The sequence below is a fragment of the Pan paniscus genome, chromosome 20 (genome assembly GCF_029289425.2).
Source record: "Pan paniscus chromosome 20, NHGRI_mPanPan1-v2.0_pri, whole genome shotgun sequence".
Taxonomy (NCBI): domain Eukaryota; kingdom Metazoa; phylum Chordata; class Mammalia; order Primates; family Hominidae; genus Pan; species Pan paniscus.
Window position 1 is genome coordinate 60911789 of NC_073269.2, and position 121896 is coordinate 61033684.

Consider the following 121896-nt stretch of genomic DNA (forward strand, 5'->3'; position numbering starts at 1 on the left):
CTCTGTAATCCCAGCTCCTACTCTGGAGGATGAAGCAGGAGAATGACTTCAACCCAGGAGGTGGAGGTTGCAGTGAGTGGAGATCGCATCACTGCACACCAGCCTGGGCAACACAAGGAGACTCCATCTCAAAAAATAAAAATAAGAAATGCATAAATATAATATAACACACACGAATGACAAAGGCACCTGAATTCCAATCATCATTTTTCTATTTCTCTATAATTACTTCTTTGATTCTTTATCTTATCCATTAGGCAATGAGCCTAAAACCTCTTCCCTATTTGGCTGTCTGTGAGTATGAGATCACATAGAAAATGTGAAAGCTCGCTGAATCCTCCAGCACAGATCCTGGAATAGAGAAAGTGCTCTGATCATCGCAACAAAAAACTTGCCCTCTCACCCAAATCCCCCACCTCACCCCTACTTCCAATCACCTGTGGAGATTCAGATAGGCCATGGGGAGGTAAACATTAATACTCCTTGGAGTGAGTCCAGATCTTGGAATCAGAGATCAGTGCCAGCACTAGCTCCTGCTCCCCTTTCCTACTAATTCACAGGAGGACAGGTGGTATTGAAGCAATAGATGGCCGAGGGTGTGGTCCTTCCCCCAGCCTCTCGGGTAGAACAGCAGCCTAACATGTGTCTCCCGAGATCACAAAGAATAGCACGTTTCACATGGGCTTCAACACTATTTCCTGGCCTTTTGACTTAAGAGAATTCTACTTCGCTTTTTTTATCTTGATTTCACTTTTGTTTCCTTTTCTTGGAGAATGCAAATTGTTTGACTCAAGAATGCTGTGGATGTAGAAATCCTAAAGCACATTCACTGTGCATCATTCCCAGTCCAGTCTTCCCAGAGAAGACTCTAAACACCTCCTGTACTGCACCTGGGCCTATGCCAATTCCTATCACTCACCGTCACTCCAGGGAGACAGAACACACAGAGAATACGTTACATAGGCAGGTTCATTACTAACAGATAAGCAGCGAGTGACAGCAGCAGCCTACATTTCAATGTGAGCCAGTCCCTCAAGGCTCAGAAAAGCTGCTCGGGACATATGGAGTCATCCCATTTGCAGTGTAGCTGGGGGAAGCCAGAAAGCAGCCCAGCCTGGGTTTTGTACCCTGGAGCCACAGGAAGCACTCAGCTAAAGCACTGCATGACGTCCTCCTCCAGGAAGAACAGGAAGACAGCCCAGGCTGTTCTGAGACATTCCTCCTGATCTCAGGACGTTGCTGTCTTAGTCCATTTTTGTTGCTCTAAAGGAACACTTGAGCCTGGGTAACTTCTAAAGAAAAGAGATTGGTTTGCCTCACCGTTCTGCAGGCTGTACTGGAAGCATGGCACCAGCATCTATTTCTTGTGATGGCCTCAGGCTGCTCCCACTCTGACAGAAGGGAAGGAGGGTCTGTCTGTGCAGAGACCACAGAGATCACACATCAAGAGAGGGAGCAAGGGGGAGGGGGAGCGATGGAGCTTCCAAGCTCTTTTTAACAACCAGCTCTCCAAGAACTAATAGAGGGGGAACTTGCTAACCCCGTCTCCTTGGGACAGCATTGATCTGTTCATGATGGATCCACCTCCATGACCCAAACACCTCTGAAGAGGCCCAACCTCCCACAATGGGGATGAAATTTCAATGTGAGGTTTGAAGGGGTCAAACATCTCAACTAAAGTAGTTGTATCCTCAGCACTTTCTATGGTTACTATGAGAGCTATAACTGAGAAAGCAGGAGGAAGCTAGGTCTCCCGCCATCTGGGTGCTTGTCCTAAACAGACGTTGTATGTGGTTACCTGTCAATCAAGAAATGCGAGACAATTCATAAAGAGGAACTGCTATGATCAGCTTCTTATTGGTGTCTCCTCTTCTTCCAGGTAACCCCAGACACCTACATGTTCTGATTGGGACGTCAGTGGTCAAAATCCCTTTCACCATCCTCCTCTTCTTCCTCCTTCATCGCTGGTGCTCCGACAAAAAAAGTAAGTCTCACGAAGCAGAGGCCAGAGAGCTGAGGGCCATGTGGGGAAACAGGATGGGAACACTCAGGTGTGTGTTCCTCACAGGTAGGATGGTCCCTGGCCCAAGGCAGCAGCCACAGAGGCAGGACTTTCTAGAGAGAGCACCAGACACCCTGCCCCTGCCTTCAGCTCACAGACCATTGCCTGACTCTGAACTGTATCCTCACGTCCCCTGCAGCCACTCACATCCAGAAGAAGGTTCCATGACAGGCAGAAAGTGGGAGACAGATCAATGGGATGGGAACTCAGAGCTATTCATGGGATGGGTCCTTGAGCTCAGAGAGATAGAATGTCTGAGTCTGCTGTTGGCAACTGAGGGACCTCAGGCACCTATGGCCTCCCCCTGTGTGTTGGTATCTGCTTATGAAATGAGGACCTGGAAGTGCCCTCCGAGCTGTTTTGTTGACTTCTGTCTCCTACAGATGCTGCTGTAATGGACCAAGAGCCTGCAGGGAACAGAACAGTGAACAGGGAGGTAGGTGCTCCTCGGCCCAGCCTCGTGGCTAGTCTTATTCCCAAAGAGTCCTGGAAAATGTGAGCACCCTCCCTCACTCAGCATTTCCCTCTCTCCAGGACTCTGATGAACAAGACCCTCAGGAGGTGACATACGCACAGTTGAATCACTGCGTTTTCACACAGAGAAAAATCAATCCCCCTTCTCAGAGGCCCAAGACACCCCCAACAGATACCAGCGTGTACATGGAACTTCCAAATGCTGAGCCCAGATCCAAAGTTGTCTCCTGCCCATGAGCACCACAGTCAGGCCTTGATGGGATCTTCTGGGGAGACAACAGCCCTGTCTCAAAACCGGGTTGCCAGCTCCCATGTACTAGCAGCTGGAATCTGAAGGCATCAGTCTTCATCTTAGGGCATCGCTCTTCCTCACACCACGAATCTCAACATGCCTCTCTCTTGCTTACAAATGTCTAAGGTCCCTACCGCCTGCTGGAGAGAAAACACACTCCTTTGCTTAGCCCACAATTCTCCATTTCACTTGACCCCTGCCCACCTCTCCAACCTAACTGGCTTACCTCCTAGTCTACCTAAGGCTGTGATCACACTGAGGAACTCACAATTCCAAACATACAAGAGGCTCCCTCTTAACACGGCACTTAGGCACGTGCTGTTCCACCTTCCCTCATGCTGTTCCACCTCCCCTCAGACTATCTTTCAGCCTTCTGTCAGCAGTAAAACTTATACATTTTTTTAAATAATTTCAATGTAGTTTTCCCTCCTTCAAATAAACATGTCTGCCCTCATGGTTTCGGTAATGGGACTCTTTTCTTGCCTAAGGCTCCCGGTGTTATCAGTACTATGTCCATGTAACCCCATCTGTTCTCCACTGGGTTCTCACCCCTGGACTCTGAGCTTCTGGAAGCAGGGTGGAGCCTGATTGGTCTCTGAGACTCCAATTTCCATCCAAAGATGCAGCACACAGGAGGTTCCAAGGATCGTGAATCAGATGAACAAGTCATATTCTTACTCCCTGCAGACCTGCAAAGATGGCAGAGTCATTCCATGATGAAACATTTGTAGAGTCATAAGCCCTGTTAGTCTCATCTCCACAGGGACACACATCAACACATCATCTTTCATAATATAAATATACAGTCACTCCTCCATATCTGTGGGGTTTACAGGTGTTTATTGAACCAACAATAAATAAAAAATATTTTGAGGAAAAAATCCCCGAAGTTTCAAAAAGCAAAAAACTATGTTGAATCGACACAAATTGAGTGGCGTGTAGGCTGTGTCAGGAATTATAAGTAATCAAGAGATGATTTCATGTATACAGGAGGATGTGCATGGGTTCTATGCAATTGCTATGCTATTTTTTTTTTTTTTTTGAGACAGTCTCACTCTCTCACCCAGGCTGGAGTGCAGTGGCACGATCTCAGCTCACTGCAACCTCCGCCTCCCAGGTTCAAGCGATTCTCTTCCCTCAGCCTCCCCAGTAGCCTCCCCTAGGATTACAGGCACGTGCCACCATGCACAGATAAATTTTTTTTTTTTTGTATTTTTAGTAGAGATGGGGTTTCAGAATGTTGGACGGGCTGGTCTTGAACTCCTGACCTTGTGATCTACCCAACTCAGCCTCCCAAAGTGCTGGGATTACAGGCATGAGCCACGGTGCCCAGCTTCACTATGCCATTTCATGCAAGAGGCTTGAGCATCTGCAGATTTTGGTATCTGAATGGGGATCCTGGAACCAATCACCCAGGGATAGTGAAGGACCACGGTATATAATTTTTATTTGTCAATCTTAAAAATAAAGCATAAAAAATTTACAACAACAAGATAAAAAATAAGAAGCGTTTTTAAAGTGTGAGGATAAGTTTAGATTTATTTTTTCCTACGTGTAACCCTATGGTCCTGTGTTATTTTTTGAGAAAATATTCTATTCCACCTTAAACTACATGGCAGCCTTTGTCAACTATAAAGGGACTGTGTATCCACAGATGTATTTTAGACACACTTTTCTGTCCAGTGGTTCTCTGTATCCCCTCTCATGAGGATGCTGCATTTTATATAAACTTACAGAACCCCTTAAAATTTGGTAACCTCAGTCCTCTGATTTGTTATTATAGGTTATTTAGTTTGCTTTTTTTTTTTTTTCTTGAGACACACTCTTCCTCTGTCACCCAAGCTGGAGTTCAGTGGCTCGAGCTCAGCTCAATGCAACCTCCGCCTCCCAGGTTCAAGCAGTTCTCGTGCCTCTGGTTTAGTACTAGAAACTCAAGCAGGAAAATTAGAATGGCTTTTTGTCACAATTACTCTGATAATGTTAATAATACCTCTTAGATATTTTGCACATTACACATGAAGAAGAGTTTGAATCTCAGATAAAAACAAAAATTCATCAAAAGTCTTTAATGAAAGCACAGAATTCAATCATCTCGTGTGTGAGAGTTTGGATCTGAGACGTCTTTTGAGTCTGGTCATAGTGAAGGACGCAAGGTGTCAATTCTAGTGAGAACAATTTCCAGGAAGCCATGTTCCGCTCTTGAGCGAGCACCCACTGGGCCTCATGCAAGGTAGAAAGAGCCTGCGTACGTCACCCTCCCATGATGTGGTCAGCATGTAAACTGCATGGGCAGGGCGCCAAAAAACATCCTGTGCGCTGCTGAGCTGAGCTGGGGCGCGGCCGCCTGTCTGCACCGGCAGCACCATATCGCTCATGGTCGTCAGCATGGCGTGTGTTGGTGAGTCCTGGAAGGGAATCGAGGGAGGGAGTGCGGGGATGGAGATCTGGGCCTAGAGGTAAAGATCTGGGCCTGGAGTGGAGATATGGGTCTGATGTGGAGATATGGGCCTGGAGTGGAGATATGGGCCTGGAGTGGAGATCTGGGCCAGGAAGTGTTGATCTGGGCCTGGAGTGGAGATCTGGGCCAGGAAGTGTTGATCTGGGCCTGGAGCCTGGGTCTCTCCACAGCCGAGAGCCCTGTTCTTGGCAGCAGGTAGGCAGGGAGGCTAAGTTTACCTTCAGCCAATCAGGGGCCTGGCTACCAAGACTCACAGCCCAGTCGGGGCAGCAAGGGAGGCCTGGTTTGCCTGCAGGTGGATGGTCCATCATGATCTTTCTTTCCAGGGTTCTTCTTGCTGCAGGGGTCCTGGCCACACATGGGTGAGTCCTTCTCCAAACCTTAGGTTGTCATCTCCCCACATAAGAGGATTTTCCTGAAACAGGAGGGAAGCCCGGTGGGGGATTTTCTTATAAACAAGGATGACGAGACCCTGGGGTGCTCAGCCCACAGTTCCGACCTTGCCCTCCCCAGCCTTCCTTTCCCTGGGCTGAGTCAGGTTCTGTGGGAACCCGGGAGGGTAGACTGGGGTCCTCCAAGCTGTGCTGTGCGGCGGGGATGTGGTGTCACTGGCAGAGGCAGGGAGCAAAGCAGTGCTAGGAACAGCAGGCCTCTGAGGACAAAGGTGTAACTCACACCCTCCAGCGTTTCCATGACGGTAGGGGCTGCAGTGTGGCTGCTGTCATTCTACCTAAGAGGTGGGGGAACCCCAGCCATGGCCCTGACATTCCAAATCCTCTGATGGGGGCTCAGTTGTGTATTGTGGTTCACACATTGGCTGCTATTCCATTCACAAAGGACATGCCCTCGACTCCATGTCTATTTGTGTTGTTTTACGTGAGTAATCTTGCACTATTAAAATCTAGTAAGAGTCGCTTATTCAGCACCTGCTCAAAGTTCTCAGCTGACACTTTTGTTGCAGGGAGACGCCATGTCTATGCGGGATGGGTCCTTCCTGTAGCCCTGGGCACCCAGGTGTGGTAGGAGCCTTAGAAAGTGGAAATAGGAGAATCTTCTGAGCACAAGGAGGGAGGGGCGGCTCCACATCTTCCTGTCTAAGGCGGCGCCTCCTTCTCCCCAAGGTGGTCAGGACAAGCCCTTCCTCTCTGCCTGGCCCAGCGCTGTGGTGTCTGAAGGAGAATATGTGACTCTTCAGTGTCGCTCTCGTCTTGGGTTTAACGAATTCAGTCTGTCCAAAGAAGACGGGATGCCTGTCCCTGAGCTCTACAACAGAGTATTCCGGAACAGCCTTTTCATGGGCCCTGTGACCCCAGCACATGCAGGGACCTACAGATGTCGGGGTTCACACCCACACTTCCTCACTGGGTGGTCGGCACCCAGCAACCCCCTGGTGATCATGGTCACAGGTAAGAGGGCTCCTGTCTGGGATTTTCCTTGTCCCACCTCCTGAGTCCCAGAGCTTCTGGTGGGGGTGTCCACCAGCGTCCCATCATCCAGACCCTAACTGTATTTGGGGTAAAGGGGGATTGAATGCAGGGAAATGGCTGCTGTGGTGGGAAGAATAATTGTCCCCAGTGATGACTACATTCTAATCCCTGGAGTCTGTGACTATTTATGTTATAAGGGAAGGGACAGAAGGGGAAGATGGAGCTCAGGTTGTTGATTAGTTGACCTTGAGATGGGGAGATGGCCTCGACTGTCCTGCTGGGCTCAGTGTAATCACAAGTGTCCACATGAAAGGAGGAGGAAGAGGGGAGTGGGGATTAGAGTAGCGTAATGGGAGACTCCATCAGCTTTGAAGGTGGAGGAAGGCCATGAGCCATGAATGCAGGTGGCCTATAGAGGCTGGAAAAGTCAAGGAACTGATTCTCCTGTGTCTCCAGAGGGAACACAGCCCTGCAGATGCCTTGATTTTAGCCCAGGAAAAACAGGGTCCGATTTCTGTCTCCAGAATTGGAAGGGGTCAGTGTGCTCTCTCCTGCTGCCATGCTTCTGATAATTTTCTACAGCAGCAACAGGAAACCAACACTGGAACCCACGTCAAGGACAAGTTAAGAAAGGACACAAGGATAGCCAGGCATGGTGGCAGGTGCATGTAATCCTAGCGACTCGGGAGGCTGAGGGCAGGAGAATCACTTGAACCCAGGAGGCAGACGTTGCAGTGAGCCTAGACCACACCACTTCACTCCAGCCTGGGCGAAGGAGTGAGACTCTGTCTCTAAAATTAATTAATTAATTAAAGAAACCAAACAAGGAGAAGGTTGGCTACACCGAGATCAGCAAGGGTGGGATTATGATGCCACCACCAGGCTCCATCCACATAGGGAGGGGTTGATACTCCTCCAACCAGCACCAGTAGCCAGCCTATGGAAGCTGGCACAGGCATGGCAACAGTGGCTCCCAGTCCCCACCAGGAACAGGGTGTGTGGACACTGGTGCCTGCCTTACTGATCAGTTCATACCTCCTGCCAAGGATTCCAATTCGTCCAAAACAGATTGAACCAGGCTGCTAAGAGCCGGGACGTGCAGCCTATCCTGGTTCCTCTTCCACCCCCACATCGACAGCAGGAAAGACATTAGAGTGAAATAGGTACAACAGCCCAAGAGATGAGGCTGAGCCCAGCAGCAAGGGAATCAGAGGCTACTAGAGACAGAGGGACAGAGAAGAGGTAGGGAGACAGATGGAAGGACCTGCACCAGGAGTTATGGGCACAGAAAAGAACATGAAGACACAGAGAGGAAGGAGAGGGATAAGACACCAGCGAGGGGAAGCCTCACTCATTCCAGGTGCCATGGATGGGATGATAAAGAGAGACACCTTCTAAATTCACAAACTGTCTTCCTAGGAGTCCACAGAAAACCTTCCCTCCTGGCCCACCCAGGTCGCCTGGTGAAATCAGAAGAGACAGTCATCCTGCAATGTTGGTCAGATGTCATGTTTGAGCACTTCCTTCTGCACAGAAAGGGGATGTTTAACGACACTTTGAGCCTCACTGGAGAGCACCATGATGGGGTCTCCAAGGCCAACTTCTCCATCGGTCCCATGACGGAAGACCTGGCAGGGACCTACAGATGCTACGGTTCTGTTCCTCACTCCCCCTATCAGTTGTCGGCTCCCAGTGACCCTCTGGACATCGTGATCACAGGTGAGAGTGTCCAGACATTCTTCTCATTGTCATTGGGATGCAGAGTGAAATGATCCACGACTTGGAGGCCCAGGTGGTTGTAAGGAAGATGAGCTTGGTATTCTTATGGAGAGAGACTGACTTGGTGAGGTCTGTACCAACAGAGACAGAGAAACAGGAGACACAAGTACAGACCAGGTGTCATAACAGAGGACAGATACTGAGAGTTAGAAAAGAAAGAAAGAGTTAAAGGAGACAGACAGACAGACATGTCCCAGAGAGAGGTGTCCGTCCATGCTGACTTTGCTCACAGACCTGGCACAGGTTAGAAGTTTCATTTCTGTTTTACCTCCACAAAGTGTTCTCTACCAGGAAAACCCAAGGACACCCATATTTCTGACCTGAGTTGTGTCCTGTGGCCTCAGGCTTTCTGGCACCTACAGATGCCGTGTTTATTCTGACACCTCTGCCTTCCATGAAATGGAGAGTAATCGTCCCAGGATATCATGGCCCCAGAACGCCAACCCCTGTATGCTGTGTGAACTTGCAGTCCCCAGACTAGATTCTGAGGCTCACATTCCAAATAACCCCACATATGATAGGATCACTGAGAGACACAGAGAGAAATCAGGGACACCAAAAAGCAAAGACATAAACACACAGAGAAAGAGCCAGAGGAAGGAGATTGAGAGACTCACAGACACATAAAGAGAGAGAAAAGAGGGCAGAGAAATGGAGACAATGATGGAAGAGAGCAGAGAAAAGCACTAAAATTAGAGTCTTGAGGGAGAGGCACAAGGACATAGAAAGATAGAGATGTGGGGATGAATTGCAGAGATTCCAAAGAGAACTAGAGAGACTGAGAGGCAGAGCGAGACAGATGATAGATGGATAGATACAGATAGATGGTAAATAGGTAGATGATAAATAATAGGTTATAGATACATAGATGATGATTGATTGATTCATTAATAGATGATACATAGACATCATGAAGATGAAGATAGATATATAGATAATACATAGAGATAGAGAGGCAGAAAAAGAGAGAAATCATAGAGAGAGACAGATGATACATAGATATAGATAATAGATGATTGATGGATAGATAGACGATGGATAAATAGATGATATATAGATATAGATGGCAGGTAGAGAATTTGTAGTTAGACACTGAATAGATAAATAGATAGATCAATAGATAATAGATAGAAATATGCAGAAAGTTATGAACAGGACACAAAGTGAGAAACTCAGAATTTAAAAAAGTAACATCAAGTCAACCAATCCAAGGAGAGTCAGAGAGAATAAAACAATCCAAAAAGGGAAAACATATCTAGAGGTGGGGAAGTGAGGTCAGAGACCTAGAGAGACAGAGAAGGTGGAAGGAGGAAATAGACATGAAGAGAGATGAGTGGAGGGTGAGAGAGAGAGAGAGCATTAGGCCATAGAGCAGGGGACTGAGTTCTCAGCTCAGGTGGGAGGGGAGCTGTGACAAGGAAGAACCTCCCTGAGGAAACTGCCTCTTCTCCTTCCAGGTCTATATGAGAAACCTTCTCTCTCAGCCCAGCCGGGCCCCACGGTTCTGGCAGGAGAGAATGTGACCTTGTCCTGCAGCTCCCGGAGCTCCTATGACATGTACCATCTATCCAGGGAGGGGGAGGCCCATGAACATAGGCTCCCTGCAGTGACCAAGGTCAACGGAACATTCCAGGCTGACTTTCCGCTGGGCCCTGCCACCCAGGGAGGGACCTACAGATGCTTCGGCTCTTTCCGTGTATCTCCCTACGAGTGGTCAAACTCGAGTGACCCACTGCTTGTTTCTGTCACAGGTGAGGAAAGCCCATGCCTGTCCTATGTCTTATGATCCTAGAGCCTTAGCTGAGGAACTTCCTGCTGATGATGGAGAGAAGCGTGGACAGATGCAGAGAGAAGATGAAGCCTGCATGTGAGGGAGGGATCAGGGCACAGGATGGCAGACAGGGCACCTCCAAACCCTCCTGCACGGCCTGCATGGAGGCCCGCGGCCAGGGCTCCAGGCACCCAGGCAGATGGAGAAAGCGGTCAGGAGACACCCAGAGGAGGGAGACTGGGCTAAGTTTGGGGACATCAGAGGTTCCCTCAGCCCCTTAACCTTACCCATTTCCCAGAAGCCCTTCCTGGCCTCTCATCCACACAGAGATGTCATCACCAGCAACCCCTACACCCTTTTCTTTTTGTTTGAAAAAATATTTATTGAGGTTGAATATACCTATATCGTTTACCACCTTTAACTTTTTTTTTTTTTTTGAGGCAGAGTCTAGCTCTGTCCCCTATGCTGGAACGCAGTGGCACAATCTCAGTTCACTGCAACCTCAACCTCCTGGGTTCAAGCGATTCTCCTGCCTCAGCCACCTGAGTAGCTGGTACTACAGGCGCGCACCACCATGCCAGGCTACTTTTTGTATTTTTAGTAGAGAGGGGGTTTCACCATGTTGGTCGAGATGGTCTCGAACTCCTGACCATGTGATCCACCCCCATCGGCCTCCCAAAGTGCTGGGCTTACAGGCATGAGTCACCACGCCCAGCCACATTTACCATTTTTAAGTGTAAAGTCTAGTGGTCATAAATACATATATATATATATATATATATATATATATATATATATATATTTTTTTTTTTTTTTTTTTTTTTTTTTACCCTCTACCCTTTTCTTCCTGGCCTCTGGTAGCCACCATTCTACTCTCTACCTTCATGAGATCCACCTTTTAGCTCCTGTATATGGATGAGAAATGAGAATCTTTGTAATGACTTCCAGTTCCATCCATGTGGCTGCAAATATCAGGATGTTATTCTTTCTATGGATGAGTAGTCTCCACTGTGCGAATGTACTACATTCTCTCTATCCATTCATCCACTGATGGGCAGGTAGGTTGACTCCACATCTTGGCTACTGTGAACAGTGCTGCACCAATCATACGAGTGCAGATATCACTTCGATATATTGATTTACTTTCCTTTGGATATAAACCCAGTAGTGAAATTGCTGGATACTATGAAAGTTCTCTTTTTATTTTTTTGTTTGTTGTTTTGTTTTTGTTTTTGAGACAGTTTCCCTCTGTGCCCAGGCTGGAGTACAAGTGATGTGATCTTGGCTCATTGCAACCTCCGCCTCCTGGGTTCAAATGATTTTCCTGCCTCAGCCTCCCTAGTAGCTGGGATTACAGGTGCACGCCACCATGCCTGGCTACTTTTTGGTTTTTTTAGTATAGATGGGGTTTCCCCATGTTGGCTGGGCTGCTCTCAAACTCATGACCTCAACTGAGGTGCCCGCCTCGGTCTCCCAAAGTGCCGGGATTACAGGCATGATCCACCTCATCCAACCTCTTTTTAGTTCTTTAAAGGACTTCCACACTTTTCTCCGTAATGGCTGTACTAATTTACACTCCTACCAACAGGGTACCAGGGTTGTCCTTTCTCTACCACTTTGGCAGCATTTGTTTTGCCTGTCTTGCAGCTAAAAGCCATTTTATTTTATTTCATTTTATTTTGAGATGGAGTTTCGCTCTTGTCACCCAGGCTGGAGTGCAGTGGCGCGATCTCGGCTCACCGCAACCTCCACCTCCCAGGTTCAAGCGATTTTCCTGCCTCAGCCTCCCAAGTCGCTGGAATTACAGGCACACGCCACCACGCCCGGATAATTTTTGTGTTTTTAGTAGAGACAGTGTTTCTCCATGTGGGTCAGGCTGGTCTCAAACTCCCGACCTCAGGAGATTCGCCCACCTCGGGCTCTCAAAGTTCTAGGATGACAGACGTGAGCCACCACGCCCAGCCTAAAAGCCATGTTAATGGGATGAGATGAAAACTCACTTCAATTTTAATTTGCATTTCTCTGATGATGAGTGATACTGAGCACTTTTTCATATGCGGGGAAATTTCATGTCTTTTGCTCCTTTTTCAATTAAATCATTTGTTTTATTGAGTTGTTTGAGCTTCTTATATTTCTAGTTATTAATCCCGTCTCAGATGCATAGTTTGCACATATTTGCTCCCAATCTGTGGGTTGTCTCTTCACTTTGTTGGTTTATTTTTAGCGGTGCATAAGTTGCTTAGTTTGAGGTAATCCCAATGGTCTATTTTTGCTTCGATTACTTGTGTTTTGAAGGTTTAAAACAAAATGTCTTCCTTCAGACAAATGTCGTGGAGCATTTCCCCAATATTTTCTTCTACGTGTTTCATAGGTTCAGGCCTTTGACTCACATCTTTAATCCATTTTCATTTGATTTTTGTGTATGGTGACAGGTAGAGGTGCAGTTTCATTCTTCTGCATGTAGATGTCCAGGTTTCCCGGCACTGTTTATTGAAAAGACTGTCTTTTCCTGATTGTAAGTTCTTGGCACCTTTGTCAAAGTCCACTGGATGGGCTGGGCATGGTGGCTAACACCTGCAATTCCAGCACTTTAGGAAGCCGAGGCAGGTGGATCGCCTGAGGCCAGGAGTTCAAGATCAGCCTGGCCAACATGGTGAAACATCATCTCTACTAAAAATACAAAAATTAGCTGAGCATGGTGGTCAGCACCTGTAATACCACTACTCAGGAGTTTGAGGCAAGAGAATTGATTGAACCCAGGAGGCTGAGGTTGCAGTGAACCAAGATTGCACCTCTGCCCTCCAGCCTGGGTGACAGAGTGAAACTCCACCTCAAAAGAAAAAATCAAAAAACATTGGATGTAAATGCATGGATTATATCTGTGTTCTTCATTCTGCTCCATTGTTCTATGTGCCTTTCTTTATGCCAACATCATGCTGTTTTGCTTACTACAGCTCTGTAACATATTTTGAGATCAGGTACTGTGATGCTCCTGTTTTCTCTTTATACCTTGAAGTCTCAAGACAGTGGGTGTCACATACAAAAATTACGGAAAAAAGGATCCCAGGACTCCCAGGGCACAATATTAGATAACAGAGTGTTGGCCGTGAACCAACCTCAAAGATTTCCATTGAGTAGAGGACAGGCAGCCTCATTTCCTCACCTCTCTCCTGTCTCATGTTCTAGGAAACCCTTCAAATAGTTGGCCTTCACCCACTGAACCAAGCACCAAAACCGGTGAGTACAGAACCCTCTTATATCCGCTTTTGGAAACCTGGGGAGGTGGAAACCTTGGATTCAGGCGTTGACTCAGCATCTCACAGCTCTGACATTGTGCGCCTGTCTTCTACCATCTCTGAACTCCAGATACCCCAACAGCGAAAGGGATCTGGGCCCAACACAGGGCTCAGTGAAATCTCTTAATCTCTCATTTTATGGAGCTGAGACCTCCTACAAGCTAGAAGAATGATTGCCAATCTGACATCCTTCTCAGGAAAAATGCAATGTTTGTTCTGCCTGCATTCCTAACTGGAGGATAAATTCCTGGGGGCTTGAGAGAGGGAAGGGAAGGGAACATCTGATGAGGGCGAGGTGTTTTAGAGAAGTTCCACTTGCCCAGGAATGAATTACTGTTGGTCATGAAGCAACCCTGGCTGACTCAGCAGAGCAAGAGCCTTGCCGTAACAGAGAACAGAGCTCATGCACGCACACTTCGACTCACTGACTTATTCAGCCATGGCCCCATGCTCAGGCTGTGCAGTGTGGAAGCTTTTCCTCTTGTTGCCATAACAAATTTCCACAAGATTCATGGGTGAAAACAAAACGGTTATTTAATTATCTTACACAGCTGTAGCTCAAAGTATGAAGCGCATGTCACTGGGCTAAAATCAAGGTGACAGCAAGGCTGCCTTCCCTCTGAAGGTTGCAGGCGAGAATCTGCTTCTCACTTGTCCCAGTTTCTAAAGGTTCCCAGTTCCTTGGCTCCTGGTCCCCTTCCTCCTTCCTCAAAGCCCACAAAGACTGATCACATCTCACATGGCATCACTCAGACCCTTCTTCCTTACCACACCTCTTTCTCTGAATGCTGCTCTCCCTTCTTCCCCTTCTTTTGAAAACTTGGGGATTCTATTGGGTTCACCAAGATGAAAATCCATCATAATCTCCCGGAAGTCATCCAGGATACCCTTGTTTTAAGTTCAGCTGATTAGCAACTGTAGTTCCATCTGCAATCTTCATTCCTCCTTTCCATGTAAAATAACATATTCACAAGCTATAGAGGCTAGGACAGGGACATTTTGGGGTGGGACAGCATTCTTCTGCCTTCCACAAACAGTGAACAAGATGCATTTGGTCTCTGCTCTTGGGACACTGATATTGCAGATGGTTAAACGGGAGGGCAGAAAATGAATGCACAAGTGAACCAATAAATGAATGATCCATTGGGAAGCATTTGTGCATGAAATCTATTTGTTTGTTTGTTCATTTGTTTATTCAGACAGAGTCTCCCTCTGTCTTCCAGGCTACAGTGCAGTGTCACAATCTTGGCTCACTGCAACCTGCGTCTCCTGGATTCAAGTGACTCTCTTGCCTCAGCCTCTCGAGTAGCTGGGATTACAGGCAACTGCCACCATGCCCGGCTAATTCTTTTTGTATATTTTTTGTAGGGAGGATGTTTCACCATGTTGGCCAAGCTTGTCTGAAACTCCCAACCTCAAGTGATCCAACCATCTCAGCATCCCAAAGTACTGGGATTACAGGCGTGAGCCACTGTGCCCAGCCAGAATTCAAAATCAATAATAGATAATGCTGAGTGTATGATTTTGGGTGACAGAGAAGGTCTCATTAATCAGATATTTGTGACATTAATGAAAAACACCGATTGAACCCCTGAAAGATTGGCGGAAGGATTTTCCACACACAGCTGTCAGCCGTGAAGGCACAAAGGTGAAAACAATCTGATGTGGAAGGAAGAGGCTCTGCCTGAAATGCTGGGAATGAGATGGGGAGAATGACAAGACGACTGTGGAGAGACGGAGAGCACACTGGGTACACAGGAAACTAAGGAGGAACAAGGAGTGTGTGTTTGATACTCACAGCCGTTGGATTCACCTCGGGGTAACCAGGAATCCCTACATGATTAATAGTGACTGACATGAAAATAAGGGAGGCCCATGTGCATAACTAGAATCCAGGAGACTGTGGAAAAGGCAATTCCTACCCCACTGGTGAAATGTGGTGCTGATTTAGTCCCTAAGTGGATGAAGCAGATGGATATAAGATAGGCTTGTGAGGTAGAATCACTTGCAGGGAGGGCTTGCAGGATTTGATTTTCCTAGTTGTTTAATCCTCGCTTAATTAATTTCTTTATGAGATTTATTCATCCTACACATAAACCAATACCTGGCAAAGGAGTGACAGATATATGAGGGGTGGTGGAAATGAAGGGATCTATTATAGCATAGTATACAAGTCTGTGAATGGTGGCTCACGCCTGTAACCCAGCACTGCAGGAGGCCAAGGCGGGTGGATTCCATGAAGTCAGAAGTTCGAGACCAGCCTGACCAACACGGTGGAACCCTATCTCTACTAAAAATACAAAAATTAGCCGAGCATGCTGTTGCATCCCTGTAATCCCAGCTCCTACTCTGGAGGATGAAGCAGGAGAATGACTTCAACCCAGGAGGTGGAGGTTGCAGTGAGTGGAGATTGCATCACTGCACTCCAGCCTGGGTGACACAAGGAGACTCCATCTCAAAAAATAAAAATAAGAAATGCATAAATATAATAAAACACACGCGAATGACAAAGGCACCTGAATTCCAATCATCATTTTTCTATTTGTCTATAATTACTTCTTTGATCCTTTATCTTATCCGTTAGGCAATCAGCCTAAAACCTCTTCCCTATTTGGCTTTCTGTGAGCATGAGATCGTATAAAAAAAGTGAAAGCCCGCTGAATCCTCCAGCACAGATCCTGGAATAGACAAAGTGCTCTGTTCATCACAAAAAAAAATGCCCTCTCACCCAAATCCCCACATCACCCCTACTTCCAATCACCTGTGGAGATTCAGATAGGCCATGGGGAGGTAAACAATACTCCTTGGTGTGAGTCCAGATCTTGGAATCAGAGATCAGTGCCAGCACTAGCTCCTGCTCCCCTTTCCTACTAATTCACAGGAGGACAGGAGGTATTGAAGCAATAGATGGCCGAGGGGGTGGTCCTTCCCCCAGCCTCTCGGGTAGAACAGCAGCCTAACATGTGTCTCCTGAGATCACAAAGAGTAGCACGTTTCACACGGGCTTCAGCACTATTTCCTGGCTGTTTGACACAAGAGAATCCTACTTCGCTTTTTTTTATCTTGATTTCACTTTTGTTTCCTTTTCTTGGAGAATGCAAGTTGTTTGACTCAAGAATGCTGTGGATGTAGAAATCCTAAAGCACATTTGCTGTGTATCAATCCCAGTGCAGTCTTCCCAGAGAAGACTCTAAACACCTCCTGGACTGCACCTGGGCCTATGCCAATTCCTATCACTCACCGTCACTCCAGGGAGACAGAACACACAGAGAACACATTACACAGGCAGGTTCATTACTAACAGATAAGCAGCGAGTGACAACAGAAACCTACATTTCAATGTGAGCCAGTCCCTCAAGGCTCAGAGAAGTTGCTCGGGACATGTGGATTCACCCCATTTGCAGTGTAGCTGGGGGAAGCCAGAAAGCAGCCCAGCCTGGGTTTTGTACCGTGGAGCCACAGGAAGCTCTCAGCTAAAGCACTGCATGACGTCCTCCTCCAGGAAGAACAGGAAGACAGCCCAGGCTGTTCTGAGACGTTCCTCCTGATCTCAGGATGTTGCTGTCTTAGTCCATTTTTGTTGCTCTAAAAGAACACTTGAGCCTGGGTAACTTCTAAAGAAAAGAGATTTGTTTGCCTCACAGTTCTGCAGGCTGGGTGCTTGTCCTAAAGAGATGCTGTATGTGGTTACCCGTCAATCAAGAAATGCAAGACAATTCATAAAGAGGAACTGCTATGATTAGCTTCTTATTGGTGTCTCGTCTTCTTCCAGGTAACCCCAGACACCTGCACGTTCTGATTGGGACCTCAGTGGTCATCATCCCCTTCGCCATCCTCCTCTTCTTTCTCCTTCATCGCTGGTGCTCCAAAAAAAAAAGTAAGTCTCACGAAGCAGAGGCCAGAGAGCTGAGGGCCATGTGGGGAAGCAGGATGGGAGCAGGCACGTGTGTGTTCCTCACAGGTAGGATGGTCCCTGGCCCAAGGCAGCAGCCACAGAGGCAGGACTTTCTAGAGAGAGCACCAGACACCCTGCCCCTGCCTTCAGCTCACAGACCATTGCCTGACTCTGAACTGTATCCTCACGTCCCCTGCAGCCACTCACATCCAGAAGAAGGTTCCATGACAGGCAGAAAGTGGGAGACAGATCAATGGGATGGGAACTCAGAGCTATTCATGGGATGGGAACTCAGAGCTATTCATGGGATGGGAACTCAGAGCTATTCATGGGATGGGTCCTTGAGCTCAGAGAGATAGAATGTCTGAGTCTGCTGTTGGCAACTGAGGGACCTCAGGCACCTATGGCCTCCCCCTGTGTGTTGGTATCTGCTTATGAAATGAGGACCCTGAAGTGCCCTCTGAGCTGTTTTGATGACTTCCGTCTTCTACAGATGCTGCCGTAATGGACCAAGAGCCTGCAGGGAACAGAACAGTGAACAGGGAGGTAGGTTCTCCTCAGCCCAGCCTCATGGATCGAGTCTTATTCCCTAATAGTCTTGAAGAATGTGAGCACCCTCCCTCACTCAGCATTTCCCTCTCTCCAGGATTCTGATGAACAAGACCCTCAGGAGGTGACATATGCACAGTTGGATCACTGCGTTTTCACACAGAGAAAAATCTCTCCCCCTTCTGAGAGGCCCAAGACACCCCCAACAGATACCATCGTGTACACGGAACTTCCAAATGCTGAGCCCAGATCCAAAGTTTTCTCCTGCCCATGAGCACCACAGTCAGACCTTGAGGGGATCTTCTAGGGAGACAACAGCCCTGTCTCTAAACTGGGTTGCCAGCTCCCATGTACCAGCAGCTGGAATCTGAAGGCGTCAGTCTGCATCTTAGGGCATCGCTCTTCCTCACACCACAAATCTGAACGTGCCTCTGTCTTGCTTACAAATGTCTAAGGTCCCCACTGCCTGCTGCAGAGAAAACACACTCCTTTGCTTAGCCCACAATTCTCCATTTCACTTGACCCCTGCCCACCTCTCCAACCTAACTGGCTTACTTCCTAGTCTACTTGAGACTGCGATCACACTGAGGAACTCACAATTCCAAACATACAAGAGGCCCCCTCTTGACATGGCACTTACCCACGTACTGTTCCACCTACCCTCATGCTGTTTCACCTTTCTTCGGACTATTTTCCAGCCTTCTGTCAGCAGTGAAACTTATAAAATTTTTTGTGATTTCAATGTAGCTCTCTCCTCTTCAAATAAACATGTCTGCCCTCATGCTTTAGGTAATGTGACACTGTACTCACTGAAAGAAACCGCTGTTATCATTACCATGTCCATATAACCCCATCTGTTCTCTACTGGGTTCTCACCCCTGGACTCTGAGCTTCTGGAAGCAGGGTGGAGCCTCATTTGTCTCTGGGACTCCTATTTCCATCCAAAGATGCAGTACATAGGAGGTTCCAAGGATCGTGAATCAGATCAGCAAGTGATATTCTTACTCTCTGCAGACCTGGAAAACTGGCAGAGTCATTCCAAGATGAAACATTTGCAGAGTCATAGGCCTTGTTAGTCTCATCTCCACGGGGACACATATCAACACATCACATTTCATACTATAAATATACAGTCGCTCCTCCATATCTGTGGGGTTTACAGGTGTTTATTGAACCAAGTATAAATAAAAAATATTCAGAGAAAATATCCACAAAGTTTCAAAAAGCATAACTGTGTTGAACGGACACAAATGAAGCTGTGTGTAGGCTGTATCAGGAATTATAAGTAATCTAGAGATGATTTCATGTATACAGGAGGATGTGCATAGGTTATTTGCAAACGCTGTGCCATTTCGTATAAGAGGCTTGAGCATCTACAGATTTTGGTATCTGAGTGGAGATCTCGAAACCAATCACCCACGAATAGTGAAGGGTGACCGTATATGACTTTTATTTCTCAAATTTAAATATAAATCATAAAAAATGTACAACAACTAGATAAAAACTAAGAAGTGTTTTTATAGTGTGAGAATAAGTTTAGATTTATTCTTTCCTACATGTAACCCTTTGGTTTAATATTATTTATCGAGAAGACATTCTATGCCACCTTAAACCACACGGCAGCCTTTGTCAACTAAAAAGGGACTGTGTGTACACGGATGTGTATTTTAGACACTGTTCCTGCTAAAGGGCTCCCTGTCTCCACACTCTTGAGGATGCTGCACTTTATGAAGCCTCATAGAACCCTTTAAATTTAGTAGCCAGAGCCCTCTAATTTGTTATTATAGGCTACTTGCTATTTTTTTTTTCTGGAGGCAGAGTCTTGCTCTGTCGCCCAGGCTGGACTGCAGTGGCGCAATCTCAGCTCACTGCAACCTCCGCCTCCCAGGTTCAAGCGATTCTCGTGCCTCAGCCTCTTGGGTAGCTGGCGTTACAGGTGCCTGACACCAGGCACAGCTAATTTTTGGATTTTTAGCAGAGACACGGTTTCACTGTGTTGGCCAGGCTGCTCTCAATCTCCTCATCTCAGTTCATCCGCCCACCTTGGCTTCCCAACGTGCTGGGGGAAACTTGATTTTCTATAGCATTATGTTACTGGATATTTCTGTAAAATTTAAAATGAGGGAGGGAGAGAGACAGAGAGAGAGCAAACTCCAGAGTTGGGACTCTGGAATCTTGGGTCATGAGACAAATTTTAGATAAAACTACAAAAATCCAGAGTTTACATGTGTGGTTTTTGCTGATAACATACAATTCTAAGATTGTAAATAATTGCATAATCCTTCCCTGGGAATTTAAATCATTTTAACTGGTTCTGCTGTAATACTAGAAATACAAGCATGAAAAATTCTAATGGTTTATTAGTCACAATGACTCTGAAAACATTAATAATACCTATTAGATATTTTGCATATTACACAGGAAGAAGAGTTTGAATCTCAGATAAAAACAATAAAAATACATGAAAAGTCTTTCACGTTAGCACAGATTTTAGGCATCTCGTGTTCCAGAGGTTGGATCTGAGACGTGTTTTGAGTTGGTCATAGTGAAGGACACTAGGTGTCAATTCTAGTGAGAACAATTTCCAGGAAGCCGTGTTCCGCTCTTGAGCGAGCACCCACTGGGCCTCAGGCAAGGTAGAAACAGCCTGCGTACGTCACCCTCCCATGATGTGGTCAACATGTAAACTGCATGGGCAGAGCGCCAAATAACATCCTGTGTGCTGCTGAGCTGAGCTGGGGCGCAGCCGCCTATCTGCACTGGCAGCACCATGTCGCTCATGGTCGTCAGCATGGCGTGTGTTGGTGAGTCCTGGAAGGGAATAGAGGGAGGGAGTGTGGGGATGGAGATCTGGGCCCAGAGGTGGATATCTGGGCCTGGAGTGGAAATATGGGCCTAGGATGGAGATATGGGCCTGGGTGTGGAGATATGGGACTGGAGTGGAGATATGGGCCTAGAGTGGAGATATGGGCTTGGGGTGGAGATATGGGCCTGGGGTGGAGATATGGGCCTGGAGGTGGAGTTACTGGCCTTCAGTAGAGATATGGGCCTGGTGTGGAGATACAGGCCTGGATTGGAGATATGGGCCTAGGGTGGAGATCTGAGCCTGGAGTGGAGATATGGGCCTGGATTGGAGATATGGGCTTACGGTGGAGATCTTGGCCTGGATTGGCGATATGGGCCTGGATTGGCGATATGGGCCTAGGGTGGAAATATCGGCCTGGAGTGGAGATATGGGCCTGGAGTGGAGATATAGGCCTAGGGTGGAAATATTGGCCTGGAGTGGAGATATGGGCTTGTGGTGGGGATATGGGCTTGTGGTGGGGATCTGGGCTTGGAGGCTGGGTCTCTGCACAGACAACAGCCCTGTTCTTGGGTGCAGGTAGGCACTGAGGGTGAGTTTAACTTCAGTCCAGGAAGGGCCTGGCTACCAAGACTCACAGCCCAGTGGGGGCAGCAAGGGAGGGCTGGTTTGCCTGCAGATGGATCGTCCATCATGATCTTTCTTTCCAGGGTTCTTCTTGCTGCGGGGGGCCTGGCCACATGAGGGTGAGTCCTTCTCCAAACCTTCAGGTGTCATCTCCCCACATAAGAGGATTTTCCTGAAACAGGAGGGAAGTCCTGTCAGGGAGCCTCTCATAAACTAGGAAGAGGGGACCCTGGGGTGCTCGGCCCACAGTTCCGACCTCGCCTCCCTGGCCTTTCATTCCCTTGGCAGAGTCAAGTTCTGTGGGGACCAGGGTTAGACTGGGGTGCTCAAAGCTGGGGTGCGTGGTGGGGAAGTGGTAGGAACAGCAGATCCTCTGAGGACAAAGGTGTTACTCACACTTCAGCGTTTCCATGACGGTAGGTGCTGCAGTGTGGCTGCTGTCACTCCACCAGAAGAGGTGGGAAACCACAGCCATGGCCCTGACATTCCAAATCCTCTGATGGGGGCTCAGTTGCTTATTTTCATTCAGGCATCTGCTGATATTCCATTCTCAAAGGACATGCCCTCCACCCCATGTCTACCCTGTGTTGTTTTATGTGAGTAATCTTACAGTATTAAAATCTAGTAGGAGTCTCTTACTCAGCACTTGTTTATAGTTCTCAGCTGACACTTTTGTTGTAGGGAGACACCATGTCTTTGCGGGATGGGTCCTTCCTTCAGCCCTGGGCACCAAGGTGAGATAGTAGCCATAGAAACATGGAAAGCAAGGAGAATCTTCAGAGCACAGGGAGGGAGGGGTGGCTCCACATCCTCCTCTCTAAGGCAGTGCCTCCTTCTCCCCAAGGTGGTCAGGACAAGCCCTTGCTGTCTGCCTGGCCCAGCCCTGTGGTGCCTCCAGGACATGTGATTCTTCGGTGTCATTCTTATCTTGGGTTTAACAACTTCAGTGTGTACAAGGAAGATGGGGTGCCTGGCACTGAGCTCTACAACAGAATATTCTGGCAGAGCCTTTTCATGGGCCTGTGACCCCAGCACACACAGGGACGTACAGATGTTGGGGTTCACACCTACACTCCCCCACTGGGTGGTCGGCACCCAGCAACTCCCTGGTGATCATGGTTACAGGTCAGAGGGCTCTTGTCTGGGATCCTCCTTGTCCCACCTCCTGAATCCCAGAGCTTCTGGTGGGGGTGTCCTTGAGGGTCCCATCACCCAGGCCCTGACTATATTTGGGGTAAAGGGGGATTGAATACAGGGAAATGGGTGCTGTGCTGGGAAGAATAATTGTCCCCAGTGATGACTACATTCTAATCCCTGGAGTCTGTGACTATTTATGTTATAGGGGAAGGGACTGAAAGGGGAAGATGGAGCTCAGGTTGTTGATGAGTTGACTTTGAGATGGGGAGAGAGCCTGGACTGTCCCACTGGGCTCAATGTAATCACAAGGGTCCACATGAAAGGAGGAGGAAGAGGGGAGTGGGGATTCGAGTAGCGTAATGGGAGTCTCCATCAGCTTTGAAGGTGGAGGAAGGCCATGAGCCATGAATGCAGGTGGCCTATAGAGGCTGGAAATGTCAAGGAACTGATTCTCCTGAGTCCCCAGAGGGAATGAAGCCCTGCAGATGCCTTGATTTTAGCCCGGGAAAAATGGAGTCCGATTTCTGTCTCCATAAGTGGAAGAAATCAGTGTGCTCTCTCCTGCTGCCATGCTTCTGATTATTTTCTACAGCAGCAACAGGAAACCAACACTGGAACCCAGGTCAAGGACAAATTAAGAAACGACACAAGGATAGCCGGGCATGGAGGCAGACGCATGTAATCTTAGGGACTTGGGAGGCTGAGGGCAGGAGAATCACTTGAACCCAGGAGACAGAGGTTGCAGTGAGCCGAGACCACACCACTTTACTCCAGCCTGGACGAAGAATTGAGACTCTGTCTCCAAAATTAATTAATTAATTAAAGAAACCAAACAAGGGGAAGGTTGGCTACTCTGAGATCAGCAAGGGTGGGATGATGATGCCACCACGAGGCTCCATCCACAGAGGGAGGGGTTGATAATCCTCCAACCAGCACCAGGAGCCAGCCTATGGAAGGTGGCACCATGGAGAAGGCACAGGCATGGCAAGAGTGGCTCCCAGTCCCCACCAGGAACAGGGTGTGTGGACACTGGTGCCTGCCTTACTGATCAGTTCATACCTCCTGCCAATGATTCCAATTCGTCCAAAAGAGATTGAACCAGGCTGCTAAGAGCCTGGACGTGCAGCCTATCCTGGTTCCTCTTCCACCCCCACATACACAGCAGGAAAGACATTAGTGTGAAATAGATACAACAGCCTAAGAGATGAGGCTGAGCCCAGTGGGAAGGGAATCAGAGGCTACTAGAGACAGAGGGACAGAGGAGAGGGAAGGAGACAGATGGAAGGACCTGCACCAGGAGTTATGGGCACAGAAAAGAACATGAAGACACAGAGAGGAAGGAGAGAGACAGACACCAGTGAGGGGAAGCCTCACTCATTCTAGGTGCCATGGATGGGATGATAAAGAGAGATGCCTTCTAAACTCACAACCTCTCTTCCTAGGAGTCCACAGAAAACCTTCCCTCCTGGCCCACCCAGGTCCCCTGGTGAAATCAGGAGACAGTCATCCTGCAATGTTGGTCAGATGTCATGTTTGAGCACTTCCTTCTGCACAGAGAGGGGAAGTTTAACGACACTTTGCGCCTCATTGGAGAGCACCATGATGGGGTCTCCAAGGCCAACTTCTCCATCGGTCCCATGATGGAAGACCTGGCAGGGACCTACAGATGCTACGGTTCTGTTACTCACTCCCCCTATCAGTTGTCGGCTCCCAGTAACTCTCTGGACATCGTGATCACAGGTGAGAGTGTCCGGACATTCTTCTCATTGTCATTGGGACACGGAGTGAATGATCCACGACTTGGAGTCCCAGGTGGTTGTAAGGAAGATGAGCTTGGTATTCTTAGGGAGAGAGACTAACTTGGTGAGGTCTGTACGAACAGAGACAGAGAAACAGGAGACACAAGTACAGACCAGGTGTCATAACAGAGGACAGACACAGGGGCCATACAGGGAGTTAGAAAAGACAGAAAGAGTTAAAGGAGACACAGACAGACATGTGCCAGAGAGAGGTGTCCTTCCATGCTGACTTTGCTCAGAGACCTGGCACAGGTTAGAAGTTTCATTTCTGTTTTACTTCCACAAAGTGTTCTCTACCAGGAGAACCCAAGGACACCCATATTTCTGACCTGAGTTGGGCCCTGTGGCCTCAGGTCTTGTGGCACCTACAGATGCCGTGTTTATTCTGACACCTCTGCCTTCCATGCAATGGAGAGTAATCGTCCCAGGATATCATGGCCCCAGAACACCAACCCCTGTATGCTGTGTGAACTTGTGGTCCCCAGGCTGGATTCTGAGGCTCACATTCCAAATAACCCCACAAATGAGAGGATCACTGAGAGGCACAGAGAGAAATCAGGGACACCAAAAAACAAAGACATAAACACACAGAGAAAGAGCCAGAAGAAGGAGATTGAGAGACGCACAGAGACATAAAGAGAGAGAAAAGAGGGCAGAGAAGTGGAGAGAACAATGGAAGGGAGCAGAGAAAAGCACTAAAATTAGAGTCCTGAGGGAGAGGCACAAGGACGTAGAAAGATGGAGATGTGGGGATGAATTGCAGAGATTCCAAAGAGAACTAGAGAGACCAAGAGGCAGAGCAAGACAGATGATAGATGGATAGATATAGATAGATGATAAATAGATAGATGATAGATAATAGGTTATAGATACATAGATGATGATTGATTGATTCATTGATTAATAGATGATACATAGAGATGATGAAGATGAAGATAGATAGATAATACATAGAGATAGAGAGGCAGACAAAGAGAGAAATCATAGAGAGAGAGAGATGATACATAGATATAGATAATAGATGATTGACGGATAGACAATTGATAGACAAATAGATGATATATAGATATAGATGACAGGTAGAGAATTTGTAGATAGGCACCTAATAGATAAATAGATATATCGATAGATAATAGATAGAAATATGCAGAAAGTTATGAACAGGACACAAAGTGAGAAACTCAGAATATAAAAAAAGGAACATCAAGTCAACCAATCCAAGGAGAGTCAGAGAGAATAAAACAATCCAAAAAGGGAAAACATATCTAGAGGTGAGAAAGTGAGGTCAGAGACCTAGAGAGACAGAGAAGGTGGAAGGAGGAAATAGACATGAAGAGAGATGGAGTGGAGGGTGAGAGAGAGAGAGAGCACTAGGCCATAGAGCAGGGGAGTGAGTTCTCAGGTCAGGTGTGAGGGGAGCTGTGACAAGGAAGAACCTCCCTGAGGAAACTGCCTCTTCTCCTTCCAGGTCTATGTGGGAAACCTTCTCTCTCAGCCCAGCCGGGCCCAATGGTTAAGGCAGGAGAGAGCGTGACCTTGTCCTGCAGCTCCCGGAGCTCCTGTGACATCTACCATCTATCCAGGGAGGGGGAGGCTCATGAACTTAGGCTCCCTGCAGTGCTCAAGGTCAATGGAACATTCCAGGCCAACTTTCCTCTGGGCCCTGCCACCCACAGAGGGACCTACAGATGCTTTGGCTCTTTCCGTGACTCTCCCTACAAGTGGTCAGACCTTAGTGACCCACTGCTTGTTTCTGTCACAGGTGAGGAAACCAATCTGTTCCCCAAATAGTGGGACTCAGACGGACTACAATGGCCACATTCAGGGGAGCCTCAGATGGAGGGTGTGGCCATGGGGGTGTCAGCCAGAGATGCCGGATAGAAGAGACATAAAGCAAACATACAGAAAGAGACATAGACAGACAGACAGAGCGAGGCAGACAGATCACATTAGGGTTTGGGGTGGTAGCTGCAACCCTACCAGAAGCTTGCAGATAGAGCGCAGGCCACATAAACCACTTCCCAGTCTTTGTACAGAAGCCCACCTGGGACACATGTAAACAGCATCAATGCTGACTCAGGAGCATGAAAGGCCAGGCTCAGATTGGAAAGACTAGAGGTAGCATTGGCCGCCCGCCATTGCCCATTTCCAGAAGCTCCCACCTCTCACCAAAGAGTGATTTCCACATGGGGGGCACAGATGCAACCATCGTTGGGGGAGCCCCAATGTCTCTTGATGGGAGGCATTTTCCACCCTGGACGTTTTTTGCTCTCTCCACACCTTGGAGACTCAGTGGGGGAGTCTTCTCTGGGGACTCGGGGAGGGCCTCCCCTGGACTTGCAGGATTTCCAAGCTAGATGACAACATGACAGGTAGAAACAGGCCCATTCCTTCACCAGGGGCCCCAAGCTGCATCCCAGGAGATGAGAAGAGGCTCTTCTCATTGGTCAGTGGATCCCTGAGGGGACAGAGGCTCAGCACTGAAGGCTGAGAAGGATCTGCCACTTCTCCTCTCAGTGGCCTCAAGCCAGACATCTTCCCTACAGACTTGCAGTGATTCTCCATCAGCACTTAGGGCTGTGGCCACCAACCTGGGTGTTGGTCTGTAGGAACTTTTCATTTCTGACCTTCCATAACTGAGTTCTCTTCCTAAATGTGGAATGCCTTGTACTCCATGTTACTCTCTGCCCAGAAAGAATGTGTGGCTTGTCTGCTCTCCAGCCCTGTCATGGAGATTGATAATCCTTAGGGAGCAAGAGGAGAGGGAAAGAACAATGTACGGGACCACCTAGGTGCTACTGGTTGAGGTTCCATTTGCCAGTGAAGGGACTTCACTCAGCCGAGGGGGCAACTCAGGGAAGTCAGCCGAGGGAGGGCATTAGAGTAGAGAGAACTGAGCTCACCCAGTAAATGACTCCTTCACTAACTCATTCATCTAATATTTATTTCACACCTACCATCAGTTCTCTCTGTTTCATGGCCAGGAGTAAACAGCACGGCCAAGCTCCTTGGTTCATGATGCTCACATTGCTGTGGGGTGGGAGAGAAAGGCAGAACATGAATGAATGAATGAATGAGAGAATGAATGAATGAGTGAATGATGGAATGAGTGAATGAATGAATGAATGTATGAATTAGTGAGTGAATCCTTAGCACTTGGTGAAAGTGCCGTGCACAGAATGAAATGAATGAACGTGGAACGTTGTCATTTGGAGTGTACAGGAGGGAATGTCTCACTGAGACCTCATCAGAGAGATCACATTTAAACTCCGATCTTAGAGACAAGAGGGAGTGAGCCCTGGGGAGTGTGTTGAAAGGAACTTTCATGGACTTAGGACATTGGGGATGACCCTAATGTGAGAATGAGCTTGGTGTGTTCCAAGAAGTCCATGGACCTGCCATATGGTGAGGGCTGGTCAGAATCCAGACAGATTTCTAAATGCCCTTGTGCTTGTAAGGAAAGTGAGTCCTGTGGTTGGGAGTGGACTTATACCTTGGTTCAGGTCCAGCAATTATCTTTCTAAATCCTCTCTAATTGCCTGAACCACTTCTATCAACAACTGAGAAAAGAGGAGTGTTAAACACCCCACTGTGGCCGTGGATTTGCCTACCTGTCCATTTATTTCCGTGACTCTTCCTCCATGTATATTTGCAGGAATGTTACTGGGAGTGGTTAAGTGTAAACTGATTATATATTCCTGGTAAATTAAAAATGCCATAAATTTACCTGCTTTTTTCCTACATTTTATGCTTAATGTTTTCCGCTGATTTTTCCCAAAGACTAATTTTGTCTAATTTTAATATAGTTATACCACATTTCTAACAGTTAGTGATTGCTTGGTATATTTCTACATTGTTTAATTTCAAACTCTGTGAATTATTAACATTGAGATGTGTCCTTCGTAAATTTCAAACAATTCGCCTTAGAAAGTAAGACTTTCTGACAATCTTTTGTTCATGTTTGAGCAGTTCTTCCAATCATATTTTTGTTATTATTACGTTGTGTTTTCCTGATTCCCTTTTTTTCCCACTAACTTCTGTGGTTTTCTATTTCAAACATTCTATTTTTGATCTATGTCGTTTAGGAATACATATATGGTGTACTCATCCTGAAGTTGTTACATATTTTTAAAATTGAAATTAATCATTTCAGAGATTAAACTGCAAATATAAAAACATATTTCCACTCTTCCTGTGTAAGAACAGGATTTTAGAGCATATTTAGTACGTATGTTTGTATTTACTTATATGATGTTTTGTTTTGTGGTATACATAATTCTATCTTTTTCAGAAATTACACAGGGGCATGTTTTCATACACTATTTTATGGTCCGTATTCATTTTTGGCATAGCCATATTTTTAGTTCTTCCTCTGCTCTTAGTTATTGTCAGAATCTTCGACACCCCATCTGGTTTCACTTTCTTTATCTTTGAGGCACGGTCATCAGAATTTCCTTTAGGGTCAGTGAGAAAAGCTTTCTTTGCCCTTTTGTCTTTCAGTGCTGTTTCTTTCCTGCGTTGATCTTGGACAGTAACTGTACTATGTAAGGAATTGTCGGTGGCTGGCGACGGTATCTTAGCTGGGTAAAGATGCTATTCAACTGGCTTATGTTTTCCTTTTTTCTGTGGGGAAGACAATGCTTGGCTCCCTATAAATCCTTACCAGCTGATCCTTTCCCTCTGGCTAATTTTAAGGGTTGGTTGTGCTTTTATGCTGCTTTTCTGTAATGTTGAACGTGAGGTGTGTTTACTTCATTCTGCCTGGCATTCACTGGATTTCTTGAACCTGTGGATTGATGGATGTGTCTACTTCCTCCAAATAATCAACAATTGCCTCTTTAAAGATTGCTTCTGACCTGTTTTCTCGTTCTTTCTTTTTGGAACTCAAGTTGGGAGCATTCTAAAACTGTTGTCAATTTTTACCCTGTCACAAAACTGCTCTTTCTTGTTTCAGTTATTTTCTTTTTCTGTGCATTAATATTGACGGTTTCCTCTGTCATAGAGGATAAATACTCTCTTCACTGTTGTGTACACAACTTTTTAACTAGTTATTCTGGTTTAAATTTAATATTGACTTTATCTACATATCACAATTGATTACTGTGTACAGACTTTCTTTTCTATTAGTATAAATTTATGAGGTACACTTGTAATTTTGTGACATGAGTATGTTGCAGAGTGGTGAAGTCAGGACTTTTACTATATCCATCGCCCAAATACCGTACATTGTACTCATTAAGCAAATTCTCATCACTCACCCACGTCCCGCCACCCTCCAGCCTTCTAGCCTCCACTGTCCGTCATTCCACACTCTACGTCCATGTGTACACATTACTCACCTCCCATGTAGAGTGAGAAGATGTGGTATTTGTCTTTCTGAGTTGTTTTATGTAAAATAATGGCGTCCAGCTCCATCTATGTTGCTGCAAAAGACATGGTATTATTTTTATGACCAAATAGTATTTCGTTGTGTATACACGCATCCTTTTTTAAATCCAATCATTCATTCACAGACACTTAGATTGATTTCATATCTTTGCTATTGCAAACAGTGCTGCAATAAACATACAGGTGCAGGTATTTTTTGAGTAGATACCCAGCAGCGGGACCCCTAGATCGAATGGTGTTTCTATTTTTGGTTCTCTGCCAAATTTCCATACTGTCTTCCATAGAGGCTATACTAATTTACATACCGGCCAACAGTGTATAAGAGTTTCCTTTTCTCTGCATCCTTGCCAACACCTGTTATATGTTTCACTTTTTCTTTTTTTCTTTTTGAGATGGAGTCTTCCACTGTCACCCAGCCTGGAGTGCAGTGGCGCCATCTCCACGCGCTGCAACCTCCACCACCCGGGTTCAAATGATTCTCCTGCCTCAGCCTCCTGAGTAGCTGGGATTACAGAACCACTCCACCACGCCCAGCTAATCTTTTGTATATTTAGTAGAGACGGGGTTTCACTATGTTGGTCAGGCTGGTCTCAAACTCCTGACCTCATGATCCACCCGCCTCAGCATCCCAAAGTGCTGGGATTACAGGCGTGAGCCACCACTCCCCACCAGCATTTTTAGTAATAGCCATTCTGACTACTGTAAGATGATATCTCTTTGTGGTTTCAATTTGCATTTCTCTGATGATTAGTGATGTTGGACATTTGTTCATATGCTGTTTGGCCATTCGTATGTCTTCTTTTGAAAAATGTGTGTGTATATCCCTTTGCCCACTTTTTAAAGCTATTATTTGAGGGGTTATGTTTAGTTGTTTGAGTTGCCTAGAAATTCTGGATGTTAGTCCCCTGTTGAGTGCATAGTTTGCAAACATTTCCATTCATTCTTTGGGTTGTCTGTTCACCCTGCTACTATTTCCTTTGCTTGGCAGAAGCTCTTTCGTTTATTAAGTCCCATTGGTCTAGTTTTATTTTTATTGCCTGTGCTTTTGAGGTCTTAGTGATGAATTCTTTGCCCAGACCAATGCCCAGAAGAGTTTCTCTTTGGGTTTCCACCAGTGATTTTATAGTTCTGGATTTACATTTAAGCTGCTAATTACCTTAAGTTAATTTATGTGTATAATGACAGATACAGGTCCAGTTTTATTCTTCTGCATATGGCTATTTAGTTTTCCCAGCACCTTTTATTGAAAAGGAAATCTTTCTCCAGTGTATGTTTTGTTAACGTAGTCAATGATTATTCACTGTAGATATGAGGCTGTATTTCTGGGCTCTCTATTCTGGTCTATTGATCTCTGTTTCTGTGTCTATACCAGCACTGTGCTATTTAAGTTACTATAGCCTTACAGCATAGTTTGAAGTCAGATAGCGTGATGCCTCCAGGTTTCTACATTCACCTAGAATTGCTTTCTCTATTAGGATCTTTTTTGGTTCTGTATGAATTTTAGGATTGCTTTTTCTAATTCTGTGAAAACTGGTGTTACTATTTTCATATAAGAATTGCACTGAATCTGTAGATTGCTTTAGGCAGTATGGTCATTTTAACAATATTAATTCTTATGATCCATGAGTGTGGGATTTTTTTTCTTTTTTTTTTTGTATTATCTATAATTGCTTTCATTGGTGTCTTACACCTTTCCTGGTACAGATCTTTCACCACCTTGGTTAAATGTATTCCTGAGTGTTTTAATTTTGCGTATCTATTGTAAACGGCATTGCCTTCTTGATTTGGTTCTCAGCTAGATCATTATAGGTGTAGAGAAATGCTACTGGCTTTTACATATTGATTTTGTATTCTGAAACTTTACTTAGTTCATTTATCAATCATAAGAATTTTTGGCAGGGTCTTTAGGATTTTCTAGATTTAAGATCATAGCATCAGAAATAAAAATAATTTTACTTCCTCTTTTCTAATTTGGATTTTTACTTCTTCCTGTTGCCCGATAGCTCTGACAAGGCTTCCAGTACTATACTGATAGGAAGTGGTGGATGTCCGTGTCCTTGTCTTGTGCCAGTTCTCAGAGGAGTGCTTTTAACTTTTCCTGTTCAGTATGATGTTGACTCTAGATATGTCATCTATGGCTTTTATTATTTTGAGGTATGTTCTTTCTATGCCTAAGTTTTTGAGGGTTTTCATCAGGTAAGGATGTTGAATTTTTTTTCAGATGCTTTTCTTTATGTCTATTGAGATGATCATATGGTTTTTGTTCTGGATTCTGCTCGTTCTTCTAAGTGGATGAGACATGCCAGAAAAGCATTTAGTCAGCCATCTTGGAAACAAGCATCTCAGATGTTTTCTTTCTCTATAGCTCATTCTTTCTTACCAGTGTTTTCAATTTTGTACTTAATTTTGTAAAGAGAGTAAATGATATAATTTCCACATATGTTTCCTCTGCCAAATCAGACTCACTATGCTTCCTTTCCTTGTATGCATAACCTACACAGCAATACACACAAACATTTATTGCTTTGGAGAATTAGTTTGGGAACATTTTTGAAATGTACAGAAAAATGTATATCTTCAAAAGAAATTTCTTTTTGTGGCAAAAGACTTCTGAAGGTGCTCATGATGATATAGGGAGAAGAGGGGTTCTGGACAGGAAGAAATTTATGAAGGTGAGATGGGGAAATAGCTCCATTTCAGAGCTTCTGGGGAGAGAGGGGCCTGGCCCACATGGAAAGGTCTCTGATCTTACCCCCACCCTCCAGCCCCTGTTCTCCAGAACTATACTGTGGAGAGTTCCATCAGGATTGTTGTGGCTGGTCTGGTCTTCCTGGCTCTTTTGGCAATGCTGGCTAAGACCTGGTGGAGCCATGAGGGGCCACAGGTGGAAATGGAAGAAACATGACTGAAGCTGGCTGGAGTGAATGGGGCGACATTCTGTCTGTGGGAGATTGGCCAGATGGGTTTCAAGTGTTTTGTATCAGCTGTGACTTTTAGTGATGTTCTTGCTACCACAATATCCACTCGTCCATCCCGAATAATTGTGACGAAATATTGTCCTTGGGATAATATTCATTTGCTAAAGACAGGGATGATACCTCAAGGTGCCACTATATACATCGAGGGGATCCACAAAAGTCCATTCAGTAAAATGTAGTTGGCATCTTAGGGTAGGTTGATTCCACCTCTAAAAAAGTAGGTACAACATCAGGTTGATTTTTCCGAAGAAAAGTGGTGATTGGCCATCTTTAGTCTCAATGTAAACCGTAATACTGATGAGTGTGGAAAAGGCAGGGAAGAGGATTGACAATAAGTGACACTCGTTGTTTTCATCTGAGCTTTGAGACTGAAAGAGGAACACAGGAGTGAGATGTAGGGGAACAAACTCCTTCTTTTTCCAGCTAAACAGAGTGGAAGTTGGACACTGAGTTTTGGCGTACAGCAAAATCCTAAGTCCATTGTTGGGTTGAACGTGGTCATGTTGTACATCCTGGTTTCACAGCAGACACTGGAGGAAAACAGCCTGTATTCATAAGAGGCTGTCCCTCGGGTCACTGCCCAGAATATCCGGAGTTGGTGCTCACAGGGTTGGGAACTCTCCTGGACCAGACAGGCTCTGGTTATGGGGGGCACCAAGCTCCCCGGGGCCATGCCTCCACAGCTCTCTTCTCACCTCATTCTTGACCATTTCCCAAACCTCTGACTTCACCTTCATTCATCTATGGTGAACACACTAAAGCTGGCCTTCAAAGCTTGAGACAGAGGAGAACTGGGCTTCATCTCTGGGAACTAAAGTGGGGAGTGGAGACTCAGTTCTGGCCTGAGAGGAGGGAGAAGACCCTGGATCCCCGCATGGATGGGAAGAAGTACGTGCTTCTCTTTTGTGCTTGGACCCTGTGTCCAAGCATGTCTGAGATATGATGGAGATGAATCTTCCTTTCCTTGTCTATTTTCTCATGCCAGAGAATTGGAATCTTATATTCCATTAACTCTTTCTGTTCTGTTCATCCAGATTCTATGAAGGAGAAAGGAAGAGATGTGATACTGTAATTTTGCTCCATTTGTCTAAAATGGGTAGGCTGCAACTCCTCTTGAAGTGATACCTTTTCTAGCTCTTGTTGGAGGTGTCTCAGGACTCATTACTTCGGGGAACCTGCAACTGTGTCAGTCTGGGGAAACTGCAAATATTCTTGTCTTACATTTGTCTCCAGCCAATTGTGATGGACTCCAGTGACCTGCAATTGCTGTTACTGCAGGTAAAATGTACCTGAATCAGGCCACAGTTCTCCTGGACTATGAGCCCCTGGCCATGTTCCTGAGGCAATTCTGTTCATCTAAATATAATAATAATAACACACTAAAAATGGCAAGCCATTGTTAATTCCTGAAGTCTCATTTGAAAATTACTAAATGTCTGTTATTTTTTGGTGTTTACATTATATGTAGACAGATAAACTACACACACACACACACACATGCACAAAGAAGAATGGATTGGTTCATGTAGAAAAGTAAATAATTCAAGATGAGAGGATGAAATGTCATGGCACCTACTATTCTATTTTAGATAAAGGGTCTATGAAAAGATTGATTTCTTTTCATGTTTTATTTGTTGACATTTGAACACAAACTATGTAAGTGAGGGAGTCGATTTGAAAGGGAGAAGAGCAAGTTCAAACACATTCAGGTGAGGTCATGTTTTACATGTTTTAATTGAAATGATCCATCTTGGGAGTAGATCAATAACTGAGATGGTGCCAGGAATGTTAAAAAACTTTTGTCAGTCCTAAATATTGACAAATAAAATGTAATTAAACTCTTAGAAGAAAACACAAAGGAAAGCTTCACAACATCGGATTTGGCAGTGATTCTTTAGATGTGACAACAACGGCACAGGCTACTAAGAAAAAATAAACAAATTAGACTTTATGAAAATTTTGAAATATTGTGACTCAAAAGACAACATCGGTTACTTCACATGCCAAGGAAAAAGAACTTTTAAGACGATATTATCAAAGTAAAAAGACAACCCACAGAATGGGAGAAAATGTTTTCAAACCATACCACCTGTAAGGGATTAACATCCAGAATATACAGACAACTCCTAAAACTCAGTCACAATAAACTCAATTCAAAAATGGGCAAAGTACTTAAACAGACATTTCTCCAAAGAACATACACATGAAAAGATATTCAGCATCACGAATCATTAGGGAAATACTAACTAAAACTACACCAGATGCCATTTCATACCCCTTAGGATGGGGATCATCAAAACAACAACAACAACAACAAAGTTTCTATACATTAACAACAAACTATCCAAAAAAGTTCACAAGAAAATAAGCCCATTTACAATAACTACAGAAAACAAAACATGCAGGAATAAATTCACCCAAGGAGTAGAAAGATCTGTACACAAAAGCTATAAAACACTGATGAAAAAACTCAAGAAAAAAACAAATAAATCGAAAGATATTCCATGTTCACGGATCAGAAGGATTAATGTTGTTAAAATGTCCATTCTATCCAAAGTGATTCAATGCAACCATTATCAAAAATCCAATGACTTTTTTTTACAGAAATAGAAAAAACAGTCCTAAAATTCATGTGGAACCACAAAAGATCTCAAATAACCAAAGCCATCTAGAGGGAAAGGAACAAAGTTGGAAGCATCACATTACCTAAACACAAACTACATTACAAAGTTACAGTAATTAAAACAACACAGTACTTGCATAAAAACAGACACATAGACCAATGGAAGTGATTTGTAGCCCAGGAAAAAAATGCATGCATTTAGGGTCAAACAATTTTTGGGATGTGTCAAGAACACACAATGGAGAAGGAACAGTCTCTTTAATAAATGGGATTGGGAGACTGCATGTCCACATGCAGAAGAATGGAAGTGGACATTTGTCTCACAAAACATACAAAGTCAACTCAAGATAGATTAATGACTTAAATGTAAGATGAAAGACTATAATCCCAGCAATTAGGGAGGCCAAGGTGGGAGGATCACCTAAGGTCAGGATTCCAAGACCAGCATGGCCAACATGGTGAAATCCCGCGTCTACTAAAAATACAAAAACAGCTGGGTGTGGTTGTGGGTGCCTGTAATCTCAGCTACTCGGGAGGTTGAGACAGGAGAATCACTTGAACCCAGGAGGTAGAGGTTGCAGTGAGCCGAGATCGCACCACTGCACTCCAGCCTGGGCAACAGAGTGAGACTCCATCTTAAAAAAAAAAAAAAACTACTAAAAGAAATCAAGGGAAAACTCCACTGGCTTGGGCAAAACCATTTTGGATATTAACCCAAAGGCCCAGGCAACAAAAGCAAAAGTAGACAAATGACATTATATCAAATTGAAAGTTTCTGCAAAGAAAAAAAAAACTCAACAAGTGGAAAGACAACCTATGGAATGGGAGAATATATTTGCACCCATACATCTAATAAGGAATTAATATCCAAAATATATAAGAAACTCAAACAACTCAATGGTAAGAAATCAAATAACCCAACTTAAAAAAATGGGCAAAGTATCTGAATAGACATTTCTAAGAATAAGACAAATCACCAAAAGGTATATGAAAAAATGATTAGCATTACTAAACATCAGCTAAATAAAAATTAAAACTAGAATGAGATATCACCTCACACCTCTTAGAATGACCATTAACAGTCTGGGCATGGTGGCTCATGCCTGTAATTCAGGCACTTTGGGAGGCCGAGCCAGGGAGATTACCTGAGGTCAGCAGTTCGAAACCAGCCTGGCCAATATGGTGAAACCCCATCCCTACTAAAAATACAAAAATTAGCAGAGTTTGGTGGCGTGCACTTGTAGTCCCAGCTACTCTGGAGACTGAGGCAGGGGAATCGCTTGAACCCAGGAGGCAGAGGTTGCAGGACACCGAGATTGTGCCACTGCACTCCAGCCTGGGTGACAGAGCAAGACTGAGTCTCAAAAAAAAAAAAAAAACATTATCAAAAACATAAAAAATAACAAGGGTTAATGAGGATGTGGAGAAAAGGGAACATTTGTATGCAGTTGATGGGAATGTAAATTAGTACAACCATTATGGAAAACAGTCTGGAAGTTCCTGAAAAAATTAAACATAGAATTCCCATATGTGTCTGCAATCCAACTACTGCACATATATCCAAAGGAAGTGGAATCAGTATGTTGAAGAGATATCTGCATTCCTATGTTTACAGTCGCATTATTCATAACAGCCAAGATGTGGAATCACCCTTACTGCCCATCTATGGGTACATGGACAAAGAAAACGTGGTATACAATAGGAACGTAACGAAGTATTATACAACCTTTACAACAAAGAAGGAAGTCCTGTCATTTGTGACAATGTGAAAAAACTTAGAGAACATTATGTTAAGGGAAACAATCCAGGCACAGAAAGACAAATGCCACATGATCTCACGTGTGGAGTGTAAGAAGTGGAACCTAGAGGAACAGTAAAATGGTCGTCGAAAGAACCTGGGAAGGAGAGGGATTGAAAAGATGTTGGTCAAAGGATGCAAAATTTCAGTTAGAAGAAATCGGTTCAAGAGATCTATTGTATGTCTTGGTGACTCCAGTTAATAGCAACATATGGTGTATTGAACATTACTAAGAGATTAGATTTTAAGTGTTCTCACCACACACACAAAACATACAAGTATGTGAAAAAATAAATATGATAAAGAGGTTGTTTCATCCATTCCACAATGTGTACCTATATGAAAACATCATGATGGACACCACAAATACCCTTTTCCTCATTAATTAAATTTGTTTTGGTTTTTTTTTTGAGACGCAGTTTTGCTGTTGTTGCCCAAGCTGTGGTGCAATGGCGTGATCTCCGCTCACTGCAACCTCTGCCTCCCAGGTTCAAGCGGTTCTCCTGACTCAGCCTCCCAAGCAGCTGGGACTACAGTTGCGTACCACCCCGTCCGGCTATATTTGTGTTTCTAGTAGAGACAGGGTTTTGCCATGTTGGCCAGGCTGGTCTCGAACTCCAGACCTCAGGTGATCCACCCGCTTCGCCCTCCCAAAGTGCTAGATTTCAGGCTGAGACACCACGCCCAGCCTGTACATTGACTTTCTGCCCTTAAACTGTGCTGAAGTTTGTTTCTCAGATGTAGGAGCCTTTGGGCAGAGACTATGGGGTTTCTAGGTATAGAAATTATCTCATCTTCAAACAGAGGTAATTTGACTACCTCTCTCTGCTACTCTCTTCTTACTTGGATGCCTTATAATTCTTTCTCTTTCCTGATTGCTCTGTCTAGGACTTCAAGTACTATGTTGAATAGGATGGTGAGAGTGGGCATTCTTGTCTTGTTTCACTTATGAAGGGAACTTCTTCCAGCTTTTACTCATTCAGTATGATGTTGGTTGTGGGTTTGTCATAGGTGGCTCTTATTATATCGAGTTATGTTTATTCAATGCTTAGCTTGTTGAGGGCTTTTAACATGAAGAAATGCTTAGTAAAAAGCATGTTCTACATGTGTGTTGAGAAGATCATGTGGTTTTTGTTTTTAGTTTTGTTTAGGTGATGAATCACATGTATTGATTTGTGTATGTTCAACCAACATTGCACCCTAAGAATAAAGTCGACTTGATCATGGTGGATTCACTTTTTGATATGCTGCGGGATTCGGTTCTTAGTATTTTTTGTGGATTTTTGCACATCAGGAATATTGGCATGTAGTTTTCTTTTGTTTAATGTTCTTTTCTGTCTTTGGTATCAGGGTGATGCCAGCCTTATAGAATGAGTAAAGGCCACCCTGGGCAAACAGTGAGACCCATCCCTTTTTAAAAATTATGAGTTTTACAAATTTAAAATGCATAGTGAAAAAGTTCTTACAAACTCCAGAAAGGTAGGTGTAAATAAGAGACATTTGTAAGAATGACAGCACATTAAATGTGTAGATTTCAACCTTCAGTTATTGCAATATTCCAGTATCAAGTTGGAGGATGTTATCAGTCTGATATTTTTTCCTCAAATGAGAGAGAGAAAGAAAGACACACGAACAACACAGGGAGAAAAAAAGCACACGTTACAGAGAGACAAAAAGGGAGACAGGGAACTGTGAATTTGGACTCTTGTGTCATAAGACAAATTCTAGATAACACGATCAGACCCTCAATTGACTTATTGTGTTTTTGCTAATAAGGTGGAATTCTATGATGCGAAATAACTATATAGTCTTTTCTACTGGGATTTAAATCATTTTATCTGTTTCTGGCTTAACAGGAAAAATACAACCATGGAAAATTATGATGATTTATTTAATACAATTGCTCTATAGTGTTAATAAAACCTATTAGGTATTTTGCATATTACATATCAAGGAGAGTTTGAATCTCAGGTAGAAACAAAAAAAATACATCAAAAGTTCCTCATGTGAGTGCAGAATTCAATCATCCTGTGCAGGGGTAAGTGAGTCTGAAATGTGTTTTGAGTCTGGCCGTTGTGCATGATGTGAAGTGACAAGTCTAGTCTGCAGTTTTCAGAAACCCTCATTCCTCCCTTGACTGAACTCACCACTTGAACCTCATATGACGTAGAAGAAGCCTACCTATGTCCCCTTCACATGTTGTGGTCAATGTGTCAACTGCACGATCCAGGCCCCTCACCACATCCTCTGCACCAGTCAGTCGAGCGGAGTCACTGCGTCCTGGCAGCAGAAGCTGCACCATGTCCATGTCACCCACGGTCGTCATCCTGGCATGTCTTGGTGAGTTCTGGAAGGGAAGGAGCACCAGGGTTACACTATGGGCCTGCAGATTGGGTGTCTCCCCAGCAGAGAGCCATGTTCTGAAGCAAGTGAGTGGAGAGGATGAGTTAATTTTCAGTCCAGCGTGGCGCCCAGTGGCTCAGGAGGAAAGGGTAGGTTGGTGCCGAGATGAATAGTTCATCATGATCTTTCTTTGCAGGGTTCTTCTTGGACCAGAGCGTGTGGGCACACGTGGGTGAGTCCTTCCCCAAATGATGGGTTGCCATCTTCACCCCAATACAAGTGAATTTTCCGGAAATGGGAGGGAGGCAGCACAGAGGGTGGGCTGATGGGCTGACCATGGGAAGGCCTGGGGGGAGTCTCTCATGAAGTAGTAAGAGGAGATCCTGGGAGTCTCTCATGAACTAGTAAGAGGAGATCCTGGTATGCTCAGCCCTCTGTTTTGTCTTAGCCCTCCCCGGCCTTTCTTCCCCATGGCTGAGTTGAGCTCTGTGTGGCCCAGGCGGGATACTGAGGTGCTCAAAGCTGGGGTGTGTTGGGGGATGTGGTGTCACCGACAGAGGAGGGAAGGGTAGCAGCGTTAGGAACAGCAGGTCCTCTGAGGAGAAGAGGGTAACTCACACCCTCCAGCGTTTCCATGACGGTAGGGGCTGCAGTGTGGCTGCTATCATTCTGCCAGAAGAGGTGGGGGAACCACAGCCACGACCCTGCCATTCCAAATCCTCTGAAGGAGCTCAATTGTTTATTGTGGTTCAGGCATTAGCTGATATCCCATTCACAAAGATCATACCCTCCACCCCGTGTCTACTTTGTGTTGTTTGGTGTAACTAATCTTGCAGTATTAAAATCTAGTAAGAGTCCCTTACTCAGCGCCTGCTCAAAGTTCTCAGCTGACACTTTTGTTGTAGGGAGACACCATGTCTATGCAGGATGGGTCCTTCCTGTAGCCCTTGGCACCCACGACCCAGGTGTGGTAGGAGCCTTAGAAAGTGGAAATGGGGAGAATCTTCTGAGCACAGGGAGGGAGGGGCGGCTCCACATCCTCCTCTCTAAGGCGGCATCTCCTTCTCCCCAAGGTGGTCAGGACAAGCCCTTCTGCTCTGCCTGGCCCAGCGCTGTGGTGCCTCAAGGAGGACACGTGACTCTTCGGTGTCACTATCGTCGTGGGTTTAACATCTTCACGCTGTACAAGAAAGATGGGGTCCCTGTCCCTGAGCTCTACAACAGAATATTCTGGAACAGTTTCCTCATTAGCCCTGTGACCCCAGCACACGCAGGGACCTACAGATGTCGAGGTTTTCACCCGCACTCCCCCACTGAGTGGTCGGCACCCAGCAACCCCCTGGTGATCATGGTCACAGGTCAGAGGGCTCCTGTCTGGGCTTCTCCTTGTCCCACCTCCTGAGTCCCAGAGCTTCTGGTGGGGGTGTCCACCAGAGTCCGATCATCCAGGCCCCAACTGTATTTGGGGTAAAGGGGGATTGAATACAGGGGAACGGGTGCTGTGTTGGGAAGAATAACTGTCCCCATCGATGGCCACATTGTAATCCTTGGAGCCTGTGACTATTTATGTTATAGGGCAGGGGATTGAAGGGGAAGATGGAGCTCAGGTTGTTGATGAGTTGACCTTGAGATGGGGAGACGGCCTGGACTCTCCCACTGGGCTCAGTGTAATCACAAGGGTCCATATGAGTGGAGAAGGAAGAGGAGAATGGGGATTAGAGCAGCGTCGTGGGATACTCCACCAGCCACTGTGGGCTTTGAAGGTGGAGGAAGACCACGAGCCATGAAGGGGCTGGAGAAATCAATGGAACTGATTCTCCCGAGTCTCCAGAGGGAATGCAGCCCTGCAGATGCCTTGATTGTAGCCCAGGAAGAACAGGGTCTGATTTCCGTCTCCAGAAGTGGAAGGGGTCAGTGTGTTCTCTCCTGCCGCCATGTTTGTGATAATTTTCTCCAGCAACAACAGGAAACCAACACAGGAACCCAGGTGAAGGACAAGTTAAAAAACCAAACAAGAAGGTTAGCTACCCTGAGATCAGCAAGGGTGCACTGCTGATGCCACCACCAGGCTGGAACCACATAGGGAGGGATCGACAGGAAGAGTTGGGGGTGGAGGGTGAGAGAGAGAGAGAGAGAGCACTAGGCCATAGAGCAGGGGGGTGAGTTCTCAGCTCAGGTGTGACAGGAGCTGTGACAAGGAAGAACCTCCCTGAGGAAACTGCCTCTTCTCCTTCCAGGTCTATATGAGAAACCTTCACTCACAGCCCGGCGGGGCCCCACAGTTCGCACAGGAGAGAATGTGACCTTGTCCTGCAGCTCCCGGAGCTCCTTTGACATCTACCATCTATCCAGGGAGGGGGAGGCCCATGAACTTAGGCTCCCTGCAGTGCCCAGCGTCAATGGAACATTCCAGGCCGACTTCCCTCTGGGTCCTGCCACCCACGGAGAGACCTACAGATGCTTCGGCTCTTTCCATGAATCTCCCTACGAGTGGTCAAACTCAAGTGACCCACTGCTTGTTTCTGTCACAGGTGAGGAAAGCCCATGCCTGTCCCATGTCCTATGATCCTAGAGCCTTAGCTGAGGAGCTTCCTGCTGATGATGGAGAGAAGCATGGACAGATGCAGAGAGAAGATGCAGCATGGTGTGAGGGAGGGATCAGGGCACAGGATGGCAGACAGGGCACCTCCAAACCCTCCTGCATGGCCTGCCTGGAAGCTTGCAGTCAGGGCTCCGGGTACCCAGGCAGATGGAGAAAGTGGTCAGGAGAGACCCAGAGAAGGGGAGACTGGGCTCAGTTTGGGGAGATCAGAGGTTCCCTCAGCCCCTCAACCTTACCCATATCCCAGAAGCCCACCCTGGCCTCTCACCTACACAGAGATGTCATCACCAGCAACCCCTACACTTTTTCTTTTCCTTTGAAAAAATGCTGATTGAGGTTAAATATACCTATATAATTTACCAACTTTACCATTTTAAGTGTAAAATCTAGGGATCATAAATACCTTTATATGCTGTGTGCAGTGGCTCACGCCTGTAATCTCAGCATTTTGAGATGCCAAGGCAGGTGGATCATTTAAAATCAGGTGCTGGAGACCAGCCTGGCCAACATGGGGGAACCAATCTTTACTAAAAAGACGAAAAAATAAAATTAGCCAGACATGGTGCTGGGCGCCTATAATCCCAGCGACTTGGGAGGCTGAGGCGGGAGAGCGGCTTAAACCCAGGAGGAGGAGGTTGCAGTGAGCTGAGATCATGCCACTGCACTGCAGCCTGGTGACACAGAGAGACTCTGTCTCTAAATAAACAAATAAATACTTTTATATTCTTCTTTTGTTACCCTCCACCCCTTCCTTCCTAACCTCTGGTATCCACCATTCTACTCTCTACCTTCATGAGGTCCACCTTTTACATCCTGCATGTGAGTAAGAAATGGCAATCCTTGTAATGACCTCCAGTCCATCCATGTGGCTGCAAATGACAGGACGTTACTCTTTCTATGGATGAGTTGTCTCCATTGTGTGTATGTACTACATTCTCTCTATCCATTCATCCACTGATGGGCAGGTGGGTTGACTCCACATCTTGGCTACTGTGAACAGTGCTGGAACAGTCATGGGAGTGCAGATGTCACTTCAATACACTGAAGTCCTTTTCTTTGCGTTTACACCCACTAGTGGAATTGCTAGATCCTCTGGATGTTCTCTTTTTAGGTTTTGTTTTATGCTTTTTGTTTTTTTGACATAGCGTTTCACTCTTGTTGCCCAAGCTGGAGTGCAATGGCACCATCTGGGCTCACTGCAACCTCTACCTCCAGGATTCAAGCGATTCTCCAGCCTCAGCCTCCCAAGTAGTTGGGATTACTGGTGCCTGCCACCACGCCTGGCTGATTTTTGTATTTTTAGTACAGATGGAGTTTCACCATGTTAGCCAGGCTGGTCTCGAACTCTTGACCTCCAGTGATCTGCCCACTTCAGCCTCCCAACGTGCTGGGATTACAAGCGTGAGCCACAGTGCCTAACCTCTTTTTAGTTTTTGAGGAACTTCCGTATTCTTCTCCTTTGTAATGGCTGTATTAATTTACATTCCTATCAACAGTGTATCAGAGTTCTCCTTTCTCCACCACCTTGCCAACATTTGTTTTGTCTGTCTCTGAGATAAAACCCATTGTAATGGGGTGAGATGATAGCTCATTGTGACTTCATTTGCATTTCTCTGATGATTAGTGATACTGAGCACTTTTTCATATATGCAAGGTATATATGTTCATTTGTATGTTTTGTTCATTGAGAAATGTCTGTTCAGGTCTTTTACTAATTTTGTAATTAAATTATTAGTTTTATTGAGGTGTTTGAGCTTCTTTTATATTCTAGTTATTAATCCCCTCTCAGATGCATAGTTTGCAAATATTTGCTCCCATTCTGTGGGTTGTCTCTTCTTCACTTTGTTGGTTGCTTCCTTTGCGGTGCAGAAGCTGCTTAATTTGATATAATCCCAATGGTCTATTTTATTGTTGTTGTTGTGATTACTTGTGTTTTTGAGGTTTTAAATAAAATAAAATGTCTTCCCTCAGACAAATGTCCTGGAGCATTTCTCCAGTGTTTCCTTTTAGACGTTTAATGGATTCAGGTCTTAAGTCATTAATCCATTTTCATTTGATTTTTGTGTATGGTGAGAGGTAGAGGTGCAGTTTCATCCCTCTGCATGTAGATATCCAGTTTTCCCTGCACCATTTATTGAAATGACTGTCCTTTCCAGATTGTAGATTCTTCGAACCTTTGTCAAAGTCCATTGGATGTAAATGGGTGGATTACATCTGTGTTCTTCATTCTGCTCCATTGTTTTATGTGCTTTTCTTTATGCCAATGTCATGTTGTTTTGCTTACTACAGCTCTGTAACATATTTTTAAGTCAGGTAGTGTGATGCTCCTGTTTTCTCCTTATACCTTGAAGTCTCAAGACAGTTGGCGTCACCTACAATGATTATGGAGAAGGGGATGCCAGGACTCCCAGGGCCCAACATTAGATAATAGAATGTTGGCCATGAACCAACCTCAAAGATTTCCATTGAGTAGAAGACAGGCATCCTCATTGCCACACCTCTCTCCTGTCCCATGTTCTAGGAAACCCTTCTAGTAGTTGGCCTTCACCCACTGAACCAAGCTTCAAAACTGGTAAGTGAAGGACCCCTCTTATCTCTGCTTTTGGAAACCTGGGGAGGTAGAGGCCTTGGATTCAAGCGTTGGCTCAGCACCTGCCAGCTCTGTGATTGTGGGCCTGTCTTCCATTGTCTCTGAACCCCAGACACTCCAACAGCGAAAGGGATCTGGGCCCAGCACAGGGCTCAGTGAAATCTCTTAATCTCTAATTTTCTGCTGCTGAGACCTCAGGGTAGAAGGATGAGTGCAAATCAGACGTTCTTCTCAGGAAAAATGCGGTGTTTGTTCTGCCTGCATTCCTAACTGGGAGGACAAATGCCTGGGGGCTTGAGAAGGGGAAGGAAGGGGAACATTTTTGAGGGTGGTGTGTTTGTAGAGAAGTTCTACTTGCCAAGGAATGAGCTCCTGTCTGTCATGATCCAACCCTGGTTGACTTAGTGGAACAAGAGCTTTGCGGTAAGAGAGAACATAGTTCATCCATGCACATGACACTTCCACTCACTCGTTCAGCCACCGCCCCATGCTCAGACTGTGCAGTGTGGAACCTTTTCCTATCTTGCCATAACAAATTTCCACAAGCTTCGTGATGGAAACCACATTTTTAAAAAATATCTCATGGTGCTGTAGCTCAGAAGTATGAAATGCATCATCTCACTGGGCTAAAATCAAGGTGACAGCAAGGCTGCCTTCCCTCTGAAGGCTCCAGGCAAGAATCTGCTTCCTCACTTTTCCCAGCTCCTAGAGGCTCCCACATTCCTCGGCTCCTGGTCCCCGTCTTCCTCCCTGAAAGTCCACAGAGGCTGGTCACATCTCACATGGCATCACTCAGACCCTTCTTCCTTGTCCACACCTCTTTCTCTGAATGCTGCTCTGCCTTCTTCCTCATCTTTTAAGGACTTTGGCATTCTGTTGGAAACACCAAGATAATCCATCATAATTTCCCTAAAATCATCTAGGATACCCTCCTTTTAAGGTTAGCTGATTAGCAACCGTAATTCCATCTGCAATCTGCATTCCTTTTTTCCATGTAAAATAACATATTCACAAGATATGGCGACTAGGACAGGAACATTTTGGGGTGGGGCGGCATTCTTCTCCTTTCCACAAATGGTAAACAGGGTGCATTTGGCCTCTGCTCTTGGACACTGATATTGCAAAGGGCAGAAAATGAATGCACCAGTGGACCAATAAATGAATGATCCATTGGGAAGCATCTGTGCGTGAGAATGATTGATTGATTGGTTGTTTTTATGAGACAGTGTCTCCCTCTGTGCCCCAGGCTGGAGTGCAGTGGCGGGATCTCGGCTCACTGCAACCTCCACCTCCCAGGTTAAAGCGATTCTCTACACTCAGCTTCCCGAGAGGCTGGGATTACACCCATGTCCCACCACGCCTGGCTAATTTTTTTGGTATTTTTTTTTAGTACAGACAAGGTTTTACCATGTTGCCCAGGCTATCTCAAACTCCCAACCTTAAGGGATCCGCCCGTCTCAGCCTCCCAAAGTGCTGAGATTAGAGGCGTGAGCCAAGGCGCCGAGCCGTATTTTAAAAGAAATAATAGATAATGCTGAGTGTATAATTTCGGGTGACAGAGAAGTTCTCACTGATCAAATAATACTTGTGACCTTAACGAAAAAAATAGATCAACCCCTGGAAGATTGGCGGAAGGATTTTCCACACAGCTGTCAGCCGTGAAGGCACAAAGGTGAAAACAATGTTATGTGGAAGGAAGAGGCTCTGCCTGAAATGCTGGGAATGACATGGGGAGAATGACAAGACGACTGTAGAGAGACAGAGAGCACACTGGGTACACAGGAAACTAAGGAGGAACAAGGGGTGTGTGTTTTATACTCACAGCCCTTGGACTTACCTCGGGGCTAACTGGGAATCCCTACATGATTAATAGTGACTGACATGAAAATAAGGGAGGCCCAGGTGCATAACTGGAATCTAGGAGACCGTGGAAAAGGCAATTCCCGCCCCCCTGGTGAAATGTGGTGCTGATTTAGACACTAAATGAATGAAAGATGGACACAAGATGTGTTTGTGAGGTAGAGTAATTTGCAGGGAGGGCTTGCCTGGTTTGATTTTCCCTAATTGTTTAATCTTCACTTCATTGATTTCTTTCTGAGATTTATTTTTCCTACATGTAAATCAATACTTGGCAGAGGAGTGATAGATACATGAGGGGTGGTGCAAAGGAAGAGACCTATTATAATATAACACACAAGGTTCTGAACGGTGGCTCACACCTGTAACCCAACATTTTGGGAGGCTGAGGAGGCTGGATCAAGTGAGATCAGGAGTTCGAGATCAGCCTGGACAACATGGTGAAACCCCATCTCTACTAAATATACAAAAACTAGCTGGGCGTGGTGGCGTGTGCCTGTAATACCAGCTATTCGGGAAGTTGAAGCAGGAGAATGGCTTCAACCAGGGAGGGAGAGGTTACAGTGAGCCAAGATCGCGTCATTGCACTGCACCCTAGGTGACAGAGTGAGACTCCATCGCAAAAAATAAAAATAAAAAGTACATAAATATAATATAACATGCACGAATGACAAAGGCACACAATTCCAATCATGTTTCTATTTCTCTATAATGACTTCTTTGATCCTTTATCTTATCCGTAAGAAAATCAGGTGAAAACATCTTCCTTATTTGGCTTTCTGTGAGCATGAGATCATATGGAAAATGTGAAACCCACCAGCACAGGTCCTGGAATAGAGAACGTGATCTGTTCATGGCACAAAACTTGCCCCTTCACCCAAATCCCCCACCTCACCCCTACTTCCAATCACATTAAGTGATACAGATAGATCATGGGGAGGTAAAAACTAATATTCTTTGGAGTTCAGATCGTAGACTCAGAGACCAGTGCCAGCACTTTCTCCTGGTCACCTTTTGGAGTAATTCACAGAAAGACAGGCTGTATTGAAGCAACAGATGATGGAGGGGGTGGTCTTTCCCCCGGACTCTCGGGTGGAACAGCAGCCTAATATCTGACTCCCAAGATGACAAAAGTAGCATGTTGCCCACGAGCTTCATCATTATTTCCTGGCTGTTTGATATAAGACAGCTCAACCTCACTTATGTTGATTTCAATGTCACTGTTTTTTCCTTTTCTTGGAGAATGTAATTTGTTTGAGTCAAGAGGGTTGTGGATATAGAAACTGTAAAGCACATTCACTGTGTATCAATCCCCGTCCAGTCTTCCCAGAGAAGACTCTAAACACCTCCCATACTGCACCTGGGGCTGTGCCAATTTCTATCACTCACCGTCACTCCAGGGAGACAGAACACACAGGGAATACATTACATAGGCAGGTTCATTACTTATAGATAAGCAGAGAGTGACAACAGAAACCTTCCTTTCAGGGTGAGCCAGTCTCCCAAGGCTCAGAAAAACTGCTCAGGACACATGGAGTCACTTCATGTGCACTGTAGCTGGGGGAAGCCAGAAAGCAGCCCAGCCTGGGTTTTGTACCCTGGAGCCACAGGAAGCACTCAGCTAAAGCACTGCATGACGTCCTCCTCCAGGAAGAACAGGAAGACAGCCCAGGCTGTTCTGAGACGTTCCTCCTGATCTCAGGATGTTGCTGTCTTCACCTATTTTTGTTGCTATAAAAGAACACTTGAGCCTGGGTATCTTCTTTTTTTTTTTTTTTTTTTTTTTTTGAGACGGAGTCTCGCTCTGTCGCCCAGGCTGGAGTGCAGTGGCGCGATCTCGGCTCACTGCAAGCTCTGCCTCGAGCCTGGGTATCTTCTAAAGAAAAGAGATGTGTTTGGCTCACTGATCTGCACGCTGTACTAGAAGCAGGACACCAGCATCTATTTCTGGCTGCGGCCTCAGGCTGCTCCCACTCTGACAGAAGAGAAGGGGGTCCTGCGTGTGCAGAGACCGCAGAGATCACATGGCAAGAGAGGGAGAAAGGGGGTGTGATGGAGCTTCCAAGCTCTTTTTAAGAATCAACTCTCCAGGGTACTAATAGAAGGAGAACTTGCTAACCCCGTCCTCTGGGGACAGCATTAATCTATTCATGATGGATCCACCCCCATGACCAAAACACCCCTCCCAATAGGCACAACTTCCCACACTGGGGATTAAATTTCAAAGTGGGGTTTGGAGGGGTCAAACATTGAAACTATAGCAGTTGTATCATCAGCACATTCTATTGTTATTATGAAAACTATAACGGAGAAAGCAGGAGAAAGCTGGGTCTCCCGCCTCATGGGTGCTTGTCCTAAAGAGGTGTTTTATGTGGTTGCCTGGCAACCAAGAAATGAGAGACAATCCACAAAGAGGAACTGCTATGGTTAGCTTCTTATTGGATTCCCATCTTCCTCCAGGTATCGCCAGACACCTGCATGCTGTGATTAGGTACTCAGTGGCCATCATCCTCTTCACCATCCTCCTCTTCTTTCTCCTTCATCGCTGGTGCTCCAAAAAAAAAAGTAAGTCTCATGAAGCAGAGGCCAGAGAACTCAGGGCCCTGTGCGGAAGCAGGATGGGAGCAGGCACATGTGTGTTCCTCACAGGCAGGATGGTCCCTGGCCCAAGGTGGGAGCCACAGAGGCAGGGCTTTCTAGAGAGAGCACCAAACACCCTGCCCCTGCCTTCAGCTCACAGACCATTGCCTGATTATGAACTGTATCCTCATGTCCCCTGCAGCCACTCACATCCAGAAGGTTCCATGACAGGCAGAAAGTGGGAGATAGAATGAATGGGATGGGAACTGACAGCTATTCATGGAATGGGATCTTGCACTCAGAGAGATGGAATGTCTGAGTCTGGCTGTTGGCAGCTGAGGGACCTCAGGTACCTATGGCCTCGCCCTGTGTGTTGGTATCTGTTCATGAAAAGGGGACCCAGAAGTGCCCTCCCAGCTGTTTTGATTGCTTCCGTCTCCTACAGATGCTGCTGTAATGAACCAAGAGCCTGCGGGACACAGAACAGTGAACAGGGAGGTAGGTCCTCCTCAGCCCAGCCTCATGGATACAGTCTTATTCCCTAACAGTCCTGAAAAACGGGAACACCCTCCCTCACTCAACATTTCCCTCTCTCCAGGACTCTGATGAACAAGACCCTCAGGAGGAGACATGCGCACAGTTGGATCACTGCATTTTCACACAGAGAAAAATCACTGGCCCTTCTCAGAGGACCAAGAGACCCTCAACAGATACCAGCGTGTACATAGAACTTCCAAATGCTGAGCCCAGAGCATTGTCTCCTGCCCACAAGCACCACAGTCAGGCCTTAATGGGATCTTCTAGGGAGACAACAGCCCTATCTCAAACCCAGCTTGCCAGCTCCAATGTACCAGCAGCTGGAATCTGAAGGCGTGAGTCTCCATCGCAGAGCATCGCTCTTCCTCACACCACAAATCTGGTGCCTGTCTCTTGCTTACCAATGTCTAAGGTCCCCACTGCCTGCTGCAGAGAAAACACACTCCTTTGCTTAGCCCACAATTCTCTATTTCACTTGACCCCTGCCCACCTCTCCAACCTAACTGGCTTACTTCCTAGTCTACTTGAGGCTGCAATCACACTGAGGAACTCACAATTCCAAACATACAAGAGGCTCCCTCTTAACACGGCACTTAGACACATGCTGTTCCACCTTACTTGATGCTGTTCCACCTTTCCTCAGACTATTTTTCAGCCTTCTGTCATCAGTAAACTTACAAAATTTTTTTATGATTTCAGTGTAGTTCTCTCCTCTTCAAATAAACGTGTCTGCCCTCATTCTTTAGGTGACTCTTTTTTTGGCTGAAAGTTTCCAGTGTTATCAGTACCATGTCCATATAATCCCATCTGTTCTGCACCGGGTTCTCACCCCCGGACTCTGAGCTTCTGGAAGCAGGGTGGAGCCTCATTTGTCTCTGGGACTCCAATTTCCATCCAAAGATGCAGCACATAGGAGGTTCCAAGGATCGTGAATCACATGAACAAGTGATATTCTTACTCTCTGCAACCTGGAAAGCTGGCAGAGTCATTCCAAGATGAAACATTTGTAGAGTCACAGGCCTTGTTAGTTTCATCTCCTCCACGGTGACACATGTCAAAACGTCATCTTTCATACTATAAATATACAGTTGGTCCTCCATATCTGTGGGATTTACAGGTGTTTATTGAACCAACTATAAATCAAAAATATTCAGAGAAAAAATCCACAAACTTTCAAAAAGCAAAACTATGTTGAATGGACACAAACGAAGCAGTGTGTAGGCTGTATCAGGAATTATAAGTAATCAAGAGATGATGGCATGTACACAGGAGGATGTGCATGGGTTATATCCAAATGCTGTGCCATTTCATGGAAGAGGCTTGAGCATCTGCAGATTGTGCTATCTGAGTGGAGATCCTGAAACCAATCACCCACGAATAATGAGGGATGACTGTATATAACTTTTATTTCTCAATTTTAAATATAAAACATAAAAATTACAATAACAAGATAAAATAAACGAGTGTTTTATAGTGTGAGAATACATTTAGGTTTATTTTTCTCTATGTGTAACCCTTGGGCCCATGTTATTTATTGAGAAGACATTCTATTCCACCTTAAACCACATGGCAGCCTTTGTCAACTATAAAGGGACTGTGTGTACACGGATGTATTTTAGACACTGTTTTCTGCTCAGTGGCTCTCTCTGTGTCCACTCTCCTGAGAATGCTGCATTTTATGCAACCTTATACAACCCCTAAAATTTGGTAGCTGGAGTCCTCTAGTTTTTTATTATAGGCTGTTTGCTGTGCTTTTTTTATTTTTCTTGAGGCAGAGTCTTGCTCTATTGCCCAGGCTGGAGTGCAGTGGCACGATCTCGGCTCACTCGCCTCCCAGGTTCAAGGGATCCCATGCCTCAGCCTCTTGAATAGCTGGCATTGCAGGTGCCTGCTACCAGGCATGGCTAATTTTTGTATTTTTAGCAGAGACATGGTTTCACTATATTGGCCAGGCTGGTCTCAAACTCCTGACCTCGGTTGATCGCCCACCTCAGCTTCCAAAATGCTGGGGAAATTGATTTTCTATAGCAATATGTTACTGGATATTTCTGTAAATTTTAAAATGAGGGAGGCAGAGAGTCAGAGAGAGAGCAAACCATGAGTTGGGACTCTGGAATCTTGGGTCATGAGACAAATTCTAGATAAAACTACAAAAATCCAGAATTTACATGTTGTGATTTTTGCTGATAAATTACAATTCTAAGATTGTAAATAATTGCATAATCCTTCTCTGGAAGTTTAAATCATTTAAACTGGTTCTGCTGTAATACTAGAAATACAAGCATGAACAATTCTAATGGTTTATTAGTCACAATGACTCGGAAAACATTAATAATACCTATTAGATATTTTGCATATTACACATGAGGAAGAGTTTGAATCTCCAATAAAAACAATAAAAATTCATGAAAAGTCTTTCACGTTAGCACAGATTTTAGTCATCTCGTGTTCGGGAGGTTGGATCTGAGACGTGTTTTGAGTTGGTCATAGTGAAGGACACCAGGTGTCAATTCTAGTGAGAACAATTTCCAGGAAGCCATGTTCCGCTCTTGAGCGAGCACCCACTGGGCCTCATGCAAGGTAGAAAGAGCCTGCGTACGTCACCCTCCCATGATGTGGTCAACATGTAAACTGCATGGGCAGGGCGCCAAATAACATCCTGTGCGCTGCTGAGCTGAGCTGGGGCGCAGCCGCCTGTCTGCACCGGCAGCACCATGTCGCTCATGGTCGTCAGCATGGCGTGTGTTGGTGAGTCCTGGAAGGGAATAGAGGGAGGGAGCGCTGGGGTGAAGATCTGAATCTGGAGGTAAAGATATGGGCCTAGAGGTGGAGTTATGGGCCTGGAAGTTGAGTTATGGGCCTGAAGTGGAGATCTGGGCCTGGAGTGGAGATATGATCCTGGAGTGGAGATCTGGGCCTGGGGTGGAGTTACAGGCCTGGAGCAGAGATACAAGCCTGGAGTGGAGATATGGGCCAGGAGTGGAGATCTGGGCCTGGAGTAGAGACATCAGCCTGGAGTGGAGATATGGGCCTGGAGTGGAGATAGGGGCCTGGAGTGGAGATCTGGGCCTGTTGTGTAGATCTAGGCCTGGAGGTGGAGATCTGGGCCTGGAGGCTGGGTTTCTGCACAGCCGAGATCCTTGTTCCTGGGGGCAGGTAGGCACTGAGGATGAGTTTCCCTTCAGCCCAGCAAGGGCCTGGCTGCCAAGACGCACAGTGCAGTGGGGGCAGCAGGGTGCCCTGGTTTGCCTGCAGATGGATCGTCCATCATGATCTTTCTTTCCAGGGTTCTTCTTGCTGCAGAGGGCCTGTCCACACATGGGTGAGTCCTTCCCCATATCTTAGGGTGTCATCTCCCCACATAAGAGGATTTTCCTGAAGTGGGAGGGAAGTCCTGTCGGGGAGTCTCTCATAAACTAGGAAGAGGGGACCCTGGGTGCTCGGCCCACAGTTCTGACCTCGCCCTCCCCGGCCTTTCTTTCCCTTTCCTGAGTCAAGCCCTGTGAAGACTGGGGTGAGACTGGGGTGCTCCAAGCTGGGGTGGGCAGGGAGGAAGTGGTGTCAGCAGCAGAGAAAGAGAGGGAAGCAGTACTAGGAACAGCAGGTCCTCTGAGGACAAAGGTGTAACTCACACCCTCCAGCGTTTCCGTGACGGTAGGGGCTGCAGTGTGGCTGCTGTCATTCTACCAGAAGAGGTGGGGAAACCACAGTCATGGCCCTGACATTCCAAATCCTCTGATGGGGGCTCAGTTCATGAATTGGCTGATATTCCATTCACATAGGACTTGCCCTCCATGTCATGTCTACTTTGTGTTGTTTTATGTGAGTAATTTTGCAGTATTAAAATCTAGTAGGAGTCACTTATTCAGCACTTGCTTAAAGTTCTCAGCTGACACTTTTGTTGTAGGGAGATGCCATGTCTATGCGGGATGGGTCCTTCCCATAGCCCTGGGCACCCAGGTGTGGTAGGAGCCTTAGAAAGTGGAAATGGGAGAATCTTCTGAGCACAGGGAGTGAGGGGCGGCTCCACATCCTCCTCTCTAAGGCAGTGCCTCCTTCTCCCCCAGGTGGTCAGGACAAGCCCTTCCTGTCTGCCCGGCCCAGTGCTATGGTGCCTCGAGGAGGACACGTGACTCTTCGGTGTCACTATCGTGGTGGGTTTAACAATTTCACGCTGTACGAAGAAGACAGAATCCACGTTCCCATCTTCCACGGCAGAATATTCCAGGAGAGCTTCATCATGGGCCCTGTGACCCCAGCACATGCAGGGAACTACACATGTCGGGGTTCACACCCACACTCCCCCACTGGGTGGTCAGCACCCAGCAACCCCCTGGTGATCATGGTCACAGGTCAGAGGCTTTCTGTCTGGGCTTCTCACTGTCCCACCTCCTGAATCCCAGAGCTTCTGGTGGGGGTGTCCGTCAGGGTCCCATCATCCAGGCCCTGACTGTATTTGGGGTCAAGGGGGATTGAATACAGGGGAAATGGGTGCTGTGGTGGAAAGAATAACTGTCCTCAATGATGGCTACATTGTAATCCCTGGAGCCTGTCACTATTTATGTTACAGGACAGGGGACTGAAGGGGAAGATGGAACTCAGGTTGTTGATGAGTTGACCTTGAGATAGGGAGACAGCCTGGACTGTCCCGCTGGGCTCAGTGTAATCACAAGGGTCCACGTGAGATGAGGAGGAAGAGGGGAGTGGGGATTAGAGCAGTGTAGTGGGAGGGAGACGCTATCAGCCACTGTGGGCTTTGAAGGTGGATGAAGGCCACTAGTCACAGAATGCAGGTGGCCCCTAAGGGCTGGAGAAGTCAAGAGAACTGATTCACTGAGTCTCCAGAGGGAACGCAGCCCTCTAGATGCCTTGATTTCAGCGCAGGGAGAACTGGATCCAATTTCTGTCTCGAGTGGAAGGGGTCAGTGTGTTCTCTCCTGCTGCCGTGTTTGTCATAATTTTCTGCAGCAGCAACAAGAAACCAACACAGGAACCCAGGTCAAGGACAAGTTAGGAAACCAAACAAGGATAGCCGGGCATGATGGTGGGCACGAGTAATCCAACGACTGGGGAGGCTGAGGCAAGAAAATCACTTGAACCGGGGAGGCAGAGGTTTCAGTGAGCCAAGACCACACCACTACACTCCAGCCTGGGTGAAAAAGTGACTGTCTCAAAAATAAATTCATTAATCAATTAATTAAAGAAACCAAACAAGGAGAAGGTTGGCTACCCTGAGATCAGGAAGGGCAGGATGCTGATGCCACCACCAGGCTCCATCCACATAGGAAGGGGTTGATGCTCCTGGAACCAGCACCGGGGCCACCCTGTGGAAGCTGGGGCCATGGAGAAGGCACAGACATGGCAGGAGAGGCTCCCAATCCCCATCAGGAACAGGGTGTGTGGACACTGATGTCTGCCTTACTGATGAGTTGATACCTCCTGCCAGAGACTCCAATTTGTTCAAAAGAGATTGATTCAGGCTGCTAAGAACCTAGACATGCAGCCTGTCCTCTTCCACCCCCACATAGACAGCAGGAAAGAGATTAGTGGGAAACAGATACAACAGCCCAAGAGATGAGGCTCTCTTCACAGTAGGAGGGGAGTCAGGGGCTACTGGAGACAGAGGGACAGAGAAGAGGGAGGAAGACAGATGGAGGGACCTGCACCAGGGGATATGGGCACAGAAAAGACATGGAGATGCAGACAGGGAGGAGAGAGACAGACACCGGGGAGGGGAACCCTCACTCATTCCAAATGCCATGGATGGGATGATAAAGAGAGATGCCTTCTAAACTCACAACCTCTCTTCCTAGGAGTCCACAGAAAACCTTCCCTCCTGGCCCTCCCAGGTCACCTGGTGAAATCAGAAGAGACAGTCATCCTGCAATGTTGGTCAGATGTCATGTTTGAGCACTTCCTTCTGCACAGAGAGGGGAAGGTTGAGGACACTTTGCGCCTCATTGGAGAGCTCCATGATGGGGTCTTCAAGGCCAACTTCTCCATCGGTCCCATGACGCATGTCCTTGCAGGGACCTACAGATGCTACGGTTCTGTTCCTCACTTCCGCTATCAGTTGTCAGCTCCCAGTGACCCTCTGGACATCGTGATCACAGGTGAGAGTGTCCGGACATTCTTCTGATTGTCATTGAGACACAGAGTGAATGATCCACGACTTGGAACCCCCAGGTGGTCATGAGGAAGATAAGCGTGGGATTCTTATGGAGAGAGACTGACTTGGTGAGGTCTGTACCAACAGAGACAGAGTAACAGGAGACACAAGTACAGACCAGGTGTCATAACAGAGGACAGACACAGGGGCCATACAGGGAGTTAGAAAAGACAGAAAGAGTTAAAGGAGACACAGACAGACATGTGCCAGAGAGAAGTGTCCTTCCATGCTGACTTTGCTCAGAGACATGGCACAGGTTGAAGTTTCATTTCTGTTTTATCTCCACAAAGTGTTTCTACGAGGAGAACCCAAGGACACCCATATTTCTGACCTCAGTTGGGCCCTGTGGCCTCAGGCCTTGTGGCATCTACAGATGCCGTGTTTATTCTGACACCTCTGCCTTCCGTGCAGTGGAGCCGTAATTATCCCAGGATATCATGGCCCCAGAACACCAACCCCTATATACTGTGTGTACTTGGGGTCCCCAGACTAGATTCTGAGGCTCATATTCCAAATAATCCTACATATAATAGGATTACTGAGAGACACAGAGATAAATCAGGGACGTCAAAAAGCAAAGGCATAAACACACAGAGAATGAGCCAGAAGAAGGGGATTGAGAGACTCACAGACACACAAAAACAAAGAAAAGAGGGCAGAGGAGTGGAGAGAATGATGGAAAGGAGGACAGAAAAGCCCCAGAATCAGAACCCTGAGGGAGGGGCACAAAGACAGAGAAAGATAAAGATGTGGGGATGGATTGCAGAGATTCCAAATAGAATGAGAGAGACTGAGAGGCAGAGAAAAGGAGATGTAGAGAGACAGATGATAGATGGATAGATAGATATAGATAGATGATAAATAGGTAGATGATAGATAATGGATAGGTTATAGATACATAGATGATGATTGATAGATGATACATAGAGATGATGATGATGATGATGATGATGATGAAGATAGATAGATAGATACATAGATGACACATAGATAGATATATAGATACATAGATGATACATAGATAGAGACAGAGAGGCAGACAGATAGAGAGGTAATAGAGAGAGAGATCGATGATACATAGATATAGATAATACATAGGTGATTGCTGGATAGACAGATAGACAATTGATAGAGAGATAGATAAATGATACATAGATACAGATGACAGATAATTTGTAGATAGACACAAAATAGATAGATGATAGATGATAGATAATAGATAGAAATATGCAGAAAGTTATGAACAAGACAGAAAGTGAGAGACTCAGATTATAGAAAAAGGAAGATCAAGTCAACCAATCCAAGGAGGGTCAGAGAGAATAAAACAATCCAAAAAGGGAAAGCATACCTAGGGGTGGGGAAGTGAGGTCAGAGACCTAGAGAGACAGAGAAGGTGGAAGGAGGAAATAGACATGAAGAGAGATGGGTGGAGGGTGAGAGAGAGAGAGAGCATTAGGTCATAGAGCAGGGGAGTGAGTTCTCAGCTCAGGTGGGAGGGGAGCTGTGACAAGGAAGAACCTCCCTGAGGAAACTGCCTCTTCTCCTTCCAGGTCTATATGAGAAACCTTCTCTCTCAGCCCAGCCGGGCCCCACGGTTCTGGCAGGAGAGAACGTGACCTTGTCCTGCAGCTCCCGGAGCTCCTATGACATGTACCATCTATTCAGGGAGGGGGAGGCCCATGAACGTGAACTTAGGCTCCCTGCAGTGCGCAGCGTCAATGGAACACTCCAGGCCGACTTCCCTCTGGGCCCTGCCACCCATGGAGGGACCTACAGATGCTTCGGCTCTTTCCCTCACTCTCCCTACGAGTGGTCAAACTCGAGTGACCCACTGCTTGTTTCTGTCACAGGTGAGAAAAGCCCATGGCTGTCCCATGTCCTATGATCCTAGAGCCTTAGCTGAGGAGCTTCCTGCCGATAATGGAGAGAAGCATGGACAGATGCAGAGAGAAGACGCAGCATGAGTGTGAGGGAAGGATCAGGGCGCAGGATGGCAGACACGGCACCTCCAAACCCTCCTACACGGCCTGCATGGAGGCCTCCGATCAGGGCTCCAGGCACCCAGGCAGATGGAGAAAGCAGTCAGGACAGACCCAGAGAAGGGGAGACTGGGCTCAGTTTGGGGAGATCAGAGGTTCCCTCAGTCCCTCAACCTTACCCATTTCCCAGAAGCCCATCGTGGCCTCTCACCCACACACAGAGATGTCATCACCAGCAACCCCTACACTCTTTTCTTTTCATTTTCAAAAATATTTATTGAGGTTAAATGTAACTATATAATTTACCACCTTTACCATTTTTTAAAGTAAAATCTAGTGGTCATAAAAACCTTTATATGCTGGTTGTGGTGGTTCACGGTTGTAATCTCGGTGCTTTAAGAGGCCAAGAAAGGTGGATCATTTAAGATCAGGGACTCGAGATCAGCCTGGCCAACATGCGGGAAATTCATCTTTACTAAACAGACAAGAAAAATTAGCCAAGCATGCTGGCATGCACCTGTAGTCCTAGCTACCTGGGAGGCTGAGGCAGGAGAAGCACTTAAACCCAGGAGGCAGAGGTTGCACTGAGCCGAGATCATGCCACTGCACTGCAGCCTGGGAGACAGACAGAGACTCTGTTTCTAAATAAATAAATACATCTGTATTCTTTTTTTTGTTACCCTCCACCCTTCCCTTCCCGGCCTCTGGTATCCACCATTCTATTCTCTACCTTCATGAGATCCACCTTTTCTCTCCTGCATGTGGGTGAGAAATGGGAATCTTTGTAATGACCTCCAGTTCCATCCATGTGGCTGCAAATGACAGGATGTTATTGTTTCTATGCATGAGTAGTCTCCACTGTGTGTGTGTACCACAGTTCTCTATCCACTCACCCACTGATGGGCAGGTAGGTTGACTCCACATCTTGGCTACTGTGAACAGTGCTGGAACAGTCATATGAATGCAGATATCACTTCGATACACTGATGTCCTTTCCTTTAGATATAAACCCAGTAGTGAAATTGCTGGATACTATGAAAGTTCTCTTTTTTTTTTTTTTTTTTTTTTCTTTTTTGAGAAAGAGTTTCCCTCCTTAGTCCAAGCTGGAGTCAAAGTGGTGAGATCTTGGCTCATTGCAACCTCTGCCTCCTAGGTTCAAACGATTGTCCTGACTCAGCCTCCCTAGTAGCTGTGATTACAGGTGCACGCCACCATGCCTGGCTAATTTTTGTATTTTTTTTAGCACAGACGGGATATCCCAATTTTGGGCAGGCTGCTCTCAAACTCCTGACCTCAAGTGAGGTGCCTGCCTCGGTTTCCCAAAGTGCTGAAATTACAGGCATAAGCCACTATGCCCAGCCTCCTTTTAGTTTTTTAAAGAATTTCCATACTTTTCTCCACAATAGTTGTACTAATTTACATTCCTACCAACAGGGTACCAGGGTTCTCCTTTCTCTACCATCTTGCCAGCATTTGTTTTGCCTGTCTTGCAGATAAAAGCCATTTTACTTTATTTTATTTTATTTATTTATTTATGTTGAGATGGAGTTTCGCTCATAGGCGCCCAGGCTGGAGTGCAATGGTGTGATCTCGGCTCACTACAACCTCCGCCTCCCGGGTTCAAGTGATTCTCCTGCCTCAGCCCCCAAAGTAGCTGGGATTACAGGCTTGTGCCACCACGCCCGGCTAATTTTTGTATGTTTGGTAGAGACGGAGTTTCTCCATGTTGGTGAGGCTGGTCTCCCGACCTCAGGTGATCCGCCCACCTCCGCCTCCCAAAGTGCTGGGATTACAGGCGTGAGCCACCGGCCTAAAAGGCATTTTAATGGGATGAGATGAAAACTCATCGCGATTTTAATTTACATTTCTCTGATGATGAGTGCTGCTGAGCACTTTTTCATATACGTGATCGCCATTTCTGTTTTGTTTGTGGAGAAATGTCTCCTCATGTCTTTTGCTCATTTTTTAATTAAATTGTTTTATTGAGTTGTTTTAGCTTCTTATACTTCCAGTTATTAATCCCGTCTCAGATGAATAGTTTGCAAATATTTGCTCCTATTTTGTGGGTTGTCTCTCCACTTTCTTGGTTTATCTTTTGTGGTGTAGAAGTTGCTTGGTTTGGTGTAATCCTAATGGTCTACTTTTTGCTTTGATTACTTGTGTTTGGAAGGTTTTAAACAAAATGTCTTTCTTCAGACAAATGTCTTCCCCATTATTTTCTTCTACATGTTTCATAGGTTCAGGCCTTAGACTCATGTTTTTAATCCATTTTCATTTGATATTTGTGTATGGTGACAGGTATAGATGCAGTTTTATTCCTCTGCATGTGGATATCCAGTTTTCCCCACACCATTTATTGAAAAGACTGTCCTTTCCTGATTGTAAGTTCTCGGCACCTTTGTCAAAGTCCCTTAAATGGGCTGGGCGTGGTGGCTCACACCTGCATTTCCAGCACTTTGGGAGGCCGAGGCGGGTGGATCACCTGAAGCCAGGAGTTTAAGACCACGATGGCCAACAGAGTGAAACCTCGTCTCTACTAAAAATACAAAAATTAGCTGAGCATGGTGATCAGTGCCTGTAATACCACTACTTGGGAGTTTGAAGCAAGAGAATTGCTTGAATCCAGGAAGTGGAGGTTGCATTGAGCTGAGATTGCACCTCTGCACTCCAGCCTGCATGACAGAGCAAGATTCCATCACACACACACAAAAGAAAGCCATTGGATGTAAATGCATGGATTATATCTGTGTTCTCCATTCTATTCCATTTTTTATGTGCCTTTCTTTATGCCAGTGTCATGCTGTTTTGCTTACTACAGCTCTGTAACATATTTCTAAGTCAGGTAGTGTGATGCTCCTGTTTTCTCTTTATACCTTGAAGTCTCAAGACAGTGGGCATCACACACAAAAATTATGGAGAAGAGGATCCCAAGACTCCCAGAGTCCAACATTAGATAACAGAGTGTTGGCCATGAACCAACCTCAAAGATTTCCATTGAGTAGAGGACAAGCACCCTCATTTCCTCACATCTCTCCTGTCCCATGTTCTAGGAAACCCTTCAAGTAGTTGGCCTTCACCCACAGAACCAAGCTCCAAATCTGGTGAGTAAAGGACCCCTCTTATCTCTGCTTTTGGAAACCTGGGGAGGTGGAAGCCTTGGATGCAAGTGTTGGCTCAAACCTCCCAGCTCTGTGAATGAGGGCCTGTCTTCCACCATCTCGGAACTCCAGACACTCCAATAGTGAAACGGATCTAGGGCCACCAAAGGGCTCAGTGAAGTCTCTTAATCTTTAATTTTCTGCAGCTGAGACCTCCTACAAGCTAGAAGAATAATTGCAAATCTGACATCCTTCTCAGGAAAAATGCAGTGTTTTTTCTGCCTGCATTCCTTACTAGAGGACAAATTCCTGCGGGCTTGAAAGAGGGAAGGGAAGGGAACATCTGATGAGGGTGGGTGTTTTAGAGAAGTTCCACTTGCCCAGGAATGAATTACTGTTGGTCATGAGGCAACCCTGGCTGACTCAGCAGAGCAAGAGCCTTGCCGTAACAGAGAACAGAGCTCATGCACGCACACTTCGACTCACTGACTCATTCAGCCACGGCCCCATGCTCAGGCTGTGCAGTGTGGGACCTTTTCCTATTGTTGCCATAACAAATTTCCACAAGATTCGTGGGTGAAAACAAAACAGTTATTTAATTATCTTACAGTGCTGTAGCTCAAAGTATGAAGTGCATCTCACTGGGCTAAAATCAAGGTGAAAGCAAGGCTGCCTTCCCTCTGAGGGTTCCAGGCAAGAATCTGCTTCTCACTTGTCCCAGCTTCTAGAGGCTCCCACATTCCTTGGCTCCTGGTCCCCTTCCTCCTTCCTCAAAACCCACAAAGGCTGGTCACATCTCACATGGCATCACTCAGACCCTTCTTCCTTACCACACCTCTTTCTCTGAATGCTGCTCTCCCTTCTTCCCCTTCTTTTGAAAACTTGGGGATTCTATTGGGTTCACCAAGATGAAAATCCATCATAATCTCCCGGAAATCATCCAGGATACCCTCCTTTTAAGTTCAGCTGATTAGCAACCGTAATTCCATCTGCAATCTTCATTCCTCCTTCCATGTAAAATAACATATTCACAAGCTATGGAGGCTAGGACAGGGACATTTCTGGGGTGGGGTGGCATTCTTCTTCCACAAATAGTAAACAAGATGCATTTACCCTCTGTTCTTGGGACACTGATATTGCAGATGGTTAAATGGGAGGGCAGAAAATGTATGCACAAGTGGACCAATAAATGAATGATCTATTGAGAAGCATCTGTGCATGAAATCTATTTATTTATGTATTTACCTACTTGTTTATTGAGACAGAGTCTTGCTCTGTTGTCCAGGCTAGAGTGCAGTGGCATGATCTCGGCTCAATGCAACCTCCACCTCCTGGGTTGAAGTGATCTCCTCCCTCAGCCTCTCCAGTAGCTGGGATTACAGACCACAACCACCATGCCCGGCTAACTCTTTTTGCATATTTTCTGTAGAGAGGATGTTTCACCATGTTGGCCAGGCTGGTCTCAAATTCCCAACCTCAAGTGATCCAATAGCCTCTGCCTCCCAACCCGCTGGGGTAAGAGGCATGAGCCACGGGGCCAAGCCAAATTTTCAAATCAATAATAGATAATGCTGAGTGTATTATTTCAGGTGACAGAGAAGGTCTCACTAATCAGATATTTGTGACATTAATGAAAAACACGGATTGAACCCCTGAAAGATTGGCGGAAGGATTTTCCACACACAGCTGTCAGCCGTGAAGGCACAAATGTGAAAACAATCTGATGTTGAAGGAAGAGGCTCTGCCTGAAATGCTGGGAATGAGATGGGGAGAATGACAAGACGACTGTGGAGAGACAGAGAGCACACTGGGTACACAGGAAACTAAGGAGGAACAAGGAGTGTGTGTTTTATACTCACAGCCCTTGGATTCACCTCAGGGTAACCAGGAATCCCTACGTGATTAATAGTGACTGACATGAAAATAAGGGAGGCCCAGGTGCATAACTGGAATCTAGGAGATCGTGGAAAAGGCAATTCCCGCCCCACTGGTGAAATGTGGTGCTGATTTAGACCCTAAGTGGATGAAGTAGATGGATATAAGATATGCTTGTGAGGTAGAATCATTGGCTGGAAAGGCTCGCTGGGTTTGATTTCTCCTGGTAGTTTAATCCTCGCTTCACCAACTTATTTCTGAGATTTATTTCTCCTGCATCTAAATCAATACCTGGCAGAGGAGGGAGAGCTAGATGAGGGGTGGTGCAAACGAAGGGACCTAGTATAGCATAATATACAAGGCTGTGAACGGTGGCTCACGCCTGTAACCCAGCACTTCAGGAGGCCAACGCGGGTGGATCACATGAAGTCAGGAGTTCGAGACCAGCCTGGCCAACATGGAGAAACCCTATCTCTACTAAAAATACAAAAATTAAGCAGGCATGATGGTGGTGCATGACTATAATCCCAGCTACTCTGGAGGATGAAGCAGGAGAATGACTTCAGCCCTGGAGGCAGAGGTTGCAGTGAGTGGAGATCGCGTCACTGCACACCAGCCTGGGTGACACAGGGATACTCTGTCTCAAAAAATAAAAATAAAAAATACATAAATATAATATAACATACACAAATGATGCAGGCACCTGAATTCCAATCATCATTTTTCTATTTCTCTATAATTACTTCTTTGGTCCTTTATCTTATCCATTAGAAAATCAGCCTAAAACCTCTTCCGTATTTGGCTTTCTGTGAACATGAGATCATATGGAAAATATGAAAGCCCCCTGAACCCACCAGCACAGGCCCTGAAATAGGGAAAGTGCTCTGTTCATCACAAGAAACTTTCCCCCTCACCCAAATCCCCCACCTCACCCCTACTTCCAATCACCTGTGGAGATACAGATAGACCATGGGGAGGTAAACGCTAATACTTCTTGGAGTGAGTTCAGATCTTGGAATCAGAGATCAGCACCAGCACTAGCTCCTGCTCCCCTTTCCTACTAATTCACAGGAGGACAGGTGGTTTTGAAGCAATAGATGGTGGAGGGGGTGGTCCTTCCCCCAGCCTCTCAGGTGGAACAGCAGCCTAACATGTGTCTCGTGAGATCACAAAGAGTAGCACGTTTCACATGGGCTTCATCATTATTTCCTGGCTGTTCGACATAAGAGAATTCTACTTTGCTTTTCTGATCTTGATTTCATTTTTGTGTCCTTTTCTTGGAGAAGGTAATTTGAGTCAAGAGGGTTGTGGATGTAGAAACTGTAAAGCACATTCACTGTGTATCAGTCCCAGTCCAGTCTTCCCAGAGAAGACTCTAAACACCTCCTGGACTGCACCTGGGCCTATGCCAATTCCTATCACTCACCGTCACTCCAGGGAGACAGAACACACAGAGAATACGTTACATAGGCAGGTTCATTACTAACAGATAAGCAGCGAGTGACAACTGAAGCCTACATTTCAATGTGAGCCAGTCCCTCAAGGCTCAGAAAAGCTGCTCGGGACATATGGAGTCACCTCATTTGCAGTGTAGCTGGGGGAAGCCAGAAAATAGCCCAGCCTGGGTTTTGTACCCTGGAGCCACAGGAAGCACTCAGCTAAAGCACTGCATGACATCCTCCTCCAGGAAGAACAGGAAGACAGCCCAGCCTGTTCTGAGACGTTCCTCCTGATCTCAGGACGTTGCTGTCTTAGTCCATTTTTGTTGCTCTAAAGGAACACTTGAGCCTGGGTAACTTCTTTTTTGTGTGTGTGTGTGTGTAGTGCTTCTGATGAGCTTTTTTTTTTAATTTTATTATTATTATACTTTAAGTTTTAGGGTACATGTGCACAATGTGCAGGTTAGTTACATATGTATACATGTGCCATGCTGGTGTGCTGCACCCATCAACTTGTCATTTAGCATTAGGTATATCTCCTAATGCTATCCCTCCCCCCTCCCCCACCCCACAACAGTCCCCAGAGTGTGATGTTCCCCTTCCTGTGTCCATGTGTTCTCATTGTTCAATTCCCACCTATGAGTGAGAACATGCAGTGTTTGGATTTTTGTCCTTGTGATAGTTTACTGAGAATGATGATTTCCAATTTCATCCATGTCCCTACAAAGGACATGAACTCATCATTTTTTATGGCTGCATAGTATTCCATGGTGTATATGTGCCACATTTTCTTCATCCAGTCTATCATTGTTGGACATTTGGGTTGGTTCCAAGTCTTTGCTATTGTGAATAGTGCCGCAATAAACATACGTGTGCATGTGTCTTTATGGCAGCATGATTTATAGTCCTTTGGGTATATACCCAGTAATGGGATGGCTGGGTCAAATGGTATTTCAAGCTCTAGATCCCTGAGGAATTGCCACACTGACTTCCACAATGGTTGAACTAGTTTACAGTCCCATCAACAGTGTAAAAGTGTTCCTATTTCTCCACATCCTCTCCAGCACCTGTTGTTTCCTGACTTTTTAATGATTGCCATTCTAACTGGTGTGAGATGGTATATCATTGTGGTTTTGATTTGCATTTCTCTGATGGCCAGTCATGGTGAGCATTTTTTCATGTGTTTTTTGGCTGCATAAATGTCTTCTTTTGAGAAGTGTCTGTTCATGTCCTTCACCCACTTTTTGATGGGGTTGTTTGCTTTTTTCTTGTAAATTTGTTTGGGTTCATTGTAGATTCTGGATATTAGCCCTTTGTCAGATGAGTAGGTTGCGAAAATTTTCTCCCATTTTGTAGGTTGTCTGTTCACTCTGATGGTAGTTTCTTTTGCTGTGCAGAAGCTCTTTAGTTTAATTAGATCCCATTTGTCAATTTTGGCTTTTGTTGCCATTGCTTTTGGTGTTTTAGACATGAAGTCCTTGTCCATGCCTATGTCCTGAATGGTAATGCCTAGGTTTTCTTCTAGGGTTTTTATGGTTTTAGGTCTAACGTTTAAGTCTTTAATCCATCTCGAATTAATTTTTGTATAAGGTGTAAGGAAGGGATCCAGTTTCAGCTTTCTACCTATGGCTAGCCAGTTTTCCCAGCACCATTTATTAAATAGGGAATCCTTTCCCCATTGCTTGTTTTTCTCAGGTTTGTCAAAGATCAGATAGTTGTAGATATGTGGCATTATTTCTGAGGGCTCTATTCTGTTCCATTTATCTATATCTGTGTTTTGGTACCAGTACCATGCTGTTTTGGTTACTGTAGCCTTGTAGTATAGTTTGAAGTCAGGCAGCATGATGCCTCCAGCTTTGTTCTTTTGGCTTAGGATTGACTTGGCGATGCTGGCTCTTTTTTGGTTCCATATGAACTTTAAGGTAGTTTTTTCCAATTCTGTGAAGAAAGTCATTGGTAGCTTGATGGGGATGGCATTGAATCTATAAATTACTTTGGGCAGTATGGCCATTTTCACGATATTGATTCTTCCTACCCATGAGCATGGAATGTTCTTCCATTTCTTTGTATCCTCTTTTATTTCATTGAGCAGTGGTTTGTAGTTCTCCTTGAAGAGGTCCTTCACGTCCCTTGTAAATTGGATTCCTAGGTATTTTATTCTTTTTGAAGCAATTGTGAATGGGAGTTCACTCATGATTTGGCTCTCTGTTTGTCTGTTATTGGTATATAAGAATGCTTGTGATTGTTGTACATTGATTTTGTATCCTGAGACTTTGTAGAAGTTGCTTATCAGCTTAAGGAGATTTTGGGCTGAGACAATGGGGTTTTCTAGATATACAATCATGTCATCTGCAAACAGGGACAATTTGACTTCCTCTTTTCCTAATTGAATACCCTTTATTTCCTTCTCCTGCCTAATTGCCCTGGTCAGAACTTCCAACACTATGTTGAATAGGAGTGGTGAGAGAGGGCATCCCTGTCTTGTGCCAGTTTTCAAAGGGAATGTTTCCAGTTTTTGCCCATTCAGTATGATACTGGCTGTGGGTTTGTCATAGATGGCTCTTATTATTTTGAGATACGTCCCATCAATACCTAATTTATTGAGAGTTTTTAGCATGAAGGTTGTTGAATTTTGTCAAAGGCCTTTTCTGCATCTATTGAGATAATCGTGTGGTTTTTGTCTTTGGTTCTGTTTATATGATGGATTACATTTATTGATTTGCATATATTGAACCAGCCTTGCATCCCAGAGCCTGGGTAACTTCTAGAGAAAACAGATTTGTTTGCCTCACAGTTCTGCAGACTGTACTGGAAGCATGGCACCAGCATCGGTTTCCTGTGATGGCCTCAGGCTGCTCCCACTCCGGGAGAAGGGAAGGAGGGTCTGTCTGTGCAGAGACCACAGAGATCACACGGCAAGAGAGGGAGAAAGGGGGAGGGCGAGCGATGGAGCTTCCAAGCTCTTTTTAACAACCAGCTCTCCGGGAACTAATAGAGGGGGAACTTGCTAACCCCGTCATGTGGGGCAGCATTAATCTATTCATGATGGATCCACCTCCATGACTCAAACACCTTCCCATAGGCCCAAACTTCCACACTGGGGGTTAAATTTCAATATTTCAGTGTGAGGTTTCAAAGGGTCAAACATCTAAACTAAAGCAGCTGTATCCTCAGCACATTCTATGGTTTCTATGAGAGCTGTAACTGAGAAAGCAGGAGAAAGCTGGGTCTCCTGCCATCACGCTGCTTGTCCTAAGGAGATGTTCCATGTGGTTACCTGTCAATCAAGAAATGAGACAATCCATAAAGAAGAACTGCTATGATTAGCTTCTTATTGGATACCCATCTTCCTCCAGGTATCCGCAGACACCTGCACGTTCTGATTGGGACCTCAGTGGTCATCATCCTCTTCATCATCATCCTCTTCTTTCTCCTTCATCGCTGGTGCTCCAACAAAAAGAGTAAGTCTCACGAAGCAGAGGCCAGAGAGCTCAGGGCCGTGTGGGGAAGCAGGATGGGAGCAGGCACGTGTGTGTTCCTCACTGGCAGGATGGTCCCTGGCCCAAGGCAGGAGCCACAGAGGCAGGGCTTTCTAGAGAGAGCACCAGACAACCTGCTCCTGCCTTCAGCTCACAGACCATTGCCTGGTTCTGAACTGTATCCTCACATCCCCTGCAGCCACTGACATCCAGAAGGTTCCATGACAGGCAGAAAGTGGGAGACAGAATCAATGGGATGCCAATTGAGAGCACTTCATGGGATGGGGTCTTGAACTCAGAGAGATAGAATGTCTGAGTCTGGATGTTGGCAGCTGAAGAGCCTCAGGCACCTACAGCCTCCCCCTGTGGGTTGGTGTCTGCCCATGAAATGAGGACCCAGAAGGGCCCTCCGAGTGGTTTTGACGACTTCCGTCTCCTACAGATGCTGCTGTAATGGACCAAGAGCCTGCGGGGGACAGAACAGTGAATAGGCAGGTAGGTCCTCCTCGGCCCAGCCTCACGGATACAGTCTTATCCCTAATAGTCCTGAAAAATGTGAGCACCCTCCCTCACTCAGCATTTCCCTCTCTCCAGGACTCTGATGAACAAGACCCTCAGGAGGTGACATACGCACAGTTGGATCACTGCGTTTTCATACAGAGAAAAATCGGTCGCCCTTCTCAGAGGCCCAAGACACCCCTAACAGATACCAGCGTGTACACGGAACTTCCAAATGCTGAGCCCAGATCCAAAGTTGTCTCCTGCCCACGAGCACCACAGTCAGGACTTGAGGGGGTTTTCTAGGGAGACAACAGCCCTGTCTCAAAACCAGGTTGCCAGATCCAATGCACCAGCAGCTGGAATCTGAAGGCATCAGTCTTCATCTTAGGGGATCGCTCTTCCTCACACCACGAATCTGAACATGCCTCTCTCTTGCTTACAAATGCCTAAGGTCGCCACTGCCTGCTGCAGAGAAAACAGACTCCTTTGCTTAGCCCACAAGTATCTATTTCACTTGACCCCTGCCCACCTCTCCAACCTAACTGGCTTACTTCCTAGTCTACTTGAGGCTGCAATCACACTGAGGAACTCACAATTCCAAACATGAAAGAGGCTCCCTCTTAACACGGCACTTAGACACGTGCTGTTCCACCTTCCCTCATGCCGTTCCACCTCCTCTCAGACTATCTTTCAGCCTTCTGTCATCAGTAAAATTTATAAATTTTTTTTATAACTTCAATGTAGCTCTCTCCTCTTCAAATAAACATGTCTGCCCTCATGGTTTTGGTAATGTGACTCTTTATTCACTGAGAGTTTCCAGTGTTATCATTACTATGTCCATATAACCTCATCTGTTCTCCACTGGTTTCTCACCCCCGGACTCTGAGCTTCTGGAAGCAGAGTGGAGCCTCATTTGTCTCTGGGACTCCAATTTCCATCCAAAGATGCAGCACGTAGGAGGTTCCAAGGATCGTGAATCACATGAACAAGTGATATTCTTACTCTCTGCAACCTGGAAAGCTGGCAGAGTCATTCCAAGATGAAACATTTGTAGAGTCATAGGCCTTGTTAGTCTCATCTCCACGGGGCACATGTCAACGCATCATCTTTCATACTATAAATATACAGTCGCTCCTCCATATCTGTGGGGTTTACAGGTGTTTATTGAACCAAATATAAATCAAAAATATTCAGAGAAAAAATCCACAAAGTTCCAAAAAGCAAAACTATATGGTATGGACACAAGTGAGGTGGTGTGTAGGCTGTATCAGGAATTATAAGTAATCTAGAGATGATTTCATGTATACAGGAGGATGTGCATGGGTTATAGGCAAACGCTGTGCCATTTCATGCAAGAGGCTTGAACACCTGCAGATTTTGGTGTCTGGTAGGGAGGGGGGTTTCCTGGAACCAATCACCCATGAATAGTGAAGGACAACTGTATATAATTTTCATTCATCAATTTTAGAAATAAATCATCAAAATGTATGATAATAAGATAAAAAATAAGCAGTGTTTTTATGGTGTGAAAATAACCTTAGATTTATTTTTTCCTACCTTTAACCCTCTGGTCCAGTGTTATTTATTGAGAAGACATTCTATTCCACCTTAACCCGCATGGCAGCCTCTGTCAACTATAAAGGGACTGTGTGTACACAGATGTATTTTACACACTCTTTTCTGCTCAGTGGCTCTCTGTGTCCACTCTCATGAGGATGCTGCACTTTATGTAGCCTTATAGAACCCCTTAAAATTTGGCAGCCTGAATCCTCTAATTTCTCCTTCCTCTTTAAGATTGCCACTATTATTATTATTGGCTATTTGCTTTTCCATGTAAATTCGTAATCATTTTTCTCATTTCCACCAAAAACAATGCTTGTAATTTTGTTGTGACTCCCTTACATCCACAGATAAGTTCTGTCCTATAGAAACACAATGCAAACCACATGCATTCTTTCAAACTTGCTAGTATCCAAATTAAAAAGCTAACAAGAAACAGACAAAATTAATTTAAGTTAACCCAATGGACCCAAAATATTATTAACCCAACAGACCCAAAATATTAACCTAATAGATCCAAAATATTATTTTATTATCTAAGTAGACTCAAAATATTATCATTTCAACATGTAATCGTGTGTCATCTTGGAAAATATCAGATCCCTGTCTAGGTGGGCAAAGATTTTTCTTCGTAATATCTCATTTCCACATTTCCACTTGGCACAGAAACTGCCCCCAAGGCTCAGGATAATAAGATGCAGTAGGAATGGGTAGATGTATCTGGAGGAAAATGACTGAATGAAATTGAGACATCAGAGTCTGGGGAACTCACTAGAACTACAGGGACAGTGTGGGGGAGGGAATTGGGAGATGTTGATCAAAGGATACAAAGTTTCAGGTATTCAGGAGGAATGGGTCTGAAGATCTCTTGTACAGCTTTGCCACTATGGTTGACAATACTGTACTCTATACTTGAAATTTACCAGGAGAGTAGATTTTTTTAAAAAATACGGAACGCTTCAGGAATTTGCGTATCATTCTTGCGCAGGGGCCATGCTAGTTTTCTCTGTATCGTTCCAATTTTAGTATATGTGCTGCCGAGGCAAGCACGGGAGAGTAGATTTTTTATTTTTTATTTTTTATTTTTTTTTGAGCTGGAGTCTTGCTCTGTCACCCAGGCTGGAGTGCAGTGGCGCGATCTCGGCTCACTGCAAGCTCCGCCTCCGGGGTTCACACCATTCTCCTGCCTCAGCCTCCCGAGTAGCTGGGACTACAGGCGTCCGCTACCATGCCCGGCTAATTTTTTGTATTTTTAGTAGAGATGGGGTTTCACTGTGTTAGCCAGGATGGTCTCGATCTCCTGACCTCGTGATCCGCCTGCCTCGGCCTCCCAAAGTGCTGGGATTACAGGCGTGAGCCACCACGCCCGGCTGGGAGAGTAGATCTTAAGGGTCCTCACCACAAAAAAAAAAAAAGAAAGAAAGAAAGAAAGAAAAAAACCATAGGCTGGGCGCGGTGGCTCACGCCTGTAATCCCAGCACTTTGGGAGGCCAAGATGGGCAGATCACTTGAGGTCAGGAGTTCAAGACCAGCATGGCCAACATGGTGAAACCCTGTCTCTACTAAAAATACAAACATTAGCCAGGCGTGGTGACACAAGCCTGTAATCCCAGCTACTAAGGAGGCTGAGGCACGAGAATCACTTGAACATGGGAGCGGAGGTTGCAGTGAGCCAAGATGGCACCACTGCACTCTAGCCTGGGGGACAGAGTAAGAATTCCTCTAAAAACAAAAAAAAATGAAACAATAACCCTGCGAGATGATGGATATGTTAACTAGCTTGACTATGATGATCATGTCACCATGTATACATACATCAAAACATCAAGTGTAATACACCTTAAATATATACAGTTTCCATTTGTCAATCATATCTCAATAAAGCTAAAAGAAACCTCTAAGTTTCAACTTTATTTTCAGAAAGCTGTGCCATGCTTACCTCCGTGCCTAAGTATACTCTAATTCATGGAAATGGCCTTTAAAACTGCAGAGAGTGGCTGGGTGCAGTGGCTCACGCCTATAATCCCAGCACTTTGGGAGGCGGAGGTGGGCAGATCATGAGGTCAGGAGTTCGAGATCAGCCTGGCCAACACGGTGAAACCCTGACTCTACTAAAAATACAAAAAATAGCTGGGCATGGTGGCAAGCGCCTGTAAATCTGAGATACTCAGGAGGCTGAGACAGGAGAATCGTTTGAACTGGGGAGGCAGAGGTTGCAGTGAGCCGAGATCCTGCCATTGCACTCCAGCCTGGGCAACAGGGTGAGACTCCATCTCAAAAAAAAAAAAAATACTGCAGACAGTTAAGGCCCCCACTGGACACTCTCCGGTACCTCTGACGTCAGTGGATAGAGAAGCAGCTCCCCTTCTTCTTCCTCGAAACAAAGGCCTCCTTCCTTCTTAGGCATTTGAGACAAATTCTCCACACAGGTGCAGCTGAGCACTGTAAAGTCCCACTGAGGGTTGAAGGTCCTCACTGCCAGTCACAGTTCGGTCCCACTGAGGGTTGAAGGTCCCCACTGCCAGTCACAGTTCGGTTCCACTGAGGGTTGAGGGTCTCCACTGCCAGTCACACTTCGGTCCCACTGAGGGTTGAGAGTCTCCACTGCCACTCACAGTTCGGTCCCACTGAGGGTTGAAGGTCCCCACTGCCAGTCACAGTTCGGTCTCACTGAGGGTTGAAGGTCCCCACTGCCAGTCACAGTTTGGTCCCACTGAGGGTTGAAGGTCCCCATGCCAGTCACAGTTTGGTCCCACTGAGGGTTGAAGGTCCCCATGCCAGTCACAGTTTGTTCCCACTGAGGGTTGAGAGTCTCCACTGCCAGTCACAGTTCGGTCCCACTGAGGGTTGAAGGTCCCCACTGCCAGTCACAGTTCGGTCCCACTGAGGGTTGAAGGACTCCACTGCCAGTCACAGTTTAGTCCCACTGAGGGCTGAAGGTCCCCATGCCAGTCACAGTTCAGTCCCACTGAGGGCTGAGGGTCTCCACTGCGAGTCACAGTTTAGTCCCACTGAGAGTTGAGAGTCTCCACTGCCAGTCACAGTTCGGTCCCACTGAGGGTTGAAGGTCCCCACTGCCAGTCACAGTTCGGTCCCACTGAGGGTTGAAGGTCCCCACTGCCAGTCACAGTTCGGTTCCACTGAGGGTTGAAGGTCCCCACTGCCAGTCACAGTTCGGTCCCACTGAGGTTGGAAGGTCCCCACCGCCAGTCACAGTTCAGTCCTACTGAGGGTTGAGAGTCTCCACTGCCAGTCACAGTTCAGTCCTACTGAGGGTTGAATGTCCCCACTGCCAGTCACAGTTCGGTCCCACTGAGGGTTGAAGGTCCCCACCGGCAGTCACAGTTTCGACCCACTGAGGGTTGAGAGTCTCCACCGCAAGTCACACTTTAGTCCCACTGAGGCTTGAGGGTCTCCACTGCCAGTCACAGTTTAGTCCCACTGAGGGTGGAGGGTCTCCACTGCCAGTCACAGTTTAGTCCCACTGAGATTTGAAGGTCCCCACTGCCAGTCACAGTTCAGTCCTACTGAAGGTTGAGAGTCTCCACTGCCAGTCACAGTTCAGTCCTACTGAGGGTTGAATGTCCCCACTGCCAGTCACTCTTCGGTCCCACTGATGGTTGAAGGTCCCCACAGCCAGTCGCAGTTTAGTCCCACTGAGGGTTGAAGGTCCCCACCGACAGTCACAGTTTAGTCCCCCTGAGGGTTGAGAGTCTCCACTGCCAGTCACAGTTCGGTCCCACTGAGGGTTGAAGGTCCCCACGGCCAGTCACAGTTCGCTCCCACTGAGGGTTGAAGGTTCCCATGCTAGTCACAGTTCGGTCCCACTGAGGGTTGAGAGTCTCCACTGCCAGTCACAGTTTAGTCCCACTGAGGGTTGAAGGTCTCCACTGCCAGTCACAGTTTGGTCCCACTGAGGGTTGAAGGTTCCCACCGCCAGTCACAGTTTAGTCCCACTGAGGGTTGAGGGTCTCCACTGCCAGTCACAGTTCGGTCCCACTGAGGGTTGAAGGTCCCCACTGCCAGTCACAGTTCGGTCCCACTGAGGGTTGAAGGTCCCCACCGCCAGTCACAGTTCAGTCCCACTGAGGGTTGAGAGTCTCCACTGCCAGTCACAGTTCGCTCCCACTGAGGGTTGAAGGTCCCCATGCCAGTCACAGTTCAGTCCCACTGAGGGTTGAAGGTCCCCACTGCCAGTCACAGTTCGGTCCCACTGAGGGTTGAAGGTCCCCACCGCCAGTCACAGTTCAGTCCCACTGAGGGTTGAGAGTCTCCACTGCCAGTCACAGTTCGCTCCCACTGAGGGTTGAAGGTCCCCATGCCAGTCACAGTTCGGTCCCACTGAGGGTTGAGGGTCTCCACTGCCAGTCACAGTTTAGTCCCACTGAGGGTTGAGGGTCTCCACTGCCACTCACAGTTCGGTCCCACTGAGGGTTGAGGGTCTCCACTGCCAGTCACAGTTTAGTCCCACTGAGGTTTGAAGGTCCCCACTGCCAGTCACAGTTTAGTCCCACTGAGGGTTGAAGGTCCCCAGTGCCAGTCACAGTTTAGTCCCACTGAGGATTGAGGGTCTCCACTGCCAGTCACAGTTTAGTCCCACTGAGGTTTGAAGGTCCCCACTGCCAGTCACAGTTCGGTCCCACTGAGGGTTGAGAGTCTCCACTGCCAGTCACAGTTTAGTCCCACTGAGGGTTGAAGGTCCCCACCGCCAGTCACAGTTCGGTCCCACTGAGGGTTGAAGGTCCCCACTGTCAGTCATAGTTCGGTCCCACTGAGGGTTGAAGGTCCCCACTGCCAGTCACAGTTCGGTCCGACTGAGGGTTGAAGGTCTCCACTGCCAGTCACAGTTCAGTCCCACTGAGGGTTGAAGGTCTCCACTGCCAGTCACAGTTCGGTCCCACTGAGGGTTGAGAGTCTCCACTGCCAGTCACAGTTCGGTCCCACTGAGGGTTGAGAGTCTCCACTGCCAGTCACCGTTCGGTCCCACTGAGGGTTGAGAGTCCCCACTGCCAGTCACAGTTTAGTCCCACTGAGGTTTGAAGGTCCCCACTGCCAGTCACAGTTCGGTCCCACTGAGGGTTGAAGGTCCCCATGCCAGTCACAGTTTAGTCCCACTGAGGGTGGAGGGTCTCCACCGCCAGTCACAGTTCGGTCCCACTGAGGGTTGGAGGTCCCCATGCGAGTTCACAGTTTCGTCCCGCTGAGGGTTGAGAGTCCCCACTGCCAGTCACAGTTCGGTCCCACTGAGGGTTGAAGGTCCCCACCGCCAGTCAGTTTAGTCCCACTGAGGGTTAAGAGTCTCCACCGCCAGTCACAGTTTAGTCCCACTGAGGTTTGAAGGTCCCCACTGTCAGTCACAGTTCGGTCCCACTGAGGGTTGAGAGTCCCCACCGCCAGTGACAGTTCGGTCCCACTGAGGGTTGAAGGTCCCCACCGGCAGTCACAGTTTAGTCCCACTGAGGGTTGAGGGTCTCCACTGCCAGTCACAGTTCGGTCCCACTGAGGGTTGAAGGTCCCCACCGTCAGTCACAGTTTAGTCCCACTGAGGTTTGAAGGTCCCCACTGCCAGTCACAGTTCGGTCCCACTGAGGGTTGAGAGTCCCCACCGCCAGTCACAGTTCGGTCCCACTGAGGGTTGAGAGTCCCCACTGCCAGTCACAGTTCGGTCCCACTGAGGGTTGAAGGTCCCCACTGCCAATCACAGTTCGGTCCCACTGAGGGTTGAAGGTCCCCACCGCCAGTCACAGTTTAGTCCCACTGAGGGTTGAAGGTCCCCAGTGCCAGTCACAGTTTAGTCCCACTGAGGGTTGAGGGTCTCCACTGCCAGTCACAGTTTAGTCCCACTGAGGTTTGAAGGTCCCCACTGCCAGTCACAGTTCGGTCCCACTGAGGGTTGAAGGTCCCCATGCCAGTCACAGTTTGGTCCCACTGAGGGTTGAGAGTCCCCACGGCCAGTCACAGTTCGGTCCCACTGAGGGTTGAAGGTCCCCATGCCAGTCACAGTTTGGTCCCACTGAGGGTTGAAGGTCCCCACCGCCAGTCACAGTTTAGTCCCACTGAGGGTTGAAGGTCCCCAGTGCCAGTCACAGTTCAGTCCCACTGAGGGTTGAGAGTCTCCACTGCCAGTCACAGTTTCGTCCCATTGAGGGTTGAGGGTCTCCACTGCCAGTCACAGTTCAGTCTCACTGAGGGTTGAAGGTCCCCACTGCCAGTCACAGTTCGGTCCCACTGAGGGTTGAGGGTCTCCACTGCCAGTCACAGTCTAGTCCCACTGAGGGTTGAGGGTCTTCACTGCCAGTCACAGTTTAGTCCCACTGAGGTTTGAAGGTCCCCACTGCCAGTCACAGTTCGGTCCCACTGAGGGTTGAGAGTCTCCACTGCCAGTTGCAGTTAGTCCCACTGAGGGTTGAAGGTCCCCACTGCCAGTCACAGTTCGCTCCTACTGAGGGTTGAGAGTCTCCACTGCCAGTTGCAGTTAGTCCCACTGAGGGTTGAAGGTCCCCACTGCCAGTCACAGTTTGGTCCCACTGAGGGTTGAGAGTCTCCATTGCCAGTTGCAGTTAGTCCCACTGAGGGTTGAGAGTCTCCACTGCCAGTCACAGTTCAGTCCCACTGAGGGTTGAAGGTCCCCACTGCCAGTCACAGTTTGGTCCCACTGAGGGTTGAACTTCCCCATGCCAGTCACAGTTTGGTCCCACTGAGGGTTGAAGGTCCCCATGCCAGTCACAGTTTGGTCCCACTAAGGGTTGAGAGTCTCCACTGCCAGTCACAGTTCGGTCCCACTGAGGGTTGAAGGTCTCCACTGCCAGTCACAGTTCGGTCCCACTGAGGGTTGAAGGTCTCCACTGCCAGTCACAGTTTAGTCCCACTGAGGGTTGAAGGTCCCCATGCCAGTCACAGTTCAGTCCCACTGAGGGCTGAGGGTCTCCACTGTCAGTCACAGTTTAGTCCCACTGAGGGTTGAGAGTCTCCACTGCCAGTCACAGTTCGGTCCCACTGAGGGTCGAAGGTCCCCACTGCCAGTCACAGTTCGGTCCCACTGAGGGTTGAAGGTCCCCACTGCCAGTCACAGTTCGGTTCAACTGAGGGTTGAAGGTCCCCACTGCCAGTCACAGTTCGGTCCCACTGAGGGTTGAAGGTCCCCACCGCCAGTCACAGTTCAGTCCTACTGAGGGTTGAGAGTCTCCACTGCCAGTCACAGTTCAGTCCTACTGAGGGTTGAATGTCCCCACTGCCAGTCACAGTTCGGTCCCACTGAGGATTGAAGGTCCCCACCGGCAGTCACAGTTTGGTCCCACTGAGGGTTGAGAGTCTCCACCGCAAGTCACACTTTAGTCCCACTGAGGCTTGAGGGTTTCCACTGCCAGTCACAGTTTAGTCCCACTGAGGGTGAAGGGTCTCCACTGCCAGTCACAGTTTAGTCCCACTGAGATTTGAAGGTCCCCACTGTCAGTCACAGTTCAGTCCTACTGAGGGTTGAGAGTCTCCACTGCCAGTCACAGTTCAGTCCTACTGAGGGTTGAATGTCCCCACTGCCAGTCACTCTTCGGTCCCACTGAGGGTTGAAGGTCCCCACTGCCAGTCGCAGTTTAGTCCCACTGAGGGTTGAAGGTCCCCACCGACAGTCACAGTTTAGTCACACTTAGGGTTGAGAGTCTCCACTGCCAGTCACAGTTCGGTCCCAGTGAGGGTTGAAGGTCCCCACTGCCAGTCACAGTTCCCTCCCACTGAGGGTTGAAGGTCCCCATGCTAGTCACAGTTCGGTCCCACTGAGGGTTGAGAGTCTCCACTGCCAGTCACAGTTTAGTCCCACGGAGGGTTGAAGGTCTCCACTGCCAGTAACAGTTTGGTCCCACTGAGGGTTGAAAGTCCCCACCGCCAGTCACAGTTTAGTCCCACTGAGGGTTGAGGGTCTCCACTGCCAGTCACAGTTCGGTCCCACTGAGGGTTGAAGGTCCCCACTGCCAGTCACAGTTCGGTCCCACTGAGGGTTGAAGGTCCCCACCGCCAGTCACAGTTCAGTCCCACTGAGGGTTGAGAGTCTCCACTGCCAGTCACAGTTCGCTCCCACTGAGGGTTGAAGGTCCCCATGCCAGTCACAGTTCAGTCCCACTGAGGGTTGAAGGTCCCCACGGCCAGTCACAGTTCGGTCCCACTGAGGGTTGAAGGTCCCCACCGCCAGTCACAGTTCAGTCCCACTGAGGGTTGAGAGTCTCCACTGCCAGTCACAGTTCGCTCCCACAGAGGGTTGAAGGTCTCCATGCCAGTCACAGTTCGGTCCCACTGAGGGTTGAGGGTCTCCACTGCCAGTCACAGTTTAGTCCCACTGAGGGTTGAGGGTCTCCACTGCCACTCACAGTTCGGTCCCACTGAGGTTTGAAGGTCCCCACTGCCAGTGACAGTTTAGTCCCACTGAGAGTTGAAGGTCCCCAGTGCCAGTCACAGTTTAGTCCCACTGAGGATTGAGGGTCTCCACTGCCAGTCACAGTTTAGTCCCACTGAGGTTTGAGGGTCCCCACTGCCAGTCACAGTTCGGTCCCACTGAGGGTTGAGAGTCTCCACTGCCAGTCACAGTTTAGTCCCACTGAGGGTTGAAGGTCCCCACCGCCAGTCACAGTTCGGTCCCACTGAGGGTTGAAGGTCCCCACTGTCAGTCACAGTTCGGTCCCACTGAGGGTTGAAGGTCCCCACTGCCAGTCACAGTTCGGTCCGACTGAGGGTTGAAGGTCTCCACTGCCAGTCACACTTCAATCCCACTGAGGGTTGAAGGTCTCCACTGCCAGTCACGGTTCGGTCCCACTGAGGGTTGAGAGTCTCCACTGCCAGTCACAGTTCGGTCCCACTGAGGGTTGAGAGTCTCCACTGCCAGTCACCGTTCGGTCCCACTGAGGGTTGAGAGTCTCCACTGCCAGTCACAGTTTAGTCCCACTGAGGTTTGAAGGTCCCCACTGCCAGTCACAGTTCGGTCCCACTGAGGGTTGAAGGTCCCCATGCCAGTCACAGTTTAGTCCCACTGAGGGTTGAGGGTCTCCACCGCCAGTCACAGTTCGGTCCCACTGAGGGTTGGAGGTCCCCATGCCACTCACAGTTCCGTCCCACTGAGGGTTGAGAGTCCCCACTGCCAGTCACAGTTCGGTCCCACTGAGGGTTGAAGGTCCCCACCGCCAGTCAGTTTAGTCCCACTGAGGGTTAAGAGTCTCCACCGCCAGTCACAGTTTAGTCCCACGGAGGTTTGAAGGTCCCCACTGTCAGTCACAGTTCGGTCCCACTGAGGGTTGAGAGTCCCCACCGCCAGTGACCGTTCGGTCCCACTGAGGATTGAAGGTCCCCACCGGCAGTCACAGTTTAGTCCCACTGAGGGTTGAGGGTCTCCACTGCCAGTCACAGTTCGGTCCCACTGAGGGTTGAAGGTCCCCACCGTCAGTCACAGTTTAGTCCCACTGAGGTTTGAAGGTCCCCACTGCCAGTCACAGTTCGGTCCCACTGAGGGTTGAGAGTCCCCACCGCCAGTCACAGTTCGGTCCCACTGAGGGTTGAGAGTCCCCACTGCCAGTCACAGTTCGGTCCCACTGAGGGTTGAAGGTCCCCACTGCCAATCACAGTTCGGTCCCACTGAGGGTTGAAGCTCCCCACCGCCAGTCACAGTTTAGTCCCACTGAGGGTTGAAGGTCCCCAGTGCCAGTCACAGTTTAGTCCCACTGAGGGTTGAGGGTCTCCACTGCCAGTCACAGTTTAGTCCCACTGAGGTTTGAAGGTCCTCACTGCCAGTCACAGTTCGGTCCCACTGAGGGTTGAAGGTCCCCATGCCAGTCACAGTTTGGTCCCACTGAGGGTTGAAGGTCACCACCGCCAGTCACAGTTTAGTCCCACTGAGGGTTGAAGGTCCCCAGTGCCAGTCACAGTTTAGTCCCACTGAGGGTTGAGAGTCTCCACTGCCAGTCACAGTTTCGTCCCATTGAGGGTTGAGGGTCTCCACTGTCAGTCACAGTTCAATCCCACTGAGGGTTGAAGGTCCCCACTGCCAGTCACAGTTCGGTCCCACTGAGGGTTGAGGGTCTCCACTGCCAGTCACAGTCTAGTCCCACTGAGGGTTGAGGGTCTTCACTGCCAGTCACAGTTTAGTCCCACTGAGGTTTCAAGGTCCCCACTGCCAGTCACTGTTCGGTCCCACTGAGGGTTGAGAGTCTCCACTGCCAGTTGCAGTTAGTCCCACTGAGGGTTGAAGGTCCCCACTGCCAGTCAGAGTTCGGTCCTACTGAGGGTTGAGAGTCTCCACTGCCAGTTGCAGTTAGTCCCACTGAGGGTTGAAGGTCCCCACTGCCAGTCACATTTTGGTCCCACTGAGGGTTGAGAGTCTCCACTGCCAGTTGCAGTTTAGTCCCACTGAGGGTTGAAGGTCCCCACCGACAGTCACAGTTTAGTCACACTGAGGGTTGAGAGTCTCCACTGCCAGTCACAGTTCGGTCCCACTGAGGGTTGAAGGTCCCCACTGCCAGTCACAGTTCCCTCCCACTGAGGGTTGAAGGTCCCCATGCTAGTCACAGTTCGGTCCCACTGAGGGTTGAGAGTCTCCACTGCCAGTCACAGTTTAGTCCCACTGAGGGTTGAAGGTCTCCACTGCCAGTAACAGTTTGGTCCCACTGAGGGTTGAAAGTCCCCACCGCCAGTCACAGTTTAGTCCCACTGAGGGTTGAGGGTCTCCACTGCCAGTCACAGTTCGGTCCCACTGAGGGTTGAAGGTCCCCACTGCCAGTCACAGTTCGGTCCCACTGAGGGTTGAAGGTCCCCACCGCCAGCCACAGTTCAGTCCCACTGAGGGTTGAGAGTCTCCACTGCCAGTCACAGTTCGCTCCCACTGAGGGTTGAAGGTCCCCATGCCAGTCACAGTTCAGTCCCACTGAGGGTTGAAGGTCCCCACGGCCAGTCACAGTTCGGTCCCACTGAGGGTTGAAGGTCCCCACCGCCAGTCACAGTTCAGTCCCACTGAGGGTTGAGAGTCTCCACTGCCAGTCACAGTTCGCTCCCACAGAGGGTTGAAGGTCTCCATGCCAGTCACAGTTCGGTCCCACTGAGGGTTGAGGGTCTCCACTGCCAGTCACAGTTTAGTCCCACTGAGGGTTGAGGGTCTCCACTGCCACTCACAGTTCGGTCCCACTGAGGTTTGAAGGTCCCCACTGCCAGTGACAGTTTAGTCCCACTGAGGGTTGAAGGTCCCCAGTGCCAGTCACAGTTTAGTCCCACTGAGGATTGAGGGTCTCCACTGCCAGTCACAGTTTAGTCCCACTGAGGTTTGAGGGTCCCCACTGCCAGTCACAGTTCGGTCCCACTGAGTGTTGAGAGTCTCCACTGCCAGTCACAGTTTAGTCCCACTGAGGGTTGAAGGTCCCCACCGCCAGTCACAGTTCGGTCCCACTGAGGGTTGAAGGTCCCCACTGTCAGTCACAGTTCGGTCCCACTGAGGGTTGAAGGTCCCCACTGCCAGTCACAGTTCGGTCCGACTGAGGGTTGAAGGTCTCCACTACCAGTCACACTTCAGTCCCACTGAGGGTTGAAGGTCTCCACTGCCAGTCACGATTCGGTCCCACTGAGGGTTGAGAGTCTCCACTGCCAGTCACAGTTCGGTCCCACTGAGGGTTGAGAGTCTCCACTGCCAGTCACCGTTCGGTCCCACTGAGGGTTGAGAGTCTCCACTGCCAGTCACAGTTTAGTCCCACTGAGGTTTGAAGGTCCCCACTGCCAGTCACAGTTCGGTCCCACTGAGGGTTGAAGGTCCCCATGCCAGTCACAGTTTAGTCCCACTGAGGGTTGAGGGTCTCCACCGCCAGTCACAGTTCGGTCCCACTGAGGGTTGGAGGTCCCCATGCCAGTCACAGTTCCGTCCCACTGAGGGTTGAGAGTCCCCACTGCCAGTCACAGTTCGGTCCCACTGAGGGTTGAAGGTCCCCACCGCCAGTCAGTTTAGTCCCACTGAGGGTTAAGAGTCTCCACCGCCAGTCACAGTTTAGTCCCACGGAGGTTTGAAGGTCCCCACTGTCAGTCACAGTTCGGTCCCACTGAGGGTTGAGAGTCCCCACCGCCAGTGACCGTTCGGTCCCACTGAGGATTGAAGGTCCCCACCGGCAGTCACAGTTTAGTCCCACTGAGGGTTGAGGGTCTCCACTGCCAGTCACAGTTCGGTCCCACTGAGGGTTGAAGGTCCCCACCGTCAGTCACAGTTTAGTCCCACTGAGGTTTGAAGGTCCCCACTGCCAGTCACAGTTCGGTCCCACTGAGGGTTGAGAGTCCCCACCGCCAGTCACAGTTCGGTCCCACTGAGGGTTGAGAGTCCCCACTGCCAGTCACAGTTCGGTCCCACTGAGGGTTGAAGGTCCCCACTGCCAATCACAGTTCGGTCCCACTGAGGGTTGAAGCTCCCCACCGCCAGTCACAGTTTAGTCCCACTGAGGGTTGAAGGTCCCCAGTGCCAGTCACAGTTTAGTCCCACTGAGGGTTGAGGGTCTCCACTGCCAGTCACAGTTTAGTCCCACTGAGGTTTGAAGGTCCTCACTGCCAGTCACAGTTCGGTCCCACTGAGGGTTGAAGGTCCCCATGCCAGTCACAGTTTGGTCCCACTGAGGGTTGAAGGTCACCACCGCCAGTCACAGTTTAGTCCCACTGAGGGTTGAAGGTCCCCAGTGCCAGTCACAGTTTAGTCCCACTGAGGGTTGAGAGTCTCCACTGCCAGTCACAGTTTCGTCCCATTGAGGGTTGAGGGTCTCCACTGTCAGTCACAGTTCAGTCCCACTGAGGGTTGAAGGTCCCCACTGCCAGTCACAGTTCGGTCCCACTGAGGGTTGAGGGTCTCCACTGCCAGTCACAGTCTAGTCCCACTGAGGGTTGAGGGTCTTCACTGCCAGTCACAGTTTAGTCCCACTGAGGTTTGAAGGTCCCCACTGCCAGTCACAGTTCGGTCCCACTGAGAGTTGAGAGTCTCCACTGCCAGTTGCAGTTAGTCCCACTGAGGGTTGAAGGTCCCCACTGCCAGTCAGAGTTCGGTCCTACTGAGGGTTGAGAGTCTCCACTGCCAGTTGCAGTTAGTCCCACTGAGGGTTGAAGGTCCCCACTGCCAGTCACATTTTGGTCCCACTGAGGGTTGAGAGTCTCCACTGCCAGTTGCAGTTAGTCCCACTGAGGGTTGAAGGTCCCCACTGCCAGTCACATTTTGGTCCCACTGAGGGTTGAGAGTCTCCACTGCCAGTTGCAGTTAGTCCCACTGAGGGTTGAGAGTCTCCACTGCCAGTCACAGTTCGGTCCCACTGAGGGTTGAAGGTCCCCACTGCCAGTCACAGTTCGGTCCCACTGAGGGTTGAAGGTCCCCACTGCCAGTCACAGTTCGGTCCTACTGAGGGTTGAGAGTCCCCACTGCCAGTCACAGTTCGGTCCCACTGAGGGTTGAAGGTCCACACTGCCAGTCACAATTCGGTCCCACTGAGGGTTGAAGGTCCCCACTGCCAGTCACAGTTTGGTCCCACTGAGGGTTGAGAGTCTCCACTGCCAATCACAGTTTAGTCCCACTGAGGGTTGAAGGTCTCCACTGCCAGTCACAGTTCGGTTCCACTGAGGGTTAAAGGTCTCCACTGCTAGTCACAATTCGGTCCCACTGAGGGTTGAATGTCCCCACTGCCAGTCACAGTTCGGTCCCACTGAGGGTTGAAGGTCCCCACTGCCAGTCACAGTTTAGTCCCACTGAGGGTTGAGAGTCTCCACCGCCAGTCACAGTTCGCTCCCACTGAGGGTTGAAGGTCCCCACCGCCAGTCACAGTTTAGTCCCACTGAGGGTTGAGAGTCTCCACTGCCAGTCACAGTTCTGTCCCACTGAGGGTTGAGAGTCTCCACTGCCAGTCACAGTTTAGTCCCACTGAGTGTTGAAGGTCCCCACCGCCAGTCACAGTTTAGTCCCACTGAGGGTTGAGGGTCTCCACTGCCAGTCACAGTTCGGTCCCACTGAGGGTTGAAGCTCCCCACTGCCAGTCACAGTTTAGTCCCACTGAGGGTTGAGGGTCTCCACTGCCAGTCACAGATCGGTCCCACTGAGGGTTGGAGGTCCCTACCGCCAGTCACAGTTTAGTCCCACTGAGGGTTAAGAGTCTCCACCGCCAGTCACAGTTTAGTCCCACTGAGGTTTGAAGGTCCACACTGTCAGTCCCAGTTCGGTCCCACTGAGGGTTGAGAGTCCCCACCGCCAGTGACAGTTCGGTCCCACTGAGGGTTGAAGGTCCCCACTGCCAGTCACAGTTTAGTCCCACTGAGGGTTGAGGGTCTCCACTGCGAGCCACACTTTAGTCCCACTGAGGTTTGAAGGTCCCCACTGCCAGTCACAGTTCGGTCCCACTGAGGGTTGAAGGTCCCCACCGCCAGTCACAGTTCAGTCCTACTGAGGGTTGAGAGTCTCCACTGCCAGTCACAGTTCAGTCCTACTGAGGGTTGAATGTCCCCACTGCCAGTCACAGTTCGGTCCGACTGAGGGTTGAAGGTCCCCACCGGCAGTCACAGTTTGGTCCCACTGACGGTTGAGAGTCTCCACCGCAAGTCACACTTTAGTCCCACTGAGGCTTGAGGGTCTCCACTGCCAGTCACAGTTTAGTCCCACTGAGGGTGAAGTGTCTCCACTGCCAGTCACAGTTTAGTCCCACTGAGATTTGAAGGTCCCCACTGCCAGTCACAGTTCAGTCCTACTGAGGGTTGAGAGTCTCCACTGCCAGTCACAGTTCAGTCCTACTGAGGGTTGAATGTCCCCACTGCCAGTCACTCTTCGGTCCCACTGAGGGTTGAAGGTCCCCACTGCCAGTCGCAGTTTAGTCCCACTGAGGGTTGAAGGTCCCCACCGCCAGTCACAGTTTAGTCACACTGAGGGTTGAGAGTCTCCACTGCCAGTCACAGTTCGGTCCCACTGAGGGTTGAAGGTCCCCACTGCCAGTCACAGTTCGCTCCCACTGAGGGTTGAAGGTCCCCATGCTAGTCACAGTTCGGTCCCACTGAGGGTTGAAGGTCCCCACTGCCAGTCACAGTTCGGTCCGACTGAGGGTTGAAGGTCTCCACTGCCAGTCACAGTTCAGTCCCACTGAGGGTTGAAGGTCTCCACTGCCAGTCACGGTTCGGTCCCACTGAGGGTTGAGAGTCTCCACTGCCAGTCACAGTTCGGTCCCACTGAGGGTTGAGAGTCTCCACTGCCAGTCACCGTTTGGTCCCACTGAGGGTTGAGAGTCTCCACTGCCAGTCACAGTTTAGTCCCACTGAGGTTTGAAGGTCCCCACTGCCAGTCACAGTTCGGTCCCACTGAGGGTTGAAGGTCCCCATGCCAGTCACAGTTTAGTCCCACTGAGGGTTGAGGTTCTCCACCGCCAGTCACAGTTCGGTCCCACTGAGGGTTGGAGGTCCCCATGCCAGTCACAGTTCCGTCCCACTGAGGGTTGAGAGTCCCCACTGCCAGTCACAGTTCGGTCCCACTGAGGGTTGAAGGTCCCCACCGCCAGTCAGTTTAGTCCCACTGAGGGTTAAGAGTCTCCACCGCCAGTCACAGTTTAGTCCCACGGAGGTTTGAAGGTCCCCACTGTCAGTCACAGTTCGGTCCCACTGAGGGTTGAGAGTCCCCACCGCCAGTGACCGTTCGGTCCCACTGAGGATTGAAGGTCCCCACCGGCAGTCACAGTTTAGTCCCACTGAGGGTTGAGGGTCTCCACTGCCAGTCACAGTTCGGTCCCACTGAGGGTTGAAGGTCCCCACCGTCAGTCACAGTTTAGTCCCACTGAGGTTTGAAGGTCCCCACTGCCAGTCACAGTTCGGTCCCACTGAGGGTTGAGAGTCCCCACCGCCAGTCACAGTTCGGTCCCACTGAGGGTTGAGAGTCCCCACTGCCAGTCACAGTTCGGTCCCACTGAGGGTTGAAGGTCCCCACTGCCAATCACAGTTCGGTCCCACTGAGGGTTGAAGCTCCCCACCGCCAGTCACAGTTTAGTCCCACTGAGGGTTGAAGGTCCCCAGTGCCAGTCACAGTTTAGTCCCACTGAGGGTTGAGGGTCTCCACTGCCAGTCACAGTTTAGTCCCACTGAGGTTTGAAGGTCCTCACTGCCAGTCACAGTTCGGTCCCACTGAGGGTTGAAGGTCCCCATGCCAGTCACAGTTTGGTCCCACTGAGGGTTGAAGGTCACCACCGCCAGTCACAGTTTAGTCCCACTGAGGGTTGAAGGTCCCCAGTGCCAGTCACAGTTTAGTCCCACTGAGGGTTGAGAGTCTCCACTGCCAGTCACAGTTTCGTCCCATTGAGGGTTGAGGGTCTCCACTGTCAGTCACAGTTCAGTCCCACTGAGGGTTGAAGGTCCCCACTGCCAGTCACAGTTCGGTCCCACTGAGGGTTGAGGGTCTCAACTGCCAGTCACAGTCTAGTCCCACTGAGGGTTGAGGGTCTTCACTGCCAGTCACAGTTTAGTCCCACTGAGGTTTGAAGGTCCCCACTGCCAGTCACAGTTCGGTCCCACTGTGGGTTGAGAGTCTCCACTGCCAGTTGCAGTTAGTCCCACTGAGGGTTGAAGGTCCCCACTGCCAGTCAGAGTTCGGTCTAACTGAGGGTTGAGAGTCTCCACTGCCAGTTGCAGTTAGTCCCACTGAGGGTTGAAGGTCCCCACTGCCAGTCACATTTTGGTCCCACTGAGGGTTGAGAGTCTCCACTGCCAGTTGCAGTTAGTCCCACTGAGGGTTGAAGGTCCCCACTGCCAGTCACATTTTGGTCCCACTGAGGGTTGAGAGTCTCCACTGCCAGTTGCAGTTAGTCCCACTGAGGGTTGAGAGTCTCCACTGCCAGTCACAGTTCGGTCCCACTGAGGGTTGAAGGTCCCCACTGCCAGTCACAGTTCGGTCCCACTGAGGGTTGAAGGTCCCCACTGCCAGTCACAGTTCGGTCCTACTGAGGGTTGAGAGTCCCCACTGCCAGTCACAGTTCGGTCCCACTGAGGGTTGAAGGTCCCCACTGCCAGTCACAATTCGGTCCCACTGAGGGTTGAAGGTCCCCACTGCCAGTCACAGTTTGGTCCCACTGAGGGTTGAGAGTCTCCACTGCCAATCACAGTTTAGTCCCACTGAGGGTTGAAGGTCTCCACTGCCAGTCACAGTTCGGTCCCACTGAGGGTTAAAGGTCTCCACTGCTAGTCACAATTCGGTCCCACTGAGGGTTGAATGTCCCCACTGCCAGTCACAGTTCGGTCCCACTGAGGGTCGAAGGTCCCCACTGCCAGTCACAGTTTAGTCCCACTGAGGGTTGAGAGTCTCCACCGCCAGTCACAGTTCGCTCCCACTGAGGGTTGAAGGTCCCCACCGCCAGTCACAGTTTAGTCCCACTGAGGGTTGAGAGTCTCCACTGCCAGTCACAGTTCTGTCCCACTGAGGGTTGAGAGTCTCCACTGCCAGTCACAGTTTAGTCCCACTGAGTGTTGAAGGTCCCCACCGCCAGTCACAGTTTAGTCCCACTGAGGGTTGAGGGTCTCCACTGCCAGTCACAGTTCGGTCCCACTGAGGGTTGAAGGTCCCCACTGCCAGTCACAGTTTAGTCCCACTGAGGGTTGAGGGTCTCCACTGCCAGTCACAGATCGGTCCCACTGAGGGTTGGAGGTCCCTACCGCCAGTCACAGTTTAGTCCCACTGAGGGTTAAGAGTCTCCACCGCCAGTCACAGTTTAGTCCCACTGAGGTTTGAAGGTCCCCACTGTCAGTCCCAGTTCGGTCCCACTGAGGGTTGAGAGTCCCCACCGCCAGGGACAGTTCGGTCCCACTGAGGGTTGAAGGTCCCCACTGCCAGTCACAGTTTAGTCCCACTGAGGGTTGAGGGTCTCCACTGCGAGTCACACTTTAGTCCCACTGAAGTTTGAAGGTCCCCACTGCCAGTCACAGTTCGGTCCCACTGAGGGTTGAAGGTCCCCACCGCCAGTCACAGTTCAGTCCTACTGAGGGTTGAGAGTCTCCACTGCCAGTCACAGTTCAGTCCTACTGAGGGTTGAATGTCCCCACTGCCAGTCACAGTTCGGTCCCACTGAGTGTTGAAGGTCCCCACCGGCAGTCACAGTTTGGTCCCACTGAGGGTTGAGAGTCTCCACCGCAAGTCACACTTTAGTCCCACTGAGGCTTGAGGGTCTCCACTGCCAGTCACAGTTTAGTCCCACTGAGGGTGAAGTGTCTCCACTGCCAGTCACAGTTTAGTCCCACTGAGATTTGAAGGTCCCCACTGCCAGTCACAGTTCAGTCCTACTGAGGGTTGAGAGTCTCCACTGCCAGTCACAGTTCAGTCCTACTGAGGGTTGAATGTCCCCACTGCCAGTCACTCTTCGGTCCCACTGAGGGTTGAAGGTCCCCACTGCCAGTCGCAGTTTAGTCCCACTGAGGGTTGAAGGTCCCCACCGCCAGTCACAGTTTAGTCACACTGAGGGTTGGGAGTCTCCACTGCCAGTCACAGTTCGGTCCCACTGAGGGTTGAAGGTCCCCACTGCCAGTCACAGTTCGCTCCCACTGAGGGTTGAAGGTCCCCATGCTAGTCACAGTTCGGTCCCACTGAGGGTTGAGAGTCTCCACTGCCAGTCACAGTTTAGTCCCACTGAGGGTTGAAGGTCTCCACTGCCAGTCACAGTTTGGTCCCACTGAGGGTTGAAGGTCCCCACCGCCAGTCACAGTTTAGTCCCACTGAGGGTTGAGGGTCTCCACTGCCAGTCACAGTTCGGTCCCACTGAGGGTTGAAGGTCCCCACTGCCAGTCACAGTTCGGTCCCACTGAGGGTTGAAGGTCCCCACCGCCAGTCACAGTTCAGTCCCACTGAGGGTTGAGAGTCTCCACTGCCAGTCACAGTTCGCTCCCACTGAGGGTTGAAGGTCCCCATGCCAGTCACAGTTCAGTCCCACTGAGGGTTGAAGGTCCCCACTGCCAGTCACAGTTCGGTCCCACTGAGGGTTGAAGGTCCCCACCGCCAGTCACAGTTCAGTCCCACTGAGGGTTGAGAGTCTCCACTGCCAGTCACAGTTCGCTCCCACTGAGCGTTGAAGGTCCCCATGCCAGTCACAGTTCGGTCCCACTGAGGGTTGAGGGTCTCCACTGCCAGTCACAGTTTAGTCCCACTGAGGGTTTAGGGTCTCCACTGCCACTCACAGTTCGGTCTCACTGAGGGTTGAGGGTCTCCACTGCCAGTCACAGTTCAGTCCTACTGAGGGTTGAATGTCCCCACTGCCAGTCACTCTTCGGTCCCACTGAGGGTTGAAGGTCCCCACTGCCAGTCACAGTTTAGTCCCACTGAGGGTTGAAGGTCCCCACCGCCAGTCACAGTTTAGTCACACTGAGGGTTGAGAGTCTCCACTGCCAGTCACAGTTCGGTCCCACTGAGGGTTGAAGGTCCCCACTGCCAGTCACAGTTCGCTCCCACTGAGGGTTGAAGGTCCCCATGCTAGTCACAGTTCGGTCCCACTGAGGGTTGAGAGTCTCCACTGCCAGTCACAGTTTAGTCCCACTGAGGGTTGAAGGTCTCCACTGCCAGTCACAGTTTGGTCCCACTGAGGGTTGAAGGTCCCCACCGCCAGTCACAGTTCAGTCCCACTGAGGGTTGAGGGTCTCCACTGCCAGTCACAGTTCGGTCCCACTGAGGGTTGAGAGTCTCCACTGCCAGTCACAGTTCGGTCCCACTGAGGGTTGAAGGTCCCCACCGCCAGTCACAGTTCAGTCCAACTGAGGGTTGAGAGTCTCCACTGCCAGTCACAGTTCGCTCCCACTGAGGGTTGAAGGTCCCCATGCCAGTCACAGTTCAGTCCCACTGAGGTTTGAAGGTCCCCACTGCCAGTCACAGTTCGGTCCCACTGAGGGTTGAAGGTCCCCACCGCCAGTCACAGTTCAGTCCCACTGAGGGTTGAGAGTCTCCACTGCCAGTCACAGTTCGCTCCCACTGAGCGTTGAAGGTCCCCATGCCAGTCACAGTTCGGTCCCACTGAGGGTTGAGGGTCTCCACTGCCAGTCACAGTTTAGTCCCACTGAGGGTTGAGGGTCTCCACTGCCACTCACAGTTCGGTCCCACTGAGGGTTGAGGGTCTCCACTGCCAGTCACAGTTTAGTCCCACTGAGGTTTGAAGGTCCCCAGTGCCAGTCACAGTTTAGTCCCACTGAGGGTTGAAGGTCCCCACTGCCAGTCACAGTTTAGTCCCACTGCGGATTGAGGGTCTCCACTGCCAGTCACAGTTTAGTCCCACTGAGGTTTGAAGGTCCCCACTGCCAGTCACAATTCGGTCCCACTGAGGGTTGAGAGTCTCCACTGCCAGTCACAGTTTAGTCCCACTGAGGGTTGAAGGTCCCCACCGCCAGTCACAGTTCGGTCCCACTGAGGGTTGAAGGTCCCCACTGTCAGTCACAGTTCGGTCCCACTGAGGGTTGAAGGTCCCCACTGCCAGTCACAGTTCGGTCCGACTGAGGGTTGAAGGTCTCCACTGCCAGTCACAGTTCAGTCCCACTGAGGGTTGAAGGTCTCCACTGCCAGTCACAGTTCGGTCCCACTGAGGGTTGAGAGTCTCCACTGCCAGTCACAGTTCGGTCCCACTGAGGGTTGAGAGTCTCCACTGCCAGTCACCGTTTGGTCCCACTGAGGGTTGAGAGTCTCCACTGCCAGTCACAGTTTAGTCCCACTGAGGTTTGAAGGTCCCCACTGCCAGTCACAGTTCGGTCCCACTGAGGGTTGAAGGTCCCCATGCCAGTCACAGTTTAGTCCCACTGAGGGTTGAGGGTCTCCACCGCCAGTCACAGTTCGGTCCCACTGAGGGTTGGAGGTCCCCATGCCAGTCACAGTTTCGTCCCACTGAGGGTTGAGAGTCCCCACTGCCAGTCACAGTTCGGTCCCACTGAGGGTTGAAGGTCCCCACCGCCAGTCAGTTTAGTCCCACTGAGGGTTAAGAGTCTCCACCGCCAGTCACAGTTTAGTCCCACGGAGGTTTGAAGGTCCCCACTGTCAGTCACAGTTCGGTCCCACTGAGGGTTGAGAGTCCCCACCGCCAGTGACAGTTCGGTCCCACTGAGGGTTGAAGGTCCCCACCGGCAGTCACAGTTTAGTCCCACTGAGGGTTGAGGGTCTCCACTGCCAGTCACAGTTCGGTCCCACTGAGGGTTGAAGGTCCCCACCGTCAGTCACAGTTTAGTCCCACTGAGGTTTGAAGGTCCCCACTGCCAGTCACAGTTCGGTCCCACTGAGGGTTGAGAGTCCCCACCGCCAGTCACAGTTCGGTCCCACTGAGGGTTGAGAGTCCCCACTGCCAGTCACAGTTCGGTCCCACTGAGGGTTGAAGGTCCCCACTGCCAATCACAGTTCCGTCCCACTGAGGGTTGAAGCTCCCCACCGCCAGTCACAGTTTAGTCCCACTGAGGGTTGAAGGTCCCCAGTGCCAGTCACAGTTTAGTCCCACTGAGGGTTGAGGGTCTCCACTGCCAGTCACAGTTTAGTCCCACTGAGGTTTGAAGGTCCTCACTGCCAGTCACAGTTCGGTCCCACTGAGGGTTGAAGGTCCCCATGCCAGTCACAGTTTGGTCCCACTGAGGGTTGAAGGTCACCACCGCCAGTCACAGTTTAGTCCCACTGAGGGTTGAAGGTCCCCAGTGCCAGTCACAGTTTAGTCCCACTGAGGGTTGAGAGTCTCCACTGCCAGTCACAGTTTCGTCCCATTGAGGGTTGAGGGTCTCCACTGTCAGTCACAGTTCAGTCCCACTGAGGGTTGAAGGTCCCCACTGCCAGTCGCAGTTCGGTCCCACTGAGGGTTGAGGGTCTCCACTGCCAGTCACAGTCTAGTCCCACTGAGGGTTGAGGGTCTTCACTGCCAGTCACAGTTTAGTCCCACTGAGGTTTGAAGGTCCCCACTGCCAGTCAGAGTTCGGTCCTACTGAGGGTTGAGAGTCTCCACTGCCAGTTGCAGTTAGTCCCACTGAGGGTTGAAGGTCCCCACTGCCAGTCACATTTTGGTCCCACTGAGGGTTGAGAGTCTCCACTGCCAGTTGCAGTTAGTCCCACTGAGGGTTGAGAGTCTCCACTGCCAGTCACAGTTCGGTCCCACTGAGGGTTGAAGGTCCCCACTGCCAGTCACAGTTCGGTCCCACTGAGGGTTGAAGGTCCCCACTGCCAGTCACAGTTCGGTCCTACTTAGGGTTGAGAGTCCCCACTGCCAGTCACAGTTCGGTCCCACTGAGGGTTGAAGGTCCCCACTGCCAGTCACAGTTCGGTCCCACTGAGGGTTGAAGGTCCCCACTGCCAGTCACAGTTTGGTCCCACTGAGGGTTGAGAGTCTCCACTGCCAATCACAGTTTAGTCCCACTGAGGGTTGAAGGTCTCCACTGCCAGTCACAGTTCGGTCCCACTGAGGGTTGAAGGTCTCCACTGCTAGTCACAATTCGGTCCCACTGAGTGTTGAATGTCACCACTGCCAGTCACAGTTCGGTCCCACTGAGGGTTGAAGGTCCCCATTGCCAGTCACAGTTTAGTCCCACTGAGCGTTGAGAGTCTCCACCGCCAGTCACAGTTCGCTCCCACTGAGGGTTGAAGGTCCCCACCGCCAGTCACAGTTTAGTCCCACTGAGGGTTGAGAGTCTCCACTGCCAGTCACAGTTCTGTCCCACTGAGGGTTGAGAGTCTCCACTGCCAGTCACAGTTTAGTCCCACTGAGTGTTGAAGGTCCCCACCGCCAGTCACAGTTTAGTCCCACTGAGGGTTGAGGGTCTCCACTGCCAGTCACAGTTCGGTCCCACTGAGGGTTGAAGGTCCCCACTGCCAGTCACAGTTTAGTCCCACTGAGGGTTGAGGGTCTCCACTACCAGTCACAGTTCGGTCCCACTGAGGGTTGGAGGTCCCTACCGCCAGTCACAGTTTAGTCCCACTGAGGGTTAAGAGTCTCCACCGCCAGTCACAGTTTAGTCCCACTGAGGTTTGAAGGTCCCCACTGTCAGTCCCAGTTCGGTCCCACTGAGGGTTGAGAGTCCCCACCGCCAGTGACAGTTCGGTCCCACTGAGGGTTGAAGGTCCCCACTGCCAGTCACAGTTTAGTCCCACTGAGGGTTGAGGGTCTCCACTGCGAGTCACACTTTAGTCCCACTGAGGTTTGAAGGTCCCCACTGCCAGTCACAGTTCGGTCCCACTGAGGGTTGAAGGTCCCCACCGCCAGTCACAGTTCAGTCCTACTGAGGGTTGAGAGTCTCCACTGCCAGTCACAGTTCAGTCCTACTGAGGGTTGAATGTCCCCACTGCCAGTCACAGTTCGGTCCCACTGAGGGTTGAAGGTCCCCACCGGCAGTCACAGTTTGGTCCCACTGAGGGTTGAGAGTCTCCACCGCAAGTCACACTTTAGTCCCACTGAGGCTTGAGGGTCTCCACTGCCAGTCACAGTTTAGTCCCACTGAGGGTGAAGGGTCTCCACTGCCAGTCACAGTTTAGTCCCACTGAGATTTGAAGGTCCCCACTGCCAGTCACAGTTCAGTCCTACTGAGGGTTGAGAGTCTCCACTGCCAGTCACAGTTCAGTCCTACTGAGGGTTGAATGTCCCCACTGCCAGTCACTCTTCGGTCCCACTGAGGGTTGAAGGTCCCCACTGCCAGTCGCAGTTTAGTCCCACTGAGGGTTGAAGGTCCCCACCGCCAGTCACAGTTTAGTCACACTGAGGGTTGAGAGTCTCCACTGCCAGTCACAGTTCGGTCCCACTGAGGGTTGAAGGTCCCCACTGCCAGTCACAGTTCGCTCCCACTGAGGGTTGAAGGTCCCCATGCTAGTCACAGTTCGGTCCCACTGAGGGTTGAGAGTCTCCACTTCCAGTCACAGTTTAGTCCCACTGAGGGTTGAAGGTCTCCACTGCCAGTCACAGTTTGGTCCCACTGAGGGTTGAAGGTCCCCACCGCCAGTCACAATTTAGTCCCACTGAGGGTTGAGGGTCTCCACTGCCAGTCACAGTTCGGTCCCACTGAGGGTTGAAGGTCCCCACTGCCAGTCACAGTTCGGTCCCACTGAGGGTTGAAGGTCCCCACCGCCAGTCACAGTTCAGTCCCACTGAGGGTTGAGAGTCTCCACTGCCAGTCACAGTTCGCTCCCACTGAGGGTTGAAGGTCCCCATGCCAGTCACAGTTCAGTCCCACTGAGGGTTGAAGGTCCCCACTGCCAGTCACACTTCGGTCCCAATGAGGGTTGAAGGTCCCCACCGCCAGTCACAGTTCAGTCCCACTGAGGGTTGATAGTCTCCACTGCCAGTCACAGTTCGCTCCCACTGAGGGTTGAAGGTCCCCATGCCAGTCACAGTTCGGTCCCACTGAGGGTTGAGGGTCTCCACTGCCAGTCACAGTTTAGTCCCACTGAGGGTTTAGGGTCTCCACTGCCACTCACAGTTCGGTCCCACTGAGGGTTGAGGGTCTCCACTGCCAGTCACAGTTTAGTCCCACTGAGGTTTGAAGGTCCCCTCTGCCAGTGACAGTTTAGTCCCACTGAGGGTTGAAGGTCCCCAGTGCCAGTCACAGTTTAGTCCCACTGAGGATTGAGGGTCTCCACTGCCAGTCACAGTTTAGTCCCACTGAGGTTTGAGGGTCCCCACTGCCAGTCACAGTTCGGTCCCACTGAGGGTTGAGAGTCTCCACTGCCAGTCACAGTTTAGTCCCACTGAGGGTTGAAGGTCCCCACCGCCAGTCACAGTTCGGTCCCACTGAGGGTTGAAGGTCCCCACTGTCAGTCACAGTTCGGTCCCACTGAGGGTTGAAGGTCCCCACTGCCAGTCACAGTTCGGTCCGACTGAGGGTTGAAGGCCTCCACTGCCAGTCACAGTTCAGTCCCACTGAGGGTTGAAGGTCTCCACTGCCAGTCACAGTTCGGTCCCACTGAGGGTTGAGAGTCTCCACTGCCAGTCACAGTTCGGTCCCACTGAGGGTTGAGAGTCTCCACTGCCAGTCACCGTTCGGTCCCACTGAGGGTTGAGAGTCTCCACTGCCAGTCACAGTTTAGTCCCACTGAGGTTTGAAGGTCCCCACTGCCAGTCACAGTTCGGTCCCACTGAGGGTTGAAGGTCCCCATGCCAGTCACAGTTTAGTCCCACTGAGGGTTGAGGGTCTCCACCGCCAGTCACAGTTCGGTCCCACTGAGGGTTGGAGGTCCCCATGCCAGTCACAGTTTCGTCCCACTGAGGGTTGAGAGTCCCCACTGCCAGTCACAGTTCGGTCCCACTGAGGGTTGAAGGTCCCCACCGCCAGTCAGTTTAGTCCCACTGAGGGTTAAGAGTCTCCACCGCCAGTCACAGTTTAGTCCCACGGAGGTTTGAAGGTCCCCACTGTCAGTCACAGTTCGGTCCCACTGAGGGTTGAGAGTCCCCACCGCCAGTGACAGTTCGGTCCCACTGAGGGTTGAAGGTCCCCACCGGCAGTCACAGTTTAGTCCCACTGAGGGTTGAGGGTCTCCACTGCCAGTCACAGTTCGGTCCCACTGAGGGTTGAAGGTCCCCACCGTCAGTCACAGTTTAGTCCCACTGAGGTTTGAAGGTCCCCACTGCCAGTCACAGTTCGGTCCCACTGAGGGTTGAGAGTCCCCACCGCCAGTCACAGTTCGGTCCCACTGAGGGTTGAGAGTCCCCACTGCCAGTCACAGTTCGGTCCCACTGAGGGTTGAAGGTCCCCACTGCCAATCACAGTTCGGTCCCACTGAGGGTTGAAGCTCCCCACCGCCAGTCACAGTTTAGTCCCACTGAGGGTTGAAGGTCCCCAGTGCCAGTCACAGTTTAGTCCCACTGAGGGTTGAGGGTCTCCACTGCCAGTCACAGTTTAGTCCCACTGAGGTTTGAAGGTCCTCACTGCCAGTCACAGTTCGGTCCCACTGAGGGTTGAAGGTCCCCATGCCAGTCACAGTTTGGTCCCACTGAGGGTTGAAGGTCACCACCGCCAGTCACAGTTTAGTCCCACTGAGGGTTGAAGGTCCCCAGTGCCAGTCACAGTTTAGTCCCACTGAGGGTTGAGAGTCTCCACTGCCAGTCACAGTTTCGTCCCATTGAGGGTTGAGGGTCTCCACTGTCAGTCACAGTTCAGTCCCACTGAGGGTTGAAGGTCCCCACTGCCAGTCACAGTTCGGTCCCACTGAGGGTTGAGGGTCTCCACTGCCAGTCACAGTCTAGTCCCACTGAGGGTTGAGGGTCTTCACTGCCAGTCACAGTTTAGTCCCACTGAGGTTTGAAGGTCCCCACTGCCAGTCACAGTTCGGTCCCACTGAGGGTTGGGAGTCTCCACTGCCAGTTGCAGTTAGTCCCACTGAGGGTTGAAGGTCCCCACTGCCAGTCAGAGTTCGGTCCTACTGAGGGTTGAGAGTCTCCACTGCCAGTTGCAGTTAGTCCCACTGAGGGTTGAAGGTCCCCACTGCCAGTCACATTTTGGTCCCACTGAGGGTTGAGAGTCTCCACTGCCAGTTGCAGTTAGTCCCACTGAGGGTTGAGAGTCTCCACTGCCAGTCACAGTTCGGTCCCACTGAGGGTTGAAGGTCCCCACTGCCAGTCACAGTTCGGTCCCACTGAGGGTTGAAGGTCCCCACTGCCAGTCACAGTTCGGTCCTACTGAGGGTTGAGAGTCCCCACTGCCAGTCACAGTTCGGTCCCACTGAGGGTTGAAGGTCCCCACTGCCAGTCACAGTTCGGTCCCACTGAGGGTTGAAGGTCCCCACTGCCAGTCACAGTTTGGTCCCACTGAGGGTTGAGAGTCTCCACTGCCAATCACAGTTTAGTCCCACTGAGGGTTGAAGGTCTCCACTGCCAGTCACAGTTCGGTCCCACTGAGGGTTGAAGGTCTCCACTGCTAGTCACAATTCGGTCCCACTGAGGGTTGAATGTCCCCACTGCCAGTCACAGTTCGGTCCCACTGAGGGTTGAAGGTCCCCACTGCCAGTCACAGTTTAGTCCCACTGAGGGTTGAGAGTCTCCACCGCCAGTCACAGTTCGCTCCCACTGAGGGTTGAAGGTCCCCACCGCCAGTCACAGTTGTGTCCCACTGAGGGTTGAGAGTCTCCACTGCCAGTCACAGTTTAGTCCCACTGAGTGTTGAAGGTCCCCACCGCCAGTCACAGTTTAGTCCCACTGAGGGTTGAAGGTCCCCACTGCCAGTCACAGTTCGGTCCCACTGAGGGTTGAAGGTCCCCACTGCCAGTCACAGTTCGGTCCCACTGAGGGTTGAAGGTCCCCACCGCCAGTCACAGTTTAGTCCCCCTGAGGGTTGAGAGTCCCCACTGCCAGTCACAGTTCGGTCCCACTGATGGTTGAAGGTCTCCACTGCCAGTCACAGTTTGGGCTTATTAGGGTTTATGCTGTGCACGGTGAATGGAACCTACCAATCCACTCTTAGTGACCAGTTAGACAGATTCAAGGCAAATTTCCCTGCTGGGAAATCCCAAATCCCAAAATATGCAGAGACCAGTAGATGCCTCAATTCTTCCGTGTCTCCCTCTAAATCCTTGGGTCACTGTGACTCCTGTAGTGATGTGGCTTGTAATTCCTTGGGCCGTAGAATGGCTGTGATAGGCCCTGTGCTAAGCGGACTGGTGACAGTTGAGACAGGAAGCTATAGTTGTCAGGATTCTCCAGAAAAAAAAATAATCAACACTCATAATGATAGATATATAGATAAAGATTGATAGACAAATAATGATAGATGGATAATGATAGATATATAATGATATCACAAATAATGATAGATAGATGGATAATGACAGGTATATAATGATTGATACACAGATAGGGTATTTATATATTGGCTCACGCAACTATGTAGACTGACAGGTCCCATGATCTGCCATCTGCAAGCTGGAGACCCAGGGGAGTCCACGTGTAGTTCCAGTCTACGTGCAAAAGTCTGAGAACCAGGAGAGTCAGTGGTATACGTAACAGTCCAAAAGCTAGCAGGCTCATGCCGGGCATGATGGCTCACGCCTGTAATCCCAACACTTTGGGAGACCAAGGCAGGCAGATCACCTGAGGTCAGAGTTCAAGACCAGCCCGGCCAACATGGCGAAACCTCATCTTTACTAAAAATACAAAAATTAGCCGGGCATAGTGGCATTCGCTTGTAATCCCAGCTACTTAGAGGCTGAGGTACGAGAATTGCTTGAACCCAAGAGGTGAAGGTTGCAGTGAGCCGAGATCACGCCACAGCACTCCAGCCTGGGTGACAGAGTGAGACTCTATCTCAAAAAACAAACAAACAAAAAAAGCTGGCAGGCTCAACATCTAAAGAGTCAATGTTTTAGTGAGAGTTCAAGGGCCAGAAAAGACTGATGTCCAGGCAAAAGGAACTTCATCTTACATTACCAGTTCAATGTTTTGTTCTATTCAGTTCCCACCTGATTGAATGAGGCCGACTCACATTAGGGAGAGCAATCTGCTTTATAAATTACACTCATTCCATTGATAATCTCATTCAGCAACACCCCCACAGACACACACAGAATAATGTTTAACCAGATATCTCAGCACCCCATGGCTACGTTACCATTCCTGTTCCACAAAAGGAGGAAACAAAAGAACAAAACCACACCAAATGTTGTGGTAAGTTGACAAAATCTGTTCCAGCCCATTAGTAAATATTGGCCACTGAAGTTCCTGAAATTCAACCAATTAGTAAGTATCTCTCTCCCAATAGAAAGCCATGTCATTTGTAAACCATAACAATAGCTTTTGTTTTTTTGAGACACAGTCTCGCTCTGTGTTGCCCAGGCTGGAGTGCAGTGATCTTGGCTCACTGCAACCTCTGCCTCCTGGGTTCAAGTGGCTCTCCTGCCTCAGCCTTCCGAGTAGCTGGAATTACGGGCACCCGCCACCACACCCAGCTAATTTTTTATATTTTTAGTAGAGACTAGGTTTCACCACATTGACCAGGCTGGTCTTAAATTCCTGACCTCAAGTGATTCACCTGCCTTGGCCTCCCAAAGTGCTGGGATTACAGGCATGAGCTACTGCACCCAGCCAACAATAGTATTTTTAATTAGGTCATCCTGCCTTTACAATCTCTGCATTTTAAATACTCAACTAAGAGTACAGCCATTATTTGTCTTTCACCCAAAGTCCCATTCAAGTGAGAACAAAGGAATAAATAAATAAGGCATAAGTAACAAAACAACAAAAAAAGAAAATTAGAATGCGGTCAATTTCATGCAATCATCAACACCAAATTTCCAGAACGTAGTATTTCCAAATTTCCTGAACGTAAATATGTATGTGGAAATTAACAAAATGTGGCGAAACAAAAGGTCACTTAAATTTGCACAAATGAAACAGTCAACATGGAAGCTGATCTGCTTTCTGAAATATGGGACAAGTTCAGGACTTCAAAATACTTCGGCGTTGGAAGGGCTAAGTTATGATGTATTAAAATGAAAATAAAGGCGGGGTGCGGTGGCTCACGCCTGTAATCCCAGCACTTTGGGGGGCCGAAGTGGGTGGATCACGAGGTCAGGAGATCGAGACCATCCTGGCTAAGACGGTGAAACCCCGTTTCTAGTGAAAATACAAAAAAATTAGCCGGGCGTGGTGGCAGGTGCTTGTAGTCCCAGCTACTCGGGAGGCTGAGGCAGGAGAATGGCATGAACCCGGGAAGTGGAGCTTGCAGTAAGCTGAGATCACGCCACTGCACTCCAGCCTGGGCGACAGAGCAAGACTCCGTCTCAAAAAAAAAAAGAATAAATAAAATAAAATAAAATAGTAGAAGGTTTAATCAGGAATATTTCACTCTCCATACTTGAAGAATTCGTGATAGCCAGGAGTCTACAATCAAAATAACATAAACAATAAGATAAAAATAAAATTAATTTGAAGCCATAAAAAAAGAATGAGTTCATATGTTTTGTGGAAACATGGATGGAGCTGGAGGCCATTATCCTTAGCAAACTATACAAGAACAGAACACCAAATACAGCATGTTCTCACTTATAAGTGGAAGCTAAATAATAGAACTCATGAACACAAAAAAGGGGAACAACAGACAATGGGGTCTCCTTTAGGGTGGAGGGTGGGAGGCGGGAAAGGAGCAGGAAAAGTAACTATTAGGTACCAAGCTTATTACCTAGGTGATGAAATAATCTGTACAACAAACCCCCATGACACAAGTTTACCTGTATAACAAACCTTCCCATGTTCCCTTGAACCTAAAATAAAAGTTAAAAAAATACTCAATGAGCGACAATGTACATTATTTGAGGATAATTACATTAAAAGCCCAGACTTCACCACTACACAAAATATCCATGTAATAAAATTTCACTTGCGCTCCTTAAATTTATACAAATAAACAAAAAAGTATAATAAAATAGTAGATTCTTTCTTTAGAGATGACAAATAGTGCCAGAGAAAATGCCTCCACATTCTGGCATTGAGATCATCTCCAGGATAAGGGTATACTGCATGCCTGGTCAAGTCCAAGTAAATATACTCAGACCACGAATCTCAGAGATGAAACATAGGTTCAGAACAGACAAAGCCACAGAGCTTTTGACTAATGGCCCAGTGAAGGCAATGTCTGCCTGTATGGTATCCACCACCTTATATTCTGTCCCAAGCCTGTCTATTTGGATGTAGCATCTGGTTCAAAGATGAATTTGAACACCGATTAGACACTGGCTTGATGAAAATTCACTTCTCATTCGTTTCTCATCTGAAACATAAATAGAAATATAGGTCTTAGGCAGGAGGATTTCTTGAGGCCAGAAGTTAGAGACTACCCTGGCCAACATAGAAAGACCCCATCTCTATTTAAAAAAATATACATATATATGTCTTCTCTTGGGCTCCACCCAAGAGCAACCTGGAACTAAGTTATTCGGCAACGAACTGTTCCACTTTGCTGTGAGGCAATAGATGTGGAAATTCCCTGACGAGGGGCTCTGTCCTCATACTTCCTGTGGAGCTTATTGTCGTAAGAATATCTGTCATCCTGCTAATGTGCATTGAAAGGAGAGCAACGGGGCTGAGGCCGTGTCAGCACGATGGACCCCAAACAGACCACCCTCCTGTGTCTTGGTGAGTTTCAGAGTAAAAGTGGGTTAGAGGGGAAGATAGAGAAATCCCAAAATAATCAGGGTGTCTCTTAACAGTGTGACTAGGAGATTTTAGTGGCTGCCAAGGAGATTCTGATCTCCTTAGTGGAAAGGCCGTCTTTGTCAATGTATCTATAACTTTGTCTCTACCCAAGCCCAAGCTAGCTTGTGGGGCTCAAGGTTTAATATTTGTATTAAACCTTTAGTGTGTTATCTGGGATTCATGATGGTCCCAAGGTTCTTATCAAGGAGAGACTTAGAGGCTGGAATCTGAAAGGTAAAAATAAAGAATGAACCTCAAAACTGTGATTGTTGTGGAAGGAAAACATATGATAGAAACCCATATAGAAATATGGTTACTAGTATTTTTGTTGAAGATTTTTGCATTTATGTTCAACAAAGATATTATCCCGAAGTTTTCTGTTTTTGTTGTATCTCTGCCACATTTTGTTATCAGGATGATGTTGGCCTCATAGAATGAGTTGGGGAGGAATCGCTCCCCTGGATTTTTTTCAATAGTTTCAGTTGGAAAAATACTAGCTCTTCTTGGCCGGGCGCGGTGGCTCATGCTTGTAATCCCAGCACTTTGGGAGGCCGAGGCGGGCGGATCACGAGGTCAGGAGATCAAAACCATCCTGGCCAACATGGTGAAACCCCGTCTCTACTAAAAATACAAAAAAAATTAGCCAGGCATGGTGGTGAGCACCTGTAGTCCCAGCTACTCGGGAGGCTGAGGCAGGAGAATGGCGTGAACCTGGGAGGCGGAGCTTGCAGTGAGCCGAGATCATGCCACTGCACTCCAGCCTGGGCGACACAGCGAGACTCCGCCTCAAAAAAAAAAAAAAAAATGCTAGCTCTTCTTCATATATCTGGTGGGATTGAGCTGTGAATCCATCTGGTACTGGTCTTTTTCTGGTCTGTCATTACAGAGAGTGATTTGTCATAAAGGTTGGAAATGGAAGCTTGATTTTTCATAAATCTCTCTCTTCCAGTGCTCTGTCTGGGCCAGAGGATTCAGGCACAGGAAGGTAAGTGTCCTGTAAATCTCTCCCAGCCCCTTTAGACCCTCTTGGGAGCTCTAGAATAAAGAAATTGAGGAATAGCCTGAAGCACCATTCTTATTTTAGTCCCCATTCTAGTTGTTTCTGCTGTGCTTCTCTTGCATAATTTCTATCTCACTTTGTTATCTCCAAACCCTTCAGACTCATTAATGCTCAGGCCTGGATTTATAGTTAGTCCTTGCCTGTGTTAGACTGTCCATGAAGGATCTGTAATTTACTGAACGCTCAAACTGCAAGAATGAGGAAGTCAGGAGTCATCTGCCCAATATCCTTCCTTATGCTGATTCTATTTTGTTTTAGCAACCCACTTCCTCCCGTCACTTCATTTAAAAGGATGCTGCCATAGTCTAAGCCTACTGAACACTCTAGCATTCTGTAGTACTACTGCAGTACTAAGCATGAGGCAGTCTTAGTGTACTACTGAATATTCTGCCACCCCAACTACTACTGCCTTAGCCTCCTAATGGGTGTGAGCCCCACGTCCATCCATGTCTTCTCTCTTCCAGCTCCTTCTAAAGCCTGAATTATTTGTGTGTTGAACAATATTCATTCTTCCTATCCATGAGCATGGAATGTTTTTCCATTTGTTTGTGTCATCTATGATTTCTTTGACCAGTGTTTTGTAGTTCTCGTTGCAGAGATCTTTCACCTCCCTGGTTAGCTGTATTCCCAGGTATTTTATTCTTTTTGCAGTAATTGTGAATGGATTCTATTCTTGATTTGGCTCTCAGCTTAGATGTTTTTGGTGTATAGAAATGCTACTGATTTTTATTAATTGATTTTGTATCCTGGAACTTTGCTAAAGTTGTTTATCAGATTAAGAAGTGTTTGGGCAGAGACTGTGGTTTTCTAGGTATAGAATCACATCACCTGCAAACAGGGATAGTTTCACTTCCTTTCTTCCTATTTGGATGCCTTGTGTTTCTCTCTTGCCTGATTGCTCTAGCTAGGACCTCCAGTACTATGTTGAACAGAAGTAGTGAGAGACGGCATCCATGTCTTGTGCCAGTTTTCAAGGGGAATATTTCCAGCTTTTGCCCATTCAATATGATGTTGACTGTGAGTTTGTCATACATCATTCTTATTATTTTGAAATATGTTTCTTCAATGCCTAGTTTGTCAAGGTTTTTTAGCATAAAGAGATGTTGAATTTTATCAAAAGCTCTATTGAGAGGATTATGTGTGTGGGGGGGGTTGTTCTATTTATGTGATGAATCATATTTAAGATTTGTGTATATTGGCCGGGCACTGTGGCTCATGCCTGTAATCCCAGCACTTTGGGAGGCTGAGGCGGGCGGATCACGAGGTCAGGAGATCGACACCATCCTGGCTAACACGGTGAAACCCCGTCTCTACTAAAAATACAAAAAAATTAGCCAGGCGTGGTGGCAGGCGCCTGTAGTCCCAGCTGTTCGGGAGGCTGAGGCAGGAGAATGGCGTGAATCCAGGAGGCGGAGCTTGCAGTGAGCCAAGTTCACGCCACTACACTCCAGCCTGGGCAACAGAGCGAGACTCCTATATCGAATCAACCTTGCATCCCAGAAATAAAGCCTACCTGATGGTGGTGGATTAGCTTTCTGATGTGCTGCTGGATTGTTTGCTAGTATTTTGTTGAGGATTTTTGCATTTATGTTCAACAAGGATATTGTCCTGAAGTTTTCTGGTTTTGTTGTGTCTCTGCCATGTTTTTGCATCAAGATGATGCTGGTCTCATAGAAGGGGCTGGGGAGGCATTCCTCTTCCTGAATATTTTTGGAATGTTTCAGTAGATATAGTGCCAGCTCTTCTTTATATATCGGATGGGATTCAGCTGTGAGTCTGTCTGGTACTGGGCTTTTTCTGGTCTGTAGGATTTTTATTACTGATTCAATTTTGGAGCTCATTATTGGTCTGTTCATGTATTCAATTTATTCTTGGTTCGATCTCAGGAGGGTGTATGTGTCCAGGAATTTCTCCATTTATTCTGGATTTTCTAGTTTGTGTGCATAGAGGTGTTCATAATATTCTCTGATGATTGTATTTCTGTGGGGTGAGTGGTGATATACCCTTTGTTGTTTCTAATTGTGTTTATCCGGATCATCTCTCTTTTCTTCTTTATTAGTCTAACTAGTCATCTGTCTTACTAATTTTTTCAAAAATCCGACTCCTGGATTTGCTGATCTTCTGAATGCTTTTTTGTGTCTCAATCTCCTTCAGCTCAGCTCTGATTTTGGTTATTTCTTGTTTCCTACGAGCTTTGGGGTTGATTTCCTCTTGGTTCTCTTAGTTCCTCTTGTTATGATGTTAGGTTGTTAATTTGAACTTTTTCTAGCTTTTTGACGTGGGAGTTTAGTGCTATAAACTTCCCCCTTAGCACTGCCTTAGCTGTGTCCCAGAGATTCTGCTATATTTACCCAAAAATTCCAGAACAGACTGCTTAATTTCCATGCATTGTACAGTTTTGAGTGGTTTTCTTAGTATTTATTCCTATTTTTATTCCACTGTGCTCTGATTTCGCTTTTCTGGATTTGCTAAGGATTGTTTTTTTTTTTTTTGAAATGGAGTCTTGCTCTGTCGCCCAGGCTGGAGTGCAGTGGCGCAATCTAGGCTCACTGCAAGCTCCGCCTCCCGGGTTCACGCCATTCTCCTGCCTCAGCCTCCCGAGTAGCTGGGACTACAGGTGCCCGCCACCACACCCGGCTAATTTTTTTTGTATTTTTAGTAAAGACGGGGTTTCACTGCATTAGCCAGGATGGTCTCGATCTCCTGACCTCATGATCCGCCAGCCTTGGCCTCCCAAAGTGCTGGGATTACAGGTGTGAGCCACTGCACCCAGCCTGCTAAGGATTGCTGTATGTCTGATTGTATGATTGACTTTAGAGTATGTGCCATGAGGCAATGAAAACAATGTAGATTCTGTTGTTTTCGGGGTGGAGAGTTCTGTAGATGTCTGTCAGGTCCATTTGATCCACTGCTGAGTTCAGGTCCTGAATATCTTTGTTTGCCTCAATGATCTAACACCGTCGGCAGGATGTTAAAGTCTCCCCCTATTATTGTGTGGTTGTCTAAGTCTCTTCGTTGGTCTCTCAGAACACGCTTTATGAATCCGGGTGCTTCCATGTTAGGTGCATATATATTTAGGATAGTTAGGTCTTCATGCTCTTTTTTTAATTTTTTTTCTTTTTCTTTTTGATTCAGCAGTTGGGCTGTTACACACTCCTTAGCAGATTCCGACTTCCGTGGCCACTGTCCTGCTATGGTCTTCATGTTGAATTGAACCCTTTACCATGATTTAATGCCCTTCTTTGCCTTCTTTGATCTTTGTTGGTATAAAGTCTGTTTTGTCTGAAATTTTAATAGCAGCTCCTGCATTTTTTTTTTTTTGGCTTTCCATTTGCTTGGTAAATTTTTCTCCATTTCTTTACTTTGAGCCTATGGATGTCATTGCATATGAGATGGGTTTCTTATAGGCAGCATAATGTTGAATCTTGCTTTTTTTTTTTTTTTTTTTTTTTTGAGACGGAGTCTCGCTCTGTCACCCAGGCTGGAGTGCAGTGGCATGATCTTGACTCACTGCAACCTCTGCCTCCCAGGTTCAAATGATTCTCCTGCCTCAGCCTCCCAAATAGCTGGGATTACAGGTGTGTACCACCATGCCCAGCTATTTTTTTTTTTTTTTTGGAGATGGGATTTCATCACATTGGCCAGGCTAATGTCGAACTCCTGACCTCAAATGATCCACCCACCTCAGCCTCCCAAAGTGCCGGGGTTACAGGCGTGAGCCACTGCACCTGGCCTCTTGCTTCTTTATCCAACTTGCCACTCTCTGCATTTTAATTAGGACAATTAGTCCATTTACATTCAAAGTTAGTATTTACATGTGCGGATTTTTTCCTGTCATCATGTTGTTAGCTGGTTTGGTTATTATGCAGACTTGTTTGTGTGGTTGTTTTATAGTGTCACTGGTTTATGTATGTAAGTGTGTTTTCTATTGGCTGGTGATGGTCTTTTCTTTCCATATTTAGCGTTCCTCTTAGGACCTCTTGTAAGGCAGGCCTGATGGTAATAAATTCCCTCAGCATTTGCTTGTCTGAAAAGGATCTTATTTCTCCTTCACTTATGAAACTTAGTTTGGCTGGGAATGAGATTCTTGGTTGGAAATTCTTTTCATAAGAATATTAAATATAGGCCCCCAATCTCTTCTGGCTTGTAGAGTTTCTGCTGAAAGGTCTGCTGTTAGCTCGATGGCATTCCCTTTGTAGGTGACCTGCCCCTTCTTTTTTGCTGCCTTTTCACTTTTTTTTTTTTTTTTTTTTGAGACTGAGTCTTGGTGTGTTGCCCAGGCTGCCAGTCTGGAGTGCAGTGGCGCGATCTCGGCTCACTGCAAGCTCCACCTCCCGGATTCATGCCATTCTCCTGCCTCAGCCTCCCCAGTAGCTGGGACTACAGGTGCCCACCACCATGCCCAGCTAATTTTTTGTATTTTTTTTAGTAGAGATGGGGTTTCACCATGTTAGCCAGGATGGTCTCAATCTCCTGACCTCGTGATCCGCCCGCCTTGGTCTCCCAAAGTGCTGGGATTACAAGCGTGAGCCACCGCGCCCGGCCGACATTTCTTTCTTTCATTTCTACCTTGAAGAATCTGATGATTTTGTGTCTTGGGGATGCTCTTCTTGTGTAGTATTTTGCAAGGGTTCTCTTTGTTTCCTGTATTTGATTCTTGACCTCTCTAGTGACGTTGGGGAAGTTTTCATGAACAATACCCTGAAATATGTTTTCCATGTTGCTTGCTTTCTCCGCATCTCTTTCGGGGATGCCAATGGGCTATTTGGTCTCTTTACATAATCCCATATTTCTTAGAGGTTTTGTTAATTCTTTTTTATTCTTTTGTCTTCATTTTTGTCTGACTGAATTAGTTCAGAGAGCCAGTATTCATGCTCTGAGATTCTTTCCTCATTTTGCTTTATTCTGCCATTAATACTTGTGATCGCATTATGAAATCTCGTAGTGTGTTTTTCAGCTCTATCAGATCCGTTTGGTTCTTTCAAAATGACCATCTCATAGATTAGCCCCTCTGTCATTTTATTGTAATCTTTAGATTCCTTGCATTGGGTTTCAACTTTCTCCTGAATCTTGATGACCTTAATTTCTATCCACATTCTGAATTCTATTTCTGTCGTTTCAGCCAGGTAAAGAGCCCTTGCTGGGAAGCTTGTGTGGTAATTTGGAGGAAGGAAGACACTGTTGCTTTTTGAGTTGATGGAGTTCTTGCTCAGTTCTTTCTCATCCATGTGGGCTAATGTTCCTTTGAGTGTGCTGCAATTTGAATTTTTTTCTTTTTTCTTTTAACTGTGATGTAATTTGAGCACAGTCAGTAGACTTCTTTTCTGGATGGTTTCAGAGGGCTGGGGCTTCGCACAGGGTCTTTATTTATAGCTAAATTCTTGTCCTTGGTTTCACAGGGAGGTATATTAGCGAGCATTTTTGGTGTTGAAGTTTGGGCTGCAATCCGGTAAATGATGCTTACGCACAACGGCCAGTAGGTCATTCCTCATGATTGCCGCTGTGCTCCCTCTCACGCTCTGAAAGTGGGGGCTCCTCTCCCACCCAAGTGCTGGCTGCAGATCTGGGCTCGGCACTCCCAGGCTGCACATCACAGCTCTGGGGTGAGCTCAGACTTTATGTTCCCTCCGTGGCTTGGGGGCAGCAGGAGAAGGGACCTTAGCAGTGGTTGTGGCAGACGGCCTTTCACTTGTCCCTTGGAACTCCACCCCAGAGAGATGTGAAGCTACTGTCAGTCAGTGCGATGAGCCAAGAGTGGGGCGACTGCACTGTGGGTCCAAGCTAGGGGCCCTGCCTAGTGATGAGCAGGGGGGACAGGTGGGTCACAGGGGTGACAGACTGGCCTCTTCTCCTTAGGGCAGTTTGCTGGAGGTGTGGTTAAAGCACTCAGAGTCTTTGCTCCTTCCCCAGTCTGAGGGCAGCAAGGCCAGTGCCACCGCAGTGGCAGCGGCAGAGTGGCTTTCCGTTGCCTCTGGGAGCTCCGCCACAGAGAAACGCAGACTCACAGCTGCTGGGAACGCTCCGCCAGAGGGTGGGGCTGTTGCGCCGCGGAATCAAGCTGGGGCTTGGTGAAGAGCAGGAGGTCGAGGGCTCACAGGGAGAGGAGGCTCAGCTCCTCTCCGTATGGTGACTGTGGTGCGCTAGAAGCATGAATGAAGGCCGGGCGCGGTGGCTCACGCCTGGAATCCCAGCACTTTGGGAGGCCGAGGCGGGCGGATCACGAGGTCAGGAGATCGAGACCATCCTGGCTAATCTGGTGAAACCCCGTCTCTACTAAAAACACAAAAAATTAGCCGGGCGTGGTGGCGGGCGGTTGTAGTCCCAGCTTCTCGGGAGGAGGATGAGACTGAGGCAGGAGAATGGCGTGAACCCGGGAGGCGGAGCTTGCGGTGAGCCGAGATCGGGCCACTGCACTGCAGCGTGGGCGACAGAGCGAGACTCCGTCTCAAATAAATAAATAAATAAATAAATAAATAAATAAATAAATAGAAGCATGAATGAAGCCCCCAGCCTCCTTGCTTCTTCCCCAGATCACGGGCAGCAGCGGCAGAACCCTTGCCCTGGCAGTGGCAGAGGGGCTGTCAGTTGCCTCTGGGAGCCACTCCCCAGGGAAACACGAGCCACCACCAGTGAGTGTGCTGAGGGCAGGGCAGCTGCTCTGCACTCCCGAGCTGGGGGCTCTGCCTGGTAAAGTGGGGGTGGGAGCTCACAGGGAAGAGAGACTGGACTCCTCTCTGTCTGATGGCTGTGGCATAATGACCGGGCCCCCACACATGAAAAAGAATTCTGGGAACTCAAAAAGCCAGTGTGTCCCCACCATGGACTCCTTGGATTGTGTTTCAAATTTCTCCTCAATTTCGATGAGCTTCCTGGCCATCCAGATTCTGAATTCTATATCCCTCGTTTCATTCATCTCAATGTAGCTAAGAACCAGATTTCTGGGGGACTATCGAGTTGCCAGAGTTCTTGTGTTGATTCTTTTTTTTTTTTTCTTTTTTTTCTTTTTTGTGGCAGAGTCTTACTCTGTCGCCCAGGCTGGAGTGCAGTGGCGCAATCTCAGCTCACTGCTGCAAGCTTCACCTCTCGGGTTCAAGCGATTCTCCTGTCTCAGCCTCCTGAGTAGCTGGGATTACAGGTGTGTGCCACCACACCCAGCTAATTTTTGTATGTTTAGTAGAGCCCGGGTGTTGTCACGTTGTTCAGGCTGGTCTCAAACTCTTGACCTCCGGTGATCTGCCCACTTCAGCCTCCCAAAGTGCTGGGATTACAGGTGTGAGCCACCGCGCCCGGCCTTGGTGTTGATTCTTTCTCTTGTGTGAGGGCTGGTGTTCTTTAACTGTGATGTCAATTGAGTACAGTCGTTTGGCTTCATTTCTGGGTGTTTTCAGATGCCAGGACTCTGCACAGAATCTTTATTTGGGGCTGGATTTTTCCCTTTGTTGTATACTGGCAAAATATTTCAGTGTTGTATTTTGAAGTGTGATCCAGTAGGTGGCACTTAAAAGGGTTGGCCAGCATACAGGATCTTAGCCACAAGGCTCTTTTGTAGTTTTGTTTCGTTTTCTGTTTCGTTTTTTGACACAGGGTCTTGCTCTGTCACCCAGGCTGGAGTACAGTGGCACAATCTCGGCTCACTGCAGCCTCTACCTATCAGGCTAAGTGATCCTCCTGCCTCAGCCTCCTGAGTAGCTGGGACTACAAGCACACACCACCATAAAGAGAAAATTTTTGTAATTTTTTTTTTTTGTAGAGATGGGGTTTCACCATGTTTACCAGGCTGGTCTTAAACTCCTGGGCTCAAGCAATCTGCCTGCCTTGGCCCCCTAATTCTTGTATTTTGACAAAGTCGGCAGTAGTGCTCTGTGGTTGTGGGGAGGGGTGACTCCCTCGCCTGGTCCATTCTTGGGCTTTGGAGGAGCCTCCTACAGTCACTGGCTCTGCACCCACCGTTTCCTTTGTTAGGATTGTTCTGCCCACAGGGCTCCCTCAGGCAGGGCATGGTGGGCAGACAGGCTGTATCCTTCCCCGGCCAGCCCTATGGAGGGAGGACCACCCCACTCCTCTGCAGGCTGATGAAATCAGGTGTTTCACCCCTCTGAACGTTCTGAGAATGAGGGCTCCTCACGGCTTGGTCGCCACCTAACGTGGTGAGTCCTTCTCAGCAAGGGTGATTGGAGCCACATGCTCTGCCATCTCAGTGCTCCCAGGGGAACACAGAGCTGCGGGGCATGGTGGCTCACACCTGTAATCCCAGTACTTTAGGAGGCCGAGGTGGGCAGATCACGAAGTCAGGAGACTGAGACCATCCTGGATAACATGGTGAAACCCCGTCTCTACTAAAAATACAAAAAAAAATTAGCAGGGCGTGGCGGCAGGTGCCTGTAGTCCCAGCTACTTGGGAGGCTGAGGCAGGAGAATGGCGTGAACCCGGGAGGCAGAGCTTGCAGTGAGCCGAGATTGCGCCACTGCACTCCAGCCTGGGCGACAGAGTGAGACTTCATCTCAACAAAAAAAAAAAAGAAAAGAAAAGAAAAACACAGAGCTGCACACCCCACAGAGTTCAGGCAGAAGGGGGTTTGCAGCGCTGGAAGACCCAGCAAGCCTGGCCCGTCTGGCTGCAAGTGGCAGGGGTGGGTAGAGTCACCCACTTCACCATCTGGGTGCTTTCCAGGGAAGCATGCAGCCACGGCCCCGGGCAGAGTTCAGGCAGAAGCTGGGCCACTGTGCTGGAAACTGGCCTTGAGCCTTGTGGAGTGACGGCAGGTGGAGCCATCTCACTGCTCCCACGCACCATGCCCGTGGCCTCTGCAGGGGCTGTGGTAACGGCACTCGACTGCTCTGGGGTCAAGGCCTGCTGAGGTCCCCCTGGCTTCAGTGTTGCCTCTGCAAAAACCCCAGTTGCAGCCAGGTGCGGTGGCTCACGCTTGTAATCCCAGCACTTTGGGAGGCCGAGGCAGGTGGATCACTTGAAGTCAGGAGTTCAAGACCAGCCTGGCCAACATGGTGAAACCCCGTTTCTACTAAAAATACAAAAATTATCCAGGCATGGTGGTGGGCACCTGTAATCCCAGCTACTCGGAAGGCTGAGGCAGGAGAATTGCTTGAACCCGGGAGGCAGAGGAGCTGAGATTGCACTACTGCACTGCAGCCTGGGCGACACAACAGACTCTGTCTCGAAAAATAATAACAATAAAAAATAAAGATGGCAACCATAGACCCTGGAGACTACTAGATGGGGGGGAAGAAAGGGGGTTGAAAACCTGCCTATTGGGTACTAAGCTCAGTACCTGGGTGACAGGATCAATCGTACTCCAAACCTCAGCATCACAAATTATTTAAATTTTTCTCTTTTTTTAATTTGTTTTTTTGTTGTTGTTGTTGAGATGAAGTCTCACTCTGTTGCCCAGGCTGGAGTGGAGTGGTGTGATCTCGGCTCACTGCAAGCTCTGCCTCCCGGGTTCACGCCATTCTCCTGCCCCAATCTCCCGAGTAGCTGGGACTACAGGCGCCCGCCACCACGTCCTGCTAATTTTTTGTATTTTCAGTAGACACGGGGTTTCACCGTGTTAGCCAGGATGGTCTCAATATCCTCACCTCGTGATACACCGGCCTCGGCCTCCCAAAGTGCTGGGAATACAGGCATGAGCTACTGCACCCGGCCTAAATTTTTTTTTAAATAAAGAATGGTAGGTTCTTCACACCCTAATGTATTTTTACTTCCCCCACAGAGAAGGAAAGGAATGGCTTCCCCATGGCGAGCCACCTCAGTCTGGGCTTTCTTTTCTTCCAGGGGACTCTCCCATGCCTTTCATATCTGCCAAATCGAGTCCTGTGATTCCCTTGGATGGATCTGTGAAAATCCAGTGCCAGGCCATTCGTGAAGCTTACCTGACCCAGCTGATGATCATAAAAAACTCCACGTACCGAGAGATAGGCAGAAAACTGAAGTTTTGGAATGAGACTGATCCTGAGTTCGTCATTGACCACATGGACGCAAACAAGGCAGGGCGCTATCAGTGCCAATATAGGATAGGGCACTACAGGTTCCGGTACAGTGACACCCTGGAGCTGGTAGTGACAGGTAAGGAAACATCCAGGGTCCACAGCCCTGGTGTGATTTTTTTCTTATTTTTAATAGAGTATTTTTCAAGAAGTTTTAGATTTACAAACAAAAAAAAATTGATGATTGCTTCAGAGAGTTCTCAGCCATCTGGCACCCCACTTCCCCCAGAGTTAACATCTTACATTAGTATGGCACATTTCTTACCATTAATGAACAAATATCGACACATTCCCAGCTACAGTCTACAGCTTATTTACATTTTCGTAGTTTTTACCTGATAGTCTTTCTCTGTTCCAGGATCCCATTCAAGATTTCACATTGCGGCCGGGAGCGGTGGCTCACGCCTGTAATCCCAACACTTAGGGAAGCCGAGGCGGGTGGATCACCCAAGGTCAGGAGTTCGAGACCAGCCTGGCCAACATGGTGAATTCCCCGTCTCTACTGAAAATGCAACAATCGCCGGGTGCAGTGGCTCACGCCTGTAATCCCAACACTTTGGGTGGCTGAGGTGGGTGGATCACCTGAACTCAGGAGTTCGAGACCAGCCTGGCCAACACAGTGAAACCCCGTCTCTACTAAAAATGGAAAAAATTGGCCAGGCCTGGTGGCACACGCCTGTAATCCCAGCTACTTGGGAGGCTGAGGCAGGAGAATCGCTTGAACCCAGGAGGCAGAGGTTGCAGTGAGCCAAGATCACGCCACTGCACTCCAGCCTGGGCGACAGGGCGAGACTCCATCTCACACACACACACAAAAAGATTTCACATTGCATTCAGGTGTCATGTATCTTTTTTTTTTTGAGACGGAGTCCCGCCGTGTTGCCCAGGCTGGAGTGCAGTGGCACAATCTCGGCTCACTGCAAGCTCCAACCTCCCGGGTTCACACCATTCTCCTGCCTCAGCCTCCGGAGTAGCTGGGACTACAGGCGCCCGCCACCACGCCTGGCTAATTTTTTGTATTTTTAGTAGAGACAGGGTTTCACCGTGTTATCCAGGATGGTCTCAATCTTCTGACCTCGTGATCCGCCCGCCTGGCCTCCCAAAGTGCTGGGATTACTGGCGTGAGCCACTGCGCCCGGCCTCCGAAAATGCTGGGATTACAGGCATGAGCCACCGCACCCAGCCTCCCAAAGTGCTGGGATTCCAGGCGTGAGCCACCGCGCCCGGCAGGTGTCATGTATCTTTAGGTTTGTCTTGGCTGTCACAGCTTCTCAGATGTTGCTGGTTTTCCATGACCTTGTCAGTTTTGAGGGTAGTGGTCCATAATTTTCAAGGGTACTCCCACTACTGGAAATTGTCCGATGTTTTGCTCATGACTAGACTGTTATGGGTCACTGCAGGCAAGACCACAGAAGCAAAGTGCCATTTCATCTCCTCATAGCAAAGTTTTAAACTGTCTATGGGAACATGACTGTGGATGTTGAGCTGGCTGTTGTTGAAAGCCTGGCTGAAGTAGTAACTGTGGCCAGGCACCGTGGCTCGTGCCTGTAATCCCAGCACTTTGGGAAGCCGGGCGCCGTGGCTCACGCCTGTAATCCCAGCACTTTGAGAGGCCGAGATGGGCAGATCACTTAAGCCCAGGAGACCAGCCTGGGCAACATAGTAAGACCCCATCTGTACAAAAAATCAAAAAATTAGCTGGGCATGGTGGCACCCACCTGTAGTCTCAGCTACTTGAGAGGCTGAGATGGTAGGATCACCTGAGCCTGGGAGGTCGAGGCTGCAGTGAGCCGTGATTATGCCACTGCCCTCAGCCTGGGCGACAGAGTGAGACCCTCTCTAAAATAAATAAATTCTAAAAAAGAAAAAAGAGGCTGGGCACTGTGGTTCACGCCTGTAATCCCAGCACTTTGGGAGGCTGAGGCAGGCGGATCACCTGAGGTCAGGGATTCAAGACCAGCCTGACCAACATGGGGAAACCTCATCTTTACTAAAAATACAAAAATTAGCTGGGCGTGGTGGCAGGTGCCTGTAATCCCAGCTACTCGGGAGGCTGAGGCAGGAGATTCACTTGAACCTCGGAGGTGGAGGTTGCAGTGAGCTGAGATCGTGCCACTGCACCGCAGCCTCAGTGACAGAGCGAGACTCCATCTCAAAAAACAATAATAGGCTGGGCGCAGTGGCTCATGCCTGTAATCCCAGCACTTTGGGAGGCCAAGGTGGGCAGATCACCTGAGGTCAAGAGTTCGAGACCAGCCTGACCAACATGGAGAGACCCCGTCTCTACTAAAAATACAAAAATTAGCTGGGCGTGGTGGTACGCACCTGTAATCCCAGTTTCTCGGGAGGCTGAGGCAGGAGAATCGCTTGAACCTGGGAGGCGGAGGTTGCAGTGAGCTGAGATCACGCCACTGTACTCCAGCTTGGGCAATAAGAGCGAAACTCCATCTCAAAAAAATATATAATAATAACAATAATAATAAGAAGAAAAGAATAAAGGAGAAAAGGTCTTTCTAATAGCTCACTCTTTTCTCTCTTAGGCTTGTATGGCAAACCCTTCCTCTCTGCGGATCGGGGTCTGGTATTGATGCCGGGAGAGAATATTTCCCTCACGTGCAGCTCAGCACACATCCCATTCGATAGATTTTCACTGGCCAAGGAGGGAGAACTTTCTCTGCCACAGCACCAAAGTGGGGAACACCCGGCCAACTTCTCTTTGGGTCCTGTGGACCTCAATGTCTCAGGGATCTACAGGTGCTACGGTTGGTACAACAGGAGCCCCTACCTGTGGTCCTTCCCCAGTAATGCCCTGGAGCTTGTGGTCACAGGTAGGTACCGCCCAGTCCAGCCCTGTGTCTGGGTTGGCTGTCCAGGGCCTTGCCACCGGGCAGGAATATGAAGACGTGCACTGAGAGTGAAGTGAAGAGAGGCAAAGGCTCTCACTCCAGGACAGTGGAGAGAGAAAGGCTTCCCCACCACACTTTCCGCTTTCACTTCCTCGCTAGAGTTCTCCAGACAGGGTTCATTGAAAACTTACGGTCTATGGAGAACAGAAGGGCTAACTCAGTTTGTTTCATTTTATTTATTTTATTTTATTTTCCGGGATGGAGTCTTGCTCTTTCGCCAAGGCTGGAGTGCAGTGGCACGATCTCGACTCACTGCAACCTTCGCCTCCCAGGTTCAAGCAATTCTCCTGCCTCAGCCTGCTGAGTAGCTGGGACCACACAGTCAGGATTTCACCATGTTGGCCGGGCTGGTCTCGAACTCCCGACCTCAGGTGATCCACCTGCCTCGGCCTCCCAAAGTGCTGGGATTACAGGCGTGAGCCACCGCGCCCGGCCAAGCTGCAGACATTCTTACTAGGATTCCACCTTGTTCTGGTGTTGTAGAGATATGATTAGGTATTTAGTGAATTCACCAAGTGAGGAGAGAATGAAAAGAAAACACAACCTGCCTGGCCGGGCGTGGTGGCGTGAGCCTGTCGTCCCAGCTACTCAGGAGGCTGAGGCAGGAGAATCACTTGAACCCAGGAGGCGGCTGTTGCAGTGAGCCAAGATCACGCCATTGCACTCCAGCCTGGGTGACAGAACGAGACTCCACCTCAAGAAAAAAAAAAAAAAACACGGCTGGCCACGATGGCTCACGCCTGTAATCTGAGCACATTGGGAGGCTGAGGCAGGTGGATCACCTGAGGTCAGGAGTTCGAGACCAGCCTGGCCAACATGGTGAAACCCCATCTCCACTAAAAATACAAAAATTAACCAGGCATGGTGGTGGTGGGCGCCTGTAATCCCAGCTACTTGGGAGGCTGAGGCAGGAGAATCACTTGACCAGGGAGGCGGAGGATGCAGTGAGCCGAGATCGCGCCACTGCACTCCAGCCTGGGCAACAGAGTGAGACTCCATGTCAAAAAAAAAAAAAAAAAAAACACAACCTGCCCATAATCACCTCCTTCCCAGTTTATAGCACTTCCCTGGGAAGCACAGTTCCTTGCCCGTGAACACAGTCTTGCTGACTGATCAGTGTGGTGCTGGCGAAGCATGAGCTCATTGAGGGGATGCTTGAGGGAGTCTCATTTTGGCAAGCGCATAGGGAAATGAGCTCCCGTTTCAGGGCTCTGGGGTTGGGATGGAATGGAACACAACCACCAACCATGCATCTCCTTGAATTGTGTCTCCAGACTCCATCCACCAAGATTACACGATACAGAACTTGATCCGCATGGCCGTGGCAGGACTGGTCCTCGTGGCTCTCTTGGCCATACTGGTTGAAAATTGGCACAGCCATACGGCGCTGAACAAGGAAGCCTCGGCAGATGTGGCTGAACCGAGATGGAGCCAACAGATGTGTCAGCCAGGATTGACCTTTGCATGAACACCAAGTGTCTGCAAGTAAACACCTGGAGGTGAAAGCAGAGAGGAGTCAGGACTGTGGAGTCCGACAAAGCTACTTGAAGGACACAAGAGAGAAAAGCTCACTAAGAAGCTTGAATCTACTTTTTTTTTTTTTTTTTTTGAGACAGAGTCTGGCTCTGTCACCCAGGCTGGAGTGCAGTGGAGCAATCTCGGCTCATTGAACCTCCCAGGTTCAAGTGATTCTTGTGCCTCAGCCTCCCAAGTAGCTGGAATTACAGGCACATACCACCGCACCTGGCTAATTTTTGTATTTTTAGTAGAGATGGGGGTTTCACTGTGTTGGCCAGGCTGGTCTCGAACTCCTGACCTCAAGTGGTCCACCCAGCTTGGCCTCCCAAAGTGCTGAGATTATAGGCGTGAGCCACCACGCCTGGCCAGATGCATGTTTAAACCAATCAAACGGTGTTTTCTTATGCAGGACTGATCGATTTGCACCCACTTTTCTGAACATAAGTTATGGTTTTCCATCTTATCTGTCTTCTGATTTTCTATATCCTGTTTAATTTCTTCCTTCATTGTTCTTCTCTTTTTTTATTTATTTTATTTATTTTTATTTTTATTTTTATTTGAGACAGAGTCTCACTCTGTTGCCCAGGCTGGAGTGCAGTGGCACGATCTCGGCTCACTGCAACCTCTGCCTCCTGGGTTCAAGTGATTCTCCCGCCTCGGCCTCCCAAGTAGCTGGGATTACAGGCTCCCACCATCATGCCCAGCTACTTTTACAGTATTTTTAGTAGAGACGGGGTTTCATCACATTGGCCAAGCTGGTCTCAAACTTCTGACCTCGTGATCTGCCCGCCTCGGCCTCCCAAAGCGCTGGGATTACAGACGTGAGCCACTGCACCCAGCCTTCCTTTTATATTTTTAAATGTGTCTTCCCCAAATATAAATGGTTGGTAAGCATGCCAAATATATTCAGTAACCCCCCTCCTTTATTTTTTTTTGTTGAAGTGAGGCTCTCCCTATGTTGCCTAAGCTGGTCTTGAACCCCTGGTCTCAAGCAATCCTCCTACCTCAGCCTCCTGCTGTGTTCATCTACAAATTGATAAGAGTGAAAGTCATAATCCTACAGGAGGATTACCCTATTTATTTCACAAACCCTATTTCTACTGGATTTTCATACAAGGAATACAGGCATGTGTTTCACCTCATTAATTTATTTTTTCACTTAGTTTTGATGATATTCACATATATTATCAAGTGTGCAAACATTAAATTCTTGTGTACAAAACTCAAATGGTCTTCCAAATAATTCCCCATTCTTTTTTCTTATAAACTTTCACAGCTTTACCCTTGACAGACTTTACTCAAGGAAATCTAAGTTGGTCATATGTGGCTCTTTCACTGATTGCTATTTACTTCATTGTCCAGTAGCTTATGTATGAAAATATAATTATAAAATGTAAGGGTCCTACTTCCAGTGAAACTGAAGGGACTTAGGCCCACTTTTATCCTTTACTGAGAGCTTATCTCTACTTGATAAAATTTCTACTGTATTCTTGGCTTAACTCAAGTCCTGTGATAAAAAAAAAAATGCAAAGTATTTCTAACTTTCTTTATTGACTGCTTTTCACACTTTATACAAGTTCTGGCCCATATCTTCAGTTTGTTCTGATTTTTTTCACCAGGTGTGGTGGCAGGTGCCTGTAGTCCCAGCTACTCCGGGGGCTGAGGCAGGAGAATGGCGTGAACCTGGGAGGCGGGGCTTGCAATGAGCTGAGATCACGCCACTACACTCCAGCCTGGGCCACAGAGCGAGACTCCGTCTCAAAAGTAAACAAACAAATAAACAATAAATAAATAAATAAAGGGAAAGTGCCACAATTTTGGATGAAGGGGGTTGAGGGACTTTACGTCAGGTCCAGGACTTGGATTACAGAGACACAATGGGGCTGGATTCCCAGAGATGGATAAGATTAAACTCATATAAGTCATTTTGCTGATGGAAGGACCTTGTTTGGAAAAAGCGTTTTCAGAATAATAAAGTTCCTGAGCTCTTCAGAAAAGTATTTTATTGTCCTGTAACCACAGTAACAAGTAGCCACCAAAACTGATTTTTAACCCATCATCAATGACAACTCATCTCTGTGAAGATGCTCTTTTTTTTTTTTTTTTTTTTTTGAGACGGGGTCTTGCTCTGTCACCCAGGCTGGGGAGCAGTGACGTGATCTCGGCTCCCTGCAACCTCTCTTTCCCGGGTTCAGCAATTCTCCTGCCTCAGCCTCCCCAGTAGCTGGGATTATAGGCACCTGCCACCACACGCAGATAATTTTTGTATTTTTAGTACAGACGGGTTTTGCCATGTTGGCCAAGCTGGTCACGAACTTCTGACCTCAGGGTGATCTGCCTGCCTCAGCCTCTCAAAGTGCTGGGATTACAGGAGTGAGCCACAAAGCCCGGCCACTCCATACGTTTTATATTGTTATGTTACCATCAATCAGGCAGCTCCTTGCTTCTAAAAGTCATCCAATCAGACTCATTTCAGTAAACACCCAAGCATGAGTGACAACCAATCAAAGTAATATCTTCCCAATGACCACACTTTTCCAGATGACGTCAAGCCACAGAAGGCCCTGAAAATCCAACAATCTCTGAAGTATACATTTCCCAGGCTGAGCGCAGTGGCTCACACCTGAAATCCCAGCACTTTGGGAGGCTAAGGCAGGCAGATCACGAGGCCAGGAGTTCGAGACCAGCCTGGCCAACATGGCAAAACCCCATCTCTACTAAAAATACAAAAATTAGCCAGGTGTGGTGGCACGCACCTGCATTACCAGCTACTGAGGAGGCTGAGGCAGGAGAATGGCTTGAACCCAGGAGGCGGAGGTTGCAGTGAGCCAAGATCGTACCACCGCACTCCAGCCTTGGTGACAGAGCAAGACTCCATCTCAACAACAACAACAAAAATGGTTGAAATAAAACTTCTATGCGTTGAACGATTCCTCTTTTAGGCATAGAGTTTCAGTTTTACAAGATGAAAATATTCTGGAGATCTGTTTCACAACACTGTGAATACATTTAACACTGCTATACTGTACACTTAAAATGGCTAAGATGGTAAATTGTATGTTATGTTTTTACTACAATTTTTTTTTTTTTTTTTTGAGACAGAGTCTCACTCTTGTTGCCCAGGCTGGGGTGCAATGGCGCGGTCTCGGCTCACTGCAACCTCCGCCTCCTGGGCTCAAGCCATTCTCCTGCCTCAGCCTCCAGAGCAGCTGGGATTACAGGCATGCGCCACCACGCCCGGCTAATTTTATATTTTTAGAAGAGACGGGGTTTCTCCATGTTGGTCAGGCTGGTCTCGAACTCTGGACCTCAGGTGATCCACCCGCCTTGGCCTCCCAAAGTGCTGGGATCACAGGCGTAAGCCATCACGCCGGGCCTACAATTTTTTTTTAACTTTTTTTTTCTGAGATGGAGTCTCGCTCTTGTCACCCATGTTGGAGTGCAGTAGTGTGATCTCGGCTCACTGCAACCTCTGCCTCCCTGGTTCAAGGGATTCTCCTGCCTCAACCTCCCAAGTGTGGGAGATCAGTCAGAGTAGCAGAAGAAATTATAGGAATAGGAAGCAGCAAACCTTCTTGGAAGGCCAGGGAGGTTGGCATAGCTTCAGATAGTTTGGCTGAAAGCAGCCAGATTCTCTTTTCAGGAGCCAAACAGCTTAGGGCGCAGATACAAAGGAATGCGGAGTATTTTATCTAAATAGCTTGCTTAGTCATATGGTCCTAAAATCAACCTTTGATCATTCTCGGGCAAGATGGCCCTCTCCAGGGAGGTGGGGGCGGGGGGGCGGTGACCAGGTTAATTACCCACAGGTGTGTTGACTCAAAGCCTTTGTTAATTAAATCTGTGCTAAATAAATGCAAGCGTTGCCAGCTTAGAGGGGCTGCACTCTCTTTGGCTCCTAGTGCCGGCAGCCCCCTGGCCTGCTCTTTCACTGAATATTGGTGTCTGAGGATGTGTCTCATCTGTCGTACAGCTGGGATCTGCAGAACAGATCCCCCCCGCACCCAAGAAGCTGGGATTACAGGCACCCGCCACCACGCCCAGCTAATTTTTGTATTTTTAGTAGAGACAGGGTTTCACCATGTTGGTCAGCCTGGTCTCGAACTCCTGGCCTCAGGTGATCTGCCCGCTTCAGCCTCCCAAAAGTGCTTGGATTACAGGCATGAGCCACTGCGCCTGGCCTTAGAAAACTTTTTTTTTCTTTTTTTTTTTGAGACACAGTTTCACTCTGTCGCTACGCTGGTGTGATCTGGGCTCACTGCAATCTCCGCCTCCCAGGTTCAAGTGATTCCCCTGCCTCAGCCTCCCGAGTAGCTGGAACTACAGGTGCGCACTGCCACGCCCAGCTAATTTCTTGTATTTTCGTAGAGACGGGGTTTCACCATGTTGGCTAGGCTGGTCTGTTTCATGGGCGTCCATGTGAAGAGACCACCAAGCAGGCTCTGTGTGAGCAACAAGGCTGTTTATTTCACCTGGGTGCAGGCGGGCTGAGTCCGAAAAGAGAGTCAGCGAAGGGAGATGGAATGGGGCCATTTTATAATATTTGGGTAGGTAAAGGAAAATTACAATCAAAGTGGGGTTGTTCTTTGGGGGGCAGGAGTGGGGGTCACAAGGTGCTCAGTAGGGGAGCTTTTGAGCCAGGGTGAGCCAGGAGAAGGAATTTCACAAGACAATGTCATAAGTTAAGGCAGGAACCGGCCATCTGGATGTGTACGTGCAGGTCACAGGGGATATGATGGCTTAGCTTGGGCTCAGAGGCCTGACATTCCTGTCTTCTTATATTAATAAGAAAAATAAAATGAAATAGGGGTAAAGTGTTGGGACGGCGAAAATTTTGGGGGGTGGTATGGAGAGATAATGGGCGATGTTTCTCAGGGCTGCTTTGAGCGGGATTAGGGGCGGCGTGGGAACCTAAAGTGGGAGAGATTAAGCTGAAGGAAGATTTTGTGGTAAGGGGTGATATTGTGGGGCTGTTAGAAGAAACATTTGTCATTTAGAATTATTGGTGATGGCCTGGATGCAGTTTTGTACGAATTGAAAAACTAAATGGAATAAGAGAAGGTGAAAAACAGGCATTAAAAGTCTAAGAATTGGGAGGACCTAGGACATCTAATTAGAGTGCCTAAGGAGGTTCAGCATAGTCCTGCCAGCAAAGATTATTTATTTAAGAGTTAAGAGTGGCGGTTTGGGGATAGTACCAGGAGATATCAGCTGTGCTGGCTTAGAGAAACAGTGTAAACAAACCGGCAGTGTAAACAAGAGCAGGGCATGTGTGAGTAGTTGAGAACGGTGAATAGGAGTATGACTAGACAGAAGATAGTAAGGATGACAAGTTTTTTGGGGCACATTCCAAGTTGGTCTGGTGTCTGGAATGAGACTGGGGCTTAATAAAAAGGAGTGTCGATACAGGAGCTCAAATGTGCTGTACCTTGTAGCATTCCGAGGACAGGCCTGAATTCTGAGAAAAGAAAGTGGTAAAAGTATTGTCCAGTCCTTTTTAAGTTGGTAGCTGAGCTTGGTGAGGTGTGTTTTTAATAGACCATTAGTC

General features: G+C 48.3%; 4 protein-coding genes, 1 non-coding gene and 2 pseudogenes across 19 annotated transcripts in view; 6 read left to right on the forward strand and 1 right to left on the reverse strand.

Annotated features, from left to right (window-relative positions):
* Positions 1 to 3291, forward strand: part of LOC117977013 (killer cell immunoglobulin-like receptor 2DS1) — a 15204-nt gene extending 11913 nt beyond the window's left edge. For both annotated transcript variants that reach the window (XM_063599667.1, XM_063599666.1), the window contains 3 exons: positions 1880 to 1984; positions 2446 to 2498; positions 2597 to 3291. In XM_063599667.1, the coding sequence (XP_063455737.1) occupies positions 1880 to 1984; positions 2446 to 2498; positions 2597 to 2773 (335 nt within the window). In that variant the 3' untranslated portion in view covers positions 2774 to 3291. The remainder of the gene's footprint in view (positions 1 to 1879; positions 1985 to 2445; positions 2499 to 2596) is intronic.
* A 1895-nt stretch (positions 3292 to 5186) lies between these two features.
* LOC134729572 (killer cell immunoglobulin-like receptor 2DL1) lies at positions 5187 to 18315 on the forward strand. Of its 6 annotated transcripts, none has more exons than XM_063599671.1 (9): positions 5187 to 5226; positions 5613 to 5648; positions 6408 to 6692; positions 8133 to 8432; positions 9950 to 10243; positions 13450 to 13500; positions 17332 to 17436; positions 17948 to 18000; positions 18101 to 18315. In XM_063599671.1, the coding sequence occupies exons 1-9, from the start codon at positions 5202 to 5204 to the stop codon at positions 18275 to 18277; spliced, it is 1326 nt and encodes a 441-aa protein (XP_063455741.1). In that variant the 5' UTR covers positions 5187 to 5201; the 3' UTR covers positions 18278 to 18315. The 6 variants fall into 6 exon arrangements, with proteins under 6 accessions (XP_063455741.1, XP_063455742.1, XP_063455743.1 ...); XM_063599672.1 differs by having other exon boundaries at positions 5199 to 5226; positions 8169 to 8432; positions 18101 to 18277; XM_063599673.1 differs by lacking the exon at positions 13450 to 13500 and having other exon boundaries at positions 5199 to 5226; positions 18101 to 18277.
* Positions 18316 to 20773: 2458 nt separating this feature from the next.
* On the forward strand, positions 20774 to 49932 carry LOC134729570 (putative killer cell immunoglobulin-like receptor like protein KIR3DP1; annotated as a pseudogene).
* Positions 39432 to 42897, forward strand: LOC134729573 (killer cell immunoglobulin-like receptor 2DL4; annotated as a pseudogene).
* A 2414-nt stretch (positions 49933 to 52346) lies between the features above and the next one.
* LOC100986982 (killer cell immunoglobulin-like receptor 3DL2) lies at positions 52347 to 68983 on the forward strand. 8 transcript variants are annotated; one of them, XM_063599676.1, is made up of 9 exons: positions 52347 to 52413; positions 52952 to 52987; positions 53733 to 54017; positions 55479 to 55778; positions 57385 to 57684; positions 60864 to 60914; positions 67582 to 67686; positions 68147 to 68199; positions 68299 to 68983. In XM_063599676.1, exons 1-9 carry the CDS (start codon positions 52380 to 52382, stop codon positions 68506 to 68508), a joined length of 1374 nt encoding a protein of 457 aa, XP_063455746.1. In that variant the 5' UTR covers positions 52347 to 52379; the 3' UTR covers positions 68509 to 68983. The 8 variants fall into 8 exon arrangements, with proteins under 8 accessions (XP_063455746.1, XP_063455749.1, XP_063455748.1 ...); XM_063599678.1 differs by having other exon boundaries at positions 52380 to 52413; positions 55515 to 55778; positions 68299 to 68508; XM_063599679.1 differs by lacking the exon at positions 60864 to 60914.
* A 1725-nt stretch (positions 68984 to 70708) lies between these two features.
* On the reverse strand, positions 70709 to 70815 carry LOC129394849 (U6 spliceosomal RNA). The gene has a single exon (XR_008622214.1). It is a non-coding gene; the product is annotated as a U6 spliceosomal RNA (small nuclear RNA).
* A 29709-nt stretch (positions 70816 to 100524) lies between these two features.
* Positions 100525 to 119195, forward strand: FCAR (Fc alpha receptor). Of its 2 annotated transcripts, none has more exons than XM_034945454.3 (5): positions 100525 to 100802; positions 101812 to 101847; positions 111713 to 112003; positions 114465 to 114686; positions 116105 to 119195. In XM_034945454.3, the coding sequence occupies exons 1-5, from the start codon at positions 100769 to 100771 to the stop codon at positions 116296 to 116298; spliced, it is 777 nt and encodes a 258-aa protein (XP_034801345.2). In that variant the 5' UTR covers positions 100525 to 100768; the 3' UTR covers positions 116299 to 119195. The 2 variants fall into 2 exon arrangements, with proteins under 2 accessions (XP_034801345.2, XP_008960491.4); XM_008962243.6 differs by having other exon boundaries at positions 100533 to 100802; positions 114465 to 114752.
* Positions 119196 to 121896: the final 2701 nt, after the last annotated feature.

Bases quoted from the DNA above. Each gene is read 5' to 3' on its own strand.
- LOC134729572 (XM_063599671.1), top strand. From the start codon at position 5,202: ATGGTCGTCAGCATGGCGTGTGTTG. The intron at 6,693-8,132 runs GTAAGAGGGCTC...CTGTCTTCCTAG, and splicing joins CCTGGTGATCATGGTCACAG to GAGTCCACAGAAAACCTTCC. The intron at 10,244-13,449 runs GTGAGGAAAGCC...CTCATGTTCTAG, and splicing joins ACTGCTTGTTTCTGTCACAG to GAAACCCTTCAAATAGTTGG.
- LOC100986982 (XM_063599676.1), top strand. From the start codon at position 52,380: ATGTCGCTCATGGTCGTCAGCATGGCGTGTGTTG. The intron at 60,915-67,581 runs GTGAGTAAAGGA...ATCTTCCTCCAG, and splicing joins AGAACCAAGCTCCAAATCTG to GTATCCGCAGACACCTGCAC. The intron at 67,687-68,146 runs GTAAGTCTCACG...CGTCTCCTACAG, and splicing joins CTGGTGCTCCAACAAAAAGA to ATGCTGCTGTAATGGACCAA.
- FCAR (XM_008962243.6), top strand. From the start codon at position 100,769: ATGGACCCCAAACAGACCACCCTCCTGTGTCTTG. The intron at 101,848-111,712 runs GTAAGTGTCCTG...CTTTTCTTCCAG, and splicing joins GAGGATTCAGGCACAGGAAG to GGGACTCTCCCATGCCTTTC. The intron at 112,004-114,464 runs GTAAGGAAACAT...TTTCTCTCTTAG, and splicing joins CCTGGAGCTGGTAGTGACAG to GCTTGTATGGCAAACCCTTC.